At 37.1% G+C, this 137,953-nt stretch overlaps 4 protein-coding genes across 15 annotated transcripts; 2 read left to right on the top strand and 2 right to left on the bottom strand.

The window, feature by feature from the left end:
* Positions 1-16,725: 16,725 nt before the first annotated feature.
* sertad2b (SERTA domain containing 2b) lies at positions 16,726-58,449 on the bottom strand. 7 transcript variants are annotated; one of them, XM_041250916.1, is made up of 5 exons: positions 57,786-58,449; positions 44,343-44,406; positions 43,353-43,424; positions 41,081-41,301; positions 16,726-21,821 (listed from the first exon to the last, which is right to left on the bottom strand). In XM_041250916.1, exons 4-5 carry the CDS (start codon positions 41,140-41,142, stop codon positions 20,789-20,791), a joined length of 1,095 nt encoding a protein of 364 aa, XP_041106850.1. In that variant the 5' UTR covers positions 41,143-41,301; positions 43,353-43,424; positions 44,343-44,406; positions 57,786-58,449; the 3' UTR covers positions 16,726-20,788. The 7 variants fall into 7 exon arrangements, with proteins under 7 accessions (XP_041106850.1, XP_041106852.1, XP_041106854.1 ...); XM_041250918.1 differs by lacking the exon at positions 44,343-44,406; XM_041250920.1 differs by lacking the exons at positions 41,081-41,301; positions 43,353-43,424; positions 44,343-44,406 and having other exon boundaries at positions 57,786-58,448.
* Positions 58,450-71,698: 13,249 nt separating this feature from the next.
* LOC121316124 (neutral amino acid transporter A-like) lies at positions 71,699-96,037 on the top strand. 2 transcript variants are annotated; one of them, XM_041250913.1, is made up of 8 exons: positions 71,699-72,514; positions 79,853-79,895; positions 83,072-83,137; positions 86,692-86,858; positions 87,420-87,653; positions 93,686-93,880; positions 94,551-94,685; positions 95,283-96,037. In XM_041250913.1, the coding sequence occupies exons 1-8, from the start codon at positions 71,739-71,741 to the stop codon at positions 95,518-95,520; spliced, it is 1,854 nt and encodes a 617-aa protein (XP_041106847.1). In that variant the 5' UTR covers positions 71,699-71,738; the 3' UTR covers positions 95,521-96,037. The 2 variants fall into 2 exon arrangements, with proteins under 2 accessions (XP_041106847.1, XP_041106848.1); XM_041250914.1 differs by lacking the exons at positions 71,699-72,514; positions 79,853-79,895 and adding an exon at positions 80,828-80,895.
* A 1,883-nt stretch (positions 96,038-97,920) lies between these two features.
* LOC121316123 (centrosomal protein of 68 kDa-like) lies at positions 97,921-119,501 on the top strand. Of its 5 annotated transcripts, none has more exons than XM_041250910.1 (7): positions 97,921-98,606; positions 99,799-99,876; positions 112,870-114,357; positions 114,785-114,907; positions 115,213-115,309; positions 116,659-116,819; positions 117,842-119,501. In XM_041250910.1, the coding sequence occupies exons 3-7, from the start codon at positions 112,942-112,944 to the stop codon at positions 117,890-117,892; spliced, it is 1,848 nt and encodes a 615-aa protein (XP_041106844.1). In that variant the 5' UTR covers positions 97,921-98,606; positions 99,799-99,876; positions 112,870-112,941; the 3' UTR covers positions 117,893-119,501. The 5 variants fall into 5 exon arrangements, with proteins under 5 accessions (XP_041106844.1, XP_041106845.1, XP_041106842.1 ...); XM_041250911.1 differs by having other exon boundaries at positions 116,659-116,826; XM_041250908.1 differs by having other exon boundaries at positions 116,659-116,831.
* Positions 119,502-120,605: 1,104 nt separating this feature from the next.
* Positions 120,606-137,063, bottom strand: rab1ab (RAB1A, member RAS oncogene family b). Its single transcript, XM_041250907.1, has 6 exons — positions 136,877-137,063; positions 130,214-130,286; positions 129,337-129,432; positions 126,331-126,426; positions 125,677-125,808; positions 120,606-122,344 (listed from the first exon to the last, which is right to left on the bottom strand). The coding sequence occupies exons 1-6, from the start codon at positions 136,897-136,899 to the stop codon at positions 122,147-122,149; spliced, it is 618 nt and encodes a 205-aa protein (XP_041106841.1). The 5' UTR covers positions 136,900-137,063; the 3' UTR covers positions 120,606-122,146.
* Between the last annotated feature and the right edge of the window lie 890 nt (positions 137,064-137,953).

The following is a 137,953-nucleotide window of genomic DNA, read 5'->3' as shown; positions in this document are numbered from 1 at the left end:
TAAGTGACACTCTGTTTGTAAAAGGTTAGCTGGTTGGTTTGATAATCATCTTTTTTTTTATATATATAACTGCAAAGCTGTCAGTCCCACACATATCAAATCCCCCTGACTGCAAGCATCTCACCTTCATGGGTTTTTAAATTGTGAATCACAATTAACCCTTTTGGTGCTTTTCTGATGTTTCTCGTAGCTCTTTTTCAACAATATATTGATCAACTCTTAGTTTTCTACGCAATTCTACTGAACAAGAAGGTCATTACTGCCGGTCAACATGTCTGCTCTGTCAGGCCGCTGTCAGGCCTATAAACCTATAAATCAGAGCTTCTTCCCTGTGGCTGCTGGTTTTCATTCCAACCGGGCAATCAATTACTTAACTTGACCCTTAATTTGACCTTTTTACTTGTTTTCAGCTCTTAAACAGTTGCATATTTCAAGCTGTAACATTTGATCAGTAACTTGAACTGCAACTGTTCAAGAGCTGAAAATGAGTAAAAAGGTCTAATTAAGCAAATGATCAGTTCAATTAAGTGTGCAGTTAAAAAATGCATCATGTCAAGATGACAAGATAAAGTATCTCATGATCTGGACATAGTGATTTAAAATGTCAAGACCCTGAGATCATCTATCTTGTGATCTCGACATGACACACGTTTATTTTTAATTCTTTATTTTTTTCCACTATCCTTAAATGCCACTGTATACATCACAATGAAAGTCAACTAAATGCATTCTGCAGCATTTTAAAGAAAATAATTCTTAAGTATCACATACTGTATATTGTACCACTAAGTGTTTTAGTTAAGGAGGATTTTTTTTTTTTACCTTACCTTCTACCAATTTAATACCAGAGTAAGATGTTGGTCATTTCATTTTTTTTTTTTTTTTTTAAGAAACAACTTGAAAAAACATTTACTCTGAAAACACATTCAAAGTACAATCAGATTAGATTAGTACGAAAGTTCAAACAGGAGTTAATCATTCAGCTTCAACTCCTTGCTGATCGAACTACACAATAAAGTAATTTACAGCATGGTTAGCTGTTTTTAATAAACAATTTTACGCAGGTGATTTAAACACTAACCACTGAATGATAAGTAAGTTAAAAAAAAAATAGCAGTAGAAGCTGTAGAAGTAGTTGGTAGTTTTCATACTAACCACAGGGGCCAGCAGTGAGTCACTGTCTCTGTTACATAAACATCTGAGAGAGAGAGAGAGAGAGAGAGCGAGCGAGAGCGAGCTGGCGGCAGGCAGTTCATTTAACTACTCAGTGGGAGTGGTTAGGCTTTCTTATCAGGACCAGCATGAAAAGACAGTAAAGATAATTCAGTTATCCACTGTGTGAAACGAAACCGAAAAGCCAACGAAACACAAACTACAAAAAGGAAATCGTTTCTATAGGCAGCAGTCTCAAGGAAAAACCTGAACAGCTTTGTCTAGTTAATGAACTGGTGACGTGTTTTAAACCAAATCTATATTCACATATTACCAGCCTTGAAATACACACTTGAATTGCTAATAGTGTTTTTGAGGGTTTCTGCCAAGCCACTCCACTACATACACAGTGTGCTTTTCACCACCAATGTTTTGACTGCTGCTGCAGTGATCGTCCTACAAAAGGACAAGCTGTTAGTTGTTGTTTACCTCTTGTATATTTACTAGAGGAATTTTGTTTTCGGTTTGGTGCAAAATGCTGCCAACTCTGTTTACTATTGCAGTTTATAGGACACACACACATACAAAAGGGAAACAAATATACATATTGATTTTGTCATATTAAATAAAGTATAAAGGACAGTCAAGCCTTAATAGAGAAAGTAGCAGGTAAAGCAGAAGCCCTGTATGGCATTAAAAGCAATTTCTTTTGATAACTTGCCATTCCCACACATTTCTCCTTACTATTCTGTTGTGGAACTTTTCATGTTCAATATGCAGTCCTCCCCTCTATGGTGATATGCGTGTAAGAACCTTTGCTGGACAGTCAGAACTCCTATGAACAGCAATGTCATTCTTATATGTTGAAACACTAAGTCTGTGAGACTGGTAGATGCCACAGAGGTAAACATTTCTTCTAAAAAAAGCATTCCACTGCACACACTTCCAGTGCACCTGTTTCAATGATTCTCTACTAGTACAGTGGAGGAGGGGAAAATTGATTTTTTAAAGCTGTGTGAATGCAATGTAAGGCAATACTTTTGGCACACTTGATGCTGCTTATGTGGCAATGTAGGGAAACTCACGTTAGTTCTTGTACTATTTGTACTGCAATCTCTGCTGTATGGATGAATATTTTCATAACCGTGGAAAGTAATTTACCCCGGCGTTTTTTTTTTTTATAAATGTGGTTCATATTTTAATTCCAGTGAGAAATAGAGACAGAGGAACACAGGTACACATATGTCTCAGCAGGACAGAGGGGTAACAGTCTCACTGGGTGATGTCAGCCTTCAGTTCTCAGTAGCCAGTGTACATGAACCATCATCCGTATTTTGAGCAATAGCTTGTGACACAATTGCCAATTGCTTGGGGGGTGGGGGGGTGACTGAAGTCCCATGCCCCTGGTCATGTTTGACTCTCCTGGTCGTTTGAGCGCTTGGGTCACTGCTGCTGAGGAAGAGCAGGCAGGCGTGTGTCTTTGTTCTCCCCTCATTGGGTGGCAGACCCTGCCGTGTACAAAGCACGGAATTGAACAAAATACAGATGGGAGTTTAGGTTAAAATCTTTACTAGAAAGAAAGCAAGCTAGAAAAGCCACCGGGTAAAGACAGTTGCTTATATATATTGGTGTGGCAGGAAATGGTGTAGTGGTGACCTAAGACCAGAAGGAGATTGAACAACAACAAGGTATCTGCAGTTTCAACACAAGACGCAGCGTGCGCTGTTTTTATTCAGTAACAGAAATAAATAAAAATGTTTAAACAAAAATAAACACTGCTCACAGAGCGAAAATAAATAATTAAACAAAATAAATAACATAATAATAACAAAATCCAAGGTCAAGCTGGGCAAGTGCCTTCACTGTTCCTTGGTCTTTTTTAAAATTAATCTCTCCTCTCTCCTCTCTCATTCCGCCTCTCGAACACCCCACCCGGAGTGCAGAGAGCTGCAGGTATTTATGCAGGTGACCATCTCCCAATTAGCAACAAATCAATCACTTAATTAATTCGGGAGATGGTCACCTTCTGCACGAGGTTTTAAATCAAAACAGACAGAAACAATAACACCCATTTTCCAAAACAAAACACACGGCGTTCACCGACAATTACATAAATAATTAATAAACAAAACACACAGTGGTTCATCATCATCTATATATAAATAAATAAATCATAATACACAAATAACACAGGGGCGGAGGGGGAGACCCCGTTCTAAAAATAAATAAACAAAATACATTTAAGCAGGGCTTTCCTACCGCCCTGCTACAGGGGATTAACATAAATATGTACAATTTATTTTATTGAAACAAATACCAAAAACCAGGGGTATAGATAGGTTTATGAATATTCATGACAAGCTCAATATTCAGGGGCACCATTTCAGATTCCTGTAGGGGAGGGTCAAGAGGCCACTTAGGCCCTTGGAAGTTTTTGTTTTTTTCAGATAAAAACTTAAAAATCAGTTTATTACGGGATCATTTTCTGTGATTATTTTCAATATTTTTTATAAATCATAAAATATGTTTTATAAAATAAAATCTACTTACCCCTGCAATGATTGTGTTTGCAAACATCTTATCATGTCCCAAACTGAAACATTTGTGTTCAACCATGCAAGCTCACTGTTATGTTCAGGGTTCCTCTGTTTAAATAAAATAGAAGCTATGCCTTTAAGAACTGTTGTGAGATTCAGGATGGCCATAAGCCAGGTTGTGGGAGTTTCCATTTGAATAGCTATAGAGAGAGTCAGCTAAGATAGTGTATGAAAAACTACAATAAAGTGCCATAACAGTTTACAGTTGCAGCTGACTCCCGCGTTTCCACAATATAACAATTTGGCGACGAGGATGGCTGAAAATAATCTGGGGAGCAGTGTCTGTGTGTAGACCTACATGTTGTCAGCAAAGCCATCATACCAGATAAATATCTCCTGCCAATGGTTGAAGAACTTACCACATATTTCCATGGCTCCATCGTATTCAGCAAACTAGATCTGCGACAGGGTTATCTACAAGTGCCACTGGCACCTGTTAGCAGAGACCTCATGGCCTCAGCTACTCTTCCAGCTGCTTTAAAAAAAAAAAAAATCCCTTACCCTGGCTGGCATACCAGGCATTTGTGGTCCATGGATTTATACAGTCTCAACACGATACTCGTCCACTACAAGTTTTCCATAAGCTATCTGCCCATCACGTGACTCTCAAATGTCTGCTTGGGGTTCCAGAAATCGAATTTGTGAAGTACAAGCTCTCGGGACGAGGCATCACCCTTATCCTGTCCCACGTGGACACCATCCATGCTCTCCCTGACCCACAGTCAGTAACTCAGCTGGCTTCTTTTCTTGGAATGGCCACATATTACCTCCGTTTCCTCCCACAGGCCGTCCAAACCATCAAGCACCAGCTCACACCTGCTGTTATGCTCTCACACTTCAGTCTCACAGTGGTTGTTCTAGGCGCTGTGCTGCCCCAGCTACATGATGGCATAGAAAAACCTGTGGCTGTTACTTCAAGTACCCTCACTCCAGCAGAACAAAATTATTCTGTGGGCGAGAGGGAAGCTTTGGCATGCATTTGGGCATGTGAGCGTTGGCATCTCTACCTCTATGGTAGAGCCTTCACGCTGTGGACAGACCACTACGCTCTCACAGCACTACTTGCTACTGACGGTTGGGGCCAGAAACCTCTACGGTTATTCAGGTGGACAGACTGTTTAAACTAGTACAATTTCACTCTAGAATTCATGTTTGGACGTCATAACCATATGGCTGAACTCCTGTCGTGAGCGATAACAACAATGCCAACAATCCAGAAGGTGATGGACATGAAATCAGACTTAGTTCACATGTTTCAAGCACCCCTAACGGTCGTTGTGTCAATGGAAGAGCGACGGAAAGAATCCCAGGAAGATGCACTGTTCACCACTCTCCGCATTTACATCAGAGTGGATTGGCCATCTAAAGTGGAAGGGGAGCTGTTACCATACTACAAAGTGAGACAATAATTATCCTGCTGGAAGGATGGTTGTATTGGTAAGGGCCACTGCACCCTGATTCCTGCACACAAGGGACACTTTGGAATAGCTCAATTAAAACAGCGCTGCAGGGACATTGTTGGGTGGCCAAGCATTGATCAAGACATTGAGCTGATGGTCAGGGACTGTACTGGGTGTCTTCTCAGTGGTAAATCTAATCAACTAACTCCTGCCCCTCTGTCTCCAGTAGAGTGGCCATCTTCACTGTGGAAGCACTTCCAGGTAGACCTCTGTGGAGAACTACATAGCACACCAGTCCGTGCCGATACCTCTTGGTGGTCTATGATCTGTACTTGAAGTGGCCTGAAGCCCTGCCCATGGGGTCAATCACCACCCAAGCATTTTTTCGAGGGCTGGATTCATTGTTTGCAGCCGACTTTACAAACTACCTGGCAGTGCAAGCTGTCAAACATATCAGAACGGCTGAGTACCATCCTCAGATTAATGGAGGCACGGAGCGTCTCAACCAAACTCTAAAGAATAGCATTTGTGCTTGCCTGACCGAAAGCTGGCAGTTTTGAAGCAACCCTTCTGCAAATTCATCTACCCTTCTGAGCGTCTAAGCACACTACAGGGGTGTCTCTGGCATCACTGATGCTGGGAAGAGAATTACAACTTCCTCTAGATCGCCTATAGATTTGCAAAGAGTAAACCTGCCCTTTTAGCCACACGAGTGCAAGTAGAAGCCCAGCAGCCGTGTATGAAGTTGAGGTTTGACCAGTCTAGAAGAACTAAACCACCGACCCTGACTTGTTTTGTTGATCTTCCCTTGTAATACATGTTTTACTTATCAATGCTAACTATTCTGCAGTAACACAGAGCAGTGGGGTCGCAAAGCAATTTTTGTTGATAGAAGGAGGTTGCAGTACCCCAAAATTTGAGAACCGCTGCTATAAAGCTATAGTGTTTGTTGTCTGGTTTAAAAAGCTTGCTCCATTTTGAGGTTTCTCCTCTAATCAGTACTTTTTGTTTTTTACATGGTAACCACGCCCTAATCCATGTGCATGCATTCCTTGAATCCCTACTATGTTCAATTTGAGAATGGTTGATAACACGGTGTAAGAGTTCAAATGACGAGATTAGATCTCCCTCCCAATCTGAGAGGGTACTAGATAAAGAGAGAAGAATACCCTGGACTAAAACATGACACTTTATTCCTGTGGGTAGGTGGAAGTCAGCCGGCTAGAAAAGGGACTGAGCAACGGTACCAGAACTCAATGAGCCGAACAGGAAATGGTGTGGCATCCGCGATTTGGAGAAGGAGATGCGCTCGTTAACCAAGGGGTCATGAACGAGGGTATAAAATAGGAGAGTAGCAAAGTAATCTGCTCCTTTGAAAATGGTTGGAGTTAACCTAAAAGGAGTAAACGTATTGCTGAGAATTGGGAGTGTTTGTTTTGTGTTTGTTTTGTGTTGGCTGTAACTGTTGTTTGTCTTTGTAGACTTGGTAGATCAGTAACACGATCCGGAGCTGGAGTACAAGCCAACATTAACCCGGACATCACTTTTCACCCCATTATTTCACAGATCACTGTAATCACCACTAGCACTTAATTTCACTCCCTGTCTTGCACTTGTTTCGTGTTTAGTGTGGGTGTTTGTAAACCTGCACTTTTGGTTGCGGGTCAAACCTGGGGATTAGAGTTACGAGTGATACACACCGCTGTATGGGACATGGTATGATGGGAATCTAAAGGACACAGTTCGTGTTGGTGAAGTTAGACAACAAGCATTTTCCCATCACCACAGGTGAGGTTCCCTCATGTCCTTTGTGTTCATCATCTGCAACATTTAGACACATTTTGACAGGATGTAAGGTGGGTCTTAGCCAAGGACGGTTTACTTGGAGCCATGGTGCTGCGATGTTTGGCCTTAGCACTGGAAGACAAGTGTAACCTGACCAATAACTTTCAACACAAAAGACAATATTCCTCCGTCCAGGAATTTCCACCTGAATTTGCCACCACTAACCTTCGACCAGACATTGTCTTATGATCTGGATCAGTATGCCTTGTTCATTTAGTAGAGTTAACAGTGCAATGAGAGGATGCTGTGGATGAGGCATATGAGAGGAAGAAACTTCGATATGCTCAACTAGCTGCTGAAGTGGAACAGTGAGGATGGAGAGTCTAAGTTTACCCAGTGGTTGTTGAGGATTTGTGGCACACTCTACAACCTGGTTTCTCAGAGATGTCGGGTTCAGTTGCCAAGAGTTGTGTCGCACAGTGAAGAACTTATCTGAAGCAGCAGAAAGGAGCAGCAACTGTCTGTAGTTGAGACGGAAAGATTCTGGATGGGGATCTCAAGCACAATAGAAAGAAAGCAACGCTGATATACGGGTAAGTAAGCTGAGCTGAGTTGAGTGGGGGACGGAGGGGGGTGATGCTTGGATGCCAGAGTCACTGTTGAGCCCTCTTGAGGTGTTGTGGGCTGGTCGATGAAAACACAGAGGATAGAAGGTGCCCACTTGAACACCCCAGAGATGTACCCTACTTAGCTCAATCCAGACGGTTGTCATGCTGATGCGCTCGGGAGACTGCACTGTGGTTGATCCCCGGAGCCAGCATTGCAGCCGTTGTGTGTGCTGATGCACTGGGGAGGCAAAATAAGCTGATTCCTGCAGCCAGCATTACACTGCCATCAACACCAGGCAGAACGATATCTACATCTATCAATAAAATCAAACAGGTTAGTTAGACACAGTCTCCCTTTCCTAAACACATGCTGACTGTCTCTCAGGATACTGTTACCATATCGGTAACTTTCCATTTTGGATCTTATTATAGTTTCCATAAGTTTACATATAATACAAGTCAGGCTTATTGGTCTGTAGTTACCTGGTTCAGTTTTGTCTCCCTTTTTGTGGATCGGTATTAAGTTTTCAATTCTCCAGTCTGTCGGCACAACCCTTGTCTCTAGAGAATGGTTGCATGATCTTGGTTAGAGGTTTGTAAATAACTTCTTTAATTTCTTTGAGTACTACTGGGAGGATCTCATTTGGCACAGGGGACTTGTTTATTTTAAGAGCTCCTAGTGTAACTCTCTTTGAAATTATGTCAAGACAGGAGACAAAAATACGCACAATCAATACATAAATGGGATTATGGACCTAGCCTGTCCAGCTTAAATACCCCGTATAACAGTAACATAGGAGGAAACATTTTTTAATCTTGTGAAAAGTAATCATCATTCTTGCTCCCATGTCCCACTGTTAAAATCACTCCTGCATCAAAGTCATCTTTCATAAAAAATATTTTTTTCCAAATTGCTTACATTCTTTGTGAGACTAGCTGTGGTCCAAGAGCTTTTAAATATATATATATATATATATATATATATATATATATATATATATATATATATATATATATAATTTTTTACCAGACAAGGTGGTCTTAGCGCACATGCAGCCATCGTATTATGGTCAACTATGTGAGCATGCCTGCCACAGGGCTCCTCTGGGTAGTGCGTGCCTTTTGCAGAAATGAAAGGTTTGCTGACATAAAGGTGTTTAACACTAGAGTTTTGAGCAAAACTATGGGAGAAAATCCAGTCCCGGGAGTTGTCTGGAAGAATTGTCCAGAAAACAGGAGAGTATGACAGAAAATGACAAAATAAGGGAGAGATGACAGATCTGCATCATCAATGTGTATTGTCCTTAAAATTAACAAGCGGTGCCCCTGCCCGTGCCCCTGCCCCTGCCCTTATTTCAAATACAGAAGTGCCTTTTAAAGCTGTTTTTATCTACTTACCCACTTACACTGTCAAAAATTCATGACATCACATGACATTTTGAAATGAGAACATCAAAGAGCGGACAGTCACATAACAGTCCACAGCCAGGGTTGAATTTAGCTGAAAGCATGATAGAAAAATACAGGGGAATTAATACAGATCAATATTAGCACAGCAGAGCTCAGGGTAATTGTCAACATTACAAAAAGGCAGGGGGATGGATAATAAAAAGCAATTTTGGCAACTCTATCCCTTATTTTCAGAAACTGAAACAATCCCTTATTCACTGTATTCATTAGTTCGAGAGTAACAGCTTCTTAATTACTCCAGAGTCACTGTTATTAAACTTCATCAAGCAGAGGACTCCTCGAGAAGCTCAGAATTAAAGACTGGGTGTGACTGAGTTGAAGAGCTTGTCTTGCTCCTGTGTACATGTTTCTTACATAGGTGTAGAGAACAGCAGTTTACAGCAGATCTAGTGCTGGAAATTATGTTGCTCTCGCTTTGACTGCTCTTGTTTCTGAATTGTAACGCTGCCAATGATAATATTGACGTGTTATTGGTTTTTGGCAATCAGTATTATTTTGTCAGTCAAGCCCAGGGGGTAGGCATCTCAGAAATTCCTGTCCAGCAATATCCTTAATAATTCAATTAAATCAATTAACCCTGTAAACAGGTCCTAAAGCATCTAATTATTGAATTAGGCATCTAAAGGCCTGGAATAGCATGCTAGGACCAGAGTTGCACAATGTATTTTTTGCATCTCATCATTAAATATTAGTAAGTGGCTATAAATGTCTTCAAATTTCTTTTTTTTACCTCTCATTTACTATTTTATGGTGCTTGCAATCGTTCACAGGTTATGTTGCTCCCATATTGAACTGTTACAATGTAAATCTAAATCTGCCTGGCTTTGATTGTCAGGACTGAACAGCCTTCTCCTTTCCATTTAAATCAACTGACAATGTGAATGTTCAACTCTGCCAGCCCCACTTACTCTACATTTATATAGACAGAGAACAGGTGTTTGAAAGGTCACATGTCACATGATTTGAATGGAATGAAAAAGTCTGTTCAGTGTCAGTGTCAGAGAATATTACTTCTTCCTAGGAACCAATATTCGGGAATATTGGCTCCCCTTACGAATATTTGTACCCCCTTATTTTTTTGTAACAAAGTAATCTTTATTTGCATATAAGTCCATGTCCATGCACTTTCAACTAAACCCTAACCCTAACTGTAACCCTAGCCCTAACCTTAAACTTGTACCATCCAGTTCCCTGTGACAGATCCGGTCTCACAGACAATAATTCATGACAACATCCTGAAAAGATTGCTCACATGTAGTAGCATTTCACAACCATAAATAACAAACATGCATGTAGGGGAAACAATATTCAGGGGGAACCAATACTTGTTTACACTGGCAGCACGTTCAAAGCCAAGTAAACGCAGAATTAGAGAAAAATATTAAAACCCAACATTGGAACTACAGAACCCCAAACCACTCAGAATGATTGACAACTACATACATTAGTGAGGAAAATGTCAAAATTAAAATGATATGTAATGCTTCTTGGGCATCTTGAGTAGTTTAACCTTGAAGGTGTTATTCCAATTATTAATCGAAAAATGATGTGTATCTTTAACAGACGGCTACTCTGGATTTATATTGGATTTTACAGGTATAATGAAGTAGTTTCCTGCTGAAGGACCTCGGTTTAATTTGCTCAAAGGCCTGCTCTGAATGGGCCAGAGATGTCTTTCCTTAAAGTATGTCACCAGCTCTTTAATTTCTTCAACTGAGTTCACCTACATTGAATCACATCAGCTCACCGGAAACCTGTACTGAAAATTAAACTAATTATTATGATGAAATCCCAAGCTAGATGTCTCTAACCAAATTGAAATGTCAAGATGCTGAGATAATAATCTTTAGAAAATTCATTAAATGTTATGTGTGTGTGTCCACCCTGTGTCATCATAAAGGCGAAATTATAGATCTTGTCAATAACATCATATCCAAAAGAAAAAGACAATCCATGTAAAATTTATCTTTAGTTTTCCAATACATTGTATTATTTACCCTGGGGTACTTTTGTGAAGCAGCATGATTACATTTTGTTGAGAAATATTTTCAGTACCAAGGTATAGTGACAGATTGTTCCCTTTTGGTAGTGATAATAATCAATTTCGTATTTCTCTTGGATGAAAATAATAACAACCAAATAAATGTGTGTAATTGTTCTTCAATATAACCCAGCATAGCAGATGGTATTTACAGAATGAGCAACACTAATATGGTACAGTACAAATATAAAATATGGCTTTACCATGGTTATGTGAAGGGTTACTTGGTTATTTCAGTATATTTCAAATTTCTTCAGATGATCGCATATTTTATTTTATTTTATTTTTTATCTCTAAACAGCTTTTGTTCAGAAATATATACACTATTGTTGAGAGCTGCAATGGCTGGAGGAAAGATTAGAAGTCTGTTACACAAGCAGTCACATTAACAGTAATATCAGCTTGGCTCTAGAAATTCTTTAACACTGTAATTCAAGATCCTCCTCGGATTGTTTTTTCTAAGTCCCAAACTGTTTCCGTGTACATGAGAATTAAATTTATCTCCTGAGAACTGTGGAAATCTTACCATGGTTCTGGAATTCTGTTAAAAAAAAAGGATTGGTTAAGGGTGTGCGTTTGTGATATCAGACACAAATACACAAATAAAGAAATACATACTTGATGTAGATGGGGAAATATCAGAGAAGAAATATACAACATGTTATATATATAGATATATATATATAGATATATACTAATCATTGATAATTAGATATATATATAGAATTAACTATATGAATTAATATTTATATATATTGATTATATATATATATATATATATATATATATATATATATATATATATATATATATATATATATATATATATATAATGTAATGTAACTGAGAAAAAAAGACTTGGCTCCTAGTCTTTAAAAACATTTTCAATGGAATGTGAGGTGGATTTTAGTTTGGAACAGTTTCCAGTAGAAAAGCCCACTGGAGCATTAACTGCAAATAAGTCAAGTAGCCCCAATCTAACCCAGTATAGTGAGGGTTCCAGACAGAAGAATTAATAAATAAAACCATTCTTCTTTCTGTGTGAGCCAATCTCTGCTTCATTAGAAACTATTAGGAAATCAATTAGTGGGCACATTATTATTAAAACGTTTTGAACCACGAGAAGGGTCTTGCAGTCATGTGTGCATTGTATAAGCCCTGGATCAGTTAGCCGTAAGACAATTTACAATGTAATAGACAGTAGGTGCTTGTTAAGTCCATAGCATATACAGGGTGATTCATATGCAAAGCACCATAGAGTGGCCTCCCCTCTCATTGGACTTGATGCCCTTTTTGGCCACAGACAATTACCATGTACCTGACCAATGGCAAAGCTTATGATGTGTAATTCTGTGCGTTTTTCATTAGTTATGAGTGCCATTGCAATAATAATAATAATAATATAAGTAATAATGCATACCCAACAGTGCATAACAACACTGTAATACTATCAAGGATTTCTAGTGACATATAAACCATGAGAGTGCTAGCTCAAGTGATTTACTGTATCAATGTCACCAGAAACCTGAGATAGAATTATAGCCTTACAGCCAATGTACAGTTTTGGTGTATGTTATTTGTTATAATACATGGTGACATAACAGACAGAAATTGTAGGGCAAGAGTGTTCAATTTAAACAATTGAAGGATGGTAACATTGGAAAAATGTAAAAATTGTAAAGCAAGTTTTTTTTTTTTTTTTTTACATTTTTAAGCTTCAGCTTTTAAGCTGGGGGGGGGGGGGGGGGGTGGCATATATTATTACAAAAAAATTGTACAGTACTGTGACAAAGTGCCCGCCCCTGTGTATATTATCTGTTATGTTGCGTGTGGTTTGTTAAATGTTCGTGTATAGTCATTGGTACACGGGATATAAACGGGTCTGTGTAACACGAGTGTTTAAAATGTATATTTGTATTTAGGCACGGGATTGTACATCACTTCACGTACATTTAAAGTATTTAATATGTGAGCACGAGGTTGCACATAATTAATTCACGTGCTGGGATTCAAGTGAATAATTAATTAGTAATTGAATCCCAGCACAACAGTATATATAGATGCACGTTTTCACATACTTGTCGTTGGGTGTTCGGTGAATGGAGAACGGGGGGGGAGAGAGAGGAGGAGAAATAATTTGTCAACAATTACATTGCGTGCTGGTGGGACCAGCACGATATTTGTTTATTTATCTGCTCACCATGTTTGTCTGTATAGTCAGTTTTTGTGTATCTATTTATTTTGGCGTGGAGTGCCGTGTCCTGTTTCTGTTTGTTTAAACCTTTTATTTACAATAAACCGGTGCAAGCAAGCGTCTTCATCATTTTATTTCATCCGTCCTGTTTTGTGGATTCATTCCTTCCTGGTTCTGACGCCGCCCACTTCGGCCGTCATTGTGTCAAGTACTCACTCACTAGAGTTCTTGGAGGGTGAAGTTGAATGATTACCTCCTCAGTCAAGAGCCTGTACTTTCTGAAGACAACCTAACATCCCTCACAAGGCATGAAACTAAGGCCATTCTTACTAAATTTAAGTCGCTTATAGTTTTTCTAGTGCTTTGAGGTATTCTGCTGTTTCACCAATTTCTACCTGTCTACTGCAGATAAAACGTTAGATCTTCAGGCATTCTTGTTTTGTTCATGTGCTGGTGGTAGAATTTTTGTTTTAAAACTGAGATAAGCAGTTTTGTCATCAATCTTATGTCTCGCATCTTAAAGAGAAATAATGTCACTCATCTTAAAAAATGGAAAACCTCCTACTAGATAATCACCAATTCCTGCAGCTGGTGAGTGCTAAGGAAGACAGCAGCTGCAGAGGATTGCCACACTTGAAGGCAATTAATCAAAGACTGAATTCATGTGGTGAGCAAGCTGTGTAGACCAGAACGATGCTCAGGGAGCTGCACGGAATGGATTACCATCAAGTATTGAAGGTCACTTTATCAGAAACCGGTATTACCGTTACACAAGGCTTTTATTTCTGACATACAACAAAGAAAGGACAAGAATTCAACTTTTTGTGTGTTTTCACACTGACTGATCATTGTTTTTGCAATCTGGTCATCATGCAAATACTGTATGTTATTGTTAAATAATGTACTGCAAACAGTAGTATTAAATACTTCTATCATTCAATTTCAGAATGCTGTTTGTGTCTTGAAAAGCAAATATTAAGGATAATATGGTTTGTTTAGATATTTATGAGATATAGATGGTATTGTCTGCACATATCCATTTAGATACTTTCCTATTGTGTGTATTTCAGTGGTAAGACAATGCTTATAAACAGCAATGCATTCAGTACAATCGGTGCATATCATGCCAGGGGACAGTGGGTAAAGTCCAGGGCTTGTAACAAGGTCACCAGTTCAAATCCCACCTCTGCCATTGACTCACTGTATGTGTGACCATGAGAGAGTCACTTAACCTCCTTGTGCTTCATCCTGTGGATGAGATGTTAAATCAATGCCCTGTTGTAAGTGACTCTGCATATAATGCAGTGTTCACAGCCTACCTCTGTAAAGCGCTTTGTGATGGTGGTCCACTATGAAAGGTGCTATATAAAAATAAAGATATTATTACAAATTAAAAAAATGTTCTGATCTGTCTTCCTTTTAACTGGCTAAGAAAATGATGTTAAATATGCCACTGACTGCCCTGCAAGTCTTGGCTTTGATCACCACCAGGCACTGTCTTGGTACAGAAGGAATAATGCCCCTTCTCCACTGGCACATCCGAGCTGTGAGGGCTCGGTACAGTTTGGGTATGGGTGGCTCTCCACTGGCTACTTGTCCAACTGAGTGAGACCCAAACTATGAAACTCCAGCCTCACAAGACATCTGAATCCGGCTGCGAGCCGAGCCGAGCCAGGGGCGGGATTAAAGATTTTTGTCATTACATTGCATCAGTCAGTACATTCCAGAAAGATAAACAACAAACATGGCAGGCAGAGAGTGTGATGAGAGAAAAGTACAGCTTTGGGACGCTGAGGAAGTGCAGGCTCTAGTTTCTCTGTGGGGAGATAGAAGTGTTCAGGAAGATCTGGAGTCATGCATCAGAAATGAAAAAGTTTATGTCCAAATTTCTGACGAGTTGATGCAAATGGACATAAACCACCAGTACAGTACACTTAACACACACTCAAAAACACAAAATTATACCAAATGTCTTATCCTTCACCTTTGCTATATTAATAAAAATAAATAAATTCTAAAAGTATTTACAAAAATAGTCAAACTAAATACTGTACCATGCATGCAACCATGGCTCTCCTTGCACTCTTGGAGCATCTTTCTTTTCTTTTTTTTTTTTCTTAAGCACTCAAAGAAAAAAACTAGAAAACAACAACTTTCCCTAAACCGGCATATATTTGACAAATCATATTTTTAAAACCTTTTTTCTTTTCCACCGTGAGGGTTCGGTACGGCCCTGGCGCAGCTTGGTTGTACAGTGGAAAAGAGGCATAAGGGTCTGGATGTTCTCCATGCCCAGCCTATGATGCATCCAGATAAAAATATGTATACTGCTACAGGAATATTCTATTCAAACAAATACAATTATCTACAGTAAAAACCACAGTAGAAGTTAAGGATGTTTCTATGCAACAACTTCTAACTATTGACTGTATGTGTACTGTAAAAAATAAATGGTCACACTTTTCTTCAGTAGAAGGGCTGAGGAATAGAAGGTAAGTCACGTGAACTCTGTTTAACTGGTAAATTGTCCTGTTTCTGATTGTTGCATCTTTCTTTTACTAGTAGCCAGGAGCCAGGGGATGGGTTTGTTTGACTGTTTGTAAGTAAGGAGTTCGTAACTTGGGAAGCTAATGTATGTACTGAGGCGACGAGACCGAAAAAGTCTAAAAAAGGATAGCGGGCTATGACAGTTAAAAATACATAGGCACTACTCTAGCTTTTACACACGCACACAACCTTTCTCTCTGTGCAAACAATACAACTTTCTTAATTTGATAACAAATATATTTTAGAAGTGATCACAATATTTAAAACATTCATGATACCATTGTCAGTGTGTTTGTTACCCCAATTAACATTAATTGTTCATTTCTTTCAGCAGTGTCTAAATTTACCAAACTAATTAACAACTTTTTGAGCAGAATGACAAAGCCAGATGAAAGCGGCTGACTCATCCATGTGTCACGTTGGGTGAAACTAAACCAGCTAACCCTTTCTCTCCCCACATTTTTTTTATTCTTTGAGCACAGGGAAGACGGACATTACTCTAATTTTAATCTCTAGACCAAAAAGGGTTAAAACAAAACACCCTGTGACTTGACAGTTTCGGATACTTTTACCTAATGCTAGAAGTGGCATAAATGGACAAATGGACTGTTGCGGTAGATGTCCAAACTAGATAAAACACAAGTGAGAAAGTGCCACAAGTAAGGTTCTAGCTTAGACTTCTGGAGTCCAGGGTTGTAATGCATCTCAGGTCACAAGAGGAATAAGTTTGGTTGTCTTCTTAAAAACACACACGATTTAGCAAGTTTGTACTATAGCTACTCAGTGGATAAACAGAAAAATTACTCCATTCTCCAGTCCTGCATTTTCCATAATTCATAAAAAATCTAATCTATGATTTGTTTTATATATATATATATATATATATATATATATATATATATATATATATAAAGAGCAATACAAACACTCATTTATTTTTTACAGTTTATTGTATAATATAAAACTACAAAAGTAAGACTGCTTGAATTTCATGTACATCTGTTCCATTTTTTTTTTGTACTACAGTCCATACCTTCTGAATACAGTAATCTATTCTTTTTTCCAGATGAATATGTTGCTAATATTGCATAGACAAAGGCACAGCTCCAGGGTCTGTGAAACAAATACAGCATTCTTTCAAAACAGCAGACAAACCCTCCCCCAGATCCGACAGAGTTCACACAACCACCTCCCCTTTTCCAGAATGAAAGGATTGTCTGCGTACAGCATGAACACAACAAAGGGGACCGATTAACCTTAAGGTACTGTCGACTCAACTTTACATGGGGGGGGGGGGGGAGTGAATAAATAATATTTTTAAGTTTATGTAAGCATTGCAGTGTCTTTTAGTTTGGCGTAAGTCACCGACGTCCTACTTTGTCAAGCAAGCTTTGGTTTAGAAACCATATGTAAATAAAAGTACAATAGCATATCCCTTTCTATACAATTAAACAATGCTTTAAAACTGAAGCCCCTTGCACTGTGAGGTGGTGGTGGGTTATGGTGGGGGTAATGGTGTGTGAACGAAGAATCAGACAGAAAAAAACATATATACTGTTTAAAAAAAAAAGAAAAAATGCAATCCTTGAACATGGCTTCCACCCCCTTTCAATACAAAATATACCTTCCTGCAGGAAAGTACAATCCTACCATACATTCTGTACACATTACAATCCACATGTTAGCTTCACAATAAAATAAATATATTTACACAGAAAATAAAGAATAAATAACTTAATGAAAACAAAAATCACTTCAAAACCCAGGTTTTCTTTTTTGTAGTTGTCCAGTCTGCTCTCTCCATGTCACTTCATAATTGTTCAATTTACTTCTGTACAATAAATACTACTCCCCCCCCCCCAGATATATTATTCCTCACCAAGAGTCCTTCTCTATTCTCAAATGGCTGCACTGCAACTGCCCTTGACAAGGTTATTGTGTACATGATGCAACCCCTGCAACACTACTTCAAAGTTAAATGCACATCAAGCAGAAGAAGAAATTACAGAAAAGTATAAGGAAGTGTGCTGCAAATTGTGTTGATTTATTATGTTTATTTTTTTTTCTTAACTTCAGATTTGTTTTAAGAGGAGAGACACATTGATCTGAAATGCTACTGCCATTCTGGCCTCTGGTAATCTTTATTGGCATTCACTTCAAAGAACCCAACAGTAGATGGGAAGACACCATATTTGTGCAGGCTGGTTGTGTGAGAACCCTGTGGTCAGCAGGATATAAAATTAAACTTTGAAAAGGCATTTTTGTCTATTGTACTTGAAGTACATATAAAAACTTAAGATAACCACTTTAAACAGCGTGAACATTTTTTTTTGTTAAAATCATTCCCCTACACAGAGTAAAAAAAGCCTTTGTTCACAGTTTCAACTCTCTTTATAATGCACCTCCTCCGAGACAGACTGCTATATTTAAATGCAGATGGGCCTTTGAGAGGGGGTGATGTAAATGTGGGGCTGCTTACATCAGCTGATCAGATCACTTTTTAGCCTGTAGCTGAGAAAAAAAAAATCACATTTTAGGTTTGAGTATTACAGAGCTTAAAGGAATGAAAGGTAAAACAGCATTTGCAAACTAGGAATGAATGTGTCAGTTTAAAAGCAAAAACAACAACAAAAAAAGAATTCCAGTCAATGGTCCCAAATAAGTCTACTAACACTGGCTTTCTACAACTGAATACACGCCACTCCCCTTTATGTGCTACCTTCTATAGGTACCCTTTAAAGATCCCTGCTTAAAGTGGTTATCGAAAAGCTTTACTATATAACCTTTTTTTAAAAATTGCAGTACAGATATAAATGAAGACCCAATTAAAAAAAAAGTGCATAAACGAAAATCTGCATTCCTTCATCGTGGTAGCTTTCCTAAAATCTGTGCAGCGGGTTAAAGTGCCAGTTTGCCCTAAAACAAAACCGACCCAACCTTATCCATGACAAGGAGAGAGCATAAATAAAGAAAGAAAAAAGAAAAGGGATGGCGTAAAACAAACAAATAAAACCTTAAATAAATTAAGAGTTATTCTTCAAAGAAGCCATATGCATTTTCAACAATACAAGTTGTAACCCTGCACACAAACAGCTAAAGAGTACCATTAAAAAGCTACAAATGCCATAGTAATTTGGCAACAGGCATGATACATTGCAATAGTTTATATACTTAAACAAAAAAAAAAAACATACAAGACAATTAATTAAAATATGCTTTTGGTGCAGTTAAGTTTTTGTAAAGAAAGGTCGTAGATCCAGAGGAAAACATGCATATAAAAACCTAGGTTCACCTGTATACTGATGGTAAAACAAAATTAAATAAAGGGTTTTGAAATTGTAAAGCAGTTACATCAGTGAAACAACCGACCAGTCATATTACAAATGCCAAGCGATGTCATGTTGCTGGCTCCAGATTTAGAAGTGATGTCAGGTCACATACAGGTCATCAGCTGCTAGTTTCTTCATGCGAGAAATGGGATTCACGGATGTGACGCGTACACATACTGTACTTTTGTTTTAAAACAGCGCTCTCAACACAGACAATTGTGAGCTGTATGAAAGCTTGGGTTGAATGACTCTGGAAGATGCTTTTTCTTATATACTGTCCACATTAGGAATGTCAGATCAAGTCATGTATAGTAGAATGAAGACCACTTAAACGTTATAATATTTTTTGTATTAAGGTAACAAAATCAGAGTAAGAATTCTTTAAATTCTGTAACTATGAATCGAAATTGTTTCACTGCAGCAAACCACATGATGCATTTGCCTGTAATAAAAAATAAATTAAAAAAAAAATCACTCACTGCTTGCATCTTCAATTCAAAACTTAATGTAAGTAAACACGTTTTCAGGCTTTTAAAACAACAAATCAACCATTTTCTTTCTAATCTTAAACCACAAAATGTCTTTCCCATTCATACCTGCCCCTTAAGGTCAGCTTTTAGCGTGTACTCCAATATCTTAATATAAAAATCAACTATGAAAAATGGTTGCCAATCAATACAATGCTTTTGAAACTAATAGATACTGTAAGCCTTCGTTTAGTGGCTGTGGATATGACAGTCTTAGGTTTTCTGATTTCTCTCTTATCTTCGTTAGTTTGTCACAGTGAGTGGTTACCAAGAAAATGTATTGCCAGTTTAGTAATCCAGAAACTTGAACGCTGCAGTTCACAAATAGATGTGTGAACCTTCTATTGAAATACCCTCACCTTCCCTAAAGCACATGTATTTGCATCCAGTAAACTTATATTGCAGACTTGTTTGATCCAGTACTTGCATTATTCACATATAAAAACATCACACTATTTGTATAAAAAGTACAAGTCCATCTTGTACAGTTGAAGTAAGCAGGATGTCTTGGAGCACGTCCTGTCAAAATAGCTACTTTATGTAGAAACTTTTTTTTTTTTTCTCTTTTAGAAAACAATACCAGCACTTGCAGAATTTGTACAAAAATATAAAATAAATTTGGGCAGCAGTTTTTAAACAGCTGTGTAATGTCGATAAGCACAGAACTTTTAAAATCGGCCGCCTTTATGTTCCGGAAAACAAAACCAAAAATAAACACAATTTAAATAAAAAATTCTCTTACAATAAACATTATTGAAAACCAAAAATCCACAGAAATGCCCATGCAATTCAACGCTCTCTGAATATTCTTTGTGCTTAACATTTTGAAGTCCATTCTTTGCACCAGAACATAACTGTTCGTGGGAACTGTTGTTTTCTACAGGTAGACATCTCTCTCAATGAAGAATAAAAATAAAAAAATTACACAGAACCAGAATTTACAAAGTGGTCGTACACAGATGAAGGCACTCGAATTCTGCTAAAAGCCTAGTGTGATCCTCATTTTCTTTTCTGAAAGGCAAGCAAGGAAGCATGCACAGTGTTGTGAAGTACAGGGTGTCATTATCACCATCAATTTCTTATATAAAAAACTATACAAATACAAAGTAAAGGTTTCTTGAATTTTTTTTTTCTCTGATCAAGAGCCAACAAGTACTTCCATTATGTGGTCCAGCTCTGTGAGGTCCATTTTGAAAGGCTGATTTGGGGTGACTGGTTGATTGTTATAAGGAGATAAGGTTTTGAGGAGATCGTCTGCGGTTACAGGGGCTATTTTGGAGGTGGTCCCCGTAGTGGACGTGCATGGGTCAAAATCGTACATAGAGGTGTCAATATCAGCAAACAGGATGTCATCCAGGGCCAGGTCTGTGAGAAAACCAGTGGAAGTCGTAATCTCAAAGTTACTGGGCGACGATGAGTCCACTAGCTTTGATTCAGCGGCTGCTGATGCTTTGCTCTCCTGCTGTGTGACCAGTCCCTCAAACTTTTGGCTACAGACGTTGGTCTCAAGGTCTTTAGAGTCTAATACAGGTGCTGGCGACAGCGGTGGCATTCTGGGTGTTGTCACTGTCACTGCTGCGGTCTCAGGGGAGGTAGATGTGGGACAAAGCTCCTCTATTTCATCCAAGGCCGAGGAAAAACTGTCTTTAATAGCCACCAGCGGGGGTGGTGGAGGTGGTTTGGTAGGCCCGTCGTGCTGGGGGTGGGGAGTCAGACTTGGAGGAGAAGTGCAAAAAGAAGTATCATCCTCGAGGAGGGAAGCAGGGGTGAGGCAGGACTCTAGTGGTGTAGTGCTTGTAAGAGCAGAGGGCTGGGCTGGCTGTGCAGTGGCTGACAGGATGCTGAAGGCTGGCTGGGCCTCCCGGTAGCCCTCGTCCAGGGGGTCATCTTGCGGCTGGGAGGCAGCGAAGAACATGGGCCGCAGGCTGCCCTCCAGCTTGAGCTCCTCCTGGATGCGCCGCAGCATGTTGTTGATGAGCACTCGCTTCTGCAGGCTGGGCTCCGTCAGCGCCCGGTGGTTGTACAGCTTCATGAGGGAGATGTTGAAGATGGTCTGCCGCTGCAGGGTGTAGGACACCTTCGACGGGCCGCCCCCCGCCGATGCCGCTTTGCCTTCCAGCCCGTCTTCATGCTCATCAAGCTTCCGCTTCGCCCCTTTACCCAACATATATCTGCAAGAGAGCAATACAAAACAAGGACAGTTACATTTTCAGATCTGAAAACAGCAGGTAGTGTTTTACTTTGCAGTACACTTTGAAGTATTGGCTGTTCGTAAGAATAAGTGTAACCTGAATTGAGGAATACTTAACTTGAACTCAATAGGAAATAAGAAAAAAAAAAAAAAAAAAAAAAAAAAACATTTCTCATTCATATGCAATTACTTGTCAAATTGTGCTTTCCTGTAATAATACATTACAAGCCCTGGAGTCCAGGTCACTATACCAAAGCAGACATTAACCCCGTTTTATCCAAAATCATCGCTTTCACATGCACACTGTACACAGATCTATTTAAAACCCAGTGTGCCTACTGTATACATGCTCTCTCAAATAACTCAATGTTGGTGCAGTAGCTAAAGGAGGCTTTGCAGATGCCTCTGGACATGCAGTCTGTGTCAGAGTGCAGGTCCTTAAGTGAGCAGACATCTGTTCTCATTCTTCAGAATATGCCTGCTTCATTAATTTCAACAGAACTTACAATTTCTACCAGCTTCACCAAAATGGAAACTGCTTTGCTCTCTCCCACTTCGTGCAAATTCCCCAAATATGGCATCATTAAATATGAAATATTTATGTAAATCAGAAAATGTTAAATAAAACAAACGGCAGCTTAATGGTTTGTACTCTTTAGTGTGAATGTTTAATCCAACATTAAATCAAATCACCTAATTAAACTTCAGGTTCAAAACAACAATACAACTGACTGCTAGCCCTTAAAAGCCCAATACATTAACAAGCCAATTAGGTTGAAACAAGAAAAATGACATCCAACAACTCATTTGAACAACAAATGAGAGAAAAAAAATATCTAAATTCAGTATTATCTTTGTAATACTGTGGGGCAACATTCTTAAATACTACTTGAAATGATTACTACAATGGACTTTGCAACATGCAATACTAAAACATTGTACAACTGACCTTCACAATACTTGCTTACTGGAAGATATAAACTACCACTACTCTGCACCTACAGCCACTAAATAATAAATACTGTATAGTGTAACAAAACCCCAGCTTGTGAAAGCAGTAAGTGAAGACTGTTTCACCTGATTTTTCATCATTAGCGCAAACCGAGTTACTCAGTAAAAAGACATCTATCTATCCTGGAATCGCCCTGACTTTATACATTATGTGTTCTCCCCTTGCTGTGTCTGAAAATGACATCACACTGTGGGGTGGGGGTGAGTGTCATAAACTAATAATCCATTACTTCCATCTACATTATGAAAATGTATGTTTGATACAGACAGCTGTCTACAAAGAATGTGCGTCCTTATCAAGTTTCAGCCCAATTGGATAATTGGTTCTCTAGATAGGAGTAAAACATGCCCAAGTATGATATACAGAGAAAGATAGAAACATTTAAATAAAAGTAACCTCAAATCTAATCTAATCTCTCAAAACACCCTAAACTCCAGAATACCTCTCAGGTTCTGTACTTCATATTAGTCAAAATCAAAATCCTGACCCTTTTAAAACCAATTAATTGAAGCCGGTACTACTTTATATTCTCAAGTTGTTTTTCAAATGTCATTAACATTAATTAGCCATCCCAAAACGTATTGTCTTACCTTCTGAAATAGAGATTCGAGTTCAGATTTTCCAGTTAACTCCTAGTATCTACAAGTGAAGAGAGTCTCGAGAGCATACTTCTTGAAATCCACGTACAAGTTTTACTACACTTCGTTTATGACAACAATTTCCAGGAAGTCTGTCAAGCTAAACGTGACTCAAAACTTCCTGTAGAAAATGTCTAAATATCAGAGGTATCACGCAAGTGTCACTGACTGCGGACTGCGGCCCGCCCTCCCTGCTTTCTAACCAGGCACCCAGGCATGTCAAGACAAGTGTACCTCCCCTAGAAAAGGCTAGGTAGTAAAGAACCTGCCCAGAGGAACTGGAATCAACTTTAATTATACTATTCACAGCTTTATAAAACAAGCATTTTTAAATATTAACTCTTTTATTCAATATGCAAAACGTGTTTGAGTGTGTACGTGTTCAGTAAATTTTCCTATTAACTTTGTAAACATTACATAACTATTTGTAACTGTCATTACCTTTCTACTGTGATCTGCTTTATGTTACACAATTAGTATAAAATAGGCATACCTGCACAGTTCTATGCCATGTGAAAATTGCCTCAAAAACCACCAGAAAGACTATCAAAGTCTTTCTATACAGGTTTCTAAAAACGTAAAATGTATAAATTATTAAATACAAAAGGAGAGAAAAAAAACTCACCAAATCATAATTGCAAAATTAACATTTAAAAGTATAGTCCTCTCATTGAATTAGAACTACGTTAGCTTAGGCTGCAAAAAAACAAACAACAAAAATGCTTTTGTCTATCAGGACTTAATAATAGAGACCATGCGCACTGGATTCCCAAAAGCTGTCCTATGTTACTGTAGGTTTCCCATTGCTCCTTTCTTGGCTTTTCACAAACGGATCCATTAAACTCCTACCACCGTGCAAAGTGATAGTTGTTACTGACGAATGTCAAGCCCAAATTTCAATTCTCGGCAAACAGTTGTCAGGAAGTATAATTGTCTGGGCCAGGCAGTAGGCTCTCTAGCTGTTGCCATGACAGACAAGTCAGCTGGGAATTTACCTACAGAAAGGAGGGAAGTAAAAACCCTAATATAACTACTAGTGCTGTACAGTCCTGTAATAACTGTGTAAAGATCAAAACAAAACCAGAACTTACTGGGTGGGGAGTCTCCCTCGGGAGAAGCTGCAGTCTCTCCCTCTGTCCAATCTGTCCATGTGCGGAGTGAAGTGAGTTTACTACAGGGCACGCTCCAGAGGAGCCAAATGCCTCAGTAGCCCCACCCTGTAGATTCATGCTCTGCTTTTTTTTTTCTCTTTTTTTTGTTACTCAGCACAACTGCCAGGCAGTGATTGGCTGCCAAAGTCCAAAGGTTGGAAAAGAAGTTGGGAGGGGTTAGCGTAGTAAGTGTGGCCCAAAGCTGGGCTGGCACTCGGCTACTTCCTGATTCATTTCTTATGTATCCTCCCCTCCCCTCCCCTCCCCTCCCCTCCAGTAGTAATGGAGGCCAAGTACTGTGCAGCCCCTAGGGTTATGTCGCAGATCGCATTAATAAAAGAGGACCACATCATTGGGTACTTTTTCATCTACAAACACACTTCAACATTTGTCAACTTTTTAGTGTAGCATTGTAAGTGGGTTTTCTTTAATTCCAACTAAGTGTACTATTACTACAAGATTACTGTACTGTACAGTTCTCTGGGAAGTCTCTTCATGGGATTATACTGCTGCACATCTAGTAATGGTTTGCGGTACAGGTAATGTTGACCTAAATTGAATCTGACTCATTTATTAGTCACCTCGTTAACCTGAATCTCAACTTCAGCCAGTGAAAATGTTCCTTCAGTTTGAGCTCTTTTGCTAAAACCACTGGCAGAGCTCTTATTCTTTTGAATTAGCATTTATGAGGATGTTGGCAGTCATTTTACAGTACAGTAGAAAGCACACCTAATCCATTAGTTTCCTGCACACAACACTTTCCTTTTTCTAACGGTCTGTGAATTTATTTAAAAGCATACAAACAGCACAATGAGTACAAAGGTTTTATAGACACACAAACTGGGACCTTCGTCAAGAAGCAGGGTCACAGCATCAAGAATCTGACATTACAAAGGCAAAACAGCAAACAAACACATCTACAGTAATTCACTTATATATTTATCTGCAAATTTTTTAAAAAATTTTTTAATTGATTTTCAAAAGCTTCTGGAAATTCTGAAATCCTGTTTTAGTTTATACCAAATAAAATGTAATTCGATAGCTAATGTACAGCACCACCTAATATTACCTGCCAGTTAAACATTGCAACGAATTAAAATGGATTCTATTGTTTCTCAAAATCTCATTTACTTCTAAAGACAATCAAGGCGGCCAATAATTATATTTTTATGCAGCCAGCATAAAAACAAAACTTTACTGAACCACACTGATGTAAAATACTTAAAATCAGGCTTTATAACAGTGTCAAATATAAAATGGAAAACCATCCTTGCTAGTTGTGCACTGTAAACAGTCTTTATAAGAGATTAGGTTAAACAGTCTTTGTTACAGGTAACACAATTAAGACAAGCTGACAGCAGTAAGCGAGCAAGTGAGAGAGAGAGAAAGAGAGGAGACATTATAATACAGTAATTTGATACTAGTGTTTCCATCCACGTGCCTAGCCCTCTCTCTAGCTTGCCGCATACTTTACTGTAGTATTTGAGGTCCTGAGGGTGCAGCAAGCTTCCAGTGTTTATCAATGGTCAGACACACCACATTAAAACTATCAATATGACACCCACACTGCTTTAATTTCAGCTTCAGGCAAATTGTAAAATAAAGTTATTTTACAAATAATAGCAGCATTATCCCATGAAAGAAATGCAATATTATCTCAGTGTGTAAAAACACACTCCTACGGTGTTTCTTTTGTCAAAGAGTGCTTAACATGCACGATTAAGTCAATGCAGCATGTCAAAGAACATCCCACTCACCTGTGCAACTTGGCTAGATTCGGTGGCTTAAGTTTTCCTCTTTATGGGCCCATACTTTGAAGCAAGTTCAAAAGGTGAAGGGACAAAGGACCATTCAACTGTAATATGCAGGATGTTTGGCCAACAAAGTTATTGATGACTGATCCAATGTAAAAATGTAACATTTTTATTGAATGGCCACAAATGTGAGGAAATGCGCTAAAATTATTTTAACAGTAAGCAAGACACTAAAGTAGTCAGAACAATAATGTAACTGCAAATAAGTCCCAGCCACTAAGTTGTTGAAACTGAAGATACCTACCTGTTTGGCTTAAAATAGCTAACCTGGACCACATCACCAGTGCTACTGTACACACACACACACACACATATATATATATATGAGAAAACGAGAAAGCACATATGTTTAATCTCACTGAAAAAAAAAAAGTCAAGTTCTTTACAGTCAATCAGACGATTTAGTTACACTACGTCGAATATGGACGTTTTCCTATTCAGCAGCAACTACAGGACTTTATTTTCAAAATTGTCTAAAAAGTACTGTCTATACACAAAGTACTTTGAAGTTAACGTTGCCAAGTAATGTTAAGCCATAATATTTTTGGAAGAGTACTTCAAATTAGTTGTTAAATAGCATCAGCATAATACAAATGTACAAACCCCAAATATCATGCAGATGCAGGCATGGGTAAATTAGTGCTTTGTAGGCTGAAAGTAGAAAACATGTTCTTAGCAAATCACTGGCCATAACCAGCACTTCTCTTGAAAGGAAACGGTCCTGGCCTGCAGACATTTAAAACTTGTCAAACCTGCTTTGTGGCAGCTCCAATATGCAGCCAGGCTGCCTCTAAGAGACAACAGCACAAGCACAGTGCTCTCGCTCTCTCTTTGCTCTTACCAACCCCTCAATTCAAGGAAGTAAACTGAACAGCTCACCTTCACAAATGGGAGTGATTTTCTAGAACCAATGGGACATACTTTAAAGAAGAAAAAAAAAAAATAAGTGAAAGCTTCCTTCTATGTACACTATCAATTTTTTGGGGGATATTTTAAGAAATAAATGTATTTATAATTTTTACACAAAGGACACTTGAACATGTGCATAACATGTTCAATGGTGAGACATTGAAACAACAACGTTAATTCAGTTTTAAATGTCCTGGTGCGTTTGGTGCATACAGTACTTGCACAATAATACACACAAAGCAATCATAAAAGTGAGAGTGTGCAAGTGTGAGTGTGCACGTGTCACTGCCTCCCTTAGAGAGGGGGAAGAGAAGCCATCTCAGGACTTCCCTGAGCTTGAGCAAGGCCAAGAGCAGAGTGTGGGGTTGAGCAGTGCTTGAAGCTACACTGGCACCACCACTAATGTGACCTTACAATTGCCTGATCAGATCTCTAAATAAAACCTGCGCCAAGTTAATCTTTCCTGTATATAACAGTACTAGTAAAAAAAAAAAAAAAAAGACGATGAAAAGAGTGTTTTGTCTGTTGCCCGGGGTCTACACAACTCATACTCTGCAGTTCACAAGATCAGTCTGAACTCTGAAAACGGAACCACGGTATTGCAGAGAACCCAATCATTTGGTTCCAGCTTCACTTTTCATAATACTGGAATTGTTTGCCGAATCCTGGAGTCTACAGCAATATGGAGCAAAAATATGTGCAGAGGTAGGGGAAGTCCTTACTTTTCCTACTGTAAGCTAGGATAAGGAAGCAGAAGTTAAGTCACTCTCCTCCAACTGGTGTTTGAAGGAGAAAACGCATGCACTGGCTAGTGTTCAAAAGTCTTCTTAATAACAAGTTTATGGAAATCTATTGGGACTCCCGAGTACCACTGTAGGGTTTGTAATTTCAGCTCTGTTTTCATCAGGGAAGGGCAGTCAAAACCTCACTGTGAACCTCAAACTGCACCAAGTTACTGATAATAGAAAAATGATTTATAAACATTTAAAAAAAGGACCATTTTAAAGTATTTCAGTTTTTAAATTAATAGGCCTGCTGTACAATGCAAACAGAGATCTATGACATTTTAATCTATGCTTTGCCAGTTCAGAATGGACCTTGATCTCATTCATTTACACAGTATGTGCTCTTTGGACTATGTAAATCACAGCCTCCTGTTTCTGACAAACATTCGCTGCCAACAGCAGTGATCCTCTTACTGGCCACACTCAGCAGTACATTTATAATAACTTTTCTTTCTTTTGTTTAAAAACTTGCACCAGCAAGGTCTTTAAAATTAGGTCACCAGACATCTGTCTACTTTTTGGAGCTGATGCTGCCTCTTGTAGAAGGAATATGGATCGACCAGTGTTTAAAAAAACAAAAAATAAAAACACCAATAAAAAGAGTCTAGCCCAGACCTCTTATGACAACTTTACAGGCAGCAAAGAAAAAACGAAAACAAATAGAATTTAATAACGAAATAACTGCATTAAAGATGCTCTTCAAAATATAAAGCAATTACTGTGCAACATGCTCTATCTTAAACTGAGCACAGCTTGAGAAAATACAGCAAATCACTTCACAGTTATAGGCCTACTTCAGAATGGGAAACTGCTGTACGTTGCACAATGACTCTTTTTGGTTGGGAATATAAAGGCACGTTTTAAAATAGATTGAACATGCTTTTTATATATAACCAATGTATTTAAATGTGTTTTGATTGTTACAACTATACCATACCATAGCAATACTCTATAACTTTACTTTCAAGAACAGTACTTCGTAAAATCGTCACCTTCAACACTACTACGCATAAAGATTAAGTAGTACAATTTAGTAGAGTATTAGAGAGATCGCAAATGGTGATCACAAGATATGAACTTTCTTTTTTAATTCACACCATGTCCCTTATGGATTCCGTAGGTTTAATGTATACAGAGTATAGATTTATGGTCACACTGGAGAAGAGATTCAAAACATGATCAACAACCACCACCAAAAAACTGAACATTTATACTTTGCAACAAATAATATGAAACTAGAGTCTGCAATGGTGTCTGCACAGTCAAGACGTGCAAGTAGTACCTACAATATCGTATATTAAATAGTACATTAATGTGTTTGTCAATTGTATTTAACAGCTAGAGTATTTCGTACAATATATTGTTTCATCTTTATTTTATTATTAAAATGCATGCATTACATAACGCGGTACGGAATGCATATACAATGCAGTAATAACACATATTTTTGAAAAAATGTTTGAAAAACATGCACTTGTAAAAATGTTTTTATTATTTTTAGAAGCAATAATCCCTTTTATCATTACATATATATAATCACACACAGTCCCCAGTGCTGTAGAACGCTGCACGCCGTCTCCAGTTTCATGTTAATTATGCTGTTGCAATTTTAGGGTCAAGCTCAGCTGACATCAAGAATTGCACAAGCCAAATAAATTCCTTAAGACACTTCCTTCCAAACTGAATGTCTCGAGTACATGCACATATTTAAAACCAGTGGTGTTGCTTAGTTTGCCGAGACACAATTGAAAAACATACGAGTTAAAAAAAAAAAAAAAAAAAAAAAGAATCTCAATGAAGAGGTTGGACTGGGAGGTCAAACCCTGCACGTTACTGTGACAGATGCAGCCCTTTCTTATGCAAACATTTTCAAAAGAACAACGCTGCTAATGAAAGACACCATCGATCATGTTGTGACATTACAATTATAAAAATCATAATCTGCAAATAAAAACTTCTACCAATTTACTGTAAGCAATGAACTCAGCTTTATTCTGTGAGTTACACAACTGCCCGTCTCCTAGGAAGACAAAGTACAGTCAAGACTGCTACAGACTGGTGAACTGCCGGAGTGTCATGAACCTATGTTGCATTTGGTTTTGCGAGTTTGACAACAGCAAAATAAAGATGTAACGCCCTATTTAAATGATACTAAGACACGCAAAAGCTGTCTTCTTATCAGGCAAAAACTTATAAACATTCAAATGAGTACACTTCTTTGACCATGTACATAACTTACCACATGAAGTTCCACCTGAGAATTAAAATGAAGCATCAGGGTCACACTTTGAAAAACAGCGCCGGGTCCATATGTCGCTGCATCGACTACTTTTAACATGCAGCCGCTTTCTTTTCCTTTGGCTGTGTGTGAGCACGGACTACTTAAACAATGGCGACAGAACGAAAAAAAAACAAACAAAAAAACCCCTCAATACACATTAACACCGAGAGCTACTGCCACTACTCACAGCGTTGCTCGTGAAAGAATACCGTATTTAAAGCTCCTCTGCTGAATTGCTTGAGCCCCAATACGCGTGGTCCGCCCCTCACTTTCCCCCACCCTCTGTGTCCAGCTCTCGCTCGCTCGCTCTCTCTCTCTCTCTCTCTCTCTCTCTCTCTCTCTCTCTCTTTCTCTCTCTCTCTCTCTCTCTCTCTCTCCTTTCTTTACTTGGCAGCTGGAGAAGCAGTTTTACAGCAAGAGAGCAAGCCAGGATACACATGCCTCTACTAACCCTAAGCAGCCAATCAGAGCAGAACTCCACCTGGGGGCTCCCGTCTCTCTGGTCATTTCCATGTGTCTTTGTCCCAAGGGACCACAAATAGGAATATAAATCTGCCTCGACTGAAAGCAATGGAGTCTGTTGAAAATCAGGCTTACTAAAACATTCTTTAAAACGACTTTTGAGCGTGTGAAGGAACTGGATAGCAACTGGGATTTTACAACACATTTGTGTCTTTAGAGTTGCAAGGGGGTTAGGAGTAGTTTGTGTCCCCAAAGCAAAGGTACAGTATATACAATGTTTGAAAGAAGGTATAACTGCAGTGCACCAAAATGAAAAAAATCTAAACAAATGTACACAAGGTTTACACCAAAAAAAAAAAAAAAGTAGGAGCAATGTGAGCAAACTGAAGCCCACCATCCTTGGGAAAAAAAACGTATTTATTTATTTATTTATTTATTTAAATTCAGATTTGTCTAAGCTGTGACATCTAACAATAATGTTTCATGGTATACTAAAATACATGCTTACAGCATGACTGACTGCCTGTCTACATTCTTCAAAGAAGGCCCAGCTGCAAAGACGTATCTTACTATGAAGCCTACTTGCAGAAGATGTTCTTGCAACAAGCTGCAGGTTACAAATACCATTTCCTGCTATACTATTACATTTTACAGGCAATACCTTCAGGTTTTTAGTATACTGACCAAGAGCTCATAAGAAAATAAGTACAAAATATACTCAAATATTAAAAAAAAGGAGGGTACTGCATCTTTAAGGAAAAAAAAAAAACCCTACGTCAGTAAAACGCCTCCTTGCATAAGCCTCAGCTGTGTACTTTAACAACTGCTTCTGTCCCTGCCTTGCACTTCCTTTTACAGCACCCTAATGAGAATGCTGGTGGCTTGTCATCATTACGAGATATTTTATCCTCACAGACAGATCTCACTCACTGGTGAGAACCAGTTAAGCAGGTAGTTCAACCTGTGCTTTACTGAAACAGAGTGGAGTGCAACAGCACTGCAGCCTTCCATGTGCTACTCAAATTCAACACACTACTCTAAATCGATAACAGAGGCTTGGCACCCGTTCTGTGTTAAAGGCTCTGCTGCGGACCTTAATCTTGGCCAGTAGAATGGTGACAGATGTTCAACCCATTTCCTGTAGTATTTCAAGGCCAAAGGGTCTGGGCAGCATGAACTCCACTAAGAATGACGGTTTCAGCCCTGCTGCCTAGGGCACACTTCTGTTGACAAAGAGAAGTAGAAAAAAAAAAAAAAGGCACACACAGATGAAAGATAAAATACAGAATAAGAAATGGGCAGTCTCTCTCTCGCTCTCAGAGAGAGCGAGAGAGAGAGAGAGAGAGAGAGAGAGAGAGAGAGAGAGAGAGAGAGAGAGAGAGAGAGACCATGTTACACATGCAAGCTGTGGGGTCAATATCTATCCAAGACTAAACTGACCATAAAATCATTCTGCCCAGATGGCAATATCCCACTCATCTCACCCCACTCCCCATGGCTCAGGTGTACACAACAAAATAACAGGCCCAGGCTGGCACAAGCTCTGTGCTCTATACTGTTGGCTTCATTGCAAGATAAGCTATGAATGGGTAAATCTTTGTATACTATCATAAATAACCAGTCAATAGAAACTAAAAAAAAAAAAAAAAAAACAAAAAAAAAAAAAAAAAAAAAACACAACATAACTAGAAGAGCTTCAAAAGTTTCTGAACCAGTAAAATAATCAATTGATATCAAACAATTCATTCACTAGACACAAGAATTACTAAGTATTTTAACACAGATTCAACTCTTTGAAGACATATGAACTGAAACTTTAAATTAACCAACCATTTGATCACAGAATGATGCAATACAAAGGTTGTACTGAAATACACGCAGAGGGGACATTTCTCTTATTGAAAGTAAGTTATTTACTACCTTACTTCAACAGATTCTTCTTTCTTCTGCAACGTCATAACAAACACCACAGTATACCATCAAAAATCAGACCTACTGCCTAAAGTAGCAAGTACAATTTTAGTTGTTGAACAAAATAAATCTAAAAGTTAAATGCGGACAAGCAGGTCACTAAAAGGTCCAATTGATCAACCTATACCCTGCCAGAATAAACTACAGCTGGATAATATTTAATCATGGTGAGAAGCTTGGCCTTATTCCTTATTCTAGCATGTGGTTTGACAGATGGCTGCTTGTCACTAGTATTAATCACTTATCATATTTCTCAAGCAACAAAACCTATTTGAAAAAAAAGCAAAACACACTTTACCAAAATAATGTTTTCACCCAAATTAACCAAAGTTAGCTGACTTGTTTTTTTCTAATTGCTTTCTTTTTCTAAAGACAACCTAATAAAACACATGTTGTGTTTTTGTTTTACTAATTTAATGCTGTTAAGAACATTAGAAAGTTTACAAATGAGAGGTGGCCATTTGGCCCATCTTGCTCATTTGGTTGTTAATAGCTTATTGATCCCAGAATCTCATAAGCAGCTTCTTGAAGGATCCCAGAGTGTCAGCTTCAACAACATTACTGGGGAGTTGGTTCCAGACCCTCATAATGCTCTGTGTAAAAAAGTGCCTCCTATTTTCTGTTCTGCATGCCCCTTTGTCTAATCTCCATTTGTGACCCCTGATCCTTGTTTCTTTTTTCAGTTCGAAAAAGTCCCTTGGTCGACATTGTCAGTACCTTTTAGACTTTTGAATGCTTGAATCAGGTCGCCGCGTAGTCTTCTTTGTTCAAGACAATAGATTCAATCATTTTAGCCTGTCTGCATATGACATGCCTTTTAAACCTAGAATAATTCTGGTCGCTCTTCTTTACACTCCTTCTAGAGCAATATCCTTTTTGTAACAAGGTGACCAGAACTGAACCCAATATAATCTAGATGAGGTCTTACTAATGCATTGTACAGTTTTAACATTACTTTCCTTGATTTAAATTCAACACTTTTCACTTTTTGCCTGCATGCAGTACCTTACACTTGTCTCTATTAAATGTCATTTACCATGTGTCTACCCAGTTCTGAATGCTGTCTAGATCATTTTGAACGACCTTTGCTGCTGCAACAGTGTTTGCCACTCCTCTTATTTTTGTGTCATCTGCAAATTTAACAAGTTTGCTTACTATACCAGAATCTAAGTCATTAATGTAGACTAGGAACAGCAGAGGACCAGTGATTACCTTGCTTCATTTTGAGGTTTCTCCTCTAATCAGTACTTTGTTGTCTCTAGTAATGAAAAAAAAAAAAAAAAAAAACCATTTGTAAGTAAGCAGCAACTCTGCTATAATGAGGTGGTTCTAAATAAAGAATTCTAGTCAACAACAGGAAATAACTCCCACAGAATAAGGGCAGAATTCTCATCAATTCCTGTACACAGTTGACAACAGCCTTTTGTTCAACACATTTAATCTGCTCTTTTCGCAATTTGTGTTGAGCTGTTAAAGTTTTAATACTGTAATGTCTTCCCGTGTCTCATACAAAGGGTACACTTACTGCTGACCTGAACAGAAGCCTGTAACATGCTAATAGTATTTTTCCAAATCCTTTATCCAGCACTGACTTTGTACAAAGACATATCCATATTATGTTCTGATATGAAAAGCCCCAACATTTGCAACAATTCCCTATACAACAAATAGTACAAAGACTACACAAGGGCACTCATTTCTTAATACAAAATAAATTACAGAGATATCCCATGCCTCCACAAACCCCACAGAATATGTAGGGGATCAACTTGACAACACTGCAGGTGACCACTCCACAGCAATTGATAGAAATTAAAAGAACGTTGACCTGGAAATCGGGCAAAACACAGACCAGTGCGCAAGGTACAGAACCTCACTGAATCAATTCTACCCAATATTACGCTTGGTATAATAAAAGGAGGGCACCTTAAAGTACATAAAAAGGGTGTCATTTTATAAAGCCATGCTGCCAATATTACAAACCCACGAAAGTGAAGCACAAGTGGTTTATTTATGAATTAGTTGATTTGATTAATTTTCCTGGTTACTCAGTGTTATATATTTTTTTGTCATTGCTGCAGCACTTTCATGTTGAAATCTCTCTCTCTCTCTCTCCCTCTCTCTCTCTCTCTCTCTCTCTCTCTCTCTCTCTCTGTTTATTAACTACTGGAGGCAATTGCAGTCTTATTATCTTACAGTAGCTGGAAGACAATAATACAGCTGTAAACTGGTAATTTATACAGGATGTGAATGTTTACTACTAATTATAATAGTATAATACTGTATAGTGTTACCCTTTTCTTGTGCATTGGCCACAGCAGGCAACCGCATTAAAAGTCTTCAAACTGGTATATTCATATTAATCTAGCAGGGATCTATTCCAAGTTGGTAATAAAGTGCTTGGGAGAACAAGCAGGGCAGGAGAGGAAAAGATTCATCTGTTACAAATCTTAAATAGCATATTAAATGGCTGTATTATAATACTGTATGGTATAGGAGGCAACCGAGTGGTTGTACTACAAACGTTTGTCAACTGGACGTAGTGGTCCTGTAGTTTTACTGCAGAGCCTCACAACCAATGAGCAGACAAAGACTGCGGGCAGATAATGCTAGGCATTTAATATGGCAATATGAAAATATTGATAATGTGAACCTAGCTTTGGTAAGCAAATGCAAAACAAAACAGTGTGTCTTCCACCTGGAAATCTCAGTATTTTTTTATTTTTTTATTTTTTAGATCCTTTCTATTTTGTGTTACAGGCACATGAATATACAATGAGCAGTCATCCTGGTGTGGAGTTTGTATTTTGCCACCTCACTCTTATCTTGCGGCTGGCTGGCTTTGCTTGCTTGCTAAGTGAATGAAGCCAGACACAGAAGCAGCTGCTTGAACCTGTGCCATACTGCATCTGGCACCCATCTATCTTTCAGCCATCTACATGTAGCTCAGGAAAAGAGCGAAAGCAGTCGCTTCGCACACTTCAGCCTTTCCAACCCAGCAGACCTTTTTCTAATCAAGCTGTTTGTTAAACTGTGCAATCATTAAAAGAGACAAACATAAAAAAACACACACAAACTACTACTAGAACTATTTCTGTCACCCTGTTAGCCACTGCTGGTAGCCTATTATTAAGTAGGCTTTGGCTTCGACATTGTGTTTAAGGTTTTTCCACTGGAGACACCCTGGTGCCTGTTGTACTCAGACAGGGAGGAGAGTCTGAAACAGTCTTTAACTGTTGTCATGGTTATTAAACAGAACCTACTAACCACCAAGGTTAGAGTTCTTTTTCTTTCAAACCACTGTTGGACCAAAACCAAGAGAATCAAAGCACTGGCCAAAGGACCGGACTCCAAAAAGACTCCTATACAATCATTCATTCAGCATGCTTTATTTCATCTGGATAGCCTCACTGGATAAAGCAGTCCTATTGCTAGTTTGACAAGCAATATGCCTGTACATAAACAGTACCCATTTTTTTTTTTTTTTTTTTTTTTTACAAAAATATAAATAAATGTCAGAATTATGATTTTCTGTGTATATGTATCACACCAAGTTAGAAGTGAAGATGAAAAAACAATTAACTGAGAAACTTGGTTGGATCAAATAGTAATTTATTGACGGTGTATGTATTTTAAAAACACCACCACCAACAATACCAAACAACTTGTGTGCAAAAGTGATGCAAATTGTATTGGAGATTTCCCTCTGCACTTCCTGCATGGAACATATTGGAAGCATTTTTCTCTGCAAGGCACCATTTAGGTGTTAATTTTAGTTAAGATGCATATATCTAAAATGTATAGTTTGTGTTCCTGCTTCTATTTTGCAATTTCCTATAAACTGTTGACTAATCCCGAGCCGTGCACCTGATTAGGGTGTTAGGTGGTTGAGCGTCTAAGGTGCATTATTCGTCGCCTTGCACACTTGAGTGTTTACAAATGTTTCCTAAAGGAGTCCTGCCAAGGGTTCCTGCTTCTGTTAGCTGCTGGCACTAGATTTTCCGTTGCCCAACTGGGTGGACGGTTCAGTTGTAACGTTTAAAAATTATGTGATACACGACAACCTGTAATAAATGAGGGGCATCGTTCCGAAACCCCTGTTTTACATGTCGTACAATATCGTTTAAACAATTTTGTTAAGAAATATCTAAATAGATTTCAACTAATAGTCACAAGCGTAGTCCGAATCTAAGGATTACATAGTGCAACATATTTTGTTCACAAAAAACCTTTATTTTAACCGGTTCTTTGGCCAAAAAAAGAAAAAATATCTATTTTTATAATATAATATATATATATATATATATATATATATATATATATATATATATATATTATAAATATCAGCTCAGCAGCTCTTTATTAAACTATTAAATTTCCATGTCACAGACATGGTTGGTTGAGAGATATCTTGTCCGAATTTAAAACAAAAGACTTACCCTTAGGACAATATCATCATCAAGTTCACTTCAAAAAAGAAGAGACAGGAACCCACAAAGTAAGTTAAGCTTACTTTCCACTCGTGAATATAAAGTAATCGTTATTTCAGCTCGAAGAATGATCATAATGATCAGAGGCTTAATGACTGTGATGGGCGCTTAGGGCCAGATTGAAAGCTAAATTTGGCCGGAGGCCACGCCCGATGGCTACTTGCATGAGGCCGGCAGGAAAAACATGAATGGTTACATGCATCCCTGTGCCGCAGATAGGAAGTGGCTATGGGCCACCTCCCCCGAAAAAAAACAGGTTGCCAAATCATAGAGGGAAAATAACAATAAATGATTAAAGCACCTCACAGCTGCACACTGCCACCTACCCCACAAATACTGAAAAGTTGATAAAAATGAGCAGCTGAGACACGGCCCATCCTCTCCAGCCCGACCATGCACCCCGCAGAACTAAATACGAACCGCTCAGCACTCTACTCATATTTGTAATTTTTTAGGGGGAAACCTCAGGGAATCCATGACTGAGGGCAGCCCTTCCTTCAGGCTCTAAGCGGTCGACTCCCATTTCGGCTTCCCAGCACTTGACTGAATGTCCGAAACAAAGGCAACGACATGGGAGAATAACACACAGAGCCTTTATGCACGTGCTGATGATGTGTTGGTTAGGGGCGGATTCTCCTTGCAGAAAAGCAACCAAGTTTACAATTCTGCAGATCATCATTACTGAAATTCGCCTCAGAGTTTCTTCGCTTCAGATCTTTTTAACTAATAATAATATTATTAGTATAACCACTACTACTAATAATAATACATAATACTACTGCCACTACTACTACAACTACTACTACTAATCTTTTAAATTCATAATTAACAAGAACGTCTGGTTGGTAATGCTATTGTTCTAACCGAATGATCAAGTTTTAATGGAGAGGTTCTGCAGCTGGTCAAAGTTTAGTCGCAGGTGAATCACAGTGCATTGCCTGAACACGGTGCAGAAGGCTTAATGTTTGTGACAATTATAAACACAAAATATTCTGTTAGTTTCATTTTTGGAATTGATTACATTTCAAACGGTTACTGGCTTCATTAAAATAAACAGACAATTGAAATGGTTATGCTCCCGCCCTGAATAGAAATCGACTTCCAAGTATGTTTTTAAGCTAGCAGTAATTCAATTGTTTCACTTTTGTGTAATGATCATTTTAATGTGATCCAAGGTACACATTTTATTTGTTGACTGATTACCTATTTCTACTTCCAAACTGATTTTTTGTGTATGTTGAATGTTAGGATTGATGCAAGATACTACATTAATCTTTCAAGCTAAGCGTGGTACAATCAGTAACTGGAGTGCCTACGTTGTCCCATTAATCCCTGGGGCTATGTACAGCGATGTCCTCACCATTCAAAGGGTCACCAGCTGCCACCGACATATTTTGTATAAAAATTGCAATCCATGTTTTCACACACATTTTATTTTTTATTATTATTATTATTATTATTATTATTTATTATTATTATTATTATTATTATTATTATTATATAAAAACATACCAACATTAAACAAACTGAAATGGCATTACTTTTTAAATTAAAATTATAAAGATAGAAAATAATCAATGGATCAAAAGTGGGCCACATTTACTTCACAGTCGGTATTTAAATATTTCATAAAAAACAGTACAACCACTTTTACAGTCACCGTGTTTCAGAGCTGGTTCAGGGTTATTGATTCAGATATACTATATTAAAAGGCGCTTCAGAAGTTTAAAGATAGTCTCTTAAATGACTCAACTTCCTTTTAAATGTCTGTTGAAACTGTTCATAGTTTCCACTCTTGGTTTCAACATGTTTTGTGAATAAAAAAAAAAAAAAAACTAAAAAAAAACTAAAAAAACTTTTCCCTGTTCATTTAGGCCAACTGTAGTTTTTATATTGGGAATAAGGTTTGTTGGGGGAGGAGGGGCAACATATTTTTCATTGTCTCACACACCCTTTTTATTGTATTTTATATACTTTTTTTTGTGTGTGAGTTACAATGTATTTTTCTAGAAGTCGTAATTACTGTTAAAAATCCACTCAAATGTAATTTTTATTCCACTTATTTCAAATTAAACATGTTAAACATTGGCACTAAATATCAAAGTCGGTGCTTTTGATATTATTATGATACATTCTGAAACTACAACACACAAAGTACACTAGCTAAAAAGCACCACAACAGTAACTCTGCAGTTAAAATGGCTGTATAACACTGCATTTCTAGTTGGAAACCAAATGATCTCAGCCTGTATTGTTGTAATTTGATATCTGCTATTAGTGATCACTTCTGCTTCTGACTCAGTTAGAACATGCTGTCGTGATCATCAAGGCTAAGGAGTAGCAAACAAAGCTGTCTACTACTGTAGCAATGAGAGTCCTATCCTTAGCCACATTTGTTTTTTAGCCTGCCCAGAGCTAAATAATGCGGACTGCTGTACTCTTAACATAAATACAGAACACGGTAAAAGTGCCATTTGTATTTCTGAACACAACAGGAAATCAAACGTTCTCTTTGTTTTGGAGTCAATCAGTTAAAAGCAGCATTAAATGATGACTAAGGCTGTCCAAATTCCTTGACTAAAAGACCCATATCCATGTCCAAAGGGCTCTGAAAGAGCCATAAGAAACAAAAACAAAAAACAACAAAGAAAAAAAAGCTTTACTGCATTGCACACCTCTCCAGTATTTTTGCTCTAATTAAACAGGTTAAAACGCTTACACAACATAATTTGTTTTTTGCATTTTGACTTTCTTCTACAAAGAAATTTCCAGCCTTCACCGCGAAATCAAGAGAGCCATTACTGTGATGCTCAATGAGCCATCCACTGGACAGCCCTGCTCCAGAGCAAATAAACACCAAAGCACTCTTCACAAGGTAGCGCTGTCCTGGCTGCTCTTGGTTGCTCTTGGTTGCCCTGCAATGCAAGCTCCCGTGCACTGTAGTCTCCTCCCTCTGTTGTGTGTGCAGGACAGTCCCTCCCCACAGCCTCATGCTGGAGGACTGATCCCCTCTAGCCCCTCCTACCCTTGCATACTGTGTCCTCTGTTCTGGGCTCCCTCCCCAGCAGCCTTTGAGGATGATCCAGCAGAAAGGAAGTGAAAGGCTTTGGCCAGCAGCTGTTATTACTGCTTTCTTCCTGGTCACAACAACAAAAAAAAAGCTCTATTTTCCACCTCACTCTGTTTTGTCCACGTTGATAGTGTTCTAGAAATAAATAACTTCCCCCTACAGTACTTACAGTATTGTAAAGTTAATATTCCGCTTCATCAGTTAATGCAGCTTCTCTTACAAAATATAACAACTGTAACCAGTAATGATAAGTTAAGGTACAGAATATGTTCATTTTTATTTTGAGTAAAAAGTGCTACAAAATAAGCAAATAAACATATATATATATAATGCAAATGATAATTAAATGCCCCAAAAAGTCAGAAGCCGAAAAGTACTTTATGTTTAATTAAAAGCTTAAACCTTGTGTAAACCATTTACCGTTTAAATTAAACACATTTTCAATAACTTAATTATTTAAAATTTTACATTAAAAAATGTATTTAATTACAGCAGGTTTACAGTGTAAAGATACTAGAATTCACAAACAGATGTATTTAAATGATGATGATTCTCATGAAACAGTAAAAGTACTATGCAGTTTACTTTTCTAACATTTACAGCCTCAATGATTATCCTGTACTATGTAAAACTGTATATACAAGTCACTTTCAAACCTGATAGACACGACAGCAAATCTGAACCATGAACAGCAGATACTTTGCAGGTGATGCTGCATCCCAAATTTTGTCAGAGTACTGATGTTTCAAGAGAAATGGCAGCGACAGATTCCCTGGGATCAGTGTGCCCGCGATGGGTCAACACCCTCTTGTGTTAGAGCATGTTACAAAATGGGTGCATCTCCTTCGCAGCTGCTGTGATTGAAATGAATGGCATACTGTGGGAACAGAAAAAAACAACAAGCACAAGCCTCACAACATAAACAACATAAAGTAAAGGTAATGTGTTACTTGTAAACACTCCAGGGTGTTCTGCTAGCCTTCAAAAAAAATCAAAACATGCACGAAATTGTCCATTTAAGGATTAAGACACACTGCAGTTCATTTTAAACTAAATAAACTAACATACACAAAGGGCAACTCACGAGAAAAGGTACATTTCTATTTGGTGGTTTTGAAGCAAGAATCTGTTAAAATGTTCCACACTGCAGCTCAGTATTTTATCAAAGATGCATCAAGGCTCATTATATATTGTATATACAGTGCCTACAGAAAGTCTACACCCCCTTTCAATTTTTTCACCTTTTGTTGCCTTGTAGCCTGGAATTAAAAAGCATTAAATAGTTTTTTTTTTTTTTTTTTTTTTTAATTTATCTACACACCCTATCCCACAACTTCCTAGTGAAAAAAAATATTATAAAAATTTGTACAAAATTAATTAAAAATAAATACTGAAATAGCTTGGTTGGATAAGTGTCCACCCCCCTTGTAATAGTAATCCTAAATTAGCTCAAGTGTAACCAATCGTCTTCAAAATCACACATCAAGTTAAGTGGCCTCCATCTGTGTTAAACTGTAGTGATTCACATGATTTCAGGATAAATTCAGCAGTTCCTGTAGCAAAGACTTTCAAAGCAAAGACTCAACCATGAGCACCAAGGCGCTTTCAAAAGAACTCCGTGTCACAGTTGTTGAAAGGCACAGATCAGGGGATGGGTATAAAAAAATATCAAAGACCTTTAATATCCCTTGGAGCACGGTCAAGACGACTATTAAGAAGTGGAAGGTGTATGGTACCACCAAGACCCTGCCTAGATCAGGCCATCCCTCAAAACTGAATGACCGAACAAGAAGGAGACTGATCAGAGAGGCTACCAAGAGGCCAATGGCAACTTTGCAAGAGCTACAGGCTTTTATGGCATAAATGTACATGTGACAACAATATCCTAAGCACTCCACAAATCTGGCCTATATGGTAGGGTGGCAAGAAGGAAGCCATTACTCAAGAAAGTCCACTTTGACTCCTGTTTGAAGTATGCAAAAAAACACTCAGGAGATTATGTAGCCATGTGGCAAAAAGTTTTGTGGTCTGATGAAACTAAAATGAAACTTTTTGGCCTAAATACAAAGTGTTATGTTTGGCGCAAACCCAACACAGTGCATCACCCAAAGAACACCATCCCTACTGTGAAGCATGGTGGTGTCAGTATCATGTTATGGGGATGTTTCTCATCAGCAGGAACTGGGGCACTTGTCAGGATAGAAGGGGAAATGAATGGAGCAAAGTACAAAGAAGTCCTTAAGGAAAACCTGCTGCCCTCTGCAAGAAAGCTGAAACTGAGAAGGAAGTTCACCTTTCAGCATGACAACGACCCAAAACACACTGCCAAAGCTACACTGGTGTGGCTAAGGAACAAAAAGGTAAATATCCTTGAGTGGCCCAGACAGAGCCCCGACCTAAATCCAATCGAAAATCTGTGGCATGACTTGAAGATTGCTGTCCATCAACACTCCCCAAGGAACTTGACAGAGCTTGAACAGTTTTGTCAATAAGAATTCAAACATTGCCAAATCTAGGTGTGCAAAGTTGGTAGAGACCTATCCGAACAGATTCACAGCTGTAACTGCTGCCAAAGGTGCTTCCACCACGTATTAACTCATGGGGGTGGAGACTTATCCAATTATGACCTTTCAGTTTTGTATTTTTAATATACAACTTTTTTCCCCTTAACAGTGTGGAGTATGGTGTGTAGATAAGTGGGAAAAAAATCCTCACTTAAATGCATGAAACTCTGAGGCACTGACATAACAAAATGTGAAAAAACTTTAAGGGGGTGTAGACTTTCTATAGGCACTGTATATGTATGTGTGTGTGTGTATATATATATAAGACATTCAGGCTGCATTCTGAAATAGACATTGACAGACACTATATTAAACATTAGACTGACTGCCCTGTAATAAGGGTGGAGTATACTTTACTACACACCACTGAAGTAATTAGGGGCAGGAGGCTCGCCAATTTCTAAAGAATGTCCTCTTTCTTCTTACTTGTTGTTGCCTGAAAAAATAAAGCACTTTTTATTAAAGCGGGAACAAAAGTTGGAACCACACAAGGCTGTCTCTGAAATAGCTGGCTATACGAGGAAGGACAGCTGTTCATAAACAGGATCCACAATAAGTTCAGTTCAGAGCCAGAGAGCAAGGGACTTAACCAGGCAACGATAAAACCAACCTTTAACCCATTAGCACCTGTTAAATTACAGAAATGTATTTTACTTAGTGGTTTTTGTACTTGGAACTGTGTTTTTGGTAAATTATTTTTTGGAAAGAGCTTATTTTCATTTAGCTTGCATAAATAAGATCAAAAGTTAAATCCAGGTGACTTTTTTATTTTTTGGTTTTGTTTGTTTTACTGCTCTTGGTGAAACAAATAAGTAATGCCTACCGCACACTAATCCTCTTCTTTTCTTGCTAAATTGTCACATAATTATCTAACTATGTTCTATGCTTACTAAATCCCAGACTCAAAAGTGGTCTGGTCGTGTGTACAAATCAGACTGACAATTTGCACTGTGTATAACTGAAAAATATTGATAAAAACGGGAAATGAAAGAAAAAGTGTGTGCAAAGACCACAGTGGAAGCAGCTTTATTTAATTTATTTCAATATATTATACAGTGATTCGACACTAAACTAGAAACACTGTTAAACTGTAAATAGTGAGGCTTAAATTCTGGTGGGATACACAACCATTTTTCAATCATAACTGGTTTACTGTATGTGTAGTACTTGAAGCTTTTAATTGGAAGAACACGATTTAGAAATATTATTTTTTAAATTTTTTTAAACCGATAAACCAGGGTTTTGGCAATATATATATATTAAATAATGATTTTTTTTTTCACTATTCTCTTTCTCCATAAAGAAAACAGCTTTCAGAAGACAGGCAGTGTGCAAAGACTTTGCTATGACCAACCATCAATTTTTGTGGGCCCACGTAATAGAATACACTCGTTCAAGTGAGTTGTGACTGGAGTGAGCTGAAAAAAACAAAACAAAAACAACAGTTTTGTAAGATTATTTTTGTTATTGTTTAGAACCAATACAATTCAGAACTAGTAATTATTTTAAAGTTAGGTTAACATTCAGATTTACAAAATGCATAATTCATGTAAAATAGTCGATTTATCAAATTAAAATAATACAATTAAAAGGCTAACAAGTAAATTTGTTAAACTCTCCTATTAGCATTAAGCTTGCTTTGCAGTTGTCTATTCGTGTTTGCCTTCTAATTGTTTGTTATTTCAGGTCTTGTATTCAATAAGCTTTTTTGATAAACCACAAAGCCAGTTAAGAAGGTGGAAAACAAAGCGTACAACATGTGGGCTGCAATAATAAAACGGTAAGACTGTAATCTGTCTGCAGCCAGCTGAATTATTGATATAACAGTTATTTCTTCACCACATCCGAACCTCAACATCACAGTGTGAGAGACATGTCGGCGGTAATGGGGCATAAAACAAAATCTGTTACTTCCCACAAATCTCAGATTCAAAATGCATCCACAGTCCTACATTGCCTGAATCCTAAATGTGGACAACCCTCACTTCAACACAGTGAGTTAACCTTTGCATATGTATTTGCAACGTGTACACGCAATTTATTATAGAAGCTGAAAATGTACCTGTTTTTAATAACTGAAAATAAAAAAAAACGTGAGAAAAAAACTGAACTCAACAGAAAATTTAAAACTGAAAAATTCAAGCCCTATGCATGTGTCTGCAGTATAAAGTCATCTTTTTATAAAGCTGCTCATTTTGAAACATTAACCATTTGCAGACCTGGACCTGGAGGAGCCCCTCCCAAACAAGCACCTCCTATCACACTATTAAGGTCTGTCTTGCCCATCTAGACTGAAAGTGGGAATGTGTTTTATATTACAACAATACATATCAGGGATGCTATTTGCATAAGAAATTAATCAGTCAAGGGAGTGAGGAAAAGCTATATTTATTTTGGTTGCTATCATTCCCTGGGCAGCAATGGGTTAATGTTCTCTCTATGATGCCCCTCACTAAAGGAGGAGGGGGCCCCCCCGGGGGGGTAGGGGAGGCTCCTCATGACGAAGTATTCTTTCTAATGGCTAGCAATTCTCTGCTGGAAATATATGAAACATGTTTACTGCTTCTGAAATCATTAATAATTCAGCTAAACAGTTCCTTGCATAAACGTAAAGCTAAGTGCCAGAATACCGTCCTTAGAGCTTTAGCCGTTAACTGATTTTTTTCCTTTGTTGCCAACAACCAGAAATGTATTTTTTAGGATGCTTCTTACAGTAAAGGGTCTGTGTATTTGTGGTGCTTAGAAGGCGTCACTATCATTTATGTGAATTGGTTCGTTCACAAGCTGATAAGAGCAGATGCTTAATTCAGGTGGCTGCAAATGCAGATGTTACTGTACATGGTTCCAACAGCATTCATAACATTACATAGTCCATTTACAAACAAAAAGGGTAGACAGCAGCCAATTTCCTCTCTAAGCAGGGGCAGGCGGAAAATAATTCAAGTTTAATGTGTGTCCTTAAAATTTTGTTTTGTATTTACTCATTTTTAAGGATAATAATAGGGTGGGTGAACAGAGCGTGATCGGGTTCATCCCCTACGAGTGTGTATCGTCAATTCAGCAGTTTATCACAGTTTATATATCATTATTATTTGTTTTAATATATAACTTTGTCTGCTACACGTCTATCCTAAAATATTTAAGTATGTTTGTGTGTCTTTTTGTTTAACACAGCTCTAAAGTCGCTACAAATCATAAAAGACAATGAAACCTGTTATATTAATAGTATAATACTTTCTTCAAATATAGTATAAAATCTCACAATTTTCTAAGTGTTTATTGTAGAACAGTTTGTTTTAAAGACAAGCATCAGTAAATTTTGTGCCTTAGCAGCTGCATCGTGTCTGTAGCACCGCCACTTTCAATAGCTGCCTCCTTATTTCGACAAAGCCACAGGGTCCAGATCATATCACACATACAAAATACATTAAAATAAAACGTCATACCCTTTAACTTTCTGTAGACCTGACTGGCACTAATAAGATGACACAACATGCGCCAATTACTAAAACTGAAGTCAGTACTATAAGGTACAGTACTGAGAATTTTCAGTTAAAATACCACACTGATGGTCTCTTGCATGCTTTCTTCCAGTGGCAGCTTAGAGCAAAACCTGTATTAATGGTTACCTGAACTGAATTATGTGAAATCTTATACACAGAACCTCAAAATTCAGCCCTAAATGGGCATTAATTTACCAAAAGCAAGTTTTGCCCTTCAGCACAGGCTTATGGACACACAGCACTTCCTGCAATGGCTTTAAAGTCCATGGTTTTGGGTAGAGTCTGACATTTATCATGAGGATTTCAGAGGCCAAATCCAGGCTTTATTGACACTTACACTTTGTTTAAATGTCCAAAAAAAAAAAAAACTTTTCTCAAATATGAACGCTCCAAAAAAAGAAAATGTAGCCCAGGGCCTGCAATCCAGGACCAGGGCCGGCCTTTACATACATATGAACGCAAAGCAGACTTTGGGCCGCCTTTTTGGATCACTTTACCAGTTTGATTATGTAGCTCAGTAGCAGTGATCCTAGGAATCTGTTTGCTGTGGAATAACAAGGAAAAACGCAGATTTTCTATGATGTTGGAGATTTTTTTGTTTTACATTTTGTGAGGGGCAAAACAAGCAAGGCTTTTTTTTGTTTGTTTGATAATAACCAAATCAATGCATGTACCATATATAAACATTAGCACAGGCAACTTTGCTTTAAATTCACATAAACATATCTGTCTAACTGCTTGTTTGCTTTATTGATTGACACTGGAAAGCTTGTAACTTGCTTAGAATTTGAAAGTGTAACAATTTGTTTTTCCACTGTAGTATTTCAATGCCTGTTACTGTGATTATTATTATTCTAATTGTAAATGGAATAAATGTTAAATAAGAGTCTATATTTGTACAAACTGCTTCCAGGTGAAACCAGTTATTGAATAGATAATTATTATTTAATGCTGTGTGTTTCCTTAGGAGGGAGCAGTAGTATTAGGTGGTCAGTTGTGAGCTGGTCTTGTGAATGTCAGTCATTGTGTACAACCTGTTAGTCATTTGCAATCTGAGTGAAGTATCCATTATGAAAATATATATTTATACTTGTGAACACTAGCAAGTTGCTGTTACCTGCATTCTAAATACCTCAGTGCTCTTGAGAGAATAATGTGCTTGTGGGTGGGGGGGAAGTTCAGACTTTTTTTTTTGTATGTACCATAAAATTGCTATTGTGCTGCATTGAAATATATATATAAAAAAAAAAAAAACACATCTGCTACAAAATCAAGGATTACTGTATATTCTGGTAGCTCTTCCATTCTGAGTGCAGGGTATCGTTCCATTTAAAAAAAACAAAAAAAACACTTTGCCACATTTTAGGCCTGCTTTTCAGTCACATATGTGAACATGCAAAGACGCCTTGAACCGCAAATGTGAACAGGGTTGCAGACCTAAAAATGCGATGACACAGAGGCAGCCCAGGGCCAGCACCGTAGTTTGAACGGGGTCCAAGTATGTAAACCTCGTAATACAGTACCTTGATACAGTGAGCGTTCTCGGAATTATTCAGGTATTCCTTTATGTAATAAAATTACCGAAGCATTTATACATTTCTGATATCATGCGCTTGCAGCAGTCGGACAAGTTTTATCCACAGTTTTTACTCCAGCTTACTCCCCTGAATAAATCAATGCCTTTTATAATTCTGCAAGAGAAGGGTGTTTTCTTACCCCACCTGTTGTATGACAGTTCTCAACACAGTGCAGCCTAAGGGAACAAGGACCTTGAAAAGCATCTCTGGGTTCTAGTATATACATCATCAAAATAATTTTGGCAATGTGGTGAGGCAGGTGGTGACTAACTAATGCCCTAGTTAGTCACCACCTAGAACACAGTGTGCAGTTTTGGTTGCCTCACTACCGGAGAAGGTGAACTACTGTAGGATGATCCCAGGACTTAATGACAGAGAAACAAGATAGGAAAGAGTGGACTTGATAGAAGTCTTTAAAATCATTAATGGTATATAAAGTTAACCCAAGACACTACAAATTTAGCACTGAGAGAAGAGTAAGAGGGCATACATGGAAGCTGAGTAAAAGTAAATTTAGAACAGAAGGTAAGAAACACTTTCTTTTTCACAGTGTTATAAACGCATGGTTACCAGGTGACATAGAAAAAAAAGACTAGATTCTGTGCTTTTACTCTGCCGAGTCTTGATCGGCAGAATGACCTTTTCTTGTTCTTCTGGATGAGGTCCTACTACAAGTGACTCTGCGGCGGCAGTTGTTGACCCCCTATTCTCTGTAAGTTGCTTTGGATAAAAGTCTGTTGAATGACTAATTCATAATAAAAACAACAGTAATGTTCTTATGTTCTAATGTCGTACTCTTACAGAAATACAGTTCAGTATTTGTCATGGGCTATTAAGTGTATTTTTCAAATTAAGTTAGAAATGAAACTATTGTAAAGCGTCACTTCTTTTTTTTTTTTTTTTTCTTTTTTTAAAAAAGCCAAATGATCTCTTAACACCTCCTATCATATGAAAGTCTCTTACAACTGGGTTTTTTTGCCTAGAAGTCCACCGGCCTACAACCACAAAAAATAAGTTGTATAATCTTTCTCAAAAAATAAAGCATAACATTTATTTGTACATCGTTATTTTTTGTTGCTGTAAATTGTCCTTTAAACAAGTCTTAGCTGGGAACAATCAATTTGCGTAGCTTTATAAATTAAACACCACCCAACTGCAATAACAAGATACAATACATTCACATCCCAGTGATTTAATTATCAGGCCTCATTAAAGATACAAGACTGAAGGTCAAAGTCCACCGAACAGGGATAGCACAAGAAATGACAAAATGGGTCAAGCCGGCCCTTGGGGTGAGGAAGGAGTTCAGGCTCCACGGTGACTCAATGCAAAAATGCCCAGTGCCACATTTGATTAATTGTGAGAGTTTTTGTAATATTGACCTCACCCCAAGACCTCCAAAGTCATTTGAATCAAACTGGATCATATTACTCTCAAAAAGGGTATAGTGCTGTCAAAAGGATAGTATATATTTTACATTTATAGTGTGTCTCGGTTGCAGAAATACTGGCACATGCTTTTCACTCACAGCGAGCAGAGACGACCATAAGATATGCATTTTAGCATGTTTGTGATTTGTAGGAAACACTGATATTTTTCTCCCCAAAAGAGCTTCTGCTGTGATGACTCACATCTCGCAGCAGGTCACAAACAACTGGTTGTTGCTCTTCCTCTTTTAAAACGTATGCTGGCAAGCTTGCATTGACTGGCGCAGGCTTCAGGTCTCTGGTCTATGTGAATGTGGCTGCACGGCATGCTCTCTAACAAATTAAGGTTCTAGATCATGAACACATAGTTTTTGTCACTCTCTGTGGTCCTCTGAAGCATGGTTAGAGTAGATCAATGATAAGTTTTCCACAACACCTGAACCAGGAATCAGCTCATCTGCTGATGCAATGATTTGCTTTGGTTGAATGCTCCATTGTTGAGTCTACTTGGTGGGGAGATTCAGCCTAGTCCCACCGTGGCCTTAATGTAGAAGAAAGGCAAATTTTGAACATGCAAGTAAAAATCCTGAGTGGCATACTACATTCACTAAACGTACAACTGTATGGAATTGTTCAGTTTTAGAATGATCTTGCAAAAATCGCAGTCATTTAGTTTATTGATGCATTGTAACCACTAAACAAAGGGGGAAAAAAGAAATAGGAATTTAAACACTAAATAAAGTCTGTTTTTTCAACATTTAATTAAATTTATTAAAACACAGATTTCCAGTCTATGTAGAAGTATGTACAAATGTGTTGCCATGTGAGGTAGACATCACGTCTTTCTGTCACAGTCCAGGGGAGTGCAAATGTTAACATGCTCATCATACAGTACAGGATACTGTAAGCTTTTCTGTAACAGGAGAACAGTTGTACTATAATTATAACTGGCTCCAGAAGTTGGAGACACAACTTTGGGGTTGCAGCCAACAAAAGCGTCAAAATTGGCTCATTATACTGTACTGCTGTTTTAATTTCAAGGCTGTTCCAACAGCAGACCAGTTGTGCATGGAGTTTAAAAATCTGAAAGCATGACCAAGCTCTGGTTTTCTATATAAAGAAACACCACATGATCAAATGTGATCATTTCTGATACTGCAAGCTGCAGTAATTCCCTTTGCTTTGGAAACTCCCTGAAACAAGCTCAGTTCTTGATTGCCAGTAATAATAATAATAAAAAAAAAAAGTTAAGAGAACTCAGTATTGTCACAGCCTGAACAGTAAATTATAGTGGTTTACTTATTAGTTTCTTTATAATAAATTCCCCAAGGTTTGCAGAAGAGATTTATTTTACAGATTTTCACCTAAAATGTGTCTTACTCAAGAATGTGATAATACATTTGCAGAATAAAGGCCACTACCAAAACCACAACTGTAAACCAAAAAATGACAAGTATGATGATGCTAACCACTCAATTAAACTTAGGTCACATAACTGTAATCATAAAGCAGATAAACCACACAAGGATGTTGAACTTGTATACAGGGCAATGATTCAGTCCCTGACTCCATAGACTGTTCAATCAATGTTCTACATACTGCGCACCACCCCACCCCCAGAACATTACGCACATTTGCTTTGGACCACGTTTTTTTCTGTTCCATTTTAGACTTTTCATTTGAAAAACAACAGTAAACCATTTCCTTAGTTATATTATGTTCTAGTCCTGTACTACTACTTTTTTTTAATTGAATTTTGTTATTCTTGTAAAGTTCTAATTGGCAGTTCAAAAAGCAGGGACCCATTTAAAATTGTATAGTGTGAAGAACTCAGAAACAGCATTCATAAAAGCTGGCTAGGTGGCATCTACTAAAAAAATAAAATAAAAAAGGGGATATAAGATTGCTGGTGTTTCTAACAACATGCACCCACCACCTGTTGTATGGTTAACCCTCTGTCTTGCATGGCATCCTATAAACCAGATCTCACAGTAGCTAATCAATTCTTATAAAGTTATTGTTAAGATCCTTTTGGTGGTCCTCAAAGAGGTGCTGGCGAAGCCAGGCCATGGTGCCCGCGGCAGCTGTTCTTAAATTATGGGTCGTGAACACATTTCTGGCGGGTCGTAGCGTGGGAAAATAAATAAAGCTTTAAACACGTTTTCCAACAAAAGCGTCACAACAGTCTGTTGACAGCGCTGCTCACTTATGCTGTGCTTGTACCTACTCGAATTTTTTTATTTTTTCCTGAAGGGCTTCTGCGATACGATCAACCAATTGAATATCTGCATTGTCTCTGCGGTAGCCCAATCCTAAATTAGCTGGATGACACATAAACTATGTCTGTTTTAGTTGCAGGTACTGACACAGGTACCAATAGGAGAGTCAAGTTTTACGCAGCTGGACAATCATAAGCAAGCAGAGGATTTACACGGTATTCTGCATGAAAATCTGAAGCTCTAACAGCTGTCCAATCATTCATGAGCAGAGGCAGGGTGTTAATATGCCGGGTAAGCACTGAATTTCGCCGACTGTTATTGAGAAAAATAATACATTTCAGTATTTAGAATTTAATTTTCTCTCTATATATATATTTAAATTTCAACAGACAAGGGAAAGACCGTAGTATATTTAATTACGAATCCACATCCTCTGAATAATTGTACTGGAGATGACGATCTTTTAAACAGAGTAGTGTTGGCAAATTTGCCAAACTGAAACAAAGCGAGACTGTATATATCCTCTTTTATATTTTAGTTTATTAATGGTTATCTGTGTAAACATGCTATTCAAAAATATTTGCATTGCATATTTTATATAAATTATTTAAAAAATAAGCGGAGCACGCACAATTACTTCCTGAGACTTCTTATCACTGTGAGCCAAGAATAAACCCCTATTTTGGGGAGGGGTTTTGTTTTGCAAAACCATTAATAACATTATGCTTATACATGTATTATGACATATGATATACATTTTACTGAGTTAAATAAATATATATATATATATATATATATATATATATATATATATATATATATATATATATATATATATATATAAACATATATATACATATATCACAATAAAAACATTGCAAGATTGATGTAGCATTGCTGTAATCAGCATAAACCACCCATGGTGTAATAAACTCAGGTACAGGTTTTATAAAGCGTTTGATATATTAATTGTGTCCAATTAAAGTCAGATGTTAATAAAGACCCTCCTCATTAAGGTGATATTTGGAGAAGGGGGAAAAGGTGGTGCAGTGAGCAAGGTGAAAAGAGCATAGTGACCTGCGCTCAGACCCCTCCCATTGACAGCATTTCATATCCCAAATTCAGAGGCATTGGTTGTGTATGCTTTTACAGGTAGTCTAAAAAATGAAGTGAAAGATTCAGTTTGCATGTAGGCTTAACTTCTCCTTCATCCACTCACAGACAAGCTTGAGGCATGCTCACAAGACAGTGTGGAGAAGCTCACACTGGATCTTCAGCAGTCTCCAGTTCTGCCAACCAAACATTTTCCACAAAAATGAAAAAAAAAAAAAAAACATTATATAATGAAAAAAAGGCCTCCCATTGCATAGTAGTTTGATCAATTCCTGATTTTACTATGAATCTAATGAGACACCTGAGACATATTTATACACTGCGGCTAATCAAGCACATATTAAAACCTGGAATGGGTGAAACTGCTCTGCAATAGGAGTCTTATTTCCATCCCTACTTGTATATATTTGTGTAAAGTTATTGTTGTTACTGGCTTTGAAAGTCATTCGGTTGACAAGCCTTCTTTTGTAACCGGATTGGGGCATTTGTGTTAATTATTGTAATATTATATTTCGTGCATGTTCAGATTTAAAACCATAATACACTAAAACCTGTATTCATGGTTTCCCAGATCTTATGAATCACTAAATCCAAGAATAGAAAAACATGAGGGTTGCCAGATTGATGTGTTTTTTTTTTTTTTTTTTTTTTTTTTTTTTACAACAGAATCAGGTCATACTGCTTAATTTTATACCATTTTACCTGCAGTAGTGATAATACTCTCTAGGTAGGATTCTGTAGTTTTTAAATATTTTCTACACTTTTGAATTTACCAATATATAGCAACACTCTCTGCAAAAAGTCCTTAAAATATTACAGCATTCATATTTGTGGCAGCTTAAGCACCACTATTACTGAAAGTTGGTAGAGACCTATTCGAACAGATTCACAGCTGTAATTGCTGCCAAAGGTGCTTCCACCACGTATTAACTCAGGGGGGTGGAGACTTGTCCAATTATGACCTTTCAGTTTTGTATTTTTAATATACAACTTTTTTCCCCTTAACAGTGTGGAGTATGGTGTGTAGATAAGTGGAAAAAAATCCTCACTTAAATGCATGACACAACAAAATGTGAAAAAAGTTTAAGGGGGTGTAGACTTTCTATAGGCACTGTATGTGTATATGTGTGTGTGTGTGTGTGTGTGTGTGTGTGTGTGTGTGTATATATATATATATATATATATATATATATATATATATATATATATATATATATATATAGTATTATCACCGTAATATAGTGGCACTTAAGCTGCCACAAATATTCCCTTGCTGACCGGTTAATTTTGGATTCACTGTATTTTGTGGCATGTTGTGTGGGTTTCTCATAGGATAACTTCCCACTTCACAGCCTCTTTATCTTGAGTCAATGCTTGACTTTAAATGATGCCTTTAGCCTTGGAAGACTCAGCTCTAATTAATAATCTATCATGACATAATTGAGCATTTTTTTATTTAAATGCCTTGATAATATTCCAAACCGCCAAGTGCTGTATTAAATTAAAACAATTTACATACCAAGGGAAAAAAACTGAGTAATGGTGTTCATTATGTTGTGAACACATGGTTGCAGACTGCCGTTTGGGGATCTGTTTAAATTATGCTCATTCACATGGGCTATACTGCTACACTGTACACTAAACCATTACAGAGACAGTAATACACATTACACAAAAGTTACATTCCCACACAATTAGTTTTATTTAAATTTCTGATAACTAATCATCTAATAGTAATTCAATCAATCAATCTGCATTTGTATATGAATTCCAGGGGTTGATGAATACTGGGAGAATGAAGTAGCTTACAGTCGTCACACACTTACAAAACTCTTATTAATAATGGTCCAATGCCAAGTTAAGTGGATACAAACAAATGTGCTCCTCCCTTAGTGGAATTCCAAATAACCTGACAAACTCAGGTGAGACTGATTAATAGTGTGATCAGTTCAGAGTAAATTCAGCAGGAACATGATTGCTGAAAATCCTGGCACATGGTCATTTCACTAATACGCCTAATAAATTAAAATTACTACATCTGAAATTCTGATTTATATAGTTGCCCCTGGATCATGCTGAAATCCAGGGACAACTATATCTCAAGCAGGAAGATCCAGGGAAACAAAGTGGCAATACTAATACAAGAAACAATGCACTCTTCTCTATAATAACTCATGTATATGGAACAAGGCTGGGTTTCATGGTACATACAATATGAGCACATAAAACAACATGTCTTCCCTAGTTTTAATCATTGTTTAAACACATTTAAATACAAATCACAGGCAATTAATAATTACTCAGGCATGTATTAAAGCTGCAGGATAAAAAAAAAAACAGTTTAGTGGTGTGAATTTAAAGGAAATGTTACAAAACTGAAACTATACTAAATATAGATTCAGTAACATCAACAGGTATTTTTCTTCTTGCAGAACAATAAATGGTGCAACTGTGGAGTCAAAAGTTGCACCAAATGCAACTTTACTGATGACACTGCAGCAATGAATGCACTTGACAGTTTCTATAATCACTCATGTTTCATGTTGACAACTACAACATGGTGGATATTTGCTGGCACTTGTTAAATTTCATTCACACCTACAGTACACGACCAGCTGAGCAAAAGCAGTAGTTTACACACATTTCTATTTTTAACTGTCCTAGTAAATCCTCTTGTAGCAACATACAAAGCACTTTCACTTCTCTTGCTAACATTTCTGTTGTTCTCCCTCGTCTTGTTATATTATTGTGTCAAATAAAGAGAATGTGCTTCAGGAGGTCCAGCGCTGTCACAGCATAGCTAGGGAATGAGTCGCCTGCGGTTTTTATCCACAGGCTGTAACATGATCGCCAGTGCAAGCTCCAGTTGGAGTGTGCTATGGAAATGCAAAGACGATCTATTAACAGTCGTGCAAGCTAGTTGGAGTATTGCAAAAACGACATCTATTAATATAGAGAAAAAAAAAAAAAAAAAAAAAAATATATATATATATATATATATAGTAGCACGCCACGCGCAATTGAATATGTATCTGTTTGGACTTATATATATATATATATATAACTAATTGCTGTTGCTATTGCTCCTGCTACCTTCTTTTGGGACGACGAGCTATAAATGTCTTATGCCAACTAATGGCATTTGCTAGTGTAGTTGAATCATATTGGACTGGATATGTGACTTTGCTCCAGTGTAAACTTTGCATTTCTTTATTTACACCTACTTTACAACTACAAACCAAAACACGCCAAGTTACATTGAGGGTGCATGTCTCAATGTGTATGGTGTACATGTCTCTCAATTGTTTGTTACTAATTGATGCAAAGTTTTACAAAATCTTTGGAAACTGACTAGTATCGGAGAGACGAGTTAAATCCTATAAAACTAAATATCAAGCTGCTTTTGATAATAGTGGTATGAAAGGGCATTACTACTGAAGTACTTTCACTGCAATCCATCTGTACAGTTTTGGAAAACACCTTGATTTTTCAGAAGGACAGTACAGTGTCCACTAATTTGGATTAATAACAATGGTTTAACAATACCGAAATCAAACAAGTGTGTTGAAATGAACACTACAAAAAAGTTAAGCTCCAAATCATAATAATATGTAAGATAAAATAAATGGATAATCAATTTTTTTTTTTTTGTACAAAATATTGCTTTTATTTTTAATGTTGTCCACAGCCTCAAGGTATATATTTTCTTTTGGAGAATCATTTCCAGCAAATGATTTTGGTGAGAAACTAGAAACTACCTGATCACAGGCATACAACCATTTAAATACTTTGTCTAACACAACACAGCACAACACAAGCCCCCAAAACAGTCAAGGTCCTGTTACTGGCAGCAGCAGAATGAGGTTATTGATGTAAATGTAAGCCAAGAAAAAAAAAAAAAAATAATAATACTGGTCCTAGTATACAGATTATACTGTCAGGAAGTGCATAGCTGATATAAAAATAGGTTATAATGTGGCTATGTAAAATCGATTTTACAACAGAATGGTGCATTTTACCTTTAGAGTTATTTGGCTATTTATTAATGGTTTAAAAATAAATCTAATGTAAATAACAACAACAACAACAAACAATAATAATAATAATAATAATAATAATAATAATAATAATAATAATAATAATAATAATAATATGCATTTTTTTTGTTACACCCACCAAATAAATGGAAGAAAGTATACATACAGTAACAAATGTACCAAACAATAGTCCACAAGACAGAATCCTATAACTGTCTAACTCGAACATTGAAAACGATGCATAAAGACAAAAAAAAAAAAAAGTTTCTATAAATGTGCCTAGTTTCACTAGTGCATAATCGTAGTCAAACTGGAACACGAGTTCCATAACGACACATTACGTACTGTATCTCGTTAACATACATTATTTCATTTTCTTGCGTTTGACTCTGGTGTAGCAACTGCAAACATAAAACATCAAAGGAAACTGCAAAATAATCATATATGTTGAAGAAAAAAAAAGTCTATCCCAATAAAACCCGGTTATAGGATAGCACCCAAGCAACTCTTTTGACAAGAACAAAAACGCATGTTTGGTTGTCTTATTGCATGGATTTCGACAAGTGCTCAGTGTGGTACGAGCTTCGTATGTGAATTTTTCCTACAACGAATAAAACCCACTGCTGAGCATATTTCGCAATCTTTGAGACGGTTCAGGAAATTGACGTTTAACTAGGGCTATGTGATAGTCTTTGGTGAGCCAAAGTTGTATAGGTGTTTAAACCAGTAAAAAAAAAAAAAAAAAAAGAAAAAATAGTATCTTCAAACATTTTAAATACTAGCACACATACACACACACACACACACACACACACACACACACACACACACACACACACACACACACACACAGTCCAAATACAATGTTAACCCACACATGGGTGTTATCATCTAAGGGCCACCTCAGTAAACAAGACTTACCCTTTCTTGAGGAACTCGAGTCCAGTCCAACACGAGATTATTAAAAAAGAAACATTGAACTGTTAAAAACCAGAGACTAAATACATAAAACATCAACTGATATATCAATGTCTGATTTAGAAAATATATAATTTTAAAAAGTCCCGCTCTATCCCATCACTTGTCGCTAATTTTAACAGTGGAACCGCTTGCTCGTGTTTCTACAATGTAACAAGTCCAGACAAACAGCCATGTATATCAGACAGTGGAAACAGCAGCGCAGCCTGCAAGCACAAGACATTTAATTTGATTGATGGATCGTGCAGTGACTCGAGGGCTTAGTCACTGCAGCAGCTCCTGCCTACTCACGAAAAAATGACCAATCGAAAAGTGCGCTCTGAGCATCCTACAGACAAAAAAAAAAAAAAAAACGAATTCAAATCCTAGCTCAATAAGAGGGACAAACCAATACATAAATCGCCGCTGCTGTTGGCGATTATGAGAGAATGAACGTAGTTATTTAAAGACATATGTGGTTTATATCCAGCCAAAAAACATGACTAACCCCACACCAGCCATAGCTATAGTGACGCAAACGCATGTGGGTGGGTGAAGGAACACGGTGGGCTGGCTGCTTCGTTATAATTTTGAGGGAGAGAGGGGTACCGGTGGTATTAAAAACCTATTAGCTACAATATCTATTTTTATTTTTCACGTTCGTATAAAAATCTGCACTGTGCACACATCAGTCAAATAATAAAGATGATTGTGCCTTTTTTTGTTTTGTAAGACAAAGCTAAAAAAAAAAAAAAAAAAAAAAAAAAAAAAAAATGTAATGTACTTTGAATTCTGCTTTTAAAGTTACATCGACATTCCTTGCACTGTATCTACTGTATTTGGAATATGCATCTTATATTAGTTCAGGGTAGTAACTGAAATTAACTTTGGAAATATAAAAAAAAAAAAAAAAAAAACTACAGTGTCAAAAATGGGGTCCAACATTTTTCCCTATACTAGAATTAAGGAACAAGAATAACAGGTACTTAATTTTACAAATGTTGATATTTTTTACAAACAAAAAAAAGTAATTTAAGCCAGGTTTATTTGATTTTGAAAATATTATGTGTGGCAATAATTAATCAACCGGGCTACTGGAAAATAATGCAACAAAACAATCAGCTTTGACTATAAATTAATTTAGCTGCTTTCATGTTTATTGCAAAATACCCTGATGAATCTAAAAATGACAAAGAACTCACTAATGAGGTATAAATTCTACCTTTGAAAGAAAAGGATCACAATGACAACAACCTAAAATGTATGGTCACGTTAGAGCTTTTTAGTGGATCATCAAATTCAAATTACCACGATAATCCCAATTATTTTAAATCATGTTTTAACTTCAATATAATTGAGCCATACCACTTTTCCTCTCACACATTGTAGTACTGTAGAGAAAACACTGTATTTTCGGGGATACCAATATATTTCATGATTCAGGTTTTATGTGGGGTTCAATGGGAAACAAATGTTCCTCCTCCAATTGTTCTGCATTTATTTATCTTTCACCAATATTTATACATACAGGGTGACTCATTAAACATTATACAGAACATTGCTGAATTACAGGACTAAAACTGCAAACATCACAATCCAGATGGTCTGAACTTACTGAAATCGACTAATTACCATGTGCCATGGCAAAGTTTAATTTAAACAGGTTCTGTAATAATGTTTTTCCTTGTCTAAAATGAGATTGGTTATATGCTTAGGAGGAAAATACTAAGGCACTTTTGGCTTGTTAAAAGTGTTGACCCAACATAAAAAAAGCTGGGTCCAACATTGGCACAAAGTAAATAACAGCTACTCTCATGTAATGAAAATCAGGAAGATCTGGAATAAATGCTGTGGCAGCTATAAATAGTGCAGCTGGCGATGAGGGAAAAACCATGTGACAGCTTGGAGAGACAGCTGATAGAAGGAAATAGACCTGTTGTAGACAAAAGCAGTTTCAATAGGTATAGCTAGTGATGAAATCAATGATTTTGATTTGAGTTCTTCAGCATACCCAATACTATAACAAGGTTAGTTGATGGCCTACTTAAGGAGCTTGCAGTTCTTGTTTTTCAACTCCAAAGTTTACCACTAATTAACAGTTTCTCGAAGTTAGAATCTTAGCAGGTTGAACCAGTTCTCCACTGGTCTTTACCATGTAGAGAAGTGGTTCTCGAAATTTTTTGGCAGTGCCCCCCCTTCCTCTTGTCACACACACACACACACACACACACACACACACACACACACACACACACACACACACACACACACACATACAGATGTATGTCACTGCTGTTTTGTTTTGTTGTTATTTTTTTTTTTGTTGTTTTTTGTTTTTTTTTGCACAAACCAGCCACTGATCCATTGTAATAAGAGCAAACTTAACACTGTAAATTACAGTTTACCGATTGTGGCCAACGCTTACTACATAGTAAGCTGATAAATAACATACATTACATGATGGCAGCGGACTTCATCCAAAAATATGCATGCTTAAAAGGCACCAGTCAGATGCACAGCACCAGCTATAAACGTTGACATGCCTAGAGGCAGGGGTGACGGGCACTGAAAGAAAATAACATGCTGTCCACGGACAGACAAAACAGAAGTTATATACAGTACAATTATATGCTTGTGTATGTATGATGTATTTACTGCCACGGCTCTTGAAACGGACATCGGGACCGTGTACGGACAAGTTGCCAACCCCTGCCTGGAGGTGTCAGCATAAATGTTTATTTTAAATTAATGTATAGTTGGAGAACAACAAAGAAGGCCTTCTAACAGTTACAGTACTTATCGTTCTTATGTGGCCCTTAATTTTAAGAACCAGTAAATGTTTATGATAAGCATTTGCTGTCTCTCAGTTTTAAAACTATGGTTCACAACATAACACACTAGAACGATCACAGAACACAAAAATGCTTAACATAAAAAAGAACAGTCCTACAGTAGCAGGTAGTTTACACTGCCTCTGGGCTTCTGATTGCATCATCAATTCCACATTTTTTAAATCCACTGATGGAAATGTCCGATCTGCTTTTAATGTTTTCAAGCAAATTGGCTTCATCACTGCCATTCTCATATCCACTTTGATATCTGACACATTATTTCTCCTGTCAAGCCGGTAAAGTCTTAGGGCTTACTGTGTATGAGGTTTCCCTGTCAACGGTAGAGAGACCGGAAGACTTGATTAGTTCATACATTAAGGAATGGCTGCAAGTTGCATCTTATGGTAAAGGAAAGCTGAAACTCTAACTGAGGAATTCAAGTGTGTTAAGATTCGGTTGGAAGTGACAAAGATGGAATCTCATGACAAGCGTGTAAGGGAGGTAGCACCTGTAGTGAGAACTGGTAGCAGGTGGACAAGAAAAAAGGATGTGGTGGAAGATGCAAAGGCTGCCCTTCATATCAATGATATCTTGGGGCAAGTAAAACAGGGAAGAGGATGCTTTGGTCTCAGTTCAGCTCTGAGGATAGCACAAAGCAACTCCAGCTGAAAGGAAGAAGTTGGTAGTCACTGAAGTGCAAAAGCAGGAGGAGAAGATGAGGTGTGTCAAGGTGGTGTCCCAGGCTAGGCAGGGAGAATGGATGAGATGGGAGAATGTGGCTTAACATTAGTATTGGAGGAACGGTGTAATAAGATCAACAGCTCGCCACCAATATCAGCAATAGCTGATGCACAGAGAACGACATTCCTACATCCAGGATAGCAGCCAGCATGAAAGGTTATTAGAACTAAGGTTTGCCGGGAACAATGAAAGCTGCTAGAGATTGGAGAATGCAGCAAATGTTGGCCAGTGCCTTATTTTCTCACCTGAGATTGCTATAACTACCCTTCGACCTGACACTGTCCTGCGGTCAGTCTCAGCACATCTTATTCTCCTGGTGGCGCTAACAGTGCCATGAGAGGATTCAGTGGATGAGGTGTACGAGAGGAAGAAACTCCGGTATGCTGAGATAAGCACTTTGGTGGAGCAACAGGGGTGGAGAGTCTGTTTCTATCCAGTAGAGGTGGGTTGTCTGGTTTCGTTGCACACTCCATGACCCATCTTGGATTCAGTGGACAGGAATTGCGACGTAAAGTGACGGCTCTATCCGAGAAGGCAGAGAGAAATAGCAACTGGCTCTGACTGAGGAAGAAAGAAGCTGATTGGGGACCTCAGAAGAGAGGTGACAGATAAAGTTAACATCAATGAAAAGGAATGGATGGATAATGCAAGTGATGGAGGAAGTTAGCATCAATAAAAAGGAATGGATGGCTAAGGTAAGTAACCTGGGCTGGGTTGTGTGGGGTTTGGAGGGGAGGTGCTGGGACGCCAGCATCACTGACAAGCTTTCCTGAGGTGTCATGGGCTAGTCAATGAAACACAGAAAACGGGAGGTGCCCACTTGATGACCCCTGTGAAGTGCCCCACCCAGCCCATTCCAGACGGTTGCCATGCCGAGGAGCTAGGGAAGCCACACTTTGGTTTATCTCTGGAGCCAGCATTGCAACTGTTGTGTGTTCTGATGGACCAGGGAGACCACGAATAGGCTGATCCCTGGAGCCAGCATTACATTTTAGCCATCAACACCAGGCCAATAGGAAACCCTGGCGGAGGAAATACACTGAAGACTCATATATCACAGCGAAGCTACATCTTAATTGGTCCCCATCACTACTATTTCACTTTATCTTGGCGAAAGCTGAGTCCAATATTATCATGAAGTAATCAACAGCTACTCTCATGTAATGAAAATGAGAAAGATAGCCTAAATGCTTTAATACTCTGCGGGTGACAATTAGTGTGGGCTAGAGAAATTTTTTTTTGCAATGTTGGAGAAAATGGTGGTGTTGTTTCTTTGTATCTTTTGCTGTAGAACAGTAACTGAGGCACTGTATATCTTTCCGGTTACAGAGTAATATATAGGGCATTTTGTAGGTAAAACCCTACTGATTCTGGCCCACTGCTCACTTAAGTGCTCTGCAGGATCTTTAGTTACAAGCTACAGCTGTGTAACAAAACAGGAAATAGAGGGCTAAGTTCTTCCACTGGAAATATGCATATTTTGCAAAAAAAAGAGACTTATGTAACAGCCACATGTGCTAAAGAAGAGCAATTTGAATGTCTTTGTTAAAAACCTGTTTAAAATGAATGATATACTTTATTTTTCTTACAAAAGCCCAACCCATTATGATATTACTGACATCCAAACTCTTTTTTCCTGGCCTTGGCTTTAGTTCTCAGGGTGTGACACACTGCACAGCGCAGAGGACAGTATACATTGTGGGGGTGTGGGAGGGAGGGGAAATTCCACACATGGGTTGCCAACAATATGACAAAGTTCTAGAATTTATTGTTACCGCCGTGCGCTGAGCTTCTGAGGCCAGTTCTACTAACGAGTTCAAATATCTTAAAATTCTTTATCCAGCAGTATAAATCCTGGCCTACCATACATCAGACCTCTTGCTTATAAAATATCTTGGTATCCCTGATTAGACAATTGTCCACTCTTCCAATATGTGAGATTGATTTTAATAAGCAAACTGAGTCACAAGTGCAATGGTACTTCAAAATGTTTCAATTTTTTTGAGAACGAAGAATGATTGGGGTGGGGCATTTATTGCCCATTTAAATCTAATGAAACCCCTAAATATTCTGCTGCACGGAAGAATCACAAGGGACTTGCAAAAAAGTTGGCAACAGGTAAGGTAATCCCTTTTTACCAATCATTTTCTCAACTTTCTTAATCACTTATCACAAGATTTACAGTATATATGAAGATATCAAATTGTAGACCTGCTTTCTTTTAATGTATTTTAATTCAGCAAAACCTGTTTTGTAGTGACAAATGAACAGGGAAACAAATATATAATAATGATTGTCCAATGTCAATTAAATCAACAATAAAAACATATTTGTGATTGTATCAGGATAGTAGATTTATTGGACAAACCCTACCCAGTCAGATTAAACAGTGAACCCACTTGAATTTGGAAACTGAAATGTTTCAGTGTTAAATGTCTCCAGACACCCGAGAAAGACTGTCAGTCTTAAAAGGCAGTGCATAGAATAAAAGTGCTGTCAACAGACCAAATATCTGTCTTCATGTGTTATGCAATTATGCTGTCACTGCTGTTTCTGAAGGAAAGGCTTGAAGTTTTCATTTCTTTTTTTTTATGACCAAAAAAAATACTGCATGAACTGATTTACTGGAATTAATACAACTAAATATTATTTTCCAGAATAAAAGAAAGGCATTTTCATTTGTCTTAAAACCTTAAAATGGTTTAAAGTCGCTATCACGGTTTGCATCTTGACTGGAACTCCTTTTCCAATTGTTAACATCTTCAAAATAATCTGTGGTGAGTGCACACAATGTCTATTTTTGCACCTGTATACCTATAACTGAATTGGTGAATATTTTGGTGAGGCTTACTCATATAAGACATGTCTCATAAGAAAAGTTTGGGTTTGCACAATGGTATTTGAACATATGAGATGTCCTTATATATTTTGGTATTTTTTATTATAAATAACAAACTGTAAGTTTATTGGGACCATGAATGCACTTAACTGGAAGAAACAAGGATTGTAGGTCCTAAAATCAAAAAACCTGCTCTTCTGAATCTCACAAGATATTTAGTAAGGATGTGAAAACATGTGTCTTGACCTGGCCTTGTCTGACATTGTTTTGTTAAGTTTTGTCCACTGTTGTTATTCTGGAAGCAAGTCGTTTTGCCCCCTACGATTTTCATGCCAGCACCTCAAATGGGTTAAAACCCAAGGCATTAAGAAAACACTTATTTCTCATTAAAAACCTCAGAACTTTCTTCCCCAATCGAAGAGCACCATTGCAGGGCACTACCACTCGGGTGACTTTCTGATAAAATGTCTCGCTTTTAAAAAAAAAAATGGAACAGGAGAGCAAAACATTAAAAAGGGCAACTAAAGCTATCCATTCAAAATGCAAACTGTTTACAATAGCAGTACAGGCACTTTTTACTGGTTGACCACAGTACAAATTCATACCACCGAATGCCCTCCAATCAGGGTCCTTTTAAATTCCCTTAGCTGTGCACAGGTATCGGTTGTGATTAGGTGGTGGCAGTAGGCTAGAAAAAAAAAGGTTTCACCCAATTCAAAAGAAAATAAGGTATTGGGAACCTAAGCAATGACAAGGGACTTGCAAGAAGATTGTTCTCGTAATGAAAGGTTAGACTTTTTTTAAAACCTTTATTTGGACCATAGTTATCTTTTCTTGCTCAGTTCCAGCGGTGACAGGCATTATTACTGAGGTGTGTATTAAGATGCCAGGGTTTAAATCAGTTCTGGATCACAGCTTTAATGAAGCACTTGAGCGGGCAGAAGTAAATGTCTAGGACTACATTAGTATTTTTATTTGGTGGTTCTCATAAACCGGTTTGAGCTGTGCAGAACTGAAGTCCTCCTCTTTTTTCCACAGAGGGATAAGCCCAGTATTGATAATCAAGATTACATAACCAGTTGAATCTCTCCACCATTTACATTCATTCCATATCCTGCTATCCTTTGATAAAAACAACATGGTACAGTTTGGATAAAGAAAGTGTTCCAAGGTCAGGATTTTTTATCTGTGCTGGACACAACGGTGCACCCTACAGGCCACAGTAGGAGTTGTTTGGGATACACCACGTGGCAATTATACCTATAGAATTTTAAAGCCCTGAGATCATATGTGTTTCTCCAGTGACTTAAACCACAATGCATCATTCCAGGGATGCTGGAAATAGGAGTGCTGGGGGTGTGGTAGCACCCCTGGCTCTGCATGGCTTCCATCATATGCAGGGGTTACAGTTTTATTCAATGGCTTTCAGCACCCCCACTATAGAAATTGTTCTAGCGCCTCCATATTTCTCATAGACAAAGTAATGCAATGTAATAACATAACTTATATAATAAAAGTTGCTTTGCACTATGATGCCTTTATAAATGTATAATCAAATATGAGGACCAAATATGGGGACTAAAATGAATCCTTACCAAAATTCTGTTTACTATGGAGTGTACTTTAATTTGAAACACTTTCTAACTGCAGGTGTAGTTCTTCTGATACTATCTTACCAAAGTGTAAAATAAAGCAGGAGACACTAGCTGTTAAAGAGTCAAATGCCAAACATGGACACATGTGAGAACAAAAAATAATCAACAGTGTCACCCAGTGGTAGGAGAATGACTTGCTCTTAAATGTCAGTAAAGTAAGTGGGATATGTGTTTGATTGTTTGACAGTGTTTTGGTAGTGCTTTTTTGGACTTCCGGGTTATTAAAGGGTACATAAGGACCTTTTTATTTTTTTGTGTTATGTTCCCATGTGATGCTACAACTGTTTACGTAACGTGTGTGTATTGTTTTATTATTATTTTTTTACATTTTGACCACTTTTTAAAAACTTTTTGTTTTGCATTCCCTGCCTCAAGATGGCTTCCCAAGTACCCGTATAGCCCTTTCAGAACTACATCATCCTCCTGCTCACTGGTAAATCCATCTCAGTTGCATATGTGAGCAGGAGGATGAGGGAAAATGTAGTTTTGTGAGGTCCATGCGGGTACATGGGAAGCCATCTTGAGGCAGGGAATGCAACGTAAAAGTTTAAAAAAGTGGTAGAAAATGTAAAAAAATTCAATTTAAAACAATACACACCTTACGTAAACAGTTGTAGCAACACATGGGAACATGTACGTACGTAGCACAATAAAATAAAAAGGTCCTTATGTACCCTTTAAGAAATACTGATTATTTCAGTATCTGACATATAATTCAGTGGCCATTTGTTGATTAAAATTGATTAATTCTGTTGCATTTCAGTAACTATGATCCATTATGGTGACATGCAAAATGTTTGTCATTTTGTAATTCATTTTGAAAATAAAAGTAATATTAAATATTTTGTTTTTATGCCAAGTAAATCCTGGAAAATCTTTAATGGTGATGTCAATTGGGGACATCAGGCACTCTGTTTATGATGTCATTAGTATCATGAACCATCACATCTGCTAGTGATGTCACAAAGGGGAGGGTTTTCATATAAAGCAGTGCTGAGCTTTAGCTGCTGTAGTGATGAATCAAACCCGATAGTAACACCAATAGCAGCAACAATTCTCTAAAACATTTCCAAAGAATTAAAAATGGAACATTTATTTTGTTGTGGAAGAAAGAAGAAAAGGGGAGGTGAAAAACTGAAGAAAAAGGGCAGAAAGTGGAAGAGAAAGAAAGGAATACCAAAAGGAGTAGGAGAGGAAGAGCAGAACAAAGGGGGAAGGGAAAGCAGGAAGAAATGGAATGAGGGAAATAGGAACCTTGAAGAGCTTGCCATGGAGGAGAAAATTGTAATTGTGAGAGCAAAGCAGATCAAAAAGAAAAAGCCTGAAGGAGAGCAGAAAAGGAAAGAGGAAGAAAGGATAGCAAATGAAGAAGAGACTAAAGGCAGTTTTAAAGAACTAGAAGAGACCAAAGGTAAAGAGCAGGAAGAGGTTATTATTGAAAAGGTTGAACGAAAGAAAGTTAAAGCATTTGTGTAACGGAGGTACTGGAAATGGAGGCGTGACATTGCTTCATTGGATTGGATTGTTAATAAATTGGCTTAGATGACTGTACTTTTTGTCCACTTGTCTTTACTTCTACCTAATCGTTCATGAGGGCTTAAATAAAGCATCAATCAGTGTTTACGTAGCCACTCCTGAGAGTAATTACGATATTGGTCTGACAAGATGGCAGAGTGTTGACATCCTCAGACCAGGAAGTTGACACTGACAAGTATTGCGGGTTGATGTTCTGCTGTGCGTATTTATTATACAAAAATAAATCAAAAAGGCAGACAAAAACACAGCTCACAGCCAAAAGTAAAAGTTTACACAAAACAAGTTTTGAACAGAAACCCTGACACCACACAAGTATTGTGCTGGTCCTTTCAGCACGAGCAGCAATTGTTGTTTCTTTTCCTTACTTTCATCCATCTCTCTCTCTCTCTCTCTCTCTCTCTCTCTCTCTCTCTCTCTCTCTCTCTCTCTCTCTCTCTCTCTCTCTCTCTCTCTCTCTCCCTCCTCTCTATAAACCCACACTGTTCAGACAAAGCGCCATGAGGTCTCAAGTGTTGGAACAAAAAAGTGTAGCTTTGTGTTTCATTGTTTTCGAAATGGATTTGCAAGACTGAACATAGGTCACAAAAGTCTGATTGAAGTCAATCAATGTCTCAGTTTCCACTCCTAAGACAACTGAGAAATTCAAAACAACAATAACAAAAAAACAAACATGACTGACTTCTTAACTCTTAAGCAGACACAAAAAAAAAACTGCTGATGTGTCTTTGGAACAATCCCTGAACAAACATGTTGTGTAGTTTACTTTCCTTGTCTGTTGTAAAGCTTGCAACAGGGTAGAACAGTTTTGGGGATATCAAAGTTTGTTTGGTTACTGGGCAGCAATTCAATAAATAAAACAATATTTGTTTTTATTTCCTGTAAATACAAAATTACAATTAGCATTATGAACAATTGGCTCACCATGGCTATTGTATCTACAGTGACTCAAAAAAGTGTTCAAGCAACGGTCTGAAATTGAAATTGCTCTAAGTTTGTAGCTTTCTTTGGGCAGTCAGCTGCCAATACAGTGCAGCACCTTGAGGTGGGTTTCTATATATTCTATTTGGTCTTGTGTATTGTATTATAATAGAGTAAGTTGTTTCAGAAGTCATTTTAATTAGTTATTGACATTTTGTTTAGGTATTTGCAATCATTCGTAAGTATAACACTGAATAAGAGCTGTAAGGTCAAATTGTCATGCGGCTTGAATTGAATGAAGCTGTTCAGTGATGGCAGTTAGGATCTCCAGGTAAGCTCAAGGACAGGTAAAGACAGATATAGATAAAAATGATGCTGCCCCAATCGGATGAGACATAAGACCGAGGTCCTATTGTAAGTGACTCTGCAGCAGCAGTTGTAATGCATAGTTCACTCTCTGGTCTCGGTAAGTCCCTTTGGATAAAAGCATCTGCTGAATGACTAATGAATAATATTGAAGGAACAGAACCTAAAACAAGATAGAATGACTAATTTCCTCATGAAAAAAAAAGGTTATTTAAATATAATTAAAATAAAATGACCTTTGACCTGGCATATTTTCAGTTAAGTGCTAACTTTGATTGATGGGTCAAAGCTAAACAGAGCAGAAATGAGGCCACCAGAACTCTCTGACTGTTAATGCACTTGCCATCACTTTTTAATGCCTCTCTTTATTTCATCATATGACATACAGTATTGAGCAAAAGTTTTAGGCAGGTGTGAAACAATGCTGTAAAGTAAGAATGCTTTAAAAAATAGACATGTTAATAGATTATATTTATCAATTAACAAAATACAAAGTGAGTGAACAGAAGAAAAATCTACATCAAATCAATATTTGGTGTGACCACCCTTTGCCTTCAAAACAGCATCAATTCTTCTAGGTACACTTGCACACAGTTTTTGAAGGAACTCGGCAGGTAGGTTGGCCCAAACATCTTGGAGAACTAACCACAGGTCTTCTGTGGATTTAGGCAGCCTCAGTTGCTTCTCTCTCTTCATGTAATCCCAGACAGACTCGACGATGTTGAGATCAGGGCTCTGTGGGGGCCATACCATCACTTCCAGGACTCCTTGTTCTTCTTTACGCTGAAGACAGTTTTTAATGACTTTCGCTGTATGTTTGGGGTCGTTATCATGCTGCAGAATAAATTTGGGGCCAATCAGATGCCTCCCTGATGGTACTGCATGATGGATAAGTATCTGCCTGTACTTCTCAGCATTGAGGAGACCATTAATTCTGACCAAATCCCCAACTCCATTTACAGAAATGCAACCCCAAACTTGCAAAGAACCTCCACCATGCTTCACTGTTGCCTGCAGACATTCATTCGTGTACCGCTCTCCGCCCTTCGGCAAACAAACTGCCTTCTGCTACAACCAAATATTTCAAATTTTGACTCATCAGCCCAGTGCACCTGCTGTCATTTTTCTGCACCCCAGTTCCTATGTTTTTGTGCATAGTTGAGTCGCTTGGCCATGTTTCCACGTCGGAGGAATGGCTTTTTGGCCGCAAGTCTTCCATGAAGGCCACTTCTGACCAGACTTCTCTGGACATTAGATGGGTGTACCAGGGTCCCACTGTTTTCTGCTAATTCTGAGCTGATGGCATTGCTGGACATCTTCTGATTGTGAAAGGAAGTAAGCATGATGTATCTTTCATCTGCTGCAGTAAGTTTCCATGGCCAACCACTGCGTCTACGGTCCTCAACGTTGCCCGTTTCTTTGTGCTTCGTCAAAAGAGCTTGGACAGCACATCTGGAAACCCCTGTCTGCCTTGAAATGTCTGCCTGGGAGAGACCTTGGTGATGCAGTATAACTACCTTGTGTCTTGTTGCTGTGCTCAATCTTGCCATGGTGTATGACTTTTGACAGTAAACTGTCTTCAGCAACCTCACCTTGTTAGCTGAGTTTGGCTGTTCGTCACCCAGTTTTATTCCTCCTACAGAGCTGTTTCTGTTTCAGTTAATGATTGTGTTTCAACCTACATATTGAATTGATGATCATTAGCACCTGTTTGGTATAATTGTTTAATCATACACCTGACTATATGCCTACAAAATCCCTGACTTTGTGCAAGTGTACCTAGAAGAATTGATGCTGTTTTGAAGGCAAAGGGTGGTCACACCAAATATGGATTTGATTTAGATTTTTCTTCTGTTCACTCACTTTGCATTTAGTTAATTGATAAATATAATCTATTAACATGTCTATTTTTGAAAGCATTCTTACTTTACAGCATTTCTTCACACCTGCCTAAAACTTTTACACAGTACTGTAAATAAACTTTGTTCTGCTCCAGTCAACAAGTCTAATAGAAGAATGCAGCAACAGCTGGAAAATAATTACTTGACTCTGCAGATAGAGCGCCATGTATTGACTGCATTTGCAAATGTCTGTGGAGGATCAGGGATACTGCAGCTGGAGATGCATTATCAGCAGTGCCTGTAGATGGCATTGTGGAGCCGGTTGTTGATCTTCATGATTAGAAAAGTCAGTTTAAAAATGAATAAAGAAATAAATAAGAAAACTGTAATGTAACATTTAAGAGCACATTTCACGGATTAGAAAATGTTCAATAATGAAGTAAAAACAGTCTATTGATAGAGTTTTAAAATAAATCTGAAAGCTATCGCGGTTATTAATCTGCTTTGAGCAATGCCTTTTCACTTTTTTTTTTTTTTTTATCAGTAGACTGTAAACTGTCTAAGTATTGTGAAATATTCCCAATATTTAACCAGTACCAACTAAATACAGGATGTCAACATAAACTGGGACAGATGAAACGTTTCAGAATTAGTGCACACTTAAGTGTGCTTTCTCAATAATAATAATAATAATAATAATAAAACACATTAAATTGGCACACTTATGTGAGTACTATAACTCAACTGTTTATGACTAGAGACAAGAACATCATGCAGGTGCATTTGCGGCAACACCAACCTTCAGCATGCTTTTCCACAGCTCTCCCAGCGATTGCATGACCGGCTGGACTTGTCAGCTGCAGTAAGGTGTTATTTAAGGCGTTGGATATTCATAGACTGGGTTTAACGACAATTTTTGTTTATCCCTCCTCCCCTTCAAAATCATGAAGGTAATTTAAATTAATAATTAAAAAAACAAAACAAAAAAAAACAAACATAAAACAGTTCATTGTTGAGCGCTCAGTGAAGCGTTCGCCAAATGCGCTGGTTGGCGTTGTTTCCCGAGCTACAATTAATCTTACTTGACACTTCAATTACCGGGCACATGAGCATCAAATGATTTTTTCGTCCTTGCGCCCCCTCTGCCCCGTTATCAGTAGTTTGTGTTTGCTTCGATCCTATGAATTGAAATGGAAAGAGACGCAATTTCTTGGCCCGTTGCATCATTCCTGCTATGGTACTTACTACAGAGGAAACCAGCACATATCCCCACCCACTTGCTGCGGCTTTGTATTGCCACACTACACTCAGACAGACAGCACGTTGCGCTCCAGAGCACATTGGTTTCAGCCAGTCTTGTCAGCCAGCATAGCGCATCAGGCATTCTGTTCTGGTTACTCCTCACATTTTCTACCGTTAACCTGCGTGAAATGGAGAAAACGAACAAAATTAACGGGCACGCTGCCAACCACACGGAATGCACTTTGCCTGCTTCGGAGGTAGATAGGGATGCAAAAAAGGATGGGCAACTAACGGCTCAGGAGAAGTTTGTACGTTTTTTAAAAAGAAATCTTTTGGTCATATTGACCGTGTCTGGCGTCCTGGCAGGTGTTGGCATCGGCATGGCAGTCAGGAACATGAACCTCACCCGAGCGCAAATGACTTATTTTGCATTCCCTGGTGAGATGCTCTTGAGGATGCTGAAAATGATTATTCTTCCACTGGTCGTGTGCAGTTTGATTTCAGGTGCTGCTAGCCTGGACACTAGATCTCTTGGAAAACTAGGAGGGATTGCCATCGCTTACTTTTTGGTGACAACGCTTATAGCTTCTAGCATAGCAATAGCCCTAGCCTTCATTATCAAACCTGGGGTTGGTGCTGGTGCGCTGAAGACGAACAGTCTAAGATTAACTGACACAGTGACAAACAACAAAGAGACAGTCGACTCCTTTTTAGACCTTGCAAGGTAATACTTTATATTTCATTTAAACCATTCTGCCAACTACCATGCTGTTTCCGCTTTGTCATGCAGCCAAGATATGCAGTGTATAAAAAGCCTAATGCTAGTCAGCATTTGCAACGAGAGTGCTGCTAAATACCATTGGGACAAATGCGTCCAAAGTAGAAATGTGCTTTTTTCGTTTAAGTGCGCCCATGTGGTTTTCAAAGTAATGTTGTTGTTTTTTCATACTGTATTTGAGATGAAAAATAAGAGCTTCATAGATGTTTTCTGTAAAACCCACAAAGCAAAACGCCCGTTGGAATTTTTAAAAACGCCCGTTGGAATTTTTAAACAATATATTTTACGGTTGATTGCCCGTTATATATATATAATATATATAATATATTATAGATATATATATATATATATAGTATATATATATTAATTGAACTTGCAGATGCCGCATTAAACCTCCTACTGTTGTGATAGTAGGAGTGCCATGGGTGTTAATTTCTCAAAGTTCCAAGATGGCTAAGCTTGTGAGGGTGCTGCTGAAACTACCGTTAGAGAATGTAAACAAACTGGTCTGGTTTCTGGTGAAGTAATTCTGCGCAGTAAGGCAAACAAGACACATAACATTACCCAATGGATCATCCCTTGTGTATTCTACACCTCATTGTGGATAAACCTGAGGGAAGCGCATGCAGTCCTATTAAAAACAAAACCTCAATTGATATAATAATAATAATAATAATAATAATAATAATAATAATAATAATATAATAATAATAATAATAATAATAATAATTTTTATTTTTATATAGCACCTTTCATAGTGGACCACCATCACAAAGCGCTTTGCAAGATACGAGACTAGATATGTCTCAGATAATGTAGCTGTTGCTAATTACAGGAATACAATGGTCTTTTAGCTAAATATTTGAACTTCCCTTGAAGGCTGTGAGTGAGTAAACTCCACATGCGAACTAGTAAATAGCTGATATCAGTGCAGAACATTTTCTGAAGGTTACAGTGTGTATGGGCACAAGTGATGGGAGAACTTCCAGGTGCAAGAAAATCTACATCAATACACTCTTTTAACTGGCTAGGCTGCGCCAGAAACGGGGAAGGACTAGGCTCTATATAAGAATGGGAATTTTGCCTACAAATGATGGCCAAAAATGAAATATGTACTGTGGAAGTTATTTCACATTTAATACATCTATTCTAGGGTTTATTTCCAGAAATTACCTTATCTAGCCACATTCTTTTATTTTTCCATGTGATTCCAATCTTATGTCAACTTGTGCGTTCTTGCTAATTTTAAGGTCATTTTTCCAACTCTGCAATCATTTAAAAATCTGATCGCCAACTTTAAACAGTATCATATTTTATTTATTGTCTGAAGACTGAATGTGTTTAAATATGGCCCTCAAATTTTAAAAAACGCAGGACTTTATAGGAAAAATGACCTCAAAATGAGCAAAGCTGCACAAGTGTGCCTACATAGGAGTCAATAAATATAAAAAATTAGACTGTGGCAACAAACAAATTGATTTCTGCAAGTATAGCCTATGGTAGTTTGAAACAACTTCCATAGTAAATATATCATTTTTGGCTGTAAAAAATTCCTTCTAGACCCTTGTCGTCCTTTATACATAGAGCAATGATGCACACAAAATGTGCCCATCAAATCCTTTGCCTCTTCACTTTGGAATGTCCTGCAATGGTGATCATTGCCAATTGCCCTGAGTTATACAGTACAATGATCCACAGGAATTATACAGTACAATGATCCATGGAGGGCTTTGCTGAGACCAAACCCATGTACCTAAGCTGGATCTGAATCCATCTTCTTTTTACCCCTTCAACTCTTTACCACCTGTCACCTGTTCCAAAAATGTACATCACTGATACAATGCTAAAATGTTTTACTGTACACATTAAAACAAAGGATTTAACAAAAAAAAAAAAATTATAATCTCTCTTAAGCATACAGTTGTAGTCAAAAACCCAACTTTTTTGAAAATAAATAATTACGTGAAAAAACTTTTGTAGCAAAAGTTTTGCTTTTGTGGATGAGGAAAAAAAAGTTACAAGAAATAGATGTCTACAGTTGTTTATTTATTTATTTATTTATTTATTTACAAAACTCATAAAATGCTAATTCAAAAGTATTCCTACCCTGACAAGGAAAATGAAATTAATAGGTAGTTGAGGCCCCTTTAAACAATTTGGATATTTGTCAATGAACTTTTGGAATGATTCTTTAGTGATTTTTGGCTATTCTTCAACGCAGACTTGTTCCAGTTCATTCAAATTTCGGGGACTTCTCTTGTGCTCAATCAATCAGATTTAGATTGGGACTTTGACCAGGCCATTCCAGAACCTTGACTGTATTCTTCTTTAACCATTCTGAAGTAGATTTTGATGTGTGCTTTGGATCGTTACTGTGTTGAAATGTCCAGTTGCGGTTTAAACCAAGTTTTGAAACCCCAGTGCCACTTGCAGTCAATTCCCTTTGAATATCTTTGGCAGTCAATCCTGGATTGTTATTAACCTTCCTCACAATTCTTCTACTTGTTCTTGGCGAAAGAACCTTCTTTCTTCCAGAATGATGAAGTGTTGTGACAGTACCATGAGTCCAGTACTTTTTGATAATAGAAACGATAGTTGAAATTGGGATACTCAAATGCTTGGAAATCTTCTTGTATCTTTCTCCAGCTTTATGACAATAAATCATTTTGTTCAGATAGCTCCTTGCTTTTTCCCATATTGACTTATTGGTAGTGATAGCAATCATCCTATGCCTAACCCTTTTATACTCTCTAAGAATGTTCACCTACAATCCAGCATTTTCTAGACATTTCTACAATTAGGTTCTGCATTATCATATTGAAATTTCTAGCACCTTGTAGACAATACTATCATAGCATCAAAGGGTATGAATAGTTCTGAATGAGCATTTTTTGAGTTTTGCAAAAAAATAAAAAAATGCTGAAATAAACAGTTGTAGACATCTATTTCTTGTAACTTTTTTTTCCTCGTGCACAAAAGCAAATGTTTGTTGCAAAAGATTTTTCCTACAATTTTTTGAGAAATTTTTAGAAATTATACATTTCCATTGGGGTATGTACACTTTTGACTACAACTGTATAACATTGTCACAAGCCCCTTATTCTTACAATGTTTCTAACCGAATTCAGTTTCAGAATCAGCCCATCTATCCTGTCACAACACTCAACAGTTTGATGGAAGTACTTGGTTTCTATCCCCCATTCACTTCCTGGGTTACGGATAATAGGATCCTAACATTTGAGCCTTACACTCATATTCCATGATGCCCATGGGGAACTGTTTGGGGTCTTAGTACAGTGCAGGCCAGAATCACCATCGAGCCCTCTTGAGGTGTCGTGGGCTAGTTGACGAAACACAGAGGATGGAAGGTGCCCACTTGAAGACCCCAGAGATGTACCCTACTTAGCTCAATCCAGACGGTTGTCATGCTGATGCCCTAGGGAGACTGCACTGTGGTTGATCCCTGGAGCCAGCATTGCAGCCATTGTGTGTGCTGATGCGCTGGGGAGGCAAAATAAGCTGATCCCTGGAGCCAGCGTAACACTTCAGCCATCAACGCCAGGCAGAAGGATATCTACATCAGATGGAAGGAAACGCAAATGGATGGAGATGCAGATGGATCACATTAGTTTACTGTATAGCTATGCCTTAGTGGTTCAAATCAGCATAAAGTTTTAACATCTACTATCATGTAATGGAAATCACATGTAACCCAAGAAATAAACCAAATTTAATGATTTAATGATTTATAAAAACATTTCTCAGGGAAAACACTTAAACAATATGTGTGTGAAAGGGTAGCATCACAGCCAAGGCTGGTTACTGGCAGGAAGTAGACCAGAGATGAAAAACTGCAGTTTAAGCATGTATGCACACTTTTATTAACACAAAACAAAACACAGGAACCAAAACAAAAGGATTAATCAAAACACTTCAAAAACAGACAACAAAAACAGCACCCTAGCTGGGCTATCGCAGTGCTTGGACTGGGAGCACACCCTGCTGCAGCTTCTCCCTCAACTGACTCTCCCATGTGGCTGGAGCTTGATTGATGATCAATTATGCAATCAAGACCCTGCAACGGTCCACATATGGATTTGGCAGAGATGGAATTAACCCCATACCTGCCAAACTTAAATTAAAAATAATTAAACTTTATTTATACCCCACAAAAGCCAGACTATTTAAATCTGCAGGGCTTCTGCCCTGCCAGAATGTGTAATCATAAATACTGGTCATAAATAGTAGGCCCGATAAAGGGGGAAAAACAAGGTCAATATTTCTTCACATTGTATACAAAAATGGCACTTTGATGTGAACCAAAAGGACTCTTGGAACCCCTTCAGGAAGTTAATTGAAGGGTGTTTTAGTACCTATTGGTTACAAACAATCTATGATATGGATATCTCATCACATGACTAAATCATTCACAGGCACTCCCATTTCTAAGCATTTCTTTCACATGGGATGACCTGCCATGAGTAGTCTAACTTTAACCCCAGACTTTTGAGAAGGAACTGTGTGGTATGGCTGTAATGGTCTCCACATGACAACACCATGAGTGTTCAGACTGTTTTCAGACTCTGTGTCTCCTACAAACACAAAGCTGTAACTCGTGAATGACCTCAGTCCAGTAGTTGATACATGACCTGCTAAGTCAGCAGTAATATGGTCGTCAACAAGAGCGAATTGATGCATTTAAAAATGGAAATGTTAAGCCACTCTGAAATCTGTATGATGTATTTAAACATGAATTTTACTAAGGTAAAACTATAAGAAACTAATGTACAGTGATGGCAAATGCTTTAATTTTTGATTGAGTGTTTAAATGTATTTATGTTCTTAACTGTTAATCACGAAAACAGTAGCACCTGAAAAAACTGTTTCAGCAGTCTCTATGAGCACAGCAGAGCTAACAGATATAGTTCCTGACATGTGTCGCATGTAAGTTGAAAATAAAATAAGGATTCAAGCCTTGCTTGTTTCACTTTCTAGCTGCAATTGTTTCCTTCCAATGCTGTAGACAGTAGTACTTATACCTGTAGCATCAGAGTGAGTCATAATATCATTCTGTTTATGAAATTAACAGAATTGAAATATATAGAGGGGGGTCCTAAGCCATTTTCTATGTCCACTTGGTTTCTGGTCACAAACTTCCCCACTGACAAAGAATGCTTTTAAAAAGAGTCATAAACTAACTGCTGGGCAAGTGTTTTATCTTCCCCCATCGCTGGATGCATCATTTGGTTCCAGTAGTATCTTGCAGAGGGTATAAACCAGAAAACAGTACCCCTCATAAATACAGCCGACAGGGGGCAAAACAACGGACTAACTGAGAACAAGGGTCCGTCTCGGAACGAGAGCAACCAATGCGAGTCACTGCACGTGGACTTGGGCACAGCCCAAAATAAACAAACTAACCAATCACAGGGTTGTAGAGAGAACAACAAAAGCAGCCACGTGACTTTCAAACAATGCGCTTTCCACACGAAGCAAGCTTCCCACAGGAGAAAGAAGTTTCCCGTAGGAAAAACAGGTTACCTGTAGGAGAAGCGGAGCACTCCCCAAACTAGAAGTGTGCCCCACACAAGGAACAGCTCTCCAGGCAAGAGAAAGAATGCTCCCGACATGAGACCTAAGGCTCCACACATAGAAACAAGTCTCTGAACTTTGACAATCAGGAGAAGTGCTTCTGAGGGGATGTGGTGAGGTCTGAAATGAAATGAAAGCTAAACTGCTCTGAAGAAAATTTCTGAAGTCATGGGAGCATAAGTGTTCGAATGCAAGGAAGAATCTATGGTCTGAAGACTGGCTAAAATCATGTTCTGAGAAGGCTGAAATCAGCCCTAGCTCTTTGCCCTAGGAGAGACTAAAACAGTAAATGGGACACTGCCTTTATCTGAAATCTGAAAGCGGGTCTTGGTTTCCACTTCGCTGCACGGCACAAGCAGAAGCATAGCCAGCAACTTGGCCTAAGGTCATGAAGTAGCCGTACAGAAGAATTGCAACGAGAACAATTCGAACTGCATAACTTTTCATTATCATTATCTGAACTGAGTTACGTCTGATCAACTGAACTATTTCTAGTTGGAAAACTGCTGACAACAAAGATAATGCTGCAAGACTTGGAAATCAACAAGCTGATCTCCATTTGAAAAGACCTATTTGTTTATTGCGAACTGACGAAATACAATTCAAGCAAAGTACTGTCTTCTTTAATGGGAAATTCAGATCCATAGAGAGAGAGAGAGAGAGCGCTGCAGTGTTCATCAACAAAGCAGATTGACTTCTTTGTTGGAAATTGATAAATATTCAGCATATTAAATACTTAATGACTCGAAAAATTAACTGTAGCAAATGCTATCAATTTACTTTAGTGGATAAACTGTTCTAGGAATAGAATACAACATCCTGTTTAAGAAATGCATTTTGTTTGTTGAAATGTGCAACTCAGAGGAGTTACATCATAAATCCATAGAATTTGATCATTGCCCCATTTCTGAGTTAATTTGAATATATAATCAATTGAGGTTGAATCTGAGTTCTGTATGATCCAGAACTTACATATGGTATGTCTCATTTCTTACATTTTGACGTTCCTGAGAGGGCGACTAGAGACTCATTTATATTTAAATAAATTGTATACCTAATTCACTACATACCTTTCTGGGAACCATTTCCAGTTACTAACGCTGCTGACATATACATTGAACATGTCAGGCAATTTTGGCTCTTCCATTCCTAAATTCACTGCAGGACTTCCAGACGGTTTCTGACTTTTTTTAATTACTCTGCTAAAAGTCTTACAATGGTTTGGTTTAAAATCTACCCCTGCACTATAATATGTCCTGTAGTTTAGAATGGTAAAGTTGTATGATGCATAAAACAAGCAAGTGAAATAAAGAACAGAGAAATCTGGTCAGAGTATAATCAAAACAAGTACCTGTGAATGTATTTTTGAAAGGCATGGGAAAATGAGAAATCATTGTTCAAATGTAATATTGTAATAATAGTACTCTACAACCTTTTAGGGTTATTGTTGGTATTTTACAGTTGAATGCCATAAAAGTACAGTCTCAATGTGGTTTTCAGAAATATGTATAAGGTACTTACTGGTGGCACTACAAATGTAATAATTATACATTGGACCTAATCCATTTAAAGATGAAATATTCTCATATATGCCATGTGCTGAAGCAGGTGGTGGTTTTGTGTTTGCCACACCAAGGCTGTGACCACCAAACTCATTTCACTTGTGATCCAATTTGTTTTTTTCTTCCCCAGAAACCTGTTTCCTGCTAACCTTGTGGCCGCAGCCTTTCGATCGGTAAGACTGCTCACTTATTTCTTCCCATCAGTGCAGCAGACAGGGAGACAATGATCATGTTATTCCTGATATAGAGCCTTATAATAAACCATAGTAAAATAGGTATGCTTGCAAATTGTGGGAGCCAAATATAAATGTGGTAGGTCAGCCAGTCTTCAAGACAGATACATCACATAAATATTATATAGTACTGTCACTATAGTAACACGTTTGTCGAATGTCTTTCTGCATTGGTAGTAAATGGACTGGTAAAAAGTAGACAAATAAAGAAGTCAGAATTTCTTATACAAGCAATTTGACCAGCCAAAGTCTTTATCAATGGTCATGTGACTTCTCTCCAAAATATTTTTAAACTTTGTATTTTAGTACTTCTGTGTAAGAATACCTACCTAGTTAGAGTACATGACCTAGTTTCCCTTGCAGAACTATCAAGCTTGGCTGATAGATTTCATTGTTGTGTGGCACATAAAAAGTTCCAGTGGGGGTTTCAGAAAGTTCTGGGATGTGGGCTGTCATGGCTGGCTGAGCTGGCAGGGAGACTGCTCTGTGTCTGGGTTGTATCCAGGGGCAAAGTGCTTTCAGATTGTTGTGAACCGAGGCTGTCAGGACTGCCAGACCCTCTCTGGTACAATTGTGAGAGCAAACCAGATTCCATTCACTGATCTATAGCAACTTCTTTCCATCCCTTTCCAGCTCCCATACCCCATTATCCCAGTCTTCAGATAACTAAGCCCCCTATTCACTGTCCTGCAACAAAACAAAACTCTGGCTCATGGGAGCTATAATGAATGCTTTGCCGCACAGTCTAGGATTTGGCAGCAGACCACTGTGCTTCTGTAAAGAAATCGCGTCTTGCTTTTTTGTGAAATATTTTTTCTCTGTGCTCTGTCTTTCTGTCTGAAATTAATGCTCTTTTCCCCCAGAAATATAAACAAGCATTGGGCAGAATAACAGGAACAGGGCCATCAACCAGAACAGCACTGATTTCTACTGGCTTAAAGTGATCGTAACTAATACATTCATTTATTAAATCTTACTTGTGCTTTGCTTTATACAGGTTTCAAATATGCAGTTTTGACAGAAACACATGTAAAATACGTTTGTTTTCAAGCCGTGCTCCTTCAGATTATTTGCTGTTGTAACCAACTAGCTGCTTCCACAGTTGACTGACATGCTTTCAGCCAGTAACATGCTTTCACTCAGAAGACACTACTAAAGTGGAATGACCTCCTAGTGTAACAGAATAAGGCATTGAAACTGGAGTCTTTCATTAACCTAGGGTACCTAGGGTCTTTTTTTTTATGATGTTTGCTATTGTTAGTAGCGGGGTTCCGAGAAAAAAAAAAAATACTGTGTTAGACGCCCCCACACGTCGCTACAACTGTTTAAATAACGCACCTGTAATTGTTTTATTATTTTTATCATCCTTAACATCCTGAGAACTTTTTACACTTATAACTTTAAAGTCTGTTTCAAAGCTCTTCAAAAATGCCACTCTAGTGCACCGATGTAAGTGTAAGGGTTGTTGCCCATATTGTCAAACAGGTAACACAGCAATAATGATCCATGATGTGGTATGGAACAGAAAAGCCAGAGCACCTGTTATAAATATATATATTTATTTTATTTTTTATTTTATTTTTTTTAAATCACTCTTCCTGCGGTCATTTAGAAAACAGATCTCAAACTTTACTGCACTAGAGTGATGCTGCTTTGAAACAGATAAATATAAGTGTAAAAGCAAGTCAAATTAATTTAATTTTGGTCCTAATTTTATATTTAAATGAAGAGCAATGAACCAAAAGATCTTAACTAGCAGAAAAAGTAGACCAATGAAAATGTTACTAGTACTAAAAAGTAAAAAAAAAATTGATAATCACTTCTTTAAAACATTTTCGAACTTTAAAGTTCTTACAATGTGTATTTTATAGTCGAATTATGTTGAGGCAGATTTACTATGTGTGTGGTCCAGTGCAAAGTGTATCACAGTTTTTAGGACAAGCAGTTTTTAAAGTTTAGAGAAAGCAAATAGGTCTGATTGTGTTTTGTCTTTTGTTTACACTGAAATCTGCTACAAAATGTGCAAATAGAAACTCATATTGACTGGAAGCTGTGCAGTTCAAAGATAACTATACATATCCAACAGCACACGCCACAGTGTATGCAGTGTGGACAATAAGCAAAGATGCAGGAAAGACAATAAAGAATGCAAAGAACACTTGATACAGGGTATTACTGTGACTGGAGTTTAACCTCAGCAATCAACAACAGTCAAATAAACATCTTTATCAGTAGTTCAGGATGACCCCACCGCCCCAACACAGAAATTAAATGTTTACAGAGAATGTTGCTTCACTTTAAATGGAACTGTGGTAGGGTGTGTGTTTAGAAATGAACTTGTCTGCTGCCACATTCTAATTTTGTTCCATGTGCATTGAATCCTACTCAGGTTCACTTGTTCAATTATGCTGATTACTGATGTTTTTTGGGTTTTTTTTTTATGTTTGCTTCATCTTTACCAGCGTCAGTCTTCAGTATGTTGTTAGAGTAACTAGCTCTCACATAAGAAAATAATAATAATGGGGCAAAATACAAAATACTGCCATCATCTTATATATTTCATTTTTGGCCTATAGTTATTAATATGTATTGATGGTTTCAGGCCTACCATCTGGACAACTGGATAAGGCAGAGCACCTTCTATTACAGATTAGATCAACCAAAGGGTAGTTGTATGGTTGGAGATTGGGGAGACAGAGGGATGCAAATTAATCAATTACAAAAAATTACTGATTGGTGACGGAATGTGTTAAAACTACATTTGTTAAAATCAGGACGTCCATCTGAAAAAAAGCCTGTATTGATAGAAGAAAGAAGTAAACGTTTCATTGGTGCCATTACAGCTAGGAGTCTACACTGTTAAATACTGCATAGATTGAAAACACAATGCTTAATTGATTTCACCCGATAAAACATTGTCATTCAGATCCCTTTAAATTTCACACAATACAAAATACCAGTGAAGGGTAAATAAACGTGATTACATGAAAAGGCATTTTTCTGTAACTTCAAACACAATCTTATCCCTGTATAGAGCAGGACCCAGTATGATGAGCAAGCACCCTCGGTCAGAAAGATGCTATTCTTTGAATATTTTTTTTTTTTTTTTTTTACAGTATGCAACCGACTACAAGACTGTCTCGATTGGAAACGCAACTGCTGGAAATCTTACTTATGAAAAGGTATGTTATATTTTTATTAAAGACACAAAATAACCCATCAACAATTGATCACCAATGGCAATGCAGTGGGACTATTTTTGATGCCCAGTGGTTCTGTGATAAATGCCAATGGCAGCTGAAATGATATCTCAGTCTAGGGAAAATAAGTACAGTAAGTTTTCAGTTTAGACTGTGACACAGAGCTTCTACACAAAACAGCACGTAACCCCTGAGATGAGCAGGTAACAAAACAGAGCAAAAAACAAAAAAAATCTAATTCAAGAGAGGACAGAAGCTCTGTTTCTACCTTTTTTATTTCTTTGGAAAATGGGTCAAATTGTTATCTATGTCTTTCTCACATCTACTGCTGAAACTAGCAGTGGTTACCATTGACAGCCTGTGTTTTTATCATATAAGTACTGTGCTATGGTGCTCCCCCTTTATAAGGTGTCTCTTTATACCACAGAATTGGTTATAAGTATTCATGGCTCCCATTTGCCCCATAATACCGTGCCACTCGCACTTTCATTCCCGTTATAAGGCAGAACAGAAACGATTTTGTAACTATGGCTACCAACTACAGCATTAAAAAGGGGAGCACTGTACTAATTACACTACACTCAAACAAAATTCCTGTGATGGTGATAATATATTTATTCAATATGAAACCTATTCTGCATAAGAATAATCAATCCATTGGCTAGAAACAGGGATGGACGAGAGACTGACATTGATGGCTCTTGACATTGTTTAATTAACGCGCTGTTTGTATTTGTATAGTGTTAAAAGACACCTGCCATCATCTAATATTCAGCTAGCACAGATTCATCACTTGTCAGAGCAGTAAACTGCAGCTTCTGTCCGGCTGCTTTGAAACTTGTGCCAGCAATTGCATCACACTATTGATCCCTGACTGGATTGACCATCTTGGCATCTTAAAAACCAATACAACCACAATAGGTCTTAAACCCTTAATAAATATTCAGTGCTTTTTCCGATTAGATTCACGCATGTGTTCCTATCTTTAAGATTCAATTCATGTTAGTTACTATTTGTTATTATTATTATTAGAGGTTTGAGGGAAAAAGAAATGAAGTGAAGACAATCATTTATTGAACATATATTTTTTTGTGCTATATATTTTTTTATCTTAGATTTATACATTGTTATCTGAAAGAGCAACTTGGAATAGGTATGGAATATTAAAATAATAAAAGTTATCGGTTTCTGTCTAATTGATCTCTTCCTGATGACTTTTTAAGTTTGAAATTCTCCAGTGGCCTCAATAACCAACCTCAAAGGACATCTTGTATACCTGATTAGGGGTGTTAGATTGTGTTTAATTTTATAAACGGTTAGACTGAAGATTGAACACACTGAGTTTAAAGTAAATAGAAATATGAAGACTGCATGTGTACAGTACTGTCACAGAGACGGCCGAAGTGGGCGGCGTTAGAACCAGGAAAGGTAAGGCAATACACAAAACACAGGACGGATGATGAAGACGCCTGTTGGCGCCGGTTTAATACAAAATAAAAGGTTTACACAAACACGAAAAACACAGGACACGGCACTCTACGCCAAAATAAATAGACAAACGAAAACAGACTAAACTTAACACAACGGTGCACAGACAGACACTGACAAACACGGTGAGCAGATACTTTGTTGTTATTATTACTACTTGGACTTATTTCCTCCGTCTCCAATCCCGTTCTCCGCTCACCGAACACCCAACCCCAGTATGTGACAACGTGCATCTATATATACTATTGTGCTGGGATTCAATTACTAATTAATTATTCACTTGAATCCCAGCACGTGAATTAATAAAGTGCAATTCCCCGTGCTCACATATTACTACATTTTACTTGCACGTGAAGTGCTGTGCAATCCTCGTGCCTAAATACACATATACATTTTTAAACACTCGTGTTACACAGACCCGTTTATATCCCGTGTACCAATGTCTATACACCAACATTTAAACACACCACACGCAACACATAACAGATAATATACACAGGGGCGGGCACTTTGTTACAAGTACTAATGCAGATATCGATGACGATGAATAAATACTGAATATTAAATAGATATGCTTACACTATAGTTGCTACCACTGTATAAACATCAAGGCCAACACCTATATTTACATGCATATTTCTGGTTTAGAGAGTCATTAATCAGTAACCATTAACCTGTCTCCCTGCAACTATCTGCTCTGTTATACTGCCACTAGAGATAGAGAGTTGTAGGGGGATATTTTAATGGTTACACTGTGATTTACCAGTACTTTCGTGGTGGTTTTGGAGCTGTATTTAGGGTACAAGGATGCTTTAAACTTACAAGCTTAAAAAAATCACCAGGATGTGAAAACTGAAAGAGAAAATGATGGAAAGTGATTCTAAACCACAAGTACAGAAGTTTAAATAGCTCTAATAGTTGCTTTTTACCCCATCACATGGACATTTTACACGTTAAACTAAAATACAATAATTAATCCTTGCAGATTAATAATACCCTCATCTGAATTTCTGCCAGGTTTCAATAAACTCCCAAAAAATTTAAACCCAGACCACCCACGATGTGCCAAGCAGCCGATCTGATGATAATGTTCATGGCTGTGGTGTGAAATGGGTTCCTGAGAATGACACAGTGTGTGATGAGAGCTGAGTTTAGACACCTCTGGATATTAACCTCGTCCCAGAGGCATTCTGCATGGCCTTTGGGATTCACTCACTGTACAAAATGAGATTATGTTAATTTGCTTCCAGGGTGTTTATGCAGTGTTGGTTTGGAATAGGGCAGCTGTTACAGTACATTGGTCTCTGGTTGAGGTATCTTTTACAGTAGATTTTTAAGAGTTCATTAACCCACCTTTCTACAAAAACATTTATAAAATAACATTTACAAATTACTATTTTAAACTATTATTATTATTTGCTTTCTGGTTTATCACCACTACTTCTATTATTATTATTATTATTATTATTATTATTATTATTATTATTATTATTAATAATAATAATAATAATAATAATAATAATAATAATAATAATAATAATTCATGACAGACTACTTTATTACTATCACTATAATGGGGTGTGGGAAGTCATGAGTAAGTCAATCAGAAAGAACATACATGTTATTACCAGCACATGGCTTCTCAGGTAAAAGCCTGATATATCAGCTGGTAGTCTGTTTGTAAATCTATTACTGTTCTAGAAACATTTATTGTTTCTGACACAATCTTACACCCTGTCTGCATTTTCAACCAATTTAATCTCCCTTCTAATTATTGTGTCAATGAGTTTCTTTGTCTCGTCTTCACTTCTGCTTTTCTGATGGGGTTGGAGCAGTTGTATTAGTATTAGGAGTGTATTTCCTTGTCTACATCATTCTCCTTCTTTTGTAGCATTTCCATTTCGTCTGATTGGTGCGCCATCACAGTCCCAAAAAGTCTGCCTAATTGTTGAATCCCAATTTCAGATAATACCAAGCGCTATAATCTTTTGTACAGTGGTTAAGACTCTCGTCTTAAATGTCAAAATATCTCATGTTTTCTTCTACAGATACCCACTGGCTCAGAGATAGATGGCATGAACATCCTTGGCCTAGTCCTGTTTGCCATTGTGTTTGGAATAGCTCTAAGAAAACTTGGACCTGAAGGGGAAGAATTAATCAAATTTTTCAACTCTTTTAATGAAGCGACAATGGTTCTTGTATCTTGGATCATGTGGTAAGTACCTCATAAATTAATTTTAGTTTATTTTCATGCGCTTTGTCACAGTAAGCAAAAGTGAACTAAAATACTTTTTTCTTGTTCTTGGCCTTGAGTCTTTATCTAGCATTCAGAGTAACAGAAACAGAGAGGCTGTTCGTTTATAGTATCTCTCTTTGGTCTGTACCCCCACCTGTTCCCAGCCATCTCCAGCTTTCACACATAGTCTTATCTTCTACTTTGTTGTCACATTTTTTAAAATAACTTAAAAATAATAATAAGGCCTTCACCTTTTAAACACTTCAGCTAACTAGCCCATGTTACATATATGTGACAGGCAACTAGAACTGATGAGAAACATTACAAAAACCTGAGAAAATAACATTTGAAGCTTTCTACTTTTTCATTAGAATCATTTTAGTCATAAAGGTCTAGAGTTGTACTGTAGGCCAGAACCACAAAATGGAAATGGTCAGCAAAATGCATTTAGTACCGTATCACCCTGTTGACAGCAAGCTGTTTGTGGTAATTTCCTGGTGACAGATGAAAGCGCTAATTTGTGTATTTCGTTTCTAACAGGTACGTGCCCATTGGTATAATGTTCCTAGTTGGCAGCAAAATCGTGGAGATGGAAGATGTAGTCCTCCTTGTCACTAGTCTGGGAAAGTATATATTTGCATCAATACTGGGGCACCTTATCCATGGAGGAATAGTTCTGCCTCTTATCTACTTTGGATTTACTCGAAAAAATCCCTTCAGCTTTCTCTCAGGGCTCATCACACCTTTTACAACTGCTTTTGCCACATGCTCCAGGTTTGTAAAGTGTTCATACAATGTAGATTACAGTAGTTTACACACAGTATGACAGTCTTCATTATCTTTTAGACCCTTATAACAGTGGTACACACTTGAGGCTCATTCAATACATAGCAGTCCAGGATCTTTAATATTGGATTGATCTTTCCATCTTTAAAGTACACATTGCTTTCTCCATAGAATTCTATAAAATGCATCAATCCATTGTGTCCCCAATTTTGTTAAAAACCTATAACTGTGTATTTAAGACTAAAAATCAATGCATTTAGCAAATATTACTCTTATCCACAAACCAAATATAGACCTCTTAGATTGTAGAAATTGCAGACCAGTATCACTTTTACAGTGTGATTTTAACATTATCTCTCATATTTTAGCAAATTGGCTTAAAAATGTAATGGATGACATTAAGCATCCAAATCAAGTAGGTTTTTTCAAAACAGATTTTCAACAAAATATATCAGGAATTTGTTAACTTTAACTTTATCAAACGGAGATAGTAATGTTCTTATGGTGGCTGTTTTTCATGATGCTGAGAAAGCCTTTGATAAATTAAAATGGAATTACATACTTTCTATAGGGAAATTTGGTTTTGGGACAAATTTTCAGAAATGGCTCACAGTATTGTACAATAACCCTCTTGCTGGAATTACTACTGGTGGAGACACATCAGATCCAATTATTTTAGAAAGGAGTATGGATGTGCTTTACCTCCACTGCTATTTATAATTGACTTAGAACCTTTAGCAGCTAGCCTTAGGCCAAATGAGAGAATTCAAGCAATAAGTCCCCCTAATTCTTGCCAAAAATGATGCTTTATGCAGATGACATCCTGTTAACAATAAAAAATGAATCAGATTTGTAGGGAAATAAATGTGACAAATTATTTTTTTTATCAAAGTAAAGAAAATTATGTTAATACAATCATATAAACATTAGATACAAGCAAGCAAAGACATGTAGGTCACAGCATGCCCTATTATATACACTTGTATCGTAACACAGACGACCGTGGAATCAAATCAGAGAATTGACTGACAGCTCAAACAGAAACATTACATTAAATACTATGAATATATTAGCATTTCCACCCCGTTTCTTATACTGTCTTCCAATCAGTATGGATCCACCGTGCTATCACACACTTTCAACACACCTTCTGGTAAGGGGGGGAAATGTGCTCAAATCTATAACTGTCTATAGTGCGTCACATTTAAACATTTTACAGCATCGTAATCTAATCTGTTAGAAACTGTTTCAAAGTAGTCCTTTGTTTGTGGTGTTCTGTTTTCACATTGTGTCTCTACTCCTCCACCATCTTGATTAGAGACCTGCTAACTTTGGCTCTCTGCCCAGGCGCCAAGATACGAGAGACTGCATATGTCTTGCTTAGCTAGTTACATGTGCTTTAAGCTATATCAAAATATGAAACTAAAACTTTAACATAGAAGTAAATAAACTTACAATCAAATATATAATTAATACTTTATGCAGAATGTCCTCTCCTACAGATTCATTACCATTGATATAATATTATAATATGGGAATTTGTCAGGATAGTCGATAAATTGGGTAAAATCTGAAGCTGTCCCTGTATCTAAATCATGTTTTGTTTCACAATAAAAAACAATATAACTTTACTTGGCCCTGTAATGGAATTCAATATTTAGACAAGTTATTCATAAAAGTATGACAGAAACAGTGAAACTTAACATTATATCTCTGATAAATATGTAGGAACATTAACCTAATTATACTTTTATGCAAATTTGCCTGTTAGTTCCAATTGAATAAGTTTGTTTAGATCAATGAATTATGATGAAAAATACAATCAAACAACAAGCAGGTTTAATGAATAGTAGCAGTTTATTGAATACAGAAATAAAGATAGGAGTCATATAAAATCAGAAATAAGTCTAAAATACAAAGCATTGATCAAATCTATTGATTAGCAACCTTAAACATCACAGTCACAATATACTTGTTTATAAAAATAGCAAAATGAGTTAATGTTTTTCATGTAAATACATGAGTTAGATATAATTGCTAGTTCCTTTATCAATGTCTATGTAAAGCTTAAACTGTAACTTAATTAGTTATTCAATTAGTTTTAACATAGCTAAATTGAAAGCAATTAAATTTCATGTGTAAAAGTGCAGATCAATGACTATACTCAACGATCCTTAATGCCTGGGCAAACAGCCTGCTTGTTGAGAATTGTCCTGAAGGAATCCAATACCACAGTCTATGTGCTTGGGTTGTAGAATTTTTGATCCCAATGGGATCTAACACAGTTAATTCTCTGGTCGATTCTAACTTGTTCGGCTGAACAAGGTTGGTTGATTTACGACAGGTTAAATCAGTCAGTCTCTGCCACGTTTCGTGAATGCCGGTCTGCGCAGCCCATCACCCGTCTCTCCTTACAGCCGTCGATGCAGTAGAGACTTGTGGTTGAGTCAGTACGGTTAAGGTACCAGAGTTTCCTTTACTCGGAAGCGGAAAGTCAAAGCAGCATAATCGAAGCAAAACAGCATACAAGCTTGATATGACAAGAGCAACAAATAGTTATTTTTGTTAGCTTGTTAGCGTTCTGCTGTTTTCAGTCTCGCTTCCTTTGTCTCTATATGGTCAGGTTGTGCATCTTAGTTTTTCTTTAAGCATCACGTGAGCTGTTTAGTTAGAACTTCTTGAGTTCAGTTTAACTGGGCCTCTTCGGGGAAATGGAAAATATTTAAGTGAACACATTTATATGTTGTGGTTAACATTTTTTATTCAAGGCCCCTGCAGATTTCTCGAATAAGATGCTTTGTTTTTTCACTGTTTACCTTTCTTGTCTTTCTGAAATGGTGATAAATGTCTATTTGAAACCGTTCTTTTTAATCAACACTTTATAGGGTATAGTTCCTACCAATAAAATAAAAGTAAAACTGGAAGCACGGAATAAATTACCACTCTCGCTTTGGGGGAAAAGTGACATTATCAAAATGGCAGTAATGCCAGTTATAGCATATCCACTTTCAATGATACCTTTCCAAAATGTGTTTCAAACAAATGAAAACTTGATTTGCTATTTTTCTATGGAATTGGAAAAAATATTAGCTCAAGATAGAGAATCTATTTTATAGCAATCCAAATGGTGGCTTGGATATACCAAATATTTATTGGTATCATCTTTCCTATCAAAATAGGTTTAACACAAAATGTTCTCTAAGATGGAGATGACCACCAGACACAATATGAATCAATAAATAAACAAATATGTATTGCTTGTCATCATACACGTGCATCAACTTATGAAATGAACTGAATAAGAGAAAAGCAATAGGCATGTTAATAAACTATAATAATAAAGTAACAGACAAACTAACGTTAATAAACTAACTGTCAAACTAAATTAACACAGCACCCCTACACACGTTAAAATACAGCAACTCTAGTTTCATTATGAATACCTGTAAAGGAGCAATATTCAAGCCATGCACAAAATGATTTAACAGAATGGTGAAGCAACTCACCAGAATGGAAAACACAAAATTGCTCGGTGACTTGTGTCTGATTCAGGTTCGATTCAGGTTCTTTTCAGGAGCTCCAACAATTTCCAACTTTTTGTAATGAGAAACAGCAACACATTTCGCCGCTTGTTTACATACCGCTTTGTAGCGATGAGGTGCACTCGTGAAAATACAATACTAGAATACAAAACGAGGCAATGATATGATGACAGTTCTGGAAAGATTGAATAAACCAATCAGTGTGCCTCAAGACACTCTTGCGATGACAAGTTTGAGTTGATGATGAGTTATCAGGTTACAAAACAGTACTATATTAGTGGTGAATGAATTGCTAGAGAATTGCTAACTTTAATAGTTAAATTCCCTCCCTTAGCTCTTTAAAAGATAAATGTAATGTTTCTCCAGAACTTATAATCATATTAAGACGGTTTAGTGAAAGTGTTGGGCAAGAACCAAACTTATCCAAAAATGACAGCTTTAAAAATATTTTGACTAATAATAAAAACAATATAAACACTATATAAAAAATGTACTGGGAAAAAGAATTAAAGGTTACATTCTCAGAGGAAGACTGGTCTAGTATATGTAAAAGTGCATCTACCAATGCTAAATTAAGATCAATTCAATGTAAAATAGTTAATAGACCCTATTATACTCCTGTCAAACTATTTAGATGCAATATTTTAAAATCTGGTAGTTGTTGGTGTTGCAATCAAGAGAATAGATCACTTCTCCATATATTATGGAGCTGCAACAAATTAAGCATATACTGAGCAATATATATTCAAACATATATCCACCATTTTAGGTATTTCTTTAACTAAATTCCCCACACACAGAAATGCTCAACTTAAATAGAGTTCAAACCCAATTAGTGTTAAGCATGTTACTCACTGCTAAAAAGGCTATAATGATGCTTTCGAAAGAAAAGGAACCGCCACTACTTACAATGATAAGACTGCATGTCATTCTATTAGAAAAAGCATTCTACAGTTTGGAGAGAATTAAAAGAAAACATACAATACTTTGGTCAGATACAATTAAATACTTAACAAATACTGATATGTAATACACAAGAAACTATTTATGTATGTATTTATTTATTTATTTCAATTTTATTGAAATGTAATAAGTACTGTATAACTTGTCTAAGAGTCTATAGGTATTGGTATTATTTTTATTTTAAATTTTATTGTAAAGATGTTGTAGTTTCTTCAGAGTTTTAAGGTAGAGAATTCAACTTTATTGTAGGGATTATGTATTGTTTATGTATTCAAAAATTAATAATATGTAATTCCGGAAAAAAAAACAGCCAACAAAACAATTCCAGTAAATCTTACCTGATACGTATTGCCGTCATATAACTGACAGTTTGCTATGTAAAAGATGCACACGTCGTTTTAGCTGACATTGTTTAGCTTTGTCATACTATGACTCTTCTTGAGCATATATATATATATATATATATATATATATATATATATATATAATATATATATATATATATATATATTTCTTAAGAATAATCTAAAAATTCAAAAGATAAAAAAACGACTACCACTTATTTCCTTTGCAAAAACTCAAACTCCCAGAATTGGCTCACCTTCCCAGTAACATGTCGCTGCTTTTCCTATCACTGCCATGTTTTCAAAGTCATCTGCATTCCTTTATGCAACCTCTTGAAGTCGAATACTGTGAACGGGAAGTGCAGCATTGAAGTATTTTCACAAGCGAATTCACCTTTACCATCATGTCTGAATCTTTCTTATAGGAAAATATAAGATCTAATAAATTATGCCAATAAATATTATGTACAGTATAATTGAAATTAGTTATGTAGTAAGCTCAATGTGCTTTAATTGTTTAACTGAACTTAGGTCTTCAAATAAATACAGAATTAGAGATATACCATCAAAAAGTGACCTAAATCCAGTGTATGTAAAGTGTTACAGAAACAGCCGGGCAGTTTTGATACCTCTGGTGCTAAATGCCCATGAGATTTTAGTTACTCTATAACCCCTGTTTATCACAGTTTCAGTTTTGTCCTTATAGCATGTGATGGAAATTATTTTTTCACAATCTGTAACTATAAAAAAAATATATATTTTTCCCAATTAACACAAAGGCAAAAACGTTATTTGTAATTATGGTATCCCACTGCTTTTGTTCAGCCTCACAGGCTTCCTTGTACTCGCATAATTTATAATGAATTGACCATTTATGGAGAACAAGTCTCCTATAGATTTAGACAGTTAGATATTCAAATCTGTCGTTTCTTTGCCTATCTTAAGAACAGCACTATGACAAAACCAAAAAGTAATCACTTACAGCATGTTTTGATCGTGACAACCTACATCACATTAATATGTAGACGATCGCACTCCGTATTTGACACAATTATTCTAGTTAACAATATGATATTTTTGCAGTAAATGGTCAGTTAGTTACAAATTATGAAGCTACCCTGTCAATATGTAAAATGGCTAAAATAGCTTCATTTTCATGTTCTCTTGACAGTTCTGCTACTCTTCCTTCCATGATCAAGTGCATCGAGGATAATAATGGTGTTGACAAGAGGATCAGCCGCTTCATCCTGCCCATTGGCGCCACAGTCAACATGGATGGGGCTGCCATTTTCCAGTGCATTGCTGCCATCTTCATTGCCCAGTTAAACAACGTCGAGCTAAATGCCGGGCAGATCTTTACCATTCTGTACGTAGAACCCTGAGCATCTAACTCACTGCTAGAGTCATAGCTAGCAAAATAATTCCAGAAACCATGGCTGCTGAAAACCTCCATTCACTAGATAGGCCTCAAATGAGAAGTTTTGAAAGAAATGTTACCAGAAATATTAGTGTTTGGAGCCAGCTGTTTTGCAAACGTACGGTGTTTGTAGCTGACATACAGTAAGAATTTCTTTCCTTACCTGTTGCCTACTTCTATTGGTTATGTAGGTCTCAATTGGGCAGTTTGTACAGTGCATGTTATTTCATCAGTATCACAGTTTATTTATTTTCTTACATTCTCCATGCTCCATGCTTCACAAAAAATATCTATGTTATATAAATGCTTTTAGCCTTTAACTTTGATGTTCGGAAATTGAAACTCAATCTTGGTAACGTAACTGTACTGGACTTCAACAGCTGCCTTAGCGTCTTTGTCTGTTAAGCGTTTGGTCTAAACTGGTGGGATTAAATCCTTACCTAATACCCAATATAAAAATTTTAACCAGAAATTTACTCCAGACCCTTTAGTTTTGGTCCAGTGTAATATCATTATCGACATTTAAGGGGGGGGGGGGGGGGGGGGGGATTGAATAGGATCATAAAGTCTGATAGCAGTGTCGCAACAATAAGCAGATTCAATGAATTTGTGGTTCCAGTGTTACTGCGACGGCCTCCAGTGTAGGAGCAGCCGGGATCCCGGCTGGAGGGATCATCACTATTGCAATCATCCTGGAGGCCATTGGCCTGCCGACCAACGACCTGTCTCTCATGTTAGCTGTCGACTGGATTGTGTAAGTTGTTGCACATTACTGTATAACAATGTAGTCAGGAGCTATAGTTACGATACTGTGCTATCCTGCCTTATTACTATATTGTAATTGTATCTCAAACATAGTACATTTTCTTCACCCTGAGGAGCTCTATTAAAAACGTATTTTGTCCTGAACACCCTGCTGGCAGGATTTCTACAGTGCCACATAGCCTAATAGTGCAGTATAATGCTTATGATACTACTGGACATTTTACACATAACACACAAAAATGTGAATCACCTCCTTATTGCAGAACACCAGCGGCTCAGAATTTACAATTTGCTATTCTTATAGCAATACCCAGAACTGATCAGCAGGTTCCAGTACAATATAAATCCTTGCTGTCCATATGCAGACTTTCAAAAAATAAAACATTTGCTCAGTTGCCTATGACTATGGTTTTATAGATGACTTTTTCAATTTTAAAAGGGTCAAAATGTTTGTATTTTTGTTACCAACATGAGTTACCACTCTATGGTAAATAGCATAGAAACAGTACCCCTGGAATTTAACATGATTGTGTGACACAATAAGTTTTCACTGATCTTTTGTTTTTGCCACTTGTTTGTTTTCCAGAGACCGGACTACTACTGTAGTAAATGTAGAAGGAGACGCCTTGGGAGCAGGAATCCTCCACCACATCAACCAACAGGAAATGAAGAAGAAGAAGCAAGCCGAGCTGGAGACAGTGCGAGTGGAAGCCATACCCAACATCAAGTCAGAGGAGGAGACGTCCCCGCTGGTCACGCACCAGAACATGGTGGTCATACCTTCCAGAAAGGGAGACTTGGAGTCAAAAGAGTCTGTCCTATGAACTTTGAACCCCTCCCCTTGACATCAGACAAATGCTGTATGACTCATATCGGGCAGACACCATTTTATAAGTTTTTTTCATCCAGGTTTAAAAGGTTACAAAGATGTATTTCTTACCACCTGGTATATATATTTTTTCTCCTGCTACCTTTATAAAAGAAGTGCATAGCCATGTAGGTAATAATGCTAAACATTCCTGTGTTCATAGATGTGTCAGTCTTGGGTATGTGTATAATCAGTGTGAGGGGCTTTACAGTGGTTGTGAAGGAGTGTCATGAGGGTCAGTAATGGGTTGAAAGCGTAAAGAAGAGGAATCCATGTTTCCCCTCTAAAGAAATCTTCTAAAGTGATTTCTCTTTTCGCTTCTGGCATGTAGCTTGATTTTCACCCAGACCTGCATTTTAAAGTGTTCGTAGCCCAGACCAAGTAGAATGAAAGCAGACACCAGGTGAATTACAAAAGTAAACCACTTCCACATTTAAAAAAAATAAACTTAAAAGGCATTATCTTTTCCTCCAGTGCAATGCTTGCATTGTTTTTCTTTGTCAAAGGAAAATGGAAGCCACTAGAAAGTACATACACCTAAAGGTATTTAAAATGCTTATTTCTTTGAATGTTTGTTCGTTTTTATGAAAGTTTATGATGCTCAAAACTTGTGAACCTCTTGTTGCATCAACTTGGGGGCTGAGAGTGGGCAGACCCCCTTTGAAGTTCATGTAGTGTTTTTTTTTTTAATGTTACTGAAGCGAAGTTAATCTGGAGAGGAACAGGTTTGGCATGTCTTAGAAGCTCAGTGTTAATGGTGCATGCTAAACATGGCTTTAACGTGAATTGTCTTACCTCTTATTAGAATTATCTCCAGGACCCCAATTTTTGTGTTGAATGTCGTAACATAATACATTACCAGAAAAAATGTGTAAACTGCATTTTACTTTAAAAATAATAATCTGCAGTCATTATATTGGTAAGAAAGATTGATTTTAAAGCCTTGGTTGTCACTCCTTAAAAAAGGTACTGAATACGATATGAGTACTGAATATGAGCAGTGTTCTATACAGAATAATTTGGTATTAAACACAGAAGGCTTCTGTGTTCATAGTTGCTGGGGATATAAACATTTATAATACGTGGTAAACCCTTTTATTGATGTGGTACGGCATTTGAAATTTCTTTTGAGTCCCTTATCATCTGCATTTAGTCTTCCAGACTTTTTGCACTTTAAATTGGATAATGCCCAATCCTCCCACAGCTTTGTAGATGAACTACCTGTAGACAGTTATTAGGAAACCACCTCACCCTCCCAATGTGCAGGACAGGGAGGTTTAAGTTACAGGAGTACAGTAGTTGCAGAGGGAGTGCACCTACAATGTGGCCGGACAGATGGGCCTTACCAAAGTCAAACTGAATAAAGTCTGTAAAACTAAATGTCTACAAAAACATTATAGGGACTATCAAGAAAGTGGTCAGCTAAGAAAAATATTTTAAAACGTGTTATTAAATCTTTAATAAGTAGGCTGGCCCTTATTAAGCTTCAAATATGGAGGTGTCTACAGAGAAACTTCCTAGCTTGTATTTATGCTTTGTTGAATGCATGTTATAATACAGTGTATGAATTGTATGTACAACCACTAACAAAGATGAAAGATCATGCAGCTTCTATCAGCTCTTTATTATTTTGATCCAGTAGGTGGTGCAATTTTTCAAGAAATGTTATCTGTACACTGAACTGTTTACTAATGTTTATGGAGCTTTTAGTACACCCTTTTTAAATGGTACAGCAACACATTACCATAGTGGAAGGACTGTGCTGTATTAATGATAGATAGAAGCAATGATAACTGTATGTGGTGCTTGGTGGTCCAGTGGTTAAAGAAAGGGGTTTGCTATGTGGAGGTTCTAGGTTCAAGCCCACCTCAGTTACTGACTCACAGCATTTGACCCTGAGCTTTTCACTTAAGGCCCTTGTACTCTATTCTTCAGATGAGATGTAAAACCAAGGTTCTATTGTAAGTGACTGCAGCAGGAGCTGTGATACATAGTTAAACCATAAGTCTCTGTAAGTTGCATTGGATCAAACTGTCTGCTAAATAATAATTTGAAATCCTTAGTTTGTAACTTATTCAATTATATATGAATGGATTGTAATGTTTCACACACCAGCCCTAATAAGTAGGGTAACTTTTTTTCCTGTGACATGAGTTCATTCGGTTGGAAGTTCAGATAGTAAATGTACTCAGATAGACGTTTCTTCTATGCTGTCAGTTTGTTTGTCAACTGCTTTTGAGAACAATAAACAATTTAAATAAAGAAATAAATAATACAGTAAAAATAAAGTGCATTAAGAACTAGGACTGGGACAGATGTGTCACCACTGGCCAAACTGACTGGTCCTACATACCAGGTATTACAGTACAATAATCTGGATTTAAGTAATATTGTTTTAATATAATTTTAAACCATCATACAGCCCAGAGCCAGAATGCCACAGATATAAGAGGAGTAGTTCAATTACGGTTATGAGTAATTTCTAGTTTTATACAAGCGTTCAAATTGTTATGTCCCAGTGGAAATTTGTAGCATACTTGCTTCCAAATAGGAAGTCCCTGCAGGTATTGTGTGCTCCAGTGCGGCAAAGCTACTTTCTGTAGGGATAGACCACTGACTACCGACATGAAAAATCTGGGTAAAAATCTGAACATATGTATATTCTGTTAATTATTTTTACACTCTTTCTAAGACATGCACATTTGTATTATTGTAAAGCCACTCGTTCTCCTTTGATACCCGTATAGGTATATTCCGGGCAAACATTCTTAATATCACGTGGACTCCGTCCTGCATTCTACAAATCTTCATCTCCTAGAGACAGAAAAGCGTCTCGGGAGGGAAACACTTGCGTTTATTGGCTAGCAGCTGCTTCCCTCGCTCCGCCTTTGTAGTTTGTGAACAATTTCCTAGGAATGGCTGTCAGGGTGCTGTTTTGTAACATTTTAACAAATTGCGAGGCAAATGCACGCCTTGAAGAGAAAGCTGTTACAGTAAAACACCATGAACAACTAAAGTAATCGCAGTTGCTGATTAAAAACTGTAAGTACAAGACAGTAAACCATTTATCAAAGAATAAAGAGGGCAGGATGAAAACAAAATTAAACGTTATTAAGAACTTGAAGCGATAATAACAAAACAAGAAAAGTAGCAACACACCAGATGAGATTTCCTTTAAACAGCATGTGCATTTTAAATCCTAAAACAATTATTATTTTAAACACTGTCAGTTTTAGTGCATTTGGTTTCTACCAGAACAGTGTGCTAATTTGTAGTTTATTTTAAATACTTTTTTTTTCAGTGAAGTGATAGATCTTTTGTTTTAAATCTTCTCTTCTTATCTGTGTGTAGGATATGGTGGTGGGTGTTTGTTTTGTATTATGCTGTTATGTCTTGTAATTATCTACTTTGATGTTGCCCAGGGTTGGACAGTGTTTCTATTTTAACGCAAATCTACCCCATCACTTTAGACGCAAAATCTTCGTACTCTAAGTTTATATATATAATATATATATTATATATAATCATACGATATACTGCTTTATATTACGTATATATATACATTTTATATGCTGTTGCTGACGTAAAACTCTTCATCGCATAGGGAACCTTGTAAAATTAACGTCAGAATAGTACCCTTTCAAAGTGTGGTAATAAATAAATAAATAAATAAATAAATAAAATAAAAAAAAACAGGCAAGTATAGCTTACGCTTATAAATATAGTCAAATCATGGCAAAGTGTACGAAGGTATAGTGAAATGTGAATAACGCATCGTGACCATGGTAAACATTGTAAAGCCCATAGAGGTATAGTAAAGCATATTTAAAAACATGGTAAACTGTAGTACAGTACATGCATAGTATAACAATGGAAAACCAACAAAATTACCGTGCAAATCTGTAAACTTTTATAAGGATAACATGGCTACCCTTTATAAAACCTAATAAATGGAAAGAAAAATAATGGGAAAATAATTGTTTGAATTATGACATCGGTGGTGCAAATGTAACGTGGTCAACATTTCCATTTACCTGACCAAAAATAATAACATTGGGTGTGCTCAATATAAAATATAAGGCTTTAGGTCATTTGTTATTTAAACCTAGAGATTTTCTGTTGCCATGGAGCTTGATACAGTTCAGATACTCTGATTCTGAATTGCAGGAATGGGAGCTGGAGTCTGGGTCAGTATATAGAAGGTAGTAAGCTCTACTTGCTGTTATTTTCACAGCCAGTGGGAGAGAACAGATCTGAAATTAAGAGCCTCTTTCATCTTTCAGTAAACTGCTTTCTCATACCATGGGAGCAGGTAGGTCCAAGATCTGGCAACTTGTTTAACTGTAACTTTTGTGTTTATCCAAGTTTGTGTCTGATTTACCACAAGTTTCTGTACTATTCCTATTAGCATATTTGCTGTCTAGCCTAATATCCCGTGTCTTAGCTGATAATATTTTAGATATCACAGAAGTGTCTGTTGATACAATGTTAAAAAATGAAAATAGGCTTAGAAGCCAGGTGAGGCAGTTCCAACAGCATGTAAAAACCCTCACCAGTCCAGCTAGCTCAAGAAACATACATACAAAGTGCATTATGAAATTCATACATTTATTTGGATGAGACTAAGGTACAGAAATCCTAATAGCTTCAGTCAGGGTTAATGTCACTGGTACATGCACACACTTGCAAACTTGTGACTTCAAGAGAACAGCCAATTAAAACTAAAGCAGATTAATAATACAGCATATACAGCATGAATATACAGCATCTAAAGTTAGAAGTTGAAAAAACTCTGAAAGTTGAGTTTCAGTAGTGGATTTGTTAGCCCATGTTTAAGATCAACCTGTGCTTGGAATTCCTTCTCCTTCCCCAGAGTTTATTTAAGAAAGCAGTCTTGGAGTTTGTTCTTTCAAAAAAGGGCTGCAGGCATTCGATGTGTAGATTTCTTGGAGATATCTGCATTCAAATACAGTATCTCAAGGCCTAATGCACCACTTTGATACTGTAGTGCTAATATTCCAAAGTAAGCCTCCTCTTGGATTAGAGGGCAGTAATTTAGTTTAAAATACTTGCAAAACATTTTTTTAAAGAAGTGTCTTGTGTCATGATAACAACAATAAGGAGGTAAGAACAGAAACAAAAACAGGCCTGTATGCTTGTTAGAACAGTATTTTAAACAAAGATGCGTGCATCCCTCCAGCTGCTACAGCACTGCAGTTACAGATTGAGACTAGTGACTGTATTGTTGAAAAAAGGTATTCACATATAAAGCAGATTTTGTTAAACATATTGTACCTGACAGTGTAAGAAGGTGTGGCTTTGCCCTTACTGAAGAAACTTGCAATATGCATAGAGCTTTGGAGTTAAATTATCCCAACATTTCCAGATTGATCTGCTTCTTCAACAATTATATTTTTCCCTTCTTGCTTTTTAGTGGGACATAATAAACCAGGAAAGATACGTGGCATTTGTAAAACAGTCACAGAGACCCTAAAACAGTCAATGCTCATACAGTAATGTAGAACTTAGAAATTATGCTGAAATTAACACCTGAATATCAAAAACAATTTCAAATTTGTAAGGTTGCATGTCACCTGGTTTGCTGCTAATGTATTGGTAGAGAGTGTGTATGAAGCTGAATGGCATGCATCATAAGAGTTTTGCTTCCACCAACCGGAAAGGCATGTAAAAAAAAAAGAGGTCTTTATCATTGTTTAGAGTATAATTTCAAACTCTACTAGTGGCAGAATGCATACCTTATCTAATTGACATATGAATGTGCATGTAACTGTAACAGGTCTAGGAATTAGCATTGTATGAAAACTATTTGAATGCAAATGTTTTAGGAGAAAAGAACAAAGCAGTGCCCAATTAAAATTGAGCTGAAATTTAAATGCCCTATGTACAGCATAAAAACTCAAGCGCTCATACATGATGATGGTTTCTTTGAATAAACAAACACTCAGGATATCAAGTTGTAGACATTGTATGTTTACACAACCCAGAAAAACAAATATGAAGGAATTAATCTGGTAAACTTGATAGTCCATTGGGCTTATTAGTCAATAAAATAGTCTACATCTACAGGCTCATGAGTATTCTCATGCGTATCTCATGACCATTCCGATTTACTGAAGTGCAAACTTGGATATTTCTGAACTGTTCCTAAGGTAATCTTATTTTCCTGAAGCAATTAGTTTGCCTTCTGTGCTGAATGATATATAATTAGAGAATATTTAGAGACTATTTACAGAACAAACAAAGAAACAAAGTGGGGAGAACATAAATCGCTGAACGGATGGTAGGATCAAATTGCCTCTAATATCTGTGTTGCAATCGTTTAGAAGGAATGAGAACAGTTGCTAGGTGTCAGAAGTGCAGATACAGTACTGCAAACTTTGCTGTTTGCTTAACTGTTTTGCCTGAAGTTGAGTTAGGGTTTATGTGCAGTAACACGAATGCCTTTTTCACAGATGTCGTTACTGGTTTTATTGCTTACCCTGTTTGTTTCCATGTATTTTTACGAAACAATAAAGCCCACATAGTAACTTTTTTTTTGTTGGAAAAACCAGTTTCCCCGTTTACATTCCTATAACAAAGAAACATTTTAACTACTGATTCAACTGCTAAAATTGTGGTGTGTCTCAAATTCTCAAATCTTCTTTGTTGGATTTTTAAAACCTGTTTTATGCAATATAGTTAAATTTACAAAATGTGTGTACTGATTGTTGATGCATGGACTCGTTGTAAATTACAGTAGATTCGATTACAAAAAAGGCTCCTGTTAAATCACTGGCATTCATGCATTGGGTGTTCAATGTTGGGTTAGTGCAAACCCCAATGTCAATAAATTGCTAAACCTTCAGCCCCATAAGCATTCATTTTGGAATGCTGTTTTATCCTGGATTCGTGGCATCCCAGTGCAAGTTGCCAATAGCTGATCCACACCGGGAGTTTTGAAGGTATGAGAACAGAAACGTGTTAAATAGTGCATTACCACTATACCACACAATTCCACAGCGGTTTATTTTAAAATGTTTGACTATCAACTTACCACGGATACAGGACCAGTGGATGTTTTAGTTTCATCAAATATTCACCATTGAACTTAAAGCACAATGCCTTAAACACAGTATGTGACATAAATTGTGTGACATTTCTAATGTCTTCACTGACATTGGATGTTCAGAAGGACCCAGGACTAAAGTGACATTTATGCATTTGCTGTGATCAAGAAATGGCCAAATAAATATTATTTTAAAACCAAATTTCATACAAAACTATTAAAAATTGATAATTTATACTATCTATAGTTCTGGAAATTTAAATATCTTGCTGGTTTAATATCCTGTTATGTAAGTTTTCTATAGCTCTCTATTGTTGCTACTGCTTAGATTATTATTTACCATGCTTACTAACTGTTTCAGCAAAATGTCAATTTTCAACCACTTCTAAAAACTGAATTTCCAAAGTGAAGTTCTTAGAATTGATCAATAGGGGCATGCAACTTCTGCCCCCTTTGCAACTCAAGTAAGTATTAAAAGTGGTTGAAAGGAGAAATGTAATGCCACCGACTTGAAAGACATCACAAACCCCAGTTGACAGACTATGATTGTAATGTTAACAGGTTCTTTTTCTCTGAAGGTGTTTTATACTTTGACACATGAAACTTCACTTTTAGTCCACTTAGTTACCTTGATGCCTTGCTAACTCAAGGTGTACTTTCACTGAAATTTATAATAGGCTGTGCCTTTACTTGCTGTACTCAATAAGAACTCAGTTAAATTTCAAGCACAGAACAGCTTGTTAACATTCTCTAGCTCTGTACTCCTGCAGTGATTGATTTACAGTTTAGTAGGGGCTTGTTGATTGTGTAAAGCACATTGTGGGAGTCAAATCAGAACATTCTTCGAAGGAGCACTTTAAACATGGGCAAGCCTAAGCTTGCTCTGATTAATATATTTATAGAGTGAAATTTGTGGACCTACAGATCTACATTGGTACATTATAAGAATGCCATTGTATTTTTCAGCAGTACAGATACCAAAATAAATTCTTAATTCATCAGAACAATTATTAATTCCAAGTTAGCACATATTCCAAAAGAAAGCAAACTACAGCTGTGGAAGTACAAAAAGTATTTTTATATGTAATGTGTGGGTGAGCTACTGGCGAGATCAATTATTTTTGTGCATTACTTATTTAAGTGTACAGAGCATTTTAATATTATTTTCTTTGTTTTGTATAGTGAATTCTGCCTTATTAGGTTGATATTACAGAATGTTGGTGTGGACTGATTTTGAAATGCAGTGATAACCATCTTTACAATATAGTATAATTTTTTCAAGACAAAGTAATTTGGTGTTAATGAAATGCTTACTATTCCAACTAACAATGCTGTTACAATGATATAGTCAAACATTTCTTGAATGACTATGGCACAAATGGAACCGTTTTATTTTAATTCTGCTTCTGGTTTAAGTGAATTTCTGTAAGATATCTAAGGGGAAATCTCTTCTCCCGGCTTCCTCTACACATAAACCTTCCTGTTGGGTGCCTGGAAGTTAAAGTCTCATTAATCCAGAACACATGCTTCCGTTTTCCTTGAGCACAAAGTAATCTGGCTTTACAATTGTTAGCATTCACTAATTATTTCTTCCTTTCAGCTCAACCAGTGGCGTTAAGACGGTGGTGCGTGGTTTGTGACGGTGGTGCGTGGTTTGTGACGGTGGTGCGTGGTTTGTGACGGTGGTGCGTGGTGCGTGGTTTGTGACGGTGGTGCGTGGTTTGTGACTGTGGTGCGTGGTTTGTGACTGTGGTGCGTGGTTTGTGACGGTGGTGCGTGGTTTGTGACTGTGGTGCGTGGTTTGTGACTGTGGTGCGTGGTTTGTGACGGTGGTGCGTGGTTTGTGACTGTGGTGCGTGGTTTGTGACGGTGGTGCGTGGTTTGTGACGGTGGTGCGTGGTTTGTGACGGTGGTGCGTGGTTTGTGACGGTGGTGCGTGGTTTGTGACGGTGGTGCGTGGTTTGTGACGACTGTGGTGCGTGGTTTGTGACTGGTGGTGCGTGGTTTGTGACGATGGTGCGTGGTTTGTGACGGTGGTGCGTGGTTTGTGACGGTGGTGCGTGGTTTGTGACTGTGGTGCGTGGTTTGTGACGATGGTGCGTGGTTTGTAACGATGGTGCGTGGTTTGTGACGGTGGTGCGTGGTTTGAGAAAGATAATAACAAACCCTTGCCCAGGTGACGTACATCAATTTGGGTTCATCTTCAAACATTGGATTTTATTTATTTTGGTGGTTTGTGTAGTAGTATCCCTATTCTTGTGATCTGTGATTTCCACCATCTCATGTCAAGAAACTTCAGATTTCTTCTTCCTGCCATATTGTAATGATTTGCCCTTTATAACATAGGCTGGAAAGGTTATAGGGATTTAAAAAAAAGGATGATGTCTAAGCACTTATTTCCCCATTTCTTCATACACTGTCAGATTATTTTGGTGAAATTACCCAAAACCAACTTTATAATATATATATTATAATACTTTATATATATATATATATATATATATTATATATATATATATATATATATATATATATATATATAATGATATGCTTTTTTTCAGACATGCTTGATTTTTTCAGTGATGCTTATTTTCTGGTATAAGATTAGTTTGGATGTGGTTACTATGGAAACTGTTGCCTGGCACAGAGAAGTTGGTTCTCAGAGAACAGTTGTTTCAGATGTAGATGCAACTACATTTCCATTTTTGAGCGTAGATCCTTTGTAAAAATCTACTGTACTGAATTACATTTCTGGTCCCCAAATCCTGGTGCTGACCGTTCATACTACTGTACCTACAATACCTATTGTAATGCTGTTTTTGCTGGTTGCAGTTCTTCACTTCTGATGAATTCAGAGCTGTGTTGATAGCTTATTATCGAATATTGAATATTTTGTTAGGGCATTGTTTTCACATTCTGTGTTGTGTGGCAGCAGGTATACCTCACTGATGTATTTATTTAGCATGTCCAGTTTGGATCCACCCTTATATCTGCAGTTCTGTTTGTTTCGCTGTCTTGGCTTACAATGCTGAGTGGTGGAAAACACCTAAGATGACTAATTTTAATAAGATATGTAAAATTTTCTCAAAAACATGTTATTTTACTTTCAATTATTATTTAACCTACAAAAAAACAGATCTTTTTGGTTATTATATTTGCATTTCTTGAGACGTGGTGATGTATTCCTTTGTACATTGGTAATTTTCTCATGCAAACCCTGGTCCCCTGAAATAGAAAGATCTTGAGACAGCATAGGCAGTCGCCAGACCTGCACTGGTTGTGGGTTAGGCAATGGTGCCTGAACCCTGGGGACTGAGACAACGGGCGGAGGGGAGGTTCGCAGCAGCTCTGTCAAAAGGGACTGCTGCTGGTTCATAGCTTGAAAAAGCTTTTCCATTTCCCCCGCAGCCCAGCCAGTATTGCCAGAGTGCCTGCTATGGCAGAGGAGAGGGGGAGCTGTCTGAGCCAGAGGATGAAGAAGAGGATTTAGAAGAGCACGCTGTTAGTCCTGCTCCTACCCTTAGGATCACATCCTCCCTGTTACACCCAGAGTGGGGACTGTTGACCACACTGCAGGGGACGAATGGTGTGAGTCATGCTGCGTGCCAGAGATGCAGAGCAGTCTCTGGAACAGCGGGCCAGTCTGCTTTCCAGTGTCCTCTTAGCAGAATTAGCAAAAGTCTTTAACTGCTCCCTCTGCATGTTCCCTTCCCAGGCAGTGGATTCTTATCCTCTGCTGGAGTGTTTCTCTTCCAACCAACACAAAGGTTAAACCCAGGCATGGTGCAAGGTTGAAAAAAACAGTTCAGCTGTGTAGTGTATACACACAAGAATAGACAGCTGACTGGTGCTGAAAACTATACACAAAAATGGAGCACTGGTAATGGTTTTGGTGTCAAACCGACCAAACCGATTCTGGTATGAACCAGATGACTGTTACCAACCTTGGTACCAATAAAGGTGAATGGTACCGACCAGATCACTGATACCAGTTCTGGCACCGACTGGTACTGACCAGGTCTGACGAGGCTGAAAGAAAAATGGCACAGAGCCTTATGCGTCACTCTTATTTATCTCCTGGGGGCGGAGAAGATGTCTGACGCATACGGGGCTCTTAAAGGAGCAGCTTTGATAGAAGTGCTCACGTAATTTGGGCTATAAGAGATATATCCCATTCGGCAATGGTTACATTTCGTACTTGAAAGGGATCCACCTTGATGCTCAGTCTTTTATAGGGGAAGAGTGTTATCTCATATTTCCTCAAGACAATTCATTTAAACGAACACATCCTTTTGGTCTTTTTAGTAATCGCTGACACTGAGCACTGTGGATCCATGGCTTTGGAAGTCGAAAGAACATTTTCTGATCTGCCATCAGAGATGGAAACAAAGACCTGGAACTACTTTGAACAGGAGAAGGATATTCCTGAGCTTGTTCATGGTGTGCATGAGCTCATGACCATTGATGAATCAAAGTCTCCTGCACACAGATCCAGAGAGGCACATTCAGCACAAGAGCCTGAGTCATATTCAGTAACGAGTGCTGGAGAGTCACTCAGTCGCAGTTAGAGGAAGACGGTTACAATCAAATCGTCTTCCAGATTCTCTTTAGGGAAAGCCAAGAATGCAATGAGAAAGCCACTGTACGACATTTCCACTGTCCACAAGAAGCCATCTTCCCATGTATGGAGAGAGTTGTTTCAGAGTCAGTCAGAAACGGTGAGAGAAAGATATATTCTCAAATGTATTACCAACATTAAAAAAAAAAGTTAGAAAATGGCTTGGAGTTAAAAAAATTTGTCTTTGATTTTTTTATTTATTTTTTTTAAGTAGACTAATCCAAATAGATTAATCCTTAAAAGGTCACACATCCGTTATGCATTAGGAAATTCAATTTCAATGGTATTTATCAAGGCCGTAGCCAGCTGCGAGGTATGGGCATTAAAATCATAGTAATAATTATATATTTAAGCCCTTGCATTTCATCCCTCGCTGTGTGCATACACTAATTTCCAAGTACTGCTGATATCTAAGCTATTGACTCTGTGCTGTTCTTTACTGTCTGTAGTGATTGATGCGTTTAGTAGGCTACTGTCTGTATTTCAGTGTAATCTCGCTATTTAAAATATATCTAGAGTTTCTGAGTTTTTTTTTTCTGACAAATGTACCTGCTTTTAAATATGTTTTATGCAGGCTCCTGTTTTTATTAAAAGTGAAACAAGCCGATTAACTAAAATTTCTTTCTACTCCAGCGAATAACGTGCAGAATGAAGGCGGCAGAATCAAATGAATTGCTCCATATTTTAAGTAGCGTTCTGTAGTGAATTAGGTGTACAATTTATTTATATATAAATTAGTCTGTAGGCGTTCTGTTTAAGAACATCCAATTGTTAATAACTGAGACATACCATAATAGTTTGGTTATCTCATGTAGGACTCGGATTCCCTTAACAACAATTGACATCCACACAATGTGTCAGAAATATAAAACAATCATTTATTTAAGAATAAAAGTGGTGCACAACGAATCTAATATTACAGAAAGGAAAGGCTATTGGTTAGAGATATGCATACATAGTTATAGTTCATTGACTCCATAGTCAAACGATTACAACGACTATGACATCATTAGCATGCATTGTTAATATACTAATATTGAATATGTCTTATCACACAAAGTGTCTACTTTGCATTAGTATTTTCAATACCCGTTTCTTGTTGTTGTTATTGATCATGTCAATATGCACGAGAATTAATTCAACTTCTCATTCACAGCGGAATCCAACATTCCAGTACCTCATTTAGCAAATTAGTTTTACCGTGTTAATTTAGTTTAGACGTGATGTACCAAACTAATATGTTAATAATAATCCACTTAACTTGATAGCATTTGCTTCAGTTACTTTCTTGAGTCAAAGTATTTAATATTAGACATGTTGAATACTTATCGATTTCCATATAAAGAAGTCGATCTGTGTTGACGAACACTGCAGCTCTCTGGAACTGAAGTTCCAATCAGAACGACACTTTGCTCTATGCATTGTGTTGCATAGGCTCGCAATAAACAAATAGTTATTTTCAAATGGAGATCTTGTCTTGCATTGTTAATTAATTGTTGTTGTCGACAGTTCTCCAACTGGGAGCAGTTCCGTTGATCAGACGTAACTCAGTTCAGCTAATACGTTGCAACTGAAAGTTATATAGTTTGTAGAAGTGTTCTTATGGCAATTCTTCTGTATGGCTTTGCTTCAGTTTACTGTTTCAGTCTCTTGTAGGCCAAACAGCTACGGCTCTCTTAAAATCAGATTTTAGCCATTCTTCAGAACATTGGTTCTTCCTTGCCTTCCGTGAATTGAGCACTTATGCTCTCGTGATTCTGCAACGTTCTTCAGAGCAGTTTAGCTTCCATTTCATTCCTCAGAGCTCCAAGCCACTTCCAGAGGGTGGACACTCCTCGAGCACACCTCCTTTGTGGAGAGCACACTTGGGCAGCACGCGTGAAATTTCGAGAACCTTTTGTTTGTCCAGAGCACTCTCTTTGAAAGTCGCGCAGCTGGTTTTTGTGATTCTCTCTTCAACCCTGTGATTGGTTATTTTGGGCTGTGCCCGAGTCCACGTGGGGTATTTCTCATTGGTCGTTCTCGTTCAGAGACAGCCCATTGTTCTCAATGGGTCCGCTTTTCCGCCCGCTGTTGGACAGATTTGTGAGATGGTCTGGTCACTGTTTTGAGTATCAACGCATACTTAAAACTGTCTGGAAGTTGCCATCTGCAAGATACTAATGATTCATTCAGTGTTAGGTAAAGATAAAACACTTCTCCAGCAGTTAGTTTACAACTCTTTCTATAAGCATTCTTTGTCAGTGGAGGAGTTTGTGTCCAGAAACCAAGAGACACAGAGAATGGTTCCCCCCCGTATATTCCAATTCTGTTACTTTCATATTATTCATATTATGATGCCCCCCCCCCCCCCCGACGTTATAGCTCTTATAATGCAAACACATAATTAACCACCACAATTATTATTCATTTTATTTGACAAGTTTAGCAAGGGTGAAGTCTTTGTTTTATGAAAGAGTTAGTGTTGTAGCTACAACCTCCAAGCAACCAAGTTAAAATGATCATCATTTTATTGCTGAAACTTTATGTATGCAAGCACTCTTCTCTGTATTTGGATAATGACATCACTGTCAAAATCCAAGTTTGATAGATTAGGATTTAAAGGTAAGTACAGTGTCTACAACACATATTCTGCCATTACTACATTTCTTATGTTCTTTTTTCAATTGAATTTGAATGTCTCAAAAATTTAAATAAACAACATATAATAATCAAATTTATTTTTTCTTCAGTTAGAAAAAGTTTAGGGGGGGGGGGGGGGGTGGGGGCAAGTGCATGGGCAAGTGCCTCTGATTTTTCATGGATGGCTATGACCCTGTTTATTGTACATCTAGATCACAAAGAATATATTTCAGTTTTTTTTAAGAATATTATTACTGGTAATTGTGTCCTCCAGTGTACATTCCCCTAAAATGTGTTCCATTTCCAAATTGTGTACATGTAATATTTTTGAAAAAAGATCTTTAAATAAGAAATCTTTAGTTTTTTTTTCTGAAACAAATTCATGAAAAGAGCCTATGAAAGACCAACTTCTGTGCACAACCCCCCCAAAAAAACAATCTTATATATGGTTTAGAAAGGGTTGAATTTTCACAAGGCGATCTTGGCTAGATTCCGATGTACTGTTGTTTTGAAAATCTATAATTCATGCCAAAAGTTTGAAAAGCTTCATAGGCATTGCATCTGCAACTTTTGGATGCCTGGTGCTTAGGGCCCAGTAATCAACTACAGGCATGCTGATGACACCCACTGCAAATTTCAAGTCAATGAAAGATTTGATTTAATTAAGATTTGTGTTTATGCTCGTACCATTAGTTTGACAGGAGAACAGATTGGTCGTAGTGCCTATAAGCTGAAACAATTAATTATCTAGTGCTGTTTATTTCATTGGTTTCTGCAAATTATTTTGCTGCTGAACATGCCTGTGAAAGTGAATCTACCTGTGAAAGTGAATTATTATTATTATTATTATTATTATTATTATTATTATTATTATTATTAGTATTAGTAGTAGTAGTAGTAGTACAGTGCACTCCATTTACAAGAATCACATCCATCCCGGAAGATTTGATTCTTATAAGCGGTTGGTTCTTAAAAGTGGACCAATATGATTATTGTGGTGAAGTCATGCAGAGTCTGAGTTAGTTTGAGAATGGGAAGAGCTTTGTTCCCTGCAGTGTAGTGGGTTGACCACTAGATGTCATGAGTTCCCGTATGTATGCATGCCTCCGGAAAATCCATAGTTGTCAATTGTTTAACTGCTTGTTAAAGTTAATTCACATAGATTAAAAAAGGGCTTAGTCGATAGCTTTGTGATGGGAGGAGTAAGGAAGTGGAAGCGTGTATTGTGGAAGCAGAAGTAAAAGAGAAAGAAAGAGAGAAAGAAAGAGCAAATAAGAGATATGTTTGTTCTGGTACTAACTGTGCAAATAAGTAAAGTAGTCACAGTATATTTGATTTGTATTTGTTTAGTTGGTAAATGACTTAAATCTGTCCTGATGTAAGACAGGGACCACAAAAAATATTGTTTAGTTAGTGCTCCAAGTCTAACTGAGGGCTAGATTTATTCTGTTTGTTTTGTTTTATTAGCGGTTGTTTCCCCATCTCACTGTAAGAAAAATAAAACCAACACTGGTTTTAAACTGTAAATCAAGACTCCAGCCTGATTATTTACACTGCCCTTGGCCACGTCACGTTACAATTAGCAAAAGCGCCTCTGCGTGTCAGCAGTTTAAATACAATATACAAATGTCAATGGTGCTCAATCACTGAAGACAATACATCAAAACAAGTCATTTTGGGTAAGCAACTTGTTATAGGATCACAATTATGTTTACTCAAGGCTGCAGAATCCTATTTTACTGCAGTATAATTGAGAAGCGGTCGTCTCGTGAGGGTGCCTAGTTTAACTGCCGTGCGGTGATATGTGTAACGGCTTTTGAATTAAAATGACATTACAGTACAGTATTTTACCAATGCATGTAAGCATCTGTGGCTTATTTATTTTCAATTGTGATGTAAATCTCACAGTTTTTCACTAAGCGGAGATGTAAAACTCCGCAATCCCCCCCCTCCTCACTGTACTGGATCTCATTGGGTGCCACCTTCACAGTGTACAAAGCAAAGAACGTCTTTTACTCTCTCTGTCACTGATATATTTACAACGTGGGACCTTTGTCATGGCATTTCCTGGCAAAATTGATCAAAGTTCCCTTTATCCTCAGTGTGATCCGACATTTTACTCAATCCTTCGCTGTTAACAGCGATATTATGTAATATTATGCGCATTTGATACGTGGTTATACGTTTTATTTGAGCATGTAATTGCGTAATTCCCCGGGGTGTAAGCATTGTATGACTGTGAAGCCTGCCAGGGAAAGTCTGCTGAAATTCCCTACAAAACATATTCCGCGTTATAGTCATGCAAGTTCATCAATTTTATTCAAATAGATGTGAACAAAATAATGATTATTGGATTCAACATGACTCTGTCTACTGACTAGAAATTGACAGTTATTGCACTTTAATCAAGTGAAGGAATATATACAAATTATTAAAAATGCAACACTGCTGTTCTCACATGGACCTGAAGCAGCAATGACAGTTTTCAATCAGGCCGAATGAATGGCAAACTGAGAAGCAGATGCTAGATCCGTTGAATGGATACTAAATGGGATGTATCTCATGGAATACGATGACCAGTTTGCGTTTAAAAAAAAAAAAAAAGACATGACAGATACTAAAGATGGTGTATCCTGTGGTACACAAAACCACTTTTTAAAAATAATAAAACTATAAATGCTATTTATATACTGTAATTGTTTTTGTCATGTAATCTTAAACTATAGGTTGATCATGTTTAACGATTTAATTATATATATGTATGTGTGTGTGTATTTTTTTTTTTGGTAAACTCCTTCTTTTAACATGGTCCTACAAATATTTTTTTCTTGGATAGCAATATACAGTATGAATATGTATACAGTTAACAAAAAACATATTGGTGCATTTTCTATAGTTATTACCCAGCTCAACCCAAAAAATGTCAGTGGAAGTCAGATTTGTAAAATGTTATAGACCTTACCAAACTACATGTTTCTTTTTTCTTTTTCTTTTTTAAGGACTTACAGGTAGAGGACAAAAGTAACACATTACCAACTCCAAGTTGTGACTATCAGTCCAAGTCCGTGAAAATGAATGACAATACTGATTGTGGTTCACCTCATCAAGGCTTGTATGAACCAGCAACCTCACATGCAGCATCGTACTTTAGAGAGGGGCATACCTCATACCAACAAACAGATTTAAAATTTGATAGCAGGATCCCTTGGTCTAGTAGACGTTGCTTCTCTAGTCCACCTCTTGGGGAATACAGCAGTGTGGTGAAGATGAGTCCCAGAGGGCTGTCTGCCCCCCGACCGTCTTCAGTAGAAGCATCTAATCCTTATTCACTACTGTCAAAAAAAAGTACATCTCAGGTTTGGAAGTCTCTTAATACAGCCACTCGTTCTGGTAGGTTCTTGCATCATAACCTAGATGAGCCGCTGGATTCCAAGCATAACAGGGAAAAGTGTCCTTATCAGGCTGATTACTGGGCATGTGCAATACCTAGCTCCTTACCTCCATCTCCCAACCGAAAGTCTCCTCAATGGGATCCTGATGATGAATACAGGGTCTTGCTTGATTACACCTATCCCTTAAGTGCAAGTCATTCTCATTCCAGGGGCAGATCAGATGGGGATCCCATAGTTTCTGATCCATTGCTGCAGGATTCTGGTATAGAGCTTGATGACAGCTTCTGTTTCTCCACTGTCAACACTCTGGGGTCAACAGTGTGCCTTGAATGCAACACTGAGGTTTTGATAAAGGACAGTTCAGCTACTGAGAGCCCGTTCTCAGGCAAAGGCTTACTACCCTCAGGTCCAGAGTTTAAGGAACCCAGTCATTTGAAATTGGGTTTTGCACACCAGCAGCATGTAGGTTCTTCAAGAAAATCCATCAGCCCATATTCTTCAGTTGACCATGTGGATCTTTCATTAGAAAACTCCAATTGTTCGACCTGGTTTGAATTGCACAGCAAAAAATTTGAACAGAGAATGTGGCACCGTAAATATGGGGTCTTTTCATCTGCTTCATCCAAGCCTTGTTTTATCCCCACTACACAGATCCTTCCACCACACAAAGCATGGGACAATGATGAAGAATACCTTTCTCTGCCTCTAAGGCTAAAGGAGTTGGAGGTATTATCACAACAATTAAATACCATAGCGGTGCAGATAAGCAAGCCTGGGGATATGCGTTGTGAAACACAATCCGTTCTGGAAAAGGATACTGCTTCATCCAAGGCCCTGTATAATCAAGCAGAGCCCACGACTGGTAAGGGAATTGCAGATGCTGGTGCCCTATTTGATACGCAAACCATCAAGGAAGACTGTGACCTAGAGAATGATTTACAAAGTGCGGATGGTGAACTTACAATAAGCAGGCTGAAGACGGTCTCTTATTTTATGGAGCAGCTTGGAGGATTATCTCTTTTTGAATTTGAAAAGAAGACACAAATTGATCCCAGCGGTGGAGAAACAAAGGAATCGCTTATGCAACACATTCAGGTATTAGCCTTATCCTTAACCTCAGTGTATTGCACATGATGTATCATAATTATCCCCCACTAGCGATGCATAATTCCAGGTAACAGAGATATAGTAGAGCCACCCACTGACACTATTGTTTTACATTTATCTAGAGAACCTTTTATCCAATTGTGATGAAACTTGATTAGGACATCCTTCTGTCATACAGATTCAAATTATAATAAGATATCTGTCTTTACATACATATGTACAGTATGTCAAAATTATACTTTCACACATATATAAAACCTGATATTTTTCTTTATACTGAAAGCACTTGTATTTACAGTTTACAGATTTGGCAGGGTATGTTTGCTATTAATGTACTTATTTACTAGTTGTCGTAGTGTCATGAGGGGTGCAAATGGATTTGGTAAAAGGTAAATGACACATTTCTCTTATACAGACATTTTGCTATAAACTGGGGGAGCTAATTCAATGGCTATACAAAGTAGCTGAGCAAATGAACAACTGGAATCCTCCAGCACCAGACATCGATAGTGTCAAGACCTCACTTGATGTTTACAAGGTAAATATATCGGATAAGTCTAGTGAAATGTCAGTCTTCTTCCTGAAGAAAATGAAATCTTTGGCAGGTAGAGGAACGAGTTTCAAGCTGAGCTGAGAAGAGCAGCAAAAGTCATAGCTGTTTTAATGTTTCACATTGATAATGTTATTTTAAAAAGTACACGCATATCATTTCCTTATATAAGGTATACAACATCCTTATCCAAATCCAGTGTTTTTTTTGTTTTAATATATTGTTGACTTCATGCTGTCCCACACAAATGCTTTACAAAGCGATATTGTATGTCTTCTACTATCAATTTGCAGAAGTTCCAGAAGGAAGTGGATGAACACCAGCCTCTTACCACAGCAGTTTTAAAAACAGGAGAAATTCTTCTTGGCTGCATGAGCTCCACCTTCCCAGGTAACTCGATTAAAAAAGAAATGGGATGAGACCAAAAGATTCAGGCTATGTGTAGGAAGCACCCCTTTATCTGGCATATTTCATCTGTCCTAATTTTTACTCTGCATATCATATAAATCTTTGATAGTTAAATCAATGTAAAATCTAGGGTCACACACACAAAGTATTCTTCTATTATAGCCTGGATCAGGGGGTTAATCCTAGTGGGGTTTGTTAACAGAAATTAGTATAGTGCTGCCCTGTTATAACATGACTTGTTATAGTGCTGAATCGGTTATAACATGCGAAGATTGTGGCTCCCATTTCTCCCTAATGTAATTTGACTCACAAATGTTAGGTGAACATTCCAGATATACAGCACGAAGCACGGCAGACAGCAAAAAAATGAAAATCTTTCTCTGTTAAAATGACAGAGTAAGAAAAGATGAAACTCAAGCAGCAGTTTCAAAAGATGTACATTTAACAGAATCTACATTGTGTGGGTGGCTAAAAAACAAAGAAAAACAAAGAGGTTTGCTTGATAAGATTGACTCCAAACAGGGCTGCTCTAGGAAAAAAAAATATGCTGCGCTAAAGATTGAGATAAGCTGCTGTGTGAATGTGCTGCTGTGCTAATGCACTGCTGTGTGAATGCGCTGCTGTGCTAATGCACTGCTGTGTGAATGCGCTGCTGTGCTAATGCGCTGCTGTGTGAATGCGCTGCTGTGTGAATGCTCTCCTGTGATAACGCACTGCTGTGTGAATGCGCTGCTGTGCTGATGCACTGCTGTGTGAATGAGCTGCTGTGCTAATGCACTGCTGTGTGAATGTGCTGCTGTGACAGTGCAAGACTGTTATTTTTGGTGTGGCCCAGGCTAACAGGCCGGGAATAATCGTCCCAATAAACCATGGATTCGAGTGCAGATTGTGTGCGTCTCCTGCCTTCATTTTCCACGTTACACTACAATATAAATTTGGCTTGTGGGCACCGTAAATCATTTCAGAAACAAAAGTGACAATATGCGTTATAAGGCAAAACACAAATAACACATTCTCTTAATTATGGACCCCGACAACCACATTATAATGGTAGTACTGTATATAATCCCAGTAGTTAGTTAATGGTTTACATTGCTCAAAATGGTTCTGTTTAATTGTTCCCAATATATTTTAAAATACACAGGGGTAAGTCTTGGTAACAAAGAATCCTTACATTATTCAAATTCATTACCTGAACTTATCCAGTCATCTATCCTGACAGTTTATATGGAAAGCATCTACAAAGTACTAAAACCATTTATGCTATTTGCATCATCTTAAATCCTGACTGATAGTGGTTATTCTAACTGACTAAACTACTTTGCGATTAGTTTTAAAGGAAACTCTGGGGTTGGTTGAAAAGCAGTCGCAGGCCCTGGACAAGCATGCAGAACACTTGTACTCGTCGATACTGACCGCTATGGATATCATTCGAGATGAGGTGCTGACAAAGTCTGACCTAAGTGGTGATTCCACTGTGGATTCAGTTGAGGTAAAAAGTAAGGTAACCATTTCAGAATGATTTAGCCTAACTTGACGACAGTCATATTGCACAAATCAAGAGGACAGAATACCATTGTACTTTTAGTTTTAAATAAACAAAGATTTTATTTATTTATTTATTTCTAGGGGGAAATCCGATTTTTGGACCCTGTAGGTTAACTGAATGATTCCACTTGGTCATTTAGAGTTGGAAAATTTGTATTACTAGTGTAAGTGCACTCAATTGGAACAATCACCGAACATAACTGGTTATTATCACACTCCAGTTAATGTGAATTACATTTTTCAATTTAACAACTGATGTCCAGAATTGCTGTGCCACTGGTATTCTGAAGCAGTGCCAAAAGGAAACTGTAGAGCCATCAAGTTGTGACATGGATACAGTCAAATAAAACATGGCATGAAAGAATGTCTAACAGCTCTGGTCATGATGATACTAAGCTAATGAAGCGACCAGCTTTACCTGTTACAGATCAAGAGTCCACCTAATAGTACAAACCAGCAGCTTTCACCAGCTTTGAATAATACCGCTTGATGCGAAAAAACACTCAATGGTGGAATAAGTAGTAATGCTAAAAGAAACCTCAAATTACATTCGACTATAAGTCTTTCTGAACGTTTTCTTGTTGAAATGAATCGTAAATAAGCCTGAATGCACTAACTGGGTTGTCATACCAGTGAAGACTAAATCCTCAATTTTTGATTTCTAATAAGATTTCCCCTGCAGTTTTTTATGCATTCCAATCCATTGCCCATTAAAATGAAACTTTTCATCCAACCAAGAATAAGTCTTCTTAAAGCTTCTATAGCTTGAGTTTCCTTTTTGAGAAAGAAATTTCATCAAGGTCAGTACCAGAAACTAAAATGTTTTCTTTATTTTTTTTTCTTCAGTTGTGTCTGTGTAGCAATGAAGGATTCACTTGTTGCTTTGATGTTCTGGTATGAAATATCACTTCCTCAAAACATACTAATTATTTTTTTTTTTTTTTTTTATATAATATATATATTAAGGGTCAACAGCTGAATGAAAGTAGATTTGTGGAACAAGATCCAGAACTATGAAGACACATTATCTCCATCAACACTACATTTCACTGGTTATGTAAATGTAGCCTTGAATTTTTTTGTGGCATTAATATTTCTGTTGTGCTGTACAATAAGATGTATAACACACTAGTGTAGAATCTGCTTTAAGGTTAGTCTATTGCCTATAATGATTTGAATATTGTATATTATTATGCCATTTTTTAGGAATGCAATTATCATGTTTGAAATGTTCCACATTTTTATTTGGAATATAATGTGGGTTTTATAACTTAATTTATCTTTCATAAATGACTGCTCAGGCATTCATTGATGAGTAAATTGCCTTGCTCTAGGGTTAGATTTAAACTGTGTCACCGCTGTATTTATAAGGAGTTTTGAAGTTTTGTTATCACATGGCTATTTGCTGCAGATCCTCCTTTGTCTGAAAGTTTGATTAATATGTGCAATAGAACAGGGAGATAATGTGGATCAAGCAGCATTAGACGCCTTGCTACAGCCAACAGCCTAACCCTAAGCCACATCATTATGATTTAATGATTAGTATTGGTGAAACACATTTGGAAAAATGAAAAAAAAAAAAAACCCAAAGAGGAACAAAGATTCAGACCCTTGATTTTAAATTGAGTAAAGATTTTTAGCTGCTCAGCTGTTTAAGGAAATGCTACTAAAATAAATCACTTTCAACGAAATTCTCATTAAGTCTAATGTACTTCTGCAAACTTGATGAATAAGCAACATTAAGTAAATCCTACCACAAATGTGCAGGTTTTGCAATAAAACACTTGTGTTCACATAATTGTGCATGTTGCATGGCATTACAAAACTTTCAGTCAGCACTGTATTCAGTGATTTTCACCAAGCAGCATCTTTTTTCATTAATAAATTAGTAATAATTAGTAATAATGAATTAGTAATAATGATTTCAGTGTATCTCTGCTGTTTTGTCGCCTTACTTGTGACTTGTTCCAGTGAACTTAAAGATTGTAATCATTTGTGTTTGTGTTGTTTCTACTCTGAGTTGTTCTCTTCTCCTACTTTGACATACTTTGTACTGATACTGCAAAGTACTTTTAATGTAGTAATTGTGAACTGATGAAAGGTTGGAAATGCAGTTTTTTTATGGGGGTTTACAATATTATCTGAACAATGCAGTGGTATTTTTTTTTACAGAAATTCAGCTTTAACATCAAGGGGATCTTAAATGGAAAAACTAAAATAATTTTTGACAATAACTAAAGTAAACTAGGATGCATTTTGCCGCACAACAACATCTTTGGAATACAATATTTATACATCCATCACGTTTGAGAATGCAGCAAATCTTCATTCCAAAAGTGCATTGGTACCTGCTTAAATACTAGTCCCTAGTCCCTTACAGTAATTTAGCCTTCACTGCTGCTGTCTATGGTACCAGCAATTTCTGATTTCACAAAGGAAACCTCATGTCCAGTTTAAGGAGCTTTGCTGATTGCAGTGAGTATAACAGTAATGATACACATACAAAATAAATTCAAAAAGTGAGATACATTACCCTTGCAGTATTGCAATGTCTCTTAAATGTATTTTAAAATAAATAAAATCACTAGACAAAAAATAATGGTGTTTTGTTTTGACTGGTGCTTTAGGTTAGGGTTAGGTCAAGTGGGAGTGAAATTCTCAACAAAAAAAAGTGCAGGTACTCCAATGCGCAGCAGAGTGTAAAAAAAAAAAAAAATACCACTTGACTGACAATGAATAAATAGTTTTAAAATGCATAAATATCAGTACATGAAACATTTGTAAATACAAAATAATCCTTAAATAACTGATAAAACATAACTAATTCACCATAAACTGAAAACACTGAAAGCTTTATACAGTGGGCTAAAGTCAAGTGATAAACGCACAGGTCCCCGCGCTAGTGGACTGTGTGAGTGGATGAATGCATCTGTGTTGGATGAAAAGCAGACTACAGAAGTCCTGGTACACAGTACCGGCAGAATTTCACCCCTGGGGTCAAGTAACTTAATCTTTAAACAAGAATACAATGCAATGCCAAATGGGTTGTTTTTAGTGCAGAACCATTAACACTTACAAAAGTTCCTGTTAGAGGCTGACAGTAGACACCAGGACACCTTTGGTGTAATCAACAATTTGGTTGTATGAGATCTGGTCGGTCTACCGTCGGTGGCCGTCCCATTTTATTTATATATATATATATATATATATATATATATATATATATATATATATATATATATATATATATATATATCGATGTCTGTTTGTCTGTCTTTATTTAATGTAATGTTATAAACAGGTTAATACACAGCTTTGGGGCATTAACAGGTTTATAATGACCTTAGACACAGTTTTCATTATAATGGATTTATTTGTTTCATGCCCTATGGGCTTATTTTTATTATTTGTTTACTTAGCAGATGCCTTTATCCAAGGCGACTTAGAGAGACTAGGGTGTGTGAACTAGGCATCAGCTGCAGAGTCACAACGTCTCGCCCGAAAGGCAGAGCACAAGTAGGTTAAGTGACTTGCTCAAGGTCACACAATGAGTGAACCAGGATTTGAACCAGAGACATGGTTATAAGCCCTTTTCTTTAACCACAGGACCACATCACCTCCTTATATACACTACTACAGCAAGCATGAAATTGTTAAAACTCTTTTCTGTTAATTACCATAGTTGTGTAATCATTTCAACAAAATAAACCATAAAATGCAAGCCTGTGAATACTGTGTATAATTTATTTAAAACTGGGCAATGATTTTATTGTTTAACATTTTCAGATTGTCCCCATCCCCAATCCTGTGGAAGTTTCACTAGAGGGAACCATGCTTGATGCTGCCATCTCATGAGAGCTGAGGGAAGAAAATCTGACACCACTGTGTACACATAGGGGTTAATTAATGGAAAATAAGGCAATAAAAAATCACAAGTGTAAGCAGGAAATGGGTTAAAAAAAAAGTTTCATTTGTGGTTATTAAAAGATTTTCTGAAGTTCTACATTTAAAATGCTAGCACATTAATTATTTTAATCTTACAGATCGCAAATATCAAAGGATAACATGCAATGAAAGCAGATTGACATTTGAATAACAAAAAAGCCTAATAAAGATATTTTCTTTTTTTTTTTTTTTTTTTTTTTTAATGTTTTCTTCCCTTGACAACAGCCCCTTCTGATAAGATAACTGGACTGAATAATCATTTATTGAGGGATGTGCAATTTAAAAAATACCCTGAGCTTTGAGGGATCACAATAGCAAAAGCCCACATACACTGTCTCAACTCAATAGGGATTTTACACTGCTGAAAGACCAGCTGCTCCAATACACATTTATTATAGCAAACTAACCCATGTTAACCTACATGCAATATTCAAGCTCGAGAAGAGTGCTCAGAAACTAACAGAAAGCCTAGCTATTAACTATTTTTCAGCTCAATTAAAACTGAACTAAGTTGCCTTTATTATGAAAAAGAATATAGTGTTTTATAAGAGCAATTCTGACATTGCCACTTGCAGTCAGGTGTCCACAGGTAATTGCCAATTGCAAAACAGAATCTAAATTACCGGTACAATATATTCACCAGATAAATGTAGAATAAATAATTAAACCACAAAATGTATTCTACAAACCATTGGTTTCATCATACAGTCTGGTATTCCAATAAGTACAATATTTATTAAACATTTCTTCAGTTGTTTAATGTTACATATTGTGCAACAAATTACAATAGTCTGCAGCCACAAATTATATGCAGAGATTATGAAGTTAAACTAATCATGTAATGTAATTTATTCCACTTATCTCTCTACAGAAAAGGACTAGCAAATCAGATCTTACATATAACATATTTCACTAAATGCTATTGATGCCATAGACAGTGAAACACTGTTGTGCTGTTGGTTGCGCAAATGGCTGAACTTCATCTTCAAAGGAGGACCTAACTGGACGTCTAAACATGCCAATATAAACATCAAAACAAAAAACTTAATTTAAACCAACCATTGAACTGTCCCGTAGAAGTATAGCAATGAGATTTACACACATTATTATTTATAAACCAGCACACAAAGGGTTAAAACAGTTCTGAAAATGAAGTTAGCGGTCTTGAATTGTGGGGATAAAAACGGCCAGGGATTGACCGTTGATTTGCTGACCTTGTTTGAAGAATTTGTAGTAGTGCTGCTACATACAGTACAATTCAGGCAACTTTTCTTACTCTTGGGCTTATTACATCATAGATTTATGGGAAAGAGGATGAGGTGGACCTTAGCAGCAGCCTCCAGAAGATGGCTTGACTGGAGTGCTTTGGATTTTAACATTGGACTTCTCTGATCCACCAGCTGTAGCTCCTGGGCCCATTCGTTTTTTAATCTCTGCAGCCATTGTCATGAAGGCTTGTTCTACATTTGTTGCATTCTTAGCACTGGTTTCCAAAAATGGAATTCCGAGAGAGTCTGCAAATTCCTAGAAACAGACAACAAGCACAATGTAAAAAAATGTAATGTTAAAATAGTACAGCAGAGTCAATTATCAAATCTTTAACCAACCGTACAGACTAATCAACTAAGCACACCTGTAATCACGTGATGAATGACGTGTGGTGTATTACTCTGAATTATTCTGACCATGAAAACCTCATTCTTGATCTTTCTTCTATTGTCTGGAGATTGTCTTATTGAGCAGCTAAAAACTTACTTTATACATTTAAACTGCACAATATTACAATGCCTCAACAGTAAGTATCAAAGTATAGAAACTTTCTACTGAATTTTTGAAGTATAATGATTCCTAAAGTTCTTTAATGTGTCAAAGTACTGATTGTATTCTTTGATGATTTTTAAAGTTTGTTATACGGTATGTTTAATTACAGTATTTCATTACCTCAACTGTAGGTGTTAAAGTTTACATAATTGCATTAATTTAATGATTTGTAAAGCTTTGTAATTGTGTATGCTTAATGTGATAGAATACGTTACTAGCTATATATCATCAGTAAGGATACCACTGTCACGGACGCCATGGAAATCGTGAATTTGAACAAAAGTCGGTGAAATGTTGGAAATTAATGTAAAAACACATTTGGTTAGCCACTTCCTTTAAAAATACAGTATGTCATGCACTGTGTCTATGTACCTGTAAATTGTTTGGTTGTGTATGTACGCAGCATTTGTGTGTAGCTATGTAGGTCAGTGAATGAGATTTGTATTTTGTAGCTGAGCGAGCATGTAAATGAACACAGATCGTATGGTACTGTAAACTCTTGGTTGTGATCTTCACATACATACAGCGCTTGTTAATTTTTTTATTACAAAAAAGTGGGCTTGCATCTTTTAAAAAAATATTAATGCTTACATTTTATTTCTTGAAACTTTTTTTACTACAATGTAGTGTACCCAAGCAGTCTGAAAATAAACACTCACTTTCTCTAAAACTAAACATTGCTAAACAAAATACTTCAGACTGCCACTGAACATATTTTATTTCCTGCAAACTGTAGCTAAAACAAGAGGTTGATCCGTTTTGTCATCTTTTTTTCTGATCTTTGTGATGCCCCGCTTCTTGAAACAGTGCCTGTATGATTTAACTTTTCAATTCTGTTTTTTTGTTTGTTTTTATTTTTAAAGGGGGAGTGTTCTGTAGCTACCCAGAAACAAAAAAAAATAATTGTATTTGTGCGTGTGTATGTATGTATGTATGTATGTTAATGCCGGACGCGCACAGTGAAATAGGAACACAGTTTATTTCAGACCCAGTCTGTTTGGCTACATGGCCGGCGTGAAAGCCTGCATCATACAGTATTTAAAAAAAAAAAAAAAAAAAAAGGAGAATGTTATTTTGGTGTGAAAGGATCTTTAAGTTTTGTACTCTAAAGTAACATTTAAACTTGCCAGCAGTCAAAAGCAACAGTCTTTATAGTGTACCATTTAAAACCGCTTGTGTATGTTGATCTAGCTAAACCTACATTGTTTGGTGGCCTTTCCATAAATTCTTGTTTCTTTTCCGCAACTCGCCCATGAAATGTAAAAATTTCTAAAAATCACTGTGCCAAAATCGTGTCTTTAATCATCAGTAGGTACTTGTGTATGTTAACTTTATTCTATACATTTTTAAAAGTACAGTAATTGTTACTTATACCTGTTCGACTATCCATACAAAAATCGATTATGCGAACAAGAATTGGTCCCCATTAGTTCGGATAATTGACTCAACTGTATTTACAAACGAAAGCATTGTTTTAAAACAATGTAGTTTACTTAACAGTAACAGAATTGAGAACATAAGAAAAGTTTGAGAACAAGCAACACTCGTCCCTTGTTGGAACACAAGTGTTAAAAGGAATGGGGGGGGGGGGGTGGGACACAAATATTTTACATATTGAATCCCAAAATAAAAAAGACAAAAACAATATTTTGAAATATTGAATAAGACATATTGAATCCCAAAATAATATAACAGAATTCAAGAAAACATGTTAAATACAAGCATTTAGTGAACATTAGCCACCAATACAGACAAAGACCAAAATACAACTCCTGGTAGTTTAACAAACAATCTTTGCTACAAACCCCCCCCCCCCCCCCCAAAAAAAAACAGAAAGCACAGAAGGTAGGCGAATCAGAGCAGATGAACAAAAAATTCAAGATTAATAGCCAAAGATTTAAAAGAAAGACTTAGAAGCAGCAGGCATAATAGTGCAGGATAACAAAAACTGTGTCCAAAGGACACAGAACACAGAAGAGATGTATCCACATAGACCTTGCTGCAAAACACAAAAGAAAATTCATAAAAACAGGCAACAATTTGCCAAGAAATAGGAACAGGATTCTGAAGCATTCTTCTGGAATAGCCTTTACAATCACCAGATCTAAAGCCAATAGAAATGCTTTGGACCAATCTGACAAAAAGCTGTAGCCAAGCATTGTGTATCCAATCTGTCTGAGCTGAAGGGAATATGCAAGACAGAATGAGCCCAGATTCCACCAACAAGGTGAACCATACTGGTTAAGAATGATCATAAATATCTGAAAGCCATAATAAAAGCAAAAGGAGGACATGAAATACTGAAGCAGGGGCGCCAATACCTCTGTCATATTTGAAATTTAAGTGCTTTTGTTTTTTTATAAAGATGAGTTGTTTAACTACCAGAAATTGTATATTTTGGCCGTCTCAATTAGTATGGAATGTTCACTAAATGCTTGTATTGCATTCAGTGTAATGTGCCAATACTTTTGTCTATGACTAAACAAAATAATTCCAGTAAAATCTTCATATTACGGTAAAAGTGAATTTGATTTTTTTTTAAACTGTTAGTGAATCGAATGTATCAATTGCTCCTTTCAGATTCCAGTGCATTTCCGGATCACAGCATGAAAGAACGCAGCTGACACTGAAGACACCCAAGTCACAAGAAAAGTAGCGATTAGTACTTGGAAGGCAAATACAACTTTACCATAATATGTTAATCTTTTATATAGGAAAATGTAAGGTCTACAGAGTGATGGTAAGGCACGTCAGGTAACATTTGCTGGAATTACTATGTGAGCTCTATGTGCTAAAGAAAATATTTGTATTTCTTTATTTACCTATTTTTCTTTTTTATTCAAAAACACTTTCAAACGCAAGGTCTCATGATGAATGCAAGCAAAACCTCACTGCTTGTTTAAAACAACTAGTTCATAAAGAGAGAGTAATTTACAATTACCTTACGAACCAAGCAAATGTTCACTTAATTCCAATGCAACTATTCAATATAGTTTAAATCCACATTATATACAATCAATACAGCCCATCTGTACCTTTGCCGTTGTGTAGTCCACAACCTTCTTTGTAGTTAGGTCACATTTGTTCCCTACCAATAACTTGTTAACATTTTCACTGGCGTAACGGTCAATCTCCTGTAGCCACTGCTTAACATTGTTGAAAGACTCCTACAAAAAATAAGTTATTTTGTTAAATACATAATACTTCATAGATAATTCTTGAACGTAACAATACAACATGGGCATATGGGAGTGTTACAATGCAGTTCAGCTATGGATGGAAATAGCTTTAAAAGGCTTATATTCATAACTTTGTAACCCAGAAATACGTTAATATTTAAAGCAAAAAACACATCATGGAACACCATTTCCCCTCCAGTCACGGAAGCCTTGCATTATTCTTAACATTAATCTGCTTCAAAATGTTCAAAGTGTAACCTGAAAAAACTTTCAATACAAAATTTGATTTTGAATTTACAGCAAGCAAAGTAAACATTTTTGCCAGTTAATTATTTTGATAATTATTTATCAATGCTAAATGTATTTTAATTTAAACAATTTTACCCCTAAAGTGATTCTTTCTAGCTTTTACTTTGTCCACAAACTATTAAAAAAAAAATGGGAAGAAGTTGGGAGGTAAACAAAAACAAGCTTAAACAAACATTTACTGTAATGTTTTATCCAACTTACTTGGTCTGTAACATCATAAACAACTATAATGCCATGTGCTCCTCTGTAGTAACTGGATGTGATCGTTCGGAACCTTTCCTGCCCTGCTGTGTCCCACTACAAAAGAGATGAGAATTAGGCTCTGAAAAAATGTATGTTTTCATTGGATACAAAGTTGTCACGTTAAACAGAATTGAAGAAATGCCACTAACATACATAATCTCCACCAGGGATAGACGTTACAAACAAGGTATACAGTGGCAGACAAAAGTATTGGCACCCTACGCTTATTATACCATAATTCAAGGCAACAGATTAAGGACAAGCATTTAGTAAACTTTAACCACTTTTAACAAAACAAAATACATAATTTGTAGTAATTTAACAAATATATCAAAAAACAAAACATATTTAATGTAAAGTACATTCATGACAAAAGTATTGGCACCTCTGCTTTAGTACTTTGTGTGTCGTCCTTTTGCTGTTATTATAGTTTGTAGGAGTTTATGATAATTCTTAGCAAGTATGTTACATCTTGTTGGTAAAATTAAGGACCATTCTGTGTTGCATGTTCCTTTCAGCTCAGACAGACTGGATACACAATGATTGGTTTCAGCTTTTTTTCTGTTGGGCGATTGGAAAGGCTATTCCTGAACTTTTATCTTTGTTTTCTTCAAGAATTCCACAGTTGACTTAGCCATATGCTTTGGGTCATTGTCGTGTTGGAAGATAAACTGTCTGCCAGTCAGCCTATGAGCAGATGGTATCATTGTACTTTGTAGAATGTTTTGATAAATGGCTGCATTCATTCAATCTTCAATCCTGTGTGAACCATCCATTTCTTTTTATCCCAGATAATTCACACAGGTCCTCCAATTTTTTTTTTTTTTACAGGACATCGGGACCTTCTGTAAAATTTCAAACTCAAGCATCCTGTGTCTTTTTACTCCCATGCAAATTGACGTCAGTGTTATGCTAGAATTAGGGCTACTCCAATTAACAGATTAGTCAGACTGATTAATCAACTAAAGAGTTGATCCAGATTATTTATTTATTTTTTTTTACAATTTGATCGTGCAGAATTTTATTTTAACATAAAATCAACCAATAGAAGATCTGTATTTTCTTCACAGCAGTCCAATCTTAAGTGAGTGAAAGCGGGACATACACCGTTTTAGTTGAAGGTCTTGTGAGTTTAACCAATGGGAAAGTCAAAGATCTGCCCTGATTTTGCAGCTATCTAATAATACTATAGAGACCGTTACTGAGAATTATATTGAGAACTTCAAGGTAATTTTTAGATATGCTTTTTTACAAAAAAAAAAAAAAAAAGTCAGACAATGGAGAAGCTGTAATGGTACATTGAACTTCCAACGATGGAAACGCAGCTCAGCTGTCTTGTGTTTTCAGATATGTGACTGATAGGGGCTTGAAAAAATGCTGGTTCTGTGTTACATTTACTAAAAATAAAATAATAATTTACGGGCTTTAGTTGATTCATCAAGTGACAGTCCTAGTAAGAATTGACATAAGCATTTCCAGGATATTCGCCTCAAACCAATACTAACCTTTACAATAAACCATAATTTAATATTACAGTTGGTAGATCTGTCCTGAGATTCTACAGTTCATTAAACCCAAAAAAACAAAAAACGTAATTGGTGACAAAAAAAGGGATGCTTTGAGATATGCATTTGGGATATGTATGGAAATGGGATGAAATGGTTAATCTAGCCTTTCAAAAAATAAAGTAGAACGAAACGAATCATACTTTAGTTGCTTCGTAATGGTTTTCAATCAGTGAATATATTTTTTTAATTAGTTTTACATTTTTACTGACTTAACGGAAGGGTGCCAATACTTTTGTCGTGAACAAATGTGAAATTGCTTAAGTGCTACCAAAAATTGTGTATTTTCATCTTTATCATATTAATTGGTGGCTAATGTTCACTAAATGCTTGTATTTAACATGTTTTCTTGAATTACTTTATATTATGGTGCCAATACTTTTGTCTGCAATTGTAGATGCCATAAAATAGGTCACTACGACCTACATCCATAGCACGCAGAATGTTATGTCATAACAAAAGTCCATGAATAGTTTAATGGAATTTGGGCACTAGATTCCAAAAATAAAAAAATGCTTTAGTCTTCAATAATTCAGCTCAAAGGTACTAGTAGTGTGAAAAATCAGGTCACTACAAGATACATTCACAACATGTGGATTAACCAGCTGCAAAATAGCAAACACTTAAGCCCCTTTCACACTGGCACTACTACCCGGGTTGAACCGGGTCCCAGCGACCCACCTCAGGATGTGGGTTAACACGCTTTGACCTGGGTTGAGCGAGACAAAATGTATTACGGTCGACAAAATAACAAACAGCCACACCTGCGTGAAGGTTTCACTTCCGCAAGGAACGTTTTTGTTTACTCTGTTTAGTCATATTTTTGTTGCCTGAGACACATCACACCGTGTAACAAATTTTTTTTTTTTTGTTCCTGGGTAGTAAGTGTTATTTCCTAATTGCTTATGCCTCAAAAGTATAGAAAATGGCTTTTATTCCCCACAAACTTTGCTTTTGTGACCAGGAGAGTGATATTTCAAAATATCACTATTTCCAATAGGAAAACAGGCAAATGTGTGTCTTTTTGTTCACATAAAGTCAGAAAAAAACAACATATGAATCCAAATTAACATGTATTTATACTAAAGTAATATAAAAATGACTACAAAAGATTTAGAAGTGAGTAGTTTTTCGAGATTTACAATTATACTGTATTTACTGACAGCAGTCAAATTAACAAATGTTAAAATAGAAGAAAACTAAAATATCACCAATCATTAGAATTGTGATTAACAGACTACATTTAAAATTAAAACTGACAATTGATATTTCAATTCTTTGTTCAGTTACCATTTCAACTGGGATAATCCACTGTGAAGTTCAGCATTACTCAAGATAAGAATCATTAATTTAAACACAAACTGGCCGGTTGCAATTAAGTCATTAAGAATCTACTTACAATTTGAAGTTTGATCGTCTTTCCATCTAATTCTATAGTTCTTATTTTAAAGTCCACACCAATTGTGCTAATGTAACTTTCTGTGTATGTATCATCCTGTATGGGGAAAAAACAAAATTGATGTATATAATTATTATTAAAAGTATCTTCAGATGAGGCAAATTCTAGATACAAAAACAGAAACAGACTTTTTATTGTTGTGGTCAAAGTTTCTTAATTATAAATAAATAAAATCTAAACATTTCTTTAATATAATTAAAATAAACAGGATGGGGGTCCACCGAGTGGCTCATCCAGTTAAAGCACTGCTGCTGCTGGGAGCGCAGGATGAGTCACACAGCTCAGACAGCTCGCGTCTGGGCTGTGCAAAGAAGCCGAACTTTGCTGGGGACCCCCCAAGGGGGCGTCACATTGGCACTGACACTCCTAGGGGTGAGGGATGGGAAACCGGCAGGGGCTCCTCCTCATCTCGCAACAGCGAACCCTACTGGCCAGACTCCGAGCACATTGAGTGGATAAAAAGCAGGGCTGATCTCTGTTCTCCGTGATCGGTACCCTGCCCACCTCTGCTCTGGATTGCTCGGCACAAAAGCGATTCTGGCTTTAGGACTGCGAGATAGGAGGACGCTCGCACACCCTCAGAACGCCTGTACTGTGTGGGTACTCACTGCGGTGAGGGAAAAAAACATAATTGGACATTCCAAATTGGGGGAAAAATAAATAAAAATAATAAAATTGGTCACTCCAAAGTTTAAATAAATAAACAAACACACAGGACTGGATTAGTTTAACAATACAGGTTACAACTAAACCATAAAACACAAATTCAGATACCAGACTATGCTTAGCAGTACAAAAAAAATGATAGAAGACTTACTGCAAACCGAAGGAGGAGGCACGATTTCCCCACACCGGAGTCACCAATCAGAAGCAGCTTGAATAAATAATCACTGAAAAAATAAAGAATGGAGACTATCAAAACATTGATGAAAACCAAAATTCAACTCACGTATTTATTTTTGCTTAATTTCCAATGGTTTCTAGGAGTTAGGGGTTCTGGTTAACGAACACCAATACAATGGATAAATATAGGTCTTTCTAACACGACATGCAGGGGCTATCTTTCTTAGCTTAGCGGAGGACCCCTAACAAGCCACTGAAAAGTGTTAAATGAGAAATGTTTAACGTTGAATTTGTAGCCAAAACACTTGAAAAATTATGGATGGTAGTATAATTTGGAGTGCTTTGTTTTCTCTATGGGCCTGCTCACCAAATCCACTATTGTCTGAAATCTAAGATGATGACCTAGAGTGTAAAAACAGTAAATGATAACATTACGAAAGTTAAGACTGAAAGAACCCATGAATTTGCAGACATGTTTAGTTAAAGATTAGATATGGGTTACTTTGCAAAAACACATGGGATACTTTCCCACACCACTGACTTGGACAAAAGCTTTGTTGACAGTCCAACCTGCAGTAACTAGATATTCAGGTTTAGCAGCTGCAAAAAGAGAAAAGTCACAAGCACTATCCTGTAGAGCTCATCACAAGGAAACCGGTTAGCATCCCTTCCTGGAATAGGAGGCTGTGTGGTTCAATGGTTAAAGAAAAGGGTTTGTGTCCAAGGTTCAAATCCTGGTTCACTCACTGACTCACTGTGTGACCCTGAGCAAGTCACTTAACTTGTGCTCTGTCTTTCAGGCGAGACGTTATTGTAAGTGACACTGCAGCTGATGCACATTTCACACACCCTAGTCTCTGTAAGTCACCTTGGATAAAGGTGTCTGCTAAAAGAACAAAATAATAATAATTAATAAATAAATAAATAAATAATACTTTGATCTTCAGTTAATAGGACCTTCCCAAACTACATTTAAGTATTTCCGATATTTAAAATAATTTCTAATGTTGCATAAAACACTTGACGATGTTTGCTGAGCTGAACAGACTGCTCAATATCTTGAAAAAACAAAACTTAGATTTAAGTGTGATTTATATTTTCTTAACATACACTTCACAAAGCTGGCCGTACTAGCCTATGTAAAAGAACACACGTTCCACTGTGGAACCAGCCATTTTGTTTTTTGTGGTTGATGTTAACAGGAACAAACACCTGACAATTTTGTATTCTTATTAATTTGGCTACAAATAATTTATAAAAAAATATTTGTTAATATAAACACTAACAGCTAAATACAACATTACAGAGGTGACATTAGTAATAAAGGCATATTAGCCTACAGTAGTAGCTTTTAAAATCTAGATTAGATAGCTTAGCACAGGGATTCTGTGAGGCTGTTCAAGGGGAGGTGCATGTGCCTGTCCCTGCCACCTCAGCTGTTTTGTTAAAATGCAGCTCTCTGCCACTGCAACATACAGACTTTTAGTTTTGCGCTAATCAGACTATAAACAGGCACATTGTAGCTCCATTGTGCAAAATTTAATGGGAGACTGATTCCATAGGAAACAGGAAAGGAGAGCTATCTTCCTTACCAGCACAGGCAGATGCTCACTCTTTTGACAGCTTGGAATGTGGGAAAAGCTATAGCTCCTCCCAATCTCTCAGCAATATAGAAGCTACTGTAACGTTGAGTTTCTTTACATATCCCTCAAACTAAATCCTGCAATGACACTTAATATAAGCATGTTAATTTATTTTTGATTATTACTACATCAATTACAATTGGGAGAAGTGGCTGAAACAATTGTTTTCCTCCATCACGGATATCTATTCCTGAGCTACTGTGCTAAACTTTACTAACAAGACAGAAGTACTGGAGTGGGCGCAGTCTAGAAGGTCTATTACTGACCGTAAAACAATTGCAAACAAACAATTACTCAGGGGTTCACATAACTTATTAGGTTCTCACACGAGTACCAGCAAAAATGGTTTGGTTCTCCCCAAAATTAGGGTCATCATCCATTGCTGCACTTCCTCCTGTGACAATTCAAACAATTGGGATGTCAAGGATCAGGGGTGCAAATTTGGAGCTAGATTCTAGCACCAAGGTACCTCATATAGCACCAGTAGACAGGTTTCATTTACTGTTATTATTAATTTATTTTATTTGTTAGCAACCATAGATGATGCTAGTTTCTCACTGGGTCTGGACTACTCAAATGACCCACCCAGACTCATCTACACACACACAGGAGAGAAGGTTCATGTCATGTGAGACGTTGTAAGGCTTGATTAGGGCGGTATTTAATAATTTAGCACCAGTAAGCTCTCTTGTGCTGAACTTACAAACCAGTTTAGTCCATGTTCACATGCAGCACTGCTTAACCTTTTAAGGACCAAGTGTTTTTTCAGTGAGAAAAGGCACATTTACTAGAAGTGCCATAAGAACATGGACACTCATTTTCTCAGTTCTGTGTAACGCGTGATCCAAATGCAGTAAACATGTCTCAATACAGCAGTGTTTGGATTTTAAATATTTGAAGACAACAACAGGGTAGCGAGTTGTGAGCAGAACAGACTTGATGCTACATTAAATCCAATACCTGTATTAATTTATTTGTACTGAATGAAGTAAGAATTATAATAGGGGTTTCTACAACATTTACTTTGGGTTTAGGTTGTACAATGAAAACATTACTGTATTTATTGAATGTACTGTAAATAGTTAATGTAAAATATTATTTGTTTACTTTTTTAAAATATGTATCTATGGTCTCGCTATTTATTAATTTAAACAACTTGCATTGTTGAAATAGTCGTTTTAGATATTTTGTTTCTAATGTTTTGTGAATTAAACTGCTAAAAAAATAACCAATTATTTTCAAAGCAAAAATAGTGACAATGAATGCAGGGGGTCAAAATATGCCGGCGACCTGCGCAATCCACCACCTAACCCTATATTTGCACCAGCTATTTTCTTAAATATTAAGATTATTTTCAAGTATTACTATCCAGTCCATAGTTAAGTCCATTATTGTACTGTACATTGAGATATAGTACATAACAGCTACACATATGCACCAAAAAAAATGTGTTGATATCGTAAAAACACGTACCCAGGTGCTTTTGAGAGATATTGGGGGTTCATGTATAGAGGCTGTCCGCCTTTAAGGAGAAAGGCGTGATAGGATATCAGCGTAACACTTGTCAGCTGACATACAAATGCTTAAGTGCAGAGGTGCTGGATTATTACACTCCGGTTTCATGCAACAGTTATGATGGTGACCAAACATGTGTGCGTAGTGTTGTGTAAAAATAAAATTGTTAAAATTAAGTTGCATTCAAAAAAATGTAGAACAACGAAAAACTAAAACAGATGTGCATTAACAAAATGCCCTGAAAACAATTTAAATGAGCTCAATAATTAAGCTAAAAGGAAGTGAAAAGGTTACCTTTATTTTTTTAAACTCTTATTTGGTATTTAAGATTAATTTTGATGAATTCACTATATACTGTAATCAACTGTATCTTGAATTGACTTGTTTTAAAAGCTTGAAAAAACATACTAAGTTATGTTTAGCAGATCTTCAGTCAGAAAGTGTAACAACAGAATAGCATTTTTTTTTTTTTTTTTTTTTAAATTATTTAAATATTTTTTAATAACTGATACACAGATCGGGCTAAATCTAGGAATAACAAACAAGCAAGAGTATTTATGCCCTACATTGCCAAGGTAGAAAGAATGCAGCTGCAAGAGAAAATAAAAGGTGAAAAGTTCCTGTCATTGATGTCAGATGGTTCAACCAATAGCAAATGTCAAAGAACAGGAGCTAGTCTATGTATGATTCTGCCAGAGAGGGCTGGTGACTGTGCAGCCTGTAGAGATGCCATCTCAGAAGCTATATGTTCAATCATGAGGCACACTGTTCAGAGCCGGATGAATCTGCTCATAAATGTTGCTTGTTCTTGCATTTTCTTTTGTCATCAGAATGATGTTGGCCAGTAAAACTGTGTGACCGTTGGATTTTTCCATCCACTAGCCGAGTGGCTAGGGCATGGAAAGGTTAATTTCAAGCCCTGTAACTAAGACAAATACCTTGGATTTACAGTGTTTACCTGTTTTTTCTTTGCTGTAAACAAATACCTGTGTCATGTTTTGTCTGTGTGGTACTGTGAAATGTTTCTGCCCTTTAAAAACTAGATGCCCGTCTTGGTGACAAAAAAAAAAAAAAAAAAAACCCAATCAGCCAGCGAAGTTCAATTCCTCCCCTATCCAGTGATATGCATAACAAGCTGTACTGCCAAATATGATGGTCAAGCAAGTCAAAAGAAACAAAGCGCGTTTTTTTTTTTTTTTTATTGTGTTTACCTGGTCACGGGCCCAGAATGACACTTCTGTTTGATCGTGTCCTTAGAGGGTGACTGTTTAAATAGGAGACCGGATTGCTGATTATTAAATTTTTTTACATGTCATCACGCATTCTCCCTGTGTTTCAATACTCTACCACCAAATTCCAGCCCTGCGGATTCAAAGCCTAAAGTTTTCGTTTTTTTAAATTGAAGAAGTGAAATAATCACAACAATTTTGTGTTATACTTGACTGCCGTGTTGCCATAAATATATTTCTTTGAACCCCTGGGGGGGGGGGGGGGGGGGGGGGGGGGGGGGGGTGGTAATATATAAATATTTAATTTAAATGCTTTTTGCTTTATATATATATATATATATATATATATATATATATATATATATATCTATATATATATATATATATATATATATACATATTTTATATATATATATATTCACATAAAAACTCAAGTTTAATGTAAAGGCTGTCATGCGTCGACACCTCCTCTCATCCACACAGTTTGGGAAGGAAAGCGTCAATCAGCTTACACAAAGCTATGCCCCGTAATTACACCCCTCTTCTCTGAATGGGCAGCTAAATCGAGTTTACAGCCATCATTGGTTGCTTCGAGTATCCATTAAAAGAAAATGATTGATGTTATGAACTGAAGTGATTCCACCTATGTCGCGTTCTCTCTCTCTTTTTAATAAAACCTTGAAGCAGCCAATAACTGCACTAGCAGGAATGGAGTTTTTCATGAATTGGAACCCTCGGCCTGAAGTGAAATATGAGGACTGGTATTTAATTATGATCAGCGATAATAGGCGTAAGTTACCCAGAGATCGTTGCCAGATCACACAGACTGGATAGAAAATCGTGAGGTTAGGCAAGTATGGGTCACAGCCGATATGCACCCTAACTGCTTATATGAAAAATGTACTGATGGTCTGCATTTTTTTATTGTTGCGCATGTGTACATGTTATGTGAACCACTACTTATACTGTACTTATTTATTCCTCCTCCATTTGGAATCCTGCTGAAACAAGCTTTACTGAACCATTGCTTTTTTTAGTGATCTGAAATTGCAGTATGTGTAATGTAGTGAACAGATACAATTCATTTGACTGTACAGCATGCCATTCAAATGTGAGGCTGTTTCCTTTGAATTCCTACTCAGTTTAAACTTGTAAGGGAGATGTCGAATTGACAACGTTCTTCTATTTCGTAACATTTCAAATTGGCCCATTTAATTTTATAATTACTCCAACTGTAGAATCCTGATGACGAATATACAACTGCTGTCAAAGTACCTGCAAATCAAACCCTTACGCGAATTGCTTAAGTCTGTGCAATGTATTTTGCAAGACCCACGTGACCGGCACCTGACTCGCTTCTAAAAAGGTTGGGTGGGTCCTTGTTAATCTTCATGAAATACATTGTTAGGCACTTTCCAAAAACATTAAAACAAATATCGCATATACATTTTGCTCTACAACTACATACCGGTATGTCAATAACCGGAAACGGAAGCAAAAGCTATGCAAACAATCTGATCTGAACAATATCTACAATACAAATATGATTACATGTGTAGTCCAGTGCGAATAGATCAGCTATTTTGAACCCAATAAGCTAAGTGAACTGCTCTGAAGCAAACGTGTGACCTAGGAAATCATTAACTTTTCATGACATTTCGTGAAACCTCACACTGCTACGAATTTCTTCCATCCCAGCAAACTGAACCAAGAACCTGTTATGTACAGATGTACAGAACATGTTAGAAAATGTGCATATAACATTGAGATATATATTTTACCTTTTCTAAGAAAACAAAAAATAGCGACAGTACAGTACTAGGACCAAAGGTGCTAGGCCCGGTGAAGTTGTTTGTTTCAATGTATTTCTAACCATTCGTTTTAATTTACTGGGTAACAATACTTGCATGTAGTATATATGACATACTTGCATGTTCACACTTCATATTAACATGTCATCACAGCACTGTAATTCTCCAAACAGTATTATTAATACATTTAAAAAAAAAAAAAACAGTTTCTGATAACCCCTTTCTTCGTCAGTTCATGATACCGGTATACGTAGGTTCAGAAAATGTAAAACACAGCCTATTTGCTGTGCTACATTATAACTTCGCTTCGGTGACATCACCTTAAATGCAGCAGTCTACGTATACCTTATTTTGTTTCTTTAACAATCAACTTCTTATAACAGCCAAATACACATCCCTCTCAAACAAGATCCAGTCATCACCACGAAATAATACTTACTATTCGGGATTCATTGTTGACATGTCACTTTAGACCTCCTCTTCTTGTAAAACGGTGCTCCCCTTTGATTTAAATAACTTCAAACGGAAACTGTTTTGTCAAATTCAAAGTAACTACTCCCCAAAAACCTAAAGGCTAGTTGTCTCAAACACAAAACAAAATGGCTGCCAGTCTAACCAGGAAATAGCGACTCCTCAAACAGAGAGCAATACATTAGCGTAAGCTACCGTCGAGTCAGTGGTTTCTCGGGATTTGTAGTCTATGAAACAGAACTGCTGCATGTCAGTAACGAAGTGACACAGGATTAGTTGACTACTATTCCCTGACTGCCATGCGTAATCCGAGCATGCGCAATTGCATAATCCATACTTTTTAACCAGTTCTCCTATCTCTAGCGCAACCCTTCTGGCTGTCAAAAATGCTTACGTCATCAGTGAAACGTGGCATCAAGACAGGTACCAGTAGAACAAAAGGTTTATAAATCATTGTATTGATTACTAAAAATCCTAAACTATGCAGTAGTTCTGTCATTTATTTTATATAACACGTGATGCTCGAAGATGACCGGCTAATGGTCCACACCGCACATAATTTTATGGCAACAACTGACATTCAACAACATTGTCTAATGTAATGCTGGTCTTTGCAATTGTAGCAGATGCATGCAACTTGTATACTCTGAAGATTTGGTATCTTGTTAAATTATCAGCGAGCTCACACGATGCTTTAGAGGTTCAAACGGTTTAATGGTATGTAAAAAAGACTGTTTTACATACCCCTCCCCTCCAAAGCTTCAAAACACAGTAGTCCTGCAAGTAAGTGGTCTTACAATTTGATCCATCTCAAAATTATGCAGCTGGTGTTGTCACTGTGAGGATTCTGGTACTGTAGGATACAAGGCCTGATATAATAGTGTTGTTTGGGTTATGCTGTAGTTAATATTGCTTGCCTTTATCCCAGTAACCTTGCAACTGCAAGGACACCAAGTGTCCAAAAATAGTAGTCCACACTGTTTTCTGATCAGTTCTCAATTGTGTATGATGGGCAGCTGGTAATATGCACATAGTTATGTACAGC

This window comes from Polyodon spathula, chromosome 5 (assembly GCF_017654505.1).
Source record: "Polyodon spathula isolate WHYD16114869_AA chromosome 5, ASM1765450v1, whole genome shotgun sequence".
Taxonomy (NCBI): Eukaryota; Metazoa; Chordata; class Actinopteri; order Acipenseriformes; family Polyodontidae; genus Polyodon; species Polyodon spathula.
Note: the sequence above shows the minus strand (reverse complement) of the source record. Positions and strands in the feature narration are given on the sequence as shown.

What these genes read in the sequence shown, in the direction of transcription:
- LOC121316123 (XM_041250909.1), top strand. Translation starts at nt 112,942, where the DNA reads ATGAATGACAATACTGATTGTGGTTCACCTCATCAAGGCTTGTATGAA. An exon ending in CCTCACTTGATGTTTACAAG is followed by an intron (nt 114,908 to 115,212) that starts GTAAATATATCG and finishes ATCAATTTGCAG; the next exon opens with AAGTTCCAGAAGGAAGTGGA. An exon ending in CAGTTGAGGTAAAAAGTAAG is followed by an intron (nt 116,832 to 117,841) that starts GTAACCATTTCA and finishes ATATATATTAAG; the next exon opens with GGTCAACAGCTGAATGAAAG.
- sertad2b (XM_041250916.1), bottom strand. Translation starts at nt 41,142, where the DNA reads ATGCAGCATCACCTGCAAAGTATCTGCTGTTCATGGTTCAGATTTGCT. An exon ending in TTTGCTGTCGTGTCTATCAG is followed by an intron (nt 21,822 to 41,080) that starts GTTTGAAAGTGA and finishes GCTCTCTTGCAG; the next exon opens with ATATATGTTGGGTAAAGGGG.
- rab1ab (XM_041250907.1), bottom strand. Translation starts at nt 136,899, where the DNA reads ATGTCAACAATGAATCCCGAATA. An exon ending in TCAACAATGAATCCCGAATA is followed by an intron (nt 130,287 to 136,876) that starts GTAAGTATTATT and finishes TTATTTTTTCAG; the next exon opens with TGATTATTTATTCAAGCTGC. An exon ending in TTTATGATGTTACAGACCAA is followed by an intron (nt 125,809 to 126,330) that starts GTAAGTTGGATA and finishes TATTTTTTGTAG; the next exon opens with GAGTCTTTCAACAATGTTAA.
- LOC121316124 (XM_041250913.1), top strand. Translation starts at nt 71,739, where the DNA reads ATGGAAAGAGACGCAATTTCTTGGCCCGTTGCATCATTCCTGCTATGG. An exon ending in TGGCCGCAGCCTTTCGATCG is followed by an intron (nt 79,896 to 83,071) that starts GTAAGACTGCTC and finishes TTTTTTTTACAG; the next exon opens with TATGCAACCGACTACAAGAC. An exon ending in GAAATCTTACTTATGAAAAG is followed by an intron (nt 83,138 to 86,691) that starts GTATGTTATATT and finishes TTTCTTCTACAG; the next exon opens with ATACCCACTGGCTCAGAGAT.